Genomic DNA, 144,179 nt, shown 5'->3' on the forward strand with positions numbered 1-144,179 from the left:
CATTCTTCCCCACGTCCACATAGAGGAACTCATATTGTGCCGACACCACTGCCATTAACACTATACTATTAAACACCTTATAGTTATAATAGTAAGAGCCCGAATGGGGTGGTGGCACGATATGGACGTGCTTCCCATCTATAGCCCCTCCACAGTTGGGAAAGTCCCAACAGTTGGCAAAATGGGAGACCACAGTCTGCCCTTCCTGTGGCGTTGAAGGGAACTGGGGAGTCAAAACAGAAAAAAAAGTACTTTTGCACATAACATTGCAAGCAGATTAAACAAAAACATTCTTGGCTGACATCAGTATAAAAAATTTTTAAGGAGTATTTCCAGACAAAAATCTAAGGTCCAATTATCATATCCCCCCCCCCCCTCTGATGGCCCATTGTAAACATTTTAGGGGGGGAGGGTTTGAGGTGACTTTGGGAGCCAAAAAAAAGCCTCCAGCACTTTGCCTGAATTTAAGGACACACATAACATTTGGGGGGGGGGGGTGGATTGGGCACTGAAAAACACATACGAACTGACTACACGCACTGAAAACCAGATACAAACGCACAAGCACAAACTGAACAGTAGTAAAACGATCTGAAAAAGCAGGTGTCTGAAAAGTTAAGATAAAGATAAAAAGCATGACAGGACCTCTTAAATATGAGATCTGGGGTCAAAAGGACCTCAGATCTCATATTTAAATTAAATGCATTAAAAAAATGTTGTTGGAGAAATTTTTTTTTGAAATGTCTCTTTAAGAGCTATAGGCGGAAGTGACGTTTTGACATCACTTCCTCCCTTCAATGGTATGGTGCCGAGTGGGCGCCATCTTCCCCTCCATACCTCAGACCAAGAAGGATCTGGTCGCCTCTGCTGCTACTGATGGCTCCGCTAAGCAAGGGAGGGCTTCGGAGCGATGAGAGAGGGGGGCCTCTCCCGCCACCTATAAAAATGATTTTGCGGTGAATCCACCACAGAGACCACTTTTATCTGAGAGCTGACCACTCGCTGAAGAAGAGGATACCGGGGTTATGGTAGCTAACTGCTGCCATAACAACGATATTCCTCTTCAAACAGCCGACGTATAATGTTGGCGGGTGGTCGGCCTGTCGTTAATCATAAAACACAATATGTTTTGATACCTTCCCGTGAATATAATAAAACTCCTATAAGTGCCAAATTATGAATTTGGAATAATAATCTAACGTGGGCACGCAATTCAAAAAAGCCAATAATGCTGCATTTTTATGCACTGAAAATTCAGGTAACGCGCTACAAACACGCTGTGTATGCACTGCATCGCACCCCTTAAAGTCAAGCTCAAAAACGTGTAGCAAGTGTGCGTCACATGCATATAAACATGCAGTAAAAAATGTGCAGTTATGTTAGGGTTGCCACCTTTTCTTCAAGTCAAATCCGAACACTTTAGAGGTGCACAGCAATTTTTTTTTTTAATAGTATAATTTATACATATATGTATTTTGCAATTAAATACCATTTCTAATCATATTAAGTTAATCACAAGAGTCCCCCTTTACATCAGAGTCCACAGAGTTAAGATTTTACATCTAAATCCAGAGTTCCCGTTTTACATCTGAACTCGCAGAGTTCCCTCTGGGGGACTCTGCAGACTCTGATGTAAGGGAGAACCCTGGGGACTCTAACATAAGGAATGCTCTGGAAACCCTGATTTAAGGGGGGACTTCGATGTTAGGTTGCTCTGAGAAGCCTGATTTACCTTAGTGTACTCACTAAGAGGCAGGAGAGAGAAGGGGGAGACTTCAGTCAGAGACAGGGATGGATGGTGAGCTTACTCACCCCTTGGCAATCAGCACCTCTCATTCAGATGTATCTGAAGCTGCTGGACTGCAAATTTCTGGCCCCCACTTTCCTTTTCTGAGGCACAGCGCCAGGGAATGGAGTGTGGGCAGATAAATAGGGGTAGGGGCGGGAGAAAGAGGAGCAGATCGAGCCCACTCTCCTCTCCTGTCCGGGCTGGGAGATTGTTAGTGTTGGCTTTGGGCAGTGTAAATGAGAGTGTAACAGACAGACTCTTGGCTTACACAACTGTAGCAAGCAACCCTGCTGGGAAGCTATAGTCCTTTCTAAATAATGTGTCTGGGTTTCAGGTGGTCTGAAACCTGGACTCATGTTTCCAAACCCGAAGTGTCCGGATGAATCCCAGACAGGTGGCAACCCTAAGTTATGTGCAGTTTCTGGTGTGAATGGGCCCTTACATAAACTAGCCTGTAGAGGCAATAGAGCAGTTAGTAATTTATAGGGTCCCACTCCAAAAATGTCTGCCAGAAGTCACCAGAAATTGCAGTGTCCAATCAGACAGATGCTACCTGCGAGAAACTTACAGAGTTTCCGGAGGAACATTTTCCCTCTAAAGGCTCCACTTAATCTGTATATTGGCACAGCGACACCTACTGGATGGAGGAAAACCTGCATCTGCCTACAGGTCAATGCAGACAAGGCGCCCCTGTAGTTTAAAATGTGGCGTTTGTAAATATATTGCCAAATGCAAATGCAATACCTGTAGGCCTTTTCTCTCACCATGAAGCCCAGTTGAAATACTCCCAATGTTTATATTTCTATGTCCTGACTTACATCCAGTAGTGATCATGCTTCCTGATTCAAAAGCTACATGTGCAGTGCATGCTTTATACATGCCTAGTGCACTATCCTAAAAACGCTCAGCTGCTGTTGTGATAGGGAGAAAGAGAGTCTGTAATTGCTGCCAAAAGTGTATCTACTAAATATAAACTCAAAGAGGGTGTGTACTTCTAAAGTCAGCAATTTTGTGTTTTTTATTGTCATTAAATTAAAACACTTTTAGATATCTCTCTTCACTTTGACAATCAGGGCTTATTCACAACATGCGCAGTGGGACATATTTTTGGATGCATTTGTACTGCATATACAGTCCAAAATCCTTGTTATCTAATGAGCATGGTTCACAGTATTGCAGAGCAGTGCAAAAGGTACAGCAAGGTGCATTTTTTCACAACACAAATGTGTGTAAACACGCATAAAGGCATAAAAAAAGTATACACACACTGTAGCACACATCAAAGCCTGAAGTAAAAAAGAAGGATAATGCAAGCAGACAAATCTCTAAAAACGCTTTGGAAAAATGCACTGCAAATGCATGTAAATTTGTGTTTAATGTGCATCAACGTGCAAATACAAGTTTTATTTACACCCATTTAGATGCACATGAACACACTGCAATGGTATAACTAGTGTAGCACCCCTCTGACACCCCAAATGATTGCACCTCTAGAGGCAAAGATGGGCTAGCATTTCACCCCAGGGCTGAGTCAATAGCTAAAATGAGAGGACCAAGAAAGGATATTGGGTGGCAGTCACTTTTGTCTTCTTAAAGTTTTATTGCAGAACGGTTAAGGAGGTGAGGGTTAGGGGTCCCAGATAACATAAAAGATCACTTACAGATGCTCTAGATCCAGATCAATGTCCAGCTTCACAGTGTCAGAACCTTTAGGCTGATCCAGAAACACTTTAAGCATGTTCCCACATTTATGTGTGTCCTCCAAGTGTGTCACCAGCCTTCTTCCTGGCTCTCTCCAGCAAGGGGTCTCCTCCTTGGTACAGCTTTCTCCAGACCAGGCAAGACAGCTTCAGGACCACTTCAGCGCACATTAGGCCCCCAAACAGGCTGTTGGGCCTAACAGCAGAGCTCCATCCTGCAGCACCCCCCTAGGCCTCTGTCCAATGAGAGAGAGTGAACACATGGCCTGTCCCAAATATTTATATCTTGCCCCAGCATGCACCAGTGACCCAAACCTCCTGCTGGATTGGCTGAGGAAAATATAAATATTCATATCATTGTTTCTTTTGTGAAATCTCATGCTATGACCAGTCACATCTACTGGGAACAATGAGAAATCACAAACCAACTTAAAGTGGATGTAAACCCTATTTTATTTTATTTTTTTATATCATAATGTAGAGTATAAGATTTCCTATCATTTGAGCCCAGTCTTGCCACAACAAGTTAATCCAGCTCTGAGCAATCCTCTTTTATTGTTCAGTGAAATAAATCTTGACAAACAGAGAAAAACTGTCAGGAAAGGCTTGCTGGGGACAGTGGTCCATCACCTGTCTGTGCGCGCCTGCGGGTGCCTGGTGCGCGTGTTTGCGGTCCCTTCAGATCTTGCTGCTTGATTTACAGCGTTCCTGAGACTATTACCTGAATCTGATCTGTTTGTGTATTGACCTGGCCTGACCTGTGACCTTCCCTGCCTTCTGCCTGCCTCTGACCTCCGGCTTGTCTACGACTCTGCACCTGTCTCATCCTCTGGTCCATCTGTGCTCATCCGTTACCGACCCGGCCTGTTCCACGTTCCTGCCTCTGCCTGCTGCATCTGTTCCTGTACTGACTGTTTGGTTTGACCCGGCTTGCCTGACTCTTCTGCATGCCTGTCCCTGAGTGATCAACCTGTTCCTGTTGGTCTCCTGTTGTCTACTGGTTCCTGTCCGCTGCCACTGGGGCCTGCTTGTCCAGCTACCGTTCCTGAAGTCAGCCTGATCCATCCCCGGCTGTTGATCCTGCCAGGCACTCGTGCTACCTTTGACTCCCGTGCCTCCTGTCACCATCACCAGGGGCCGTGAGTCGGGGACGCAAGAGAGGTCTCCTTCTGCATTCCGGGCTCAGCACTAGGTACGGGACAAAAACTTTGTCAAATCCGCCCCCCCCCCCCCCTGCTGTGGGTGACAAGTGATTTACATATCTCGCGCACTGGCCTAAGAGACATGCATTATTTTTTAATTCCCTCCCACTTCCCACTTTCTTCTGCTGCTCTGCAAGGATTGGCTGTTCCACTCCTCAGCATGTTTTAGCATGCTGAAGTCATGTGGGGACTTTTCTGGGTTTTGACTGGATGTTAGTGATTATAGCAGCAGTTCAGTGTAAGAAATACACAGGAGAAAATGCATGTTGATAAGGGGAGTGTAGAGGTGGGCGGGGAGTCTACCGACATCACGACTCCACCCACTGAGCCCTGGAAAACAGACCCACCCACAAAATCTTCAGTTTTCTGGATTTCATAGCAGACAGAGGGGAGACATTTGACAGATAAGTATACATGCAGGAGGCATGTATATCTTTCTAGATAGATAACCAATATTGCAGTAGTTTAGAAAGGATAAGAGTGGGTTTACATTCACTTTAAGCTTATGGAAAAAAAAAACAAGTACAAAACTATACATTCAGAGCTAACTACCGCCCAGCCAAAAAGGAAATTGACAATGATACTAGGCTCATTAATTCATCTTTTTTTGCATTTGCAATTGTACTCCATTAATACTGCATTTAAAAAATGCACCTGACTATATCTGGTGTAAACAAGCCCTGAATGGACACTAAAGAGTATATTTCTGTTGATCAGTGAAAAAAATAAAAATAAAATAAAATTAAATCATATCCCCCAACTTTCTAAGATGGGAAAGAGGGACATCTATTGGCAGAAAAAATTTAGGCAAAGAACCCGTTATATGGAGAATAAAAACATAACAAAATGATTGATTAAAGCCACACGTGCGGCCCGATGTTGGCTTTCATCACAGAGCTGGTGTTCTGACACAAAGTGCCCGCCTATCCGTTAGGTCCGGGCCGTACTGCGCAGGCGCAGCGCTTGCGCAGTATGGGGGACAAGGAGAAGTGAACATCCCCGAAGAAGAAGAAGAGTCCAGGTTGAAGCCCCACCATCCAAGTGGACATAGGGTTGCAGATAGTAAGAGGACCCCTCGCGCGCTCGCTTCGTTCGCCACACTTCGGGCACGGCCTTGCTTCGCTCGGCTCTTTTATATTCTAACTCTATGTCCACTTGGATGGTGGGGCTTGAACCTGGGCACAGTGCGCAGGCGCCGTTCTTCTTCGGAGATGTTTGGCTTCTCGGCAGACACTATTTGATGGGGGACAGTATCTGATAGGACACCGGTCCTGGCTGGGGAAAGATCATGACCATGTGGTCAGGATCCACCCAGGAGCCTTGTGGAGGGCGGTTGTAGCATTGTATTGATGCAGCATCCACCTAGGTAAGCATGATTTAACAAAAAAAAAACACACTTCTCTTATAAATGCTCTACAACAAAGCATGAAAATGTCCAAGGGGTCAAACGCTTTGTATAGGTGCTGTAAACAGTTCTGTGTTAAAGTGGTTGTATAGTAATTTTTGGGACTTTAACCTACAGCGGCGCATGCGCACAGGTGATTCTCGGCTGAAAGCCAAGCAGACGCCGGACCCTGCCGGTAAGAAATTTCTCGCGGCTATGCCGGTGTTAGTGGCCGGAGCCGCGATACCCGGAAGAAACGCAGAGGGAACATGTCAGCTCCCTCGGTGTGGATCGGGCCAGATGTCGGGGCCTCGTTCTAAGGTAAGTATTCCATAATGAGCTAGTATGCGATGCATACTAGCTCATTATGCCTTTTCCTTTGCAAGTGAGCAAAAAAAAAAAAACACATTAGCGGGTATACAACCGCTTTAAGTAAAATTACAGGTATATTCCAGTTTGTTTAAAAACTCAATTTCAGCACAGCTGTTTTTCTATTATTTTCTAAGCCTCTGTGTCCTTGTAATTTATTTTCTGAATGTTGACATGGTATATCTGTCCTGGCCTCAGTCATACCACTGGTTTCAGACTCTGACCCTTTAGTCTCATCAGCACATCTGCCTTATATAAAGGGACAGGGGGACGGGTTGTCATAAGGTATTTTGCAGCCAAGGTGATAAGACGTGCCCAGGACTAAGGAGACGAATGGAAAAGCAAAATCTTGCAGATTGCTATGTGTCTGAGGAACATGGATTCATCCTGCAGGACCCTCTGGTGAGAAAAAAATATTTTAAGCTTAAAATAGAACTAAGACCCTTTTCACATGGGGCAGAGATCAGCAGGGAATCTATCAGCCGATTTCCTGCTGAAATCCACCTTGCTTAGCCACTAGCCCACTAGGCACTTATTCCTAACCAGGCCAATTATCAGCTTTCGGTGTGCTCACATTTTGAATGACAATTACTCAGTTATGCAACACAGTACCCATATGACATTTTTTTTCTTTTTTTTATGCCCACATAAATAGAGCTTTCTTTCTGTGGTATTTAATCACCACTGAGTTTTTTTTTTATTTATTTTTTGCGCTATAAATGAAAGACCTAAAATTTGGTAAAAAATTCATTTTTCTTCGTTTCTGTTATAAAATTGAGCAAATTAGTAATTTCTCTCCATAAATTGTGGCCAAAATGTATACTGCTACATATCTGTGGTAAAAATAACCAAAGTACACTACCGTTCAAAAGTTTGGGGTCACCCAAACAATTTTGTGTTTTCCATGAAAAGTCACACTTATTCACCACCATACGTTGTGAAATGAATAGAAAATAGAGTCAAGACATTGTGAAAGGAGGGGGGTGGTGTTGCGCTACCTCTAGTATATTTTTTGGTATATTACCACAGTATTGCCAAAATATTAGTTGTATATCCAGCAATAAACAATATAGTGCATTAAAGTGCAACAATCAGTGAATAATCTTAAATTAATTAATTCAATAAATTAAATCGGTATGTCTAAAACGCATAATAGTTTTAAAACAACGAGAGATACAATAAACAATCTCTAAACCACAAAATCAAAAAACAAAAAATATATATAAAATTATAACTAATAGGTGACTGTATCACTTGTGCAATAAATATGAGGTATAGGTAAATGGTTCAAAAAATGATGATAGATTGCGAACAAATAAAGCAAAATTAACTAAAGATATATATGTGCCATATAAGGCAAAAATGACTCAAGATATATAGGTAACGTGTATACAAATATTCCAACTGGCTACATAAATATAAAGTGCGATATTGAATTTTAGTCCTTAATCCAGTGTGCAAATATTGGTGCAAACGTGCAAAGGTGCTTCGCTGGAATACTATATATAGCGATCTTGGTATTATAGTGACACTGTGCCTTTAAGTGCAGAAATTAAATCAGATCTTCAGTGTCCTAGACACCCGTGGAAAAAATGGGTGATTACCTTACTGCTGTAAGGTATACAGCGTATAGCAGAGTAATCTTTAAGAGGAGGGGAGAGTCCCTTCAGCTCGGTTCAATCCTGGACTTTCATTCACTTTTAAGTGGAGCCAGGGGGATGAGGGGGGAGAGAGGGGTGGTAGTACTCCTTTTCTTCCTTTCCTTCACTGGGTGCCTCGGATTATATCATTCACGATATGTATTTAAAAGAGATAAACAGGCCCACCATAGTGTAGTATTTTGAATGGAAAAGGTATTTTTATTTAAATATTAAAAACACTCACATTTCTGTAGTATAAGCAAGCGTTGTATAAACGAGCGCGGAGCTCGTATCTCAATGCCTGAGCGTCTGTTTTGGTGTCTTCGTTAGCCTCGGGTCCTACCGTTACGTCACGGCACGTCAAGACATTGACAAGGTTAGAAATAATGATTTGTATTTGAAATAACATTGTTTTTACATCAAACTTTGCTTTCGTCAAAGAATCCTCCTTTTGCAGCAATTACAGCATTGCACACCTTTGGCATTCTAGCTGTTAATTTATTGAGGTAAGCTGGAGAAATTGCACCCCACGCTTCTAGAAGCAGCTCCCACAAGTTGGATTGGTTGGATGGGCACTTCTGGCGTACCATACGGTCAAGCTGCTCCCACAACAGCTCAATGGGGTTCAGATCTGGTGACTGTGCTGGCCACTCCATTACCGATAGAATACCAGCTGCCTGCTTCTGCTGTAAATAGTTCTTGCACAATTTGGAGGTGTGTTTAGGGTCATTGTCCTGTTGTAGGATGAAATTGGCTCCAATCAAGCGCTGTCCACTGGGTATGGCATGGCGTTGCAAAATGGAGTGATAGCCTTCCTTATTCAGAATCCCTTTTACCCTGTACAAAGCTCCCACCTTACCAGCACCAAAGCAACCCCAGACCATCACATTACCTCCACCATGCTTAACAGATGGCGTCAGGCATTCTTCCAGCATCTTTTCATTTGTTCTGCGTCTCACAAACGTTCTTCTTTGTGATCCAAACACCTCAAACTTGGATTCATCCGTCCACAACACTTTTTTCCAGTCTTCCTCTGTCCAATGTCTGCGTTCTTTTGCCCATCTTAATCTTTTTCTTTTATTGGCCAGTCTCAGATATGGCTTTTTCTTTGCCACTCTGCCCTGAAGCCCAAAATCCTGCAGCCGCCTCTTCACTGTAGATGTTGACACTGGTGTTTTGCGGGTACTATTTAATGAAGATGCCAGTTGGGGACCTGTGAGGCGTCTGTTTCTCAAACTAGAGACTCTAATGTGCTTATCTTCTTGCTTAGTTGTGCAACGCGGCCTCCCACTTCTTTTTCTACTCTGGTTAGAGCCTGTTTGTGCTGTCCTCTGAAGGGAGTAGTACACACCGTTGTAGGAAATCTTCAATTTCTTTGCAATTTCTCACATGGAATAGCCTTCATTTCTAAGAACAAGAATAGACTGTCGAGTTTCAGATGAAAGTTCTCTTTTTCTGGCCATTTTGAGCGTTTAATTGACCCTACAAATGTGATGCTCCAGAAACTCAATCTGCTCACAGGAAGGTCAGTTTTGTAGCTTCTGGAAGGAGCTAGACTGTTTTTAGATGTGTGAACATGATTGCACAAGGGTTTGCTAATCATCAATTAGCCTTCTGAGCCAATGAGCAAACACATTGTACCATTAGAACACTGGAGTGATAGTTGCTGGAAATGGGCCTCTATACACCTATGTAGATATTGCAACAAAAACTAGACATTTGCAGTTAGAATAGTCATTTACCACATTAGCAATGTATAGAGTATATTTGTTTAAAGTTAGGACTAGTTTAAAGTTAGCTTCATTGAAAAGTACAGTGCTTTTCCTTCAAAAATAAGGACATTTCCATGTGACCCCAAACTTTTGAACGGTAGTGTATATTATTTGTTTTTTGTGAAAGTTATAGCGTCCACATGCTATGGTGCCAATCACTGAAAATTGATCACACTGACAGATCTCATTTCATTAACAATCCAGGACAGTACAAACACCCCCCAAATGACCCCTTTTTGGAAAGTAGACATTCCAAGGTATTTAGTAAGAGGCATTGTGAGTTTTTTGAAGTTGTAATTTTTCCCACAATTTTTTGCAAAATGATTTTTTTTCTTCTTTTTCACAAAATAGTGTAGTATTTGGGGGTTATTTTAGCTTAAAGGTAGAGCTTACCAGTGAGCTGAGTCCACGCCAGATATGCCGTTTTAAGGGCTTGTAGGCCCACTTTTATTAAAGAAAGAAAAGTCTGATAACAAAATAGTTGCCCACACAGGGGTTTCAGCTTTCCACAGCCATAATGTAAGTAGAACCAAAAATACCAAGCCACCTGGCTCTCTCTAGCAGCACTGCTGCTCAGACTTATGTTGCAGCCCTCTTGCCTCTGTAACAGAGTTCCTGTACACCCAGTACCTCAGCATTGTTTACTAGCTTCTTTTTCAGCCCACAAGCTTGGACCCTCTGTCTGCTCTGACAGACCGACCTGTGCAGACATGCACACTTCTTCTCCCTTACTCGCCTGGACTCCTCGGGAGGGTGGAGCCCAGAACCATGGTCTTGGCTCTGTTTTAAACCCAGGACCCACCTATGCAATCATCCAGCCAGACTTCTGGCTGTTCCCAAAACCCGGTCCCAGGATTGGAGATTCCGTCCCACCCATAACACTATGGAATCTCCGGGCTCCAGGTCCCAAACTGGATTTTTGAAAACACAGAGGAAACTGAAAAGCCAGTTTCCTCACAAATAAACAACGTTCCTGGAGCCCCTCAACCTGCCTGGTTGAGAACAGTGCATTCTTCCACTGGTGGGGTACCATACTACCACATACCCCCCCCCCCCCTTTGTTTCGACCCAGAGGGCGGAACACCCAAGTTACTTTTGGCACCTCTGTGCCAGATACCATTTACAGAAGTAAACTCCTGTCCAACCTCGCTTCTCCTAACGGGGAGCTCTACCCAATGCCTCCTTTGGTGTCTCCCTCTAAGCCTTACTGTCACTCTGCTATGAGCTTTGATGCAACCTTCCCAACTTTTCTTCCGAGTGCATTTCCATAAGCACTTCCTCTCCTGAAATCTTAATGGGTTCCCGTTGGTCTTTCTACCAACCCTTCTGCCTCCACGCTTCAGGTTCCCAGGTTTCCCCAAAACTTTCTCAGCAGTACTGTTCTGAGACTGTAGGGGGCCTATTTCTATAGTGTTTAGAACGGAAACCCACCTCTTATTTCTAGTACCTGACTCAGCAGTCACTAATTGATTACCAGGTTTACCTGTACCTTTGGACACCACATTATCATGTACCATTAACACATTATTTGGTTCATCATTGACAGACATATTCAAACCAACATTAGACCTCTCAATGTTGCACATGTCACCAATGCCTTTTTTTTCAAAATTTGCTAGGGCAGAGTCTGCAGAGGGCACACATACCAGAGGGCCGCCATCACCCACAGGAACCTCACAGGACGCCACCTCCCCTGGGTTCACCCACTCTGCAGGCAGCTGTCCTACCACTTGACCCGTTCTGATGCCATCTGTATTTTTATCCACCGGAACAGGCAAGCTCTCGTCTGATCCACATACAATTTTTACCACGCTCCTTGCCCATTCCCCTGTCCCAGGGACCTTATTAGGTTTGTCACCTAAACCAAGCACTGGACTGGGGACCCCAGTCTCTTTAACCACCTTTGTTTGAGCCCTGGTCAGGATCTCTGCTGCTTTCAGGTCCACACCTGGCCCTTCCACCTCATGTGGTTTTTCTACTGGTGCAGTATACACGCCCTTCACCAACTGACCAGCACCACACTGGACCATAGCAGCAGAAATGCTTCCCATCTGGCTGTTAGGAGGTGTAACCACAGGTAATTTATGCTTATTTTCAACTTCTCCAACATCTGTCTCAAATATTTCTTCTGGATCTAATCTAGCAGCATACGTAGCGGCAACTTTTAACAAAAGTAGCAAATTTAGGAATAAACCATTCCTGTCCTGTTTTGCTTTGCTCTGTACAGCCTGCCATACAGTGTTCCACCTAGTGGTACTCCGCAATACCAGACCATCAGACTGTGGAGGAGACACACTAGTATAGATTGGCTGTACATCCCAAAGTTCAAGCGTCTCTTTTAATGCTTTGGTTAATAACCAGGCCCTTGACTCCAGACCTAAGTCCTTCCTGGGGACTTTCATGACCCTGGGGATGCAGAGAGACTCACTTGCTGAGACTTGAAAAGTTGCGACGGTTAACAGAATCTCCTCGCAGCTGGAGGTAAACACAGCCTGGTGCTCCACCAGAGCGCTGCCAATTGCTGGACTCATACCCAACTTCTCAGGCTCAGCATCAGTGAACTGCTCCAGAACATTACCAGTGATGTCACGTTGACACTCCATGCCAACCTCAGTTTTGTGGGTCACAGACAATGTCTCTGCTGTGCCCTTATTTGGTTCATCCTGCTCACCAGGGTTAACCCCTGCAGCAGCCACTGCACCCTCAGGTACAGGCTGTTCTGCAGCCCCTCCTGCTGGCCCAGCATAAACCGTGTCCACCTTATTTTTGTGCATAAAAGCCTTATCTATCAGGGAGATAAGATTTTCACCCCAACTATTCCAATCTATTGTATGTGAGCTCCCTTCTGCGGTACTCCTCAGCACCGATCCTTCTGCCCAAGGAGACACATAAGAACAGACTGGCTTAATTGCAGATTCATTACACCAGTCATTGCAAATCACGTCAGACTGTGGTAGCACAGGTTGCAATTCACCATATTCACCACCTTTCTCTGCTTGCATTTCATAAGCCTCACACACCTTTGCATTTTTCACAGGTTGTGTTAATCCACCATTTACCTGCACATTTTTAGTACTAGCAGCCTGCACTAACACATTACCATTACACAGTACAGTTCCATTCTGTCCCACCAGAGTGACATCGCAGTTGTCCAGGGCAACCTCTGACTCCAACACATGAAGTTCCCTGGAGATTCCTGTGGACAACTGTGCTGTCTTACCACCAGTTGCTACAGGCAACGGCCCATTTTTGATAACCCCAGGTTCTTTCAGAGCAAAAGTTTTCCCAACAGCATTAAACTTTTCATTAACAGTAACACTTATAACATTTTTCGCATTTGTAGGCTGTCCTAGCCCATGGTCAACTTGAGTCTGATAGTCATTAGACACAACACTTTTAGTCATCAACACAGGTTCTATTTGGATTTTAACCCTTGCATTCCCACTATATAGGGAAAAGTCATTCTCAAGTGCACACAAACATAGTTCATAGCAAAAAAAAAATATTTGACTTTTCATTCACAGGTACACCACCTGCAACACGCAATGCCTTTTGCCTGGCTGCACTTCCACACACAGCCAATAGTTCCTGACTTGAACTTACTGTAGAGCAAGGACCCGGATTCCACCGTCTTCTGCCCGCATTCTCCACCACTTGTAGTATTTGGGGGTTATTTTAGCTTAAAGGTAGAGCTTACCAGTGAGCTGAGTCCACGCCAGATATGCCGTTTTAAGGGCTTGTAGGCCCACTTTTATTAAAGAAAGAAAAGTCCGATAACAAAATAGTTGCCCACACAGGGGTTTCAGCTTTCCACAGCCATAATGTAAGTAGAACCAAAAATACCAAGCCACCTGGCTCTCTCTAGCAGCACTGCTGCTCAGACTTATGTTGCAGCCCTCTTGCCTCTGTAACAGAGTTCCTGTACACCCAGTACCTCAGCACTCTTTACTAGCTTCTTTTTCAGCCCACAAGCTTGGACCCTCTGTCTGCTCTGACAGACCGACCTGTGCAGACATGCACACTTCTTCTCCCTTACTCGCCTGGACTCCTCGGGAGGGTGGAGCCCAGAACCATGGTCTTGGCTCTGTTTTAAACCCAGGACATACCTGTGCAATCATCCAGCCAGACTTCTGGCTGTTCCCAAAACCCGGTCCCAGGATTGGAGATTCCGTCCCACCCATAACACTATGGAATCTCCGGGCTCCAGGTCCCAAACTGGATTTTTGAAAACACAGAGGAAACTGAAAAGCCAGTTTCCTCACAAATAAACAACGTTCCTGGAGCCCCTCAACCTGCCTGGTTGAGAACCCTGCATTCTTCCACTGGTGGGGTACCATACTACCACAAAAGTCATATTAATAGATTATTTCTCTCACATATGCATGCTTGCAACTACACCCCAAAACACATTATGCTATTCCTCGTGGGTATGGCAATACCACATGTGAGACCTTTTCACAGCCTGGCCATATAACATGGCCCAACATGAAGGGAGCACATTTAATTTCTTGACTATCTATTACACTGTTGAAGGCCCTGGAGCATCAGGAAAATGGAAACGCTCAAAAAATTACTCCATTTTGGAAAGCAAACACCCCAACACATAATCTATGAGGCATAATGAGTCTTTTGAATGTCATTTTTCCTACAAGTTTTTGGAAAATGTGCAAAAAAAATGAAAACATATTTTTTGTTTTATACAAAGTTGTTAATTTATAAGATATTTCTAACACATAGCATTTACAAAGCAAAAATTACACCCCAAAATACATTGTGCTATTCCTCCTGAGTATGGAGATACCACATATGTTTGACTTTTACACAGCCTGGGCACATACAGAGGCCCAACATGCAGGAAACACCATCAGGTGTTCTAGGGACATAAATTACCCATCTATTTTCCTAACTACCTATTACACTTTTGTAGGGCACTGATTAGCACCGTAGTGGCACTGATGTGGCATGGATGAGCACTGATGTGGCATGCATGAGCACTGATGTGGCATGCATGAGCACTGATGTGGCATGCATGAGGCATGGATGAGCACTGATTTGACATGGATGTGGAACGGATGAGCACAGATGAGCACTGATAAAGCATAGATGAGCACTGATGTGGTACGGATGAGGCATGGATGAGCACTGATGTGACAAGGATGAGCACTGATATGGCATTGGTGAGCACTGATGTGGCATGTAGGGATGAGCTGAACACCCCCCCCCCCCAGTTCGGTTCGCACCAGAACTTGCGAACAGGAAAAAAATTAGTACGAACAGGCGAACACCGTTAAAGTCTATGGGACATGAACAGGAAAAATCAAAAGTGCTAATTTTAAAGGCTTATATGTAAGTTATTGCCATAAAAAGTGTTTGGGGACCTAGACCCTCCACCAGGGGACATGTATCAATGCAATAACAAGTTTTAAAAAACTGCAGTTTTTTCAGGAGCATTGATTTTAATAATGCTTAAATTGAAACAATAAAAATGAAATATTCCTTTAAATATGGTGCCTGGGGGGTCTCCTTAGTCTGCCTGTAAAGTAGGGCATCTTTCCCATGTTCAGAACAGTACCACAGCAAAATGACATTTCTAAAGGAAAAAATATGTAAAACTGCTCGCGGCTGTAATTTATTGTCAAATCCAGGCAAAAAAAGTCCCCCCAGTCCATTGCCAGGCCCTTTGGGTCTGGTATGAATATTAAGGGGAACCCACCACCAAAATTTAAAACAAACATTGCGTGGGGGTCCCCCCAAAATCCATACTAAGCCCTTCAGGTCTGGTATGGATATTAAGGGGAACCCCGCACTGAAAAAAAATGGGGTCCCCCCAAAAACAATACCAGACCCTTATCTGAGCACACAACCTGGCAGGCCGCAGGATAAGAGGTGGAACGAGAGAGTGCCCCCCCTACTGAACTGTACCAGGCCACATGCCCTCAACAGATCCCGCCCCCCCCCCCCATGTGAATGGGTATCAGGTACATTGTACCCCTACTCATTCACCAAAAAAAGTGTAAAAAAAGTAAAAATGACAATAGACAGTTTAGGACAATTCCTTTATTAAAAAAAGAAGAAAAGATGTCCCGCAATGTCCATTCATCTTCAATCACAGTGTCCGATGGTCCAGAGAAAAAAAAATGGAAAAACACGGGAGGAGTTTTTTTGCGCTGACAACTGTTATATAGCTGATGGCATGTGACATCACGAAACGTCAGAGGGAGGCGGGGTCATCCAATTTTTACATTTTTTTCTCGGGACGTCAGATGCTGTGATTGAAGATGAATGGACATCGCAGGCCATTGTTGTTTCTTCTTTTAATGAAGGAATTGTCCCAAACTGTCTACTGTCATTTTTACTTTTTTGACACTTTTTTGATGAATGTGTAGGGGTACAATGTACTCGATACCCATTCACATGGGGGGGCTGAGATCTGGGGGCCCCTTGTTAAAGTGGGCTTCCAGATTCCGATAAGCCCCCCTCCCGCAGACAACCACAACTACCAGGCAAGGGTTGTGGGGAAGAGGCTCTTGACCCCAAAGCACCCTCCCCATGTTGAGGGCATGTGGCCTGGTACGGTTCAGGAGGGGGGGGGCGCTCTCTCATCCCCCCCTTTTCCTGCGGCCTGCCAGGTTGTGTGCTCTGATAAGGGTCTGGTATGGATTTTGGGGGAACCCCCACGGCATTTAAAAAAAGTTTGGTGCGGGGTTCCCCTTAAAATCCATACCAGACCCTAAGGGCCCGGTATTAATTTTGGGGGGACCTCACACCATTTAAAATTTTTTTTTAGCGCACGGTTCCCCTTAATATCCATACCAGACCCAAAGGGCCTTGTAATGGACTGGGGGGATCTCACGCTGTATATTTAAATGATTTTTTATGTATATTGCCAGAATTTGGCAATACATTACAGAGTGAACAGTTTTAAATGAAATTTTTTGCTTTACAAATGTAATTTTGCTGCTCTCATTCATTACACTATGTACGGCCACCATGTAAGCAGCTTTACATAGTGTGTGGCGTGGACTCAGCCCCCTGAGCCATGATTGGCTAAAGGCACCCTGCCCTTGGCCATTCATGGCTCTAACAGTAGCGTGGTGATTGGCCAAAGCATGCAGGTCAGGTGTATGCTTTGGCCAATCAGCAGCCATCAATGCACTGCGATCTCGGAGTGTATTGATGGTCTCACAGTGCATTATGGGGCGTTCCGCAGGCACTCGAATTTCCTGCGAACTCCCTATAATATTCTAAATTTGGCGAATGGGGGAACACCCAATGTTCAAGTGCGACTGCGGGCGGGGGGGGCTTATTGGAAACCCGGGAGCCCCCTTTAATAAGGGGACCCCCAGATACTGGCCCCCACCCTATGTGAATGAGTATGGGGTACGATGCACCCCTACCCATTCACCTGGTGAAAAAAAGTGTAAATAAAAAAACAATACAAGTTTTTAAAATAATTTATTAGACAGCTCCGGTGGTCTTCTCTTCTTCCGTCTGGGGGGGGGAGTCTTCTCGCCGGACTCCTCCGCTATCTTCTGCTAGCTCTTTTACTAGCGGAGGAGCCCGGCTTTCTTCTTCGTCGTCGCCTCCGCCGTCCAGGGGTCTTCTTCCGACTTCGGGGTCTTGTCCAGCTCTTCAGGGGTCTTGTCCCGCTCTTCGGTTTTTCTCCGCTATCTTCTTATAGCTCTTTTACTAGCGTTGGTCCGGTCTTCTGTCGCCGCCGCCTTCTTCTTTTCTCTTCTTCTCTTCACATAACATGTAAAACACATAACATGTAAGTGAATTAATCCATGTGAATCAATTATTAATGTGTTTAAAAAGTCCCAAAGAAACACAAAAAATTGTTTTAAAAAATTTGACATATGAAAGCAACTTCTGATTATTTTGTTACAAAAGTTCAAAATCACACGAAGAAAAGAGGTACCAATGAAGGCAACTTCTGGTGCAGCACCTAGAAATCTGCAATGGCAACTGGTCAGTACTTTATATCCAAGTGGAGAAGTAAACTAAAAAGCCAGATGGCCTCTTACCGGACACAATGGACCTCAAGTTATAAGGATCAAGCTCGCCTGATATGCACAGTAATCAGCTGTGATGTTCCATTTGATGCGCTCCAAACACTAGCCACTCTCCTCCGTCAAGGATAACAAGACGTTTTAATAAATTTCCACCTTCCAGTCACTCTGCCCAATGCTTATCCGGACACAATGGACCCCAAGTTAAATGGATCAAGCTCGCCTGATATGCACAGTAATCAGCTATGATGTTCCATCTGGTCCGCTCCAAACACTAGCCAAGATTTAGAAGAAAAGGAACTTCATGGTGCAATAAATAATGGTAGTTTATTCCATAAACTCCATTCTCCATTCCCAGGCAAGGCAGTCTAAAAACTTGTGGCTGTGTTCCTTGTATCGTATTTTTTTGCTGTGCTTAAGAAATAATTTTATAGAATAAACTAACATTATCTACTGCACCATGAAGTTCCTTTTCTTCTAAATCTTTTATACCTACTGGATAAGCATTAGGCAGAGTGACTGGAAGGTGGAAATTTATTAAAACGACTTGTTGTCCTTTACGGAGGAGAGTGGCTAGTGTTTGGAGCGGACCAGATGAAAAATCACAGCTAATTAGTGTGCATATCAGGTGAGCTTGATCCCTATAACTTGGGGTCCATTGTGTCTGGTAAGAGGCCATCTTCCTTTTTAGTTTACTTCTCAGTTTGAATATAAAGTACTGACCAGTTGCCATTGCAGATTTCTAGGTAATGCACTAGAAGTTGCCTTCATTGTTACCTCTTTTCTTCGTGTGATTTGGGACATTTGTAACAAAATAATCAGAAGTTGATGTGAAGTGTTTTTTGTGTTTTTTTGGGACTTTTTTTCCAAATAACATTTTATTAATGTTTGTATTTGCGATACAGTATAAACAAGCACATAATTTCAAGGTGCAAATCGTAGTACACACTATTGCTTTCAGGTGATTACTCAGGGATACTGATGTTGTGCTTAACCACTTCAATACCGGGCACTTAAACACCTTCCTGCCCAGACCAATTTTGAGCTTTCAGCGCTGTCGCACTTTGAATGACAATTGCGCGGTCATGCTACACTGTACCCAAATGAAATTTGTATCATTTTTTTCCCACAAATAGAGCTTTCCTTTGGTGGTATTTGATCACCTCTACGGTTTTTATTTTTTGCTAAACAAATAAAAAAATACCGAAAATTTTGAAAAAAAAAATGTTTTTTTTTTGTTTCAGTTTCAAAACTTTGCAAATAAGTAAGTTTTCTCCTTCACTGATGGGCACTGATGGGGTTACACTGATGGGCAATGATAAGGCGGCACTGATGGGCACCGATGAGGTGGCACCAATGAAGTGGCACTGATGAGGTGGCATTGATGGACACCGATATGTGGCACTGATAGGCGGCACTGATGGGTGGCACTGATGGGCGACACGGATGGGCACTGATAGGTGGCACAAATTGGCACGGATTGGCATGGATGGGCATGGATAAGTGGCACAGGTGGGCATGGGTTAGGCAGCACAGGTGGGCATGGGTAGGCGGCACAGGTGGGCATGGGTAGGTGGCACAGGTGGGCATGGGTAGGCGGCACAGGTGGGCATGGGTAGGCACTGATAGGCGGCACAGATGGGAACTGATAGGCGGCATTGTATTATAATATATTGCACTAATGGATGCCAATCAGTGCCAATCAATAATGCATGCCAATCAGTGATGCCCATTGTGGGCACTGATTGGCATCCATTATGGGCACTGATTGGCATCCATTGTGGCACTGACTAGAATCCCTGGTGGTCTAGGGTGGCATACCTTGTCCTTGGCATCCCTGGTGGTCTGGTGGCGTCCCTGGTGGTCCAGTGTGGGCATCCTCGGGGGGGCTGTGCTGATAATCGATCAGCACAGACCCCCCCCATCAGAGGAGCAGCCGATCGGCTCTCCTCTACTCGCGTCTGACAGACGCGAGTGGGGAAAAGCCGATCACCGGCTTTTCCTATTTACACTGTGATCAGCCGTGATTGGACACGGCTGATCACGTGGTAAAGAGTCTCCGTCAGAGACGCTTTACCGAGATCGTAGTTGCCGGGTGTCAGACTGACACCCCGCAACAACGATCGCCGCGATGCACGCCCCCAGGGGCGCGCAGCGGCTCATAATCCTGATCACGTCATATGACGTCCGGTCAGGATTATGAAACCACTTTGCCGCCGTCCATTTGCTATAGGGCGGGCGGCAAGTGGTTAAGGACAGTAGTATACTATTATCCAGCTTCATCATTTTTTGTCAAATATGCATCACTGAATCATTTAATAAATTGTAACATTTTGTATGTGGCTGTAAGAGTCACAAGAATACTCTATAAGAGAAGAAGGAGGGGGAGAAAGAAAATAAAGGGGGGTAGAGAAGTCATCAAAATAGGTTTGTTACCTGATCATGCTGGGTCCTGCCATAGCTCCCAGACCTTATTATGAGCCTCTAGTCTGTGCTGCATCCTAGCTGTAATTTTTCTCCATTAGTTCAGCGCCCTTGATTCTGGAGTAAAGGGCTTCGGAAGAAGAGGGAGTGTGGCGTTTCCAATTTGGGGCTATGAGGCAGCATGCTGCTGTAAGGACATGACATACAAATTTTTTATATGGTGTGGGGAGCTTCAGCGGCGATAAGCCTTGTAGAAATTTTTTTGGGGTTGCCGGAACTGGCATCTCCAGAAGGTGGGTTTGTAGGCGCTGGCCATGGTCCAATATGGGGAGATTAATGGGAAGCACCAATAGATATGGAGGAGGGTGCCTTTCGCCCCCTGGCATTGCCAGCACCTATCTGAGCCAGTGGGAAAGATGGCGTGGAGTATATGCGGGGTCATGTACCAGAATATAAGAATTTTATAGGTGTTTTCTTTATATAGTGTGCATATTGAACTCTGCTGCTTGAGTCCATATCGTCTGCCATTGCACTATGGGAATTTCCTCATTGAGGGCTTTCTACCATCTAATCATATAGGAACATTTACCTTGTTCTTCAAGGGGATAGGTATTTAGTATCTTGTAAATGTCCCATATTAGGCCCTTCTGTGTGGTACCGGCCAGGATTATATTTTCAAAAGAGGATGGGGGGGGGAGCTGCAAGTTAGGGGCTATAGTAAGTCCATAATGTTGCATTTGCAGATACCCATAGAACGACTGTCGTGGTAGATCGTATTTGGTCTGAAGTTCAGGAAAGGGTAGCAGTTTGCGTGGCCTGGGATCCACTGGGTTCCCGAAGTGAAATAGGTTCCGTGATGTCCAGGGATGCGACATCAGATCTGTGAGGCTATCTGGCACCTTGGGATTACAGATAAAAGAGGTCAGTAATGATCTCTCTGATGAGAACCCATAAGGTCGTGATAGTTCGCGCCATAGCCGCCTAAGTTGGGACATGGAGCCCAGCATGCGTTCTGGAGCTACCGCGGAATTCACACTCCATAGTAGATTATTTAGGTGTATCGGGGCTATCCATATTTTTTACATTTCTGTCCATTTGTTATATGACCGGTGGGTGAACCATGAGGCAACTGCTCATAGCTGGGCCGCTTAAAGTACTTGATAAGGTTGGGAAACGCTAGGCCCCCCTCACTGCGTGCTGTTATCAGCACCTAGGTATTCTATGTCATTTGTAGCTCCAGATGTAGTGGAATAGATCGGATTGAAGATTTTTCAGGTGTTTGTATGGGACTGCTATGGGGAGTGTTTGGAAAAGATATAGGAGCTTCGGGAGGATGGTCATTTTAACTGAAGCGATCTGCCGTAGGAGGGAAATATGGTGTCTTTTCCACTGGAGCAGTAAGGATCTGATTGAGCGGAAAATGGGGGGGGGAAATTTTCTTGGTATAGGGTGGTGAACTTTGGGGTCATTTGAGTCCCCAAGTACTTCAGGGCAGTTGTTTTCCAGCTGCAAGAGAAGTTGCTTTTTAAAAGTATGATCTCTGCTTCGGGAATATTAATAGGCAAGGCATCTGATTTGAACAAATTGATTTTGTATCCAGAGAGGGCTTGAAAGCAGTCTAGTTCCGCATAGAGAATCGGAAGGGATATGTGGGGTTGAGTCAGTGTAAGAATGTCATCAGTGAAAAGGAAGATTTTAAACTCCCTGCCCCTGACTGATATGCCCCGTATGTCTGGGTTTTCCCAAATAGCAGGGGTGAGAGTGGGCACCCTTGTCTAGTGCCGTTTGCCACCAAGAAAGAGATGGAAAGAGCAAAGGGGTTCTAACTTGAGAGGAGGGGTTGGAGTAGAAAAGTCTGATCGCCTGCATGAAGGCCCCTGGAATCCTATGTGGCGTAACGTGGCGAACAGGAAGGGCAACCCTAAACAGTCAAAGGCCTTTTCAGCATCCAGGCTTTTTGGGACTTTTTAAACAGATTGATAATTGATTCACATGGATTAATACACTCACATGTTATGTGTTTTTGCTTGATTATTTAATAATGTGATTTGGTTTGTGCAATCTTCTTTTTTTCTATCTATATATGTTGAATTAAGTATTTTATTCTTGGAGATAGCAGCACACATATACACATATTTTTTTATTCATTTTTTTCACTTATAATATTGTTTTTATACCACATTGATCACATTATTAGGTTTGGTGAGCGCAGACAAATTAAACTATGTAACAATAAAATTTTGCAATAAAAAATACACCAAGGGTTAAAGTGAATTTGTGCTTATAGTGCAATATATAAATTTATATATGGTATGACAAAATTATCAAAAATTCATCAATACATTTTGATGAAACCATAAAAGGCCCATGATATTAGACGCTGTATCTTGATTGATAGACCCAAACCAAAAAACAAGAGGGAATTCCTTCACCGTATGTCTTAGGGACCACCCAATGTGCTCAGAATTAAGAACTGCTCACCAGGTGGTTGTGACTTCTTTAGTTAAAAAAAAGGTCTACTGCGCTTTTGGGAAACCCTGGAATTGGATAGCATATGTTACCAGACCATACTTCCCAACCGTCCCTGATTTGGCGGACATTCCTGCAATTGACAGCTCCGTCCCGGGTCCCGGACACCCTCATTCCGGGACAATACAGTGTCCCGGAATTGCCCCCTGGCCCTGGACTGATCTGATGCCCTCTAAAATATCCCTCACATCTCTGCTGTCACTCACTGACAGCCTGTGGTGGACCCCTGGCTGGTGAGACCCCTTTTACATGAGCCGCTGGCTCAGTGCCCAAATGGTTGCTAGCTGCTGCCCGCCTCGCATCTAGCAACCAGTGTCATCACGAGCAGGAGAGAGGTAGAGACCCATAATTTACAGTGGGGAAGATTAAACTTCCTCCTCGGTGCCTACTGATTAGCTCCACCCACCTCCTCCCTGCAGCGTTCAGCCAGCAACATGCAGAATGCACAAAAGGGAGATGAGTTTTGTAGAAAGGAAAGTGATTTCAAAGCACTCACCATGGACAGATCAGGGTTAAAATCCTCAGTCAGCTCTCCCCCAACACTCAGAGTTCTGTGCTGAACTGTCAGCACTTCACAGGAGCTCTGAGTGTTTGTCAGCCTGGAACTAGCACTGATAAGAGGATGGTAGGCAGATAAGGGATCTGCAGAAGAGGAGAGGAAGCTGTCAGAAGAGATTACACTCTTGGAGGGATGGAAGGAGGACACATCCTTAGATATCAGGGCAGGGTTAATGCTGGGACGTGACACCCCCCCCCCAAAATTGAAGGACTACAGGTCTCAGCATGAACCCCTCAGAACTTAAGATGTGATCCCCCCACACCCTTAATTCTCAGGTGTCCATGCTGGGACCTGTAGTCCTTCAATTTGGGGGGGGCATCACATCCTTAGATATCAGGCATTGGTGGATAACTGGTCACTGGTCACTTAACTGCAGTCTCTGACCATCTCTCTGTCACAATATTATGGTATATAGATGAGAGGTCCATGTCATACCTATATACTGGCATAATTCTGCTTTATATTAGTTTCATTTTTAATTTTATTTTTATCATATACACATAGAAGCAGATCTAGGTCACACGTAGAGTTTTACTTTATCCACAGAGTAAGGGGTTAAAATAAAATTAATTACTCGTTTTAAACAGTCAATAACGTTTGTATTATAATATTTGTATTGTTTTGGCATGCGGTGTCCCGGTGAGTGGCCTGCTCTGAGGATCGGGCAATCAGTCTGTTCAAGGTCAAAAATTTCCAACTATGTCCCATTGTGGGGTAGTATCCCCTTTTTGAGTGCAGTGTATGGATTGGCTATACAGCAAACACAACAAAAGGTCCATGAGCGCTATAACTGTCAGCCGTCTGTGGAGGTATGCATATCCTAGAGAATATAAAATAAGCTGAAGACCAGTGCAGCCACCAACCACTGGAATAGGTGGATAACAGGACATATAGAACACAAAAGCAGCTTTCTAAGGGAACAGCATAAAAACTTGCAGAACTTTAGCCAAGTAAAATTAATTTATTTGATGCACGCTTGAGAAAATTTAAAACAACTGTCAATGATAATAAAATTGTAGAAATTTGTAAAAGCAATCATAAAAACAAATTGTCATTATTGATATATTGTCAGAAAAATAAGCACAATACCACCAAGACTTCCAGATGACGAGGCGTTAACATCAAAGTGTAAGCTTCAACTTTCGGTCATGAGGTGGACGACCGGGTCTCTGGAGAGAGCCACAAGGGAGGAAAAATGCAGGGTCATGACTATGACTGGTCGCGGGTATAAAAACCGCTGTGCCGCGGAAGGTGTTACACTCCGCTGGAGAATGGAGCCAGAGAAGCCGATTGGGCTGACCAGGGCCGGGTACCCGAGATGATGTGGACGTCAGGCCAGAAGCGGAAATAACCGGGATGTAGATCTGACGAGGTGACCGCAAGCTCTCGGATGATGTCTCGAGCGTGCATCAAATAAATTTACTTTACTTGGTTAAGGGTCTACAAGTTTTTATGCTGGTACCATAGAGCTCTGCTTTTTTGCTTTATATAGCAATACAGCAAAACTACCATCAGTGCCTCCATTTGTTTTTTGGACTAACCAAAAATGGCCACGGTCACATGACCACCAATCAGTTTACACCTTCTGCTATTTAAACCGGATGGTGTAGCAAGATGGCGCTATTCCAGATGACGTCCCAGTGGCGTCCCAGCGTCTTTACATCACTTCCGGTTTCAACCCTGGAACGCAAACCATCCCGGCTTCCTGTTTTTCAAAACTCTGTATTACTGCACTATATCTACAAAGGGAAAACTAAAGGAGACCTTCATATCTTATATCTCATACCTCAAACACAGAAACAATCAGCTGACACAGGAAAAAGCCATTTGTTTGCTATACAGTGGCAGATAATGTGAAAGAGCAATACCCCTACGTGGTATGAATGGTTCTGGTGAGTGCATTACCTATAGGGCACTCATAAGAAGCACAGAGCACAGTTTATGAAGAGCACCAATATGGCATATGGACTATTTTTGCACATAGCATATATTGTCCTCATTTTTCAATTGATATATGGGAGTATTATTATATTATATTATTATATTATACACGATTTATATAGCGCCAACAGTTTACACAGCGCTTTAAAATGTATATAGGGGGACAAGACAATTACAGTACAATACAAAAGGTACAGGAGGGCCCTGCTCGTAGAGCTTACATTCTAAAGGGAGGGGGTGGTAGTACAAAAGGTAATAGCTGCAGAGAATGATTTGATCGGGGTGGCTCTGGGACAGTTGTTAGGTGGGTGTTGGATAGGCTTCCCTGAATAAATGAGTTTTCAGGGATCTTCTAAAGATGGACAGGGTAGGGGCTGATCGGACAGACTGGGGCAGGGAGTTCCAGAGGATGGGAGAGGCTCTGGAGAATTCTTGAAGGCGAGCATACGTATCAACTTGGATACGTATGTAAAGGACACCAGTCACTTTATGTTTTCATATGTGTTTAAACACATACACTGGTTTACATATTCATGGTATTATCTTTTGTATTTTGATCATATGAGCCATACTGAGGTCATATATAAGAGCATATTAGATTGTTGCAGAAGGACACACAAGGACACAGGTCATTTGCATATTTCCCCTTCTACCACTTGCAGTTAGCTGAAGTGTCAAAATTTTACAGTTCCATTTTACCATTTCTATACCACGAACATGCTAATAATTTCCAGTTACTTGCTCACATTTTTCTTAATAATAAATAATAATTAATAATACATTCTTTCCCATTCCTTCTGATACAGGATAAACTTCCTGATTACTACAAACCTTGGATGGATATTGCAGAACATTTGACTGTCTTGATTGAGACCAAAAAACTACGTGATGCAGTCCATCAGGTGAGTGTTACCACTGAACTATAGGCAAAACTTTTTCCTGGTGCCTCCATGGCAGCATAGGTATGATAGATAGTAGCCCTGCCTACTTCTGCCCACAGGACCAGTGAATAGCTATAAAAAGTTAACATCCACACAACAGCTCATTCCCTTTTTTGACCCCATGGAACTCACAGCCAGTGTGAAGAGAAGAAACCCTTACCTGTCATCTTGTGTGGTTTTCCACTCAGGTTCGGCCTCTCGTGTAAGCGCAGTCCCTGACCTTGGGGCGTTAAATGCTCTGATAAGGCAGGGAGTCCCTTCTGTGGGTCTTTTGGGGTGAAAAATCGGGTGCTAACTAGCCTCACATAGAGCAGTGCACCCAGGGCTTTGTTCCTCAGAAGAGCTGTCTGTGTCTGGAGCCTGCCTTCCAGAAGTGAGTGAATCCATTGAACTGTGACACCGCAGTTTCAAGATAAGTATGTGTAGCGGTACCCCAGTGAGGTCGCTGCGTGTAGTAGTTCCACACATCACCCTGCTAGGCCAAGCATTCATTTCAGACACACTTTGCCCATCAATTAACAGTCCTATAGCTTGTTTTTTTATTTTTTTTATTTAGGGGATTAAACTTGTATGGGAAAAAGGGACATGGGATGCCCAGATAACGAATCTTAATAAATTGATCATTTTGAATCTATATTGACAGTCTCTAAAGCTCTGCATACTCCTCCAGCACATTACTTGAGATCACTTTGCTTTCTCTACTGCGAAATCCTAGATTCCTGTCACCATTAGCACATGTTTAGGCCTCACTCTGAATAAGTCCCAACATTTCACTAATAGCCATTTGCTGGCAGATGTCTGCAGTCCCCTTTGGTGTAGCAACCAACAGTGACGCAAAGGGGCATTTGTGCTAACTGAAACTTGATGAACTACTGATCCCAGAAATTCCGATGCAAATCCTGCCAACCCTCCTGGCTGCAGCAACTTGACTCCAACGACACCACAGTCTCTCCCTTTTGCTTCACAACTCATCCTGGGATATCTCTCCCAGACCTTCTCACTGTGCTTCTCACTCACCGACCCCGTCGTGGATCCCTCCTCAATTACTTTCCCGGCAGTGCTCCCCACTGTCCTCCTCCAGCTCCTGTTCCACGACACCTCTGAATGACCATGTAGAGAGAGGCTCCCTCCCAGCTCCTGAGCACCAGACCCGAGTTCACCCCCTCAAAAAGGGGGTTCCCTCAAGGGCCACGACAGTCTAACACTTAATCATGCAGTTCTTTCACTCGACAACTCCTCCCACAGCAGGCTGACCATGAGTATATATAGGAGGCCTGCCCCCTGCCAATCCTAGTTGGGGATTGGTCAGGGCTGCCAGATACACTCCATGTCACTTTCACCCTCTGCCCTGTATCTTTTCCAGAACCCTTTGGAAGCAGAGGAGGAACCAGATAGATGAAATACATTACAGACACCTGCTTCTACATTAAACCACTCCCCATATGTAGAGAGCACATAAAGTTATCAGCTGACAAGATTTTAGGCAGGATCAGTAGGTTTTTTGCAACAGATATAACAAAGTGCCTTCCATGCTATATTCAGGAGGCCAAAAGGGAGCCAGATAAGTTCATTTTTAAGGTGTTTTTCTGTGATGATCTATTATCAGCACAGCCCCCCCGAGGATGCCCACACTGGACCACCAGGGACGCCACCAGACCACCAGGGATGCCCAGCACAAGGTATGCCACCCTAGACCACCAGGGATTCCAGTCAGTGCCCACAATGGATGCCAATCAGTGCCCACAATGGGCATCACTGATTGGCATGCATTATTGTTTGGCACTGGCATCCATTAGTACAGTATAATACAATACAATGCCACCTATCAGTGCCCATCTGTGCAGCCTATCAGTGGCCATCCATGCCACCTATCAGTGCCCATCCGTGCCCATCTGTGCCACCTATCCATGCCCATCCATGCCAATCCATGCCAGCTATCAGTGCCAATTTGTGCCACCTATCAGTGCCCATCCGTGTCGCCCATCAGTGCCACCTATCAGTGCCCATCAGTGCCGCCTATCAGTGCCCATCAGTCCTGCCTATCAGTGCCACATATCAGTGTCCATCAATGCCACCTCATCAGTGCCACTTCATTGGTGCCACCTCATTGGTGCCCATCAGTGCCGTCTTATCAGTGCCCATCAGTGTAGCCCCATCAGTGAAGGAGAAAACGTACTTATTTACAAAGTTTTGAAACTGAAACAAAAAACATATATATTTGTAAAAAATTTCGGTATTTTTTTATTTGTTTAGCAAAAAATAAAAACCATAGAGGTGATCAAATACCACCAAAAGAAAGCTCTATTTGTGGGACAAAAATGATAAAAATTTCATTTGGGTACAGTGTAGCATGACTGCGCAATTGTCATTCAAAGTGCGACAGTGCTGAAAGCTCAAAATTGGTCTGGGCAGGAAGGTGTTTTAAGTGCCCAGTATTGAAGTAGTTAAATGGCTGACATACAACTACAGCGATTTGCCCAGGAGAGCCAACCTGCCACAGTATAATGAAAGCGGCTGGACAGTGAGTAAAGCGGTCCCGTCCCCTTGTGCTTCCATGCAGAAGTGAATGCATACTCGTGCCTGCATATATAAACGGTGTTCAAATCTTACATGTAAGGTATTGCTGCGATCATTATAACAAGATCAAAAAATTCTAGCACTCAACCTCATCTGTGCCTCTAAATTGATAGCCAGGAAAAATGTTCAAAGCATTTCCTATGGAGATTTTTAGGTACCGTAGTTTGGCGCCATTCCACGAGTATGGAATCTATTTACTTGTTCGCCTGCCATCTCTATGATCCTGGGAGGCCAGATGCAACATCATGACATCACTTCTGGCTCTGGCAGATGTAAACACTGTCTTATAGACCCCGATCTCTCCATATAGAGGACATGTAATGCCTTATTCCTATTACAAGGAATGTTTACATTCCTTTTAAAAGGAATAAAAGTGATCAAAAAATGTAAAAATTAAAGGGAAAGTGTACAAACAAAAGACCAAAACTAAAATAAATAATAACTTTTTTTTTTTTAGGCTAGGAGATTGGATATTGTGAATATAGGAATAGGAGATTGTGACTGGCTCTCTATGTAGCAATACATTACATATCTCCATGGCGGCTGCGGAGCGACTTGCACAGGGGTCCTGTGTGTCTTTGGCTCAGTTTCAGGGCCAAATTCAGGCAAAAAATTCAGCCCTGATTCCTTCCCGAAACAGAGAAAAAGCACACACCGGACCTCCTGCTGTGAGCAACATCCAGCAGCAGTGTGAACCCAGCCTTAAAGCGCTCCCGTCCCCTTGTGCTTGAATGCAGAAGATAATACAAACTTAAGTTGCGCCCGCATATGTAAATGGTGTTCGAACCATGCATGTGAGGTATTGCTGTGATCGTTATTGCGATTGCAATAATTCTAGCATTGGACCTCCTCTGTGCCTCTAAAGTGTTAACCTGTAAAAATGTTCAAAGTGTTAAATATGGAAATTTTTAGGTACCATAGTTTGGCGCCATTCCATGAGTATGGAATCCATTTATTCAGCGTAACATCATCTTTTATTATGATTTTTTTTTTTTTACTAAAAAATTGGGTTATATATTTGTGCTTTTTTGTATTAATGAAGAAGTTCAACCAAAGCTTGTTTGTCATGGCACACAGGTGGCCGTTCCTTCAGAGCGCATGCGCCAGTGATGTCACTGGCTGCATGTTCAGTAAATAACTCCTAAACGGTCCACGTTTAGATATTTACACTACCTATAAAGTAAGCTTTATTATAGGCTTACCTATAGGTAAAAGTCAGTGATGGAAGTTAACTTCCACTTTAATACAGAAATTATGTCTTTACTAAGTTGTTTGCACTAAGAACATTGACCACTAGAGGGTAGCACAGCATTGTATCATGGGAATCCTACCGGTTCTCATCAAGTTCACATTTTTGAAACCTTCCTAGCTTACTGTGCCTTGGTTTTTACTGAAAATACAAGAACTTTCGCACTGCATTTTCAGCACAGGAAATGTCAGTTCCCAGTATATAACACATCACTAATCAAATGATTTACAGTGAAAAGTTACATTGAAAGTCTGTGCATATGTTGCAAAAGCGCTGTGTAAACTATTGACGCTATATAAATCCTGTATTATAATTAGGGCTGCCACTTTTTCTTCAAGCCCACCCTGAACACTTTAGTGGCACACAGTACAGTTTTATTCTTTTAGTATACACTATAGGATTGTAACAGATCCGGGACCCCTTTGGGCACTTCAAAGAGAATAGTAATAGTGCCCCCTCACCCTCCTGTCAGGCCCTGTTCCGAGCCACATTCCTGTCTGAATAATGTGTCCGAGTTTCAGGATGGCTCAAATCCGCACACATGATTCAAAACCCGGACTGTCTGGGTGAATCCCGAACAGATGGCAACCCTAGTTATAATAATAATAATAATAATCTAAAAAATACTTTAGATGTGCAAATCTGGTGTACACATAGCCAATGTGAAACCCCAACAAATACAACTTTTTCTCTTTTGAATAGAGCAGAGAAAGGGTTGATCTTTCACCTGGTCTTTACAGGTCTCTGGAACCCTATGACCCCTTTCATACTGGGGCTGCGCCACGTTAGCGGTAAAGTGCCATTCATTTTAGAGACACTTTACCGTAGTTTTAGCTGCGCTTTTTGGCCGCTAGCAGGTTTGCTTTTAACCCCCGTTAACAGCCGAAGAAAGGGTTAAAAGCGCCCATGTTGCAGTGCTGCCGAAGCGTATTGCAGGCCATTCATTTCGGTGGGCAGGGCCTTTTGGGAGCGGTGTATTCACCCTTGTTCCCCTGATGTTTCACTGGTTCCATCTAGATATGATAACATTGGTTTCCCCTTCTTACCTTTCAGATGCCAGAGTTAGACATACAGCAACTGAAAGGACACCGGCAGAAACGTCTGGCCAGGACAGTTCTTAGTCATATGGTCATGGCTTATGTCTGGCAGAATGGAGAGACTGGAGGAGTTAAGGTAAGAAATCTGTCTACAGTAGGGATAGGCAACCTTTGAGAGGTGGAGATCTACCTGAACAACATGAAAGTGATCAAAAATCACAGAGTTTTCGGCTTCTTTTTTTTTTTTCCTTTTAATAAATAACTTGCAGGACCTAACTAAATAGTAAAAAAAACTAAAAAATACAATAAAGCAAATGTCACTATAAAAATATAAACTTAGCCCTCCTTAAAAAAGAGAACAGTGTCAGTAGGGCAGTGAATGCCCTAAATGGACTGGTGGGCTTTGGCAAAATATCAGGGGTCTAAACAGACCTTTGATGCCTCACTTTTGAAACCGAGAAAGGAAATTGAGGACACAATGACATATTTACTGGCTCCTTCCCTCCTATTGGCTCGCCATTCTGAAGATCTCCTGCAGCAGGCATGGAAGAGGAGAGAAGAGGTAGCAGCACTACAAGGGGGGCACAGAATGATCCTAGACAGGAGGGGTGGCAAGGCTGGCATTTACTGGATCTGATAACCTCTATTTTCTTCCTGTGCCAGCTGAATGCCAACAGGAGGGAGAAGAGGAGAAGCTGGATTTCAGCTGCCACAGAAGAAAAATACACAGGATTGGATCCAGTAAATGCCGTTCCCCACCGCCCCTCTGTCCAGGTTCTAGTGGTCGGCAAGGTAAAGACGCAATCTACCTGTCACGTGCCCATGATTGCAATCGCTGGTCCCTGGCCTACATAATACAGTTCCCCCAGCCTAATTATGCCATTTGTGGTCGATTTTGGGTTGTTGATAGTATTTCGTCAAATATTTCTTTCTTTTTTAACTAAATCTGTCATGAGAAAAATACGGGTGGCTGCCATTGCTGACCTTCTTTAAATTCTAATTGACTGGCTGTCTCTGGTTTAAATGCTTTCTGAATCTGCACCGAAAAAAGTATGCAACCAGTAATTTACATTTGAGTACCATCATTTTTTGTGATCATTTTAGTGTCTTTTTTCCTGAAAATATGTTTTTGATAAATACCTGTTTAATTATTGTGTGAATCAAAGTACAATTTCCACTATTTTATTCTCCAGTGTCTCTGCTTGCAGAACATATACAATTGTTGGTGGGTTTACAGTAATTTCTAACAAAACAAAAAATGCATATTTTAACATATGCACAGAACAAAAGAAAATGTAAATTGCCCCGGCAGACAAGAGGTGAGTCAGGAAGTAAAGTATCTGTTTCACTGGAAAGCTGACATTTTATACAGCGTATATGTGGCAGTGACATCACTTGACATAAAGCTGAGTTGAGTTTTATTGACCTGATTCTAGTAGGCAGCTCAGCACTGTGGAATGTTTAGTGAGATATAGCAATACATCTTCAACAGCCTTGTACATGTTAAACACAGTCTGAATAAAAGCTAGTTACCTTTCACTTTGTCTTTAGTAAGATTATTAGAGAACATAAAAACAGTTAGTGTCCCAAAGGCAAGTAGGGCCCCAGGGACAGGGTGGGCTTGCATTTCACATCAGGCCTCGACAATAGTGGAGCAATCTGTGCAGATGGGCACCAGTAACTTTTAGATGCAAAGAAGGGTTTATTTACTTACTCAATACTCCAGGAAGAGAAAGGGTAAGGCCACAGGACACCCATTGACTAGAAACCCCCAAAAAAGGGGGGTGATAATACTTGCCCTAAATCTGACTTAGTACTCTGTAAATGTGGCTCCTGACTTTACGCCCATTCAGCAGTCAACACCCTGGGGAAAAAACTCCATACTCCATTGAGGTCTAAGCTTCAGATTCCAGCTTCTCTGGCTCTTCAAGACATCTGGCCGTCCTTCCTTGGTACTTTGATCCCCATATTACACAAACTAAGCCTTAAAGTCTTAGTCCAGTAGCATAGTCACCCTTTGACCTACAGGTAAGCCTAGATTAAGGCTTACCTGTAGGTCCAAGAAATATCTCCTAAACCTACACGGTTTAGGATATATTTGCCGAAAGACAGGTACCGCTGTCTAAGGCGCATGCGCCGGGCGATATGCCGTTAGTGGCGGTTCCCGTGCGTATGCGCGGGAGTGATGTCATTGCGGCTTCACCGAATGAGAGCGGCGGAGCAGCGAGACCCACCGAGAAGATGGATGCGCCGGACTACAGGGGACAGCGGTGACTTCGCTAGCTCCTGTGTCAGGTAAGTGACACATAATGGACTACTGTCCATTATGCTTTACCTTTGCAGGGAATGAAAGAGGAAGTAAACTCATCAGGGTTTACTCCCTCTTTAAGACATAGAAGAATATATCTCTACTAAACACTGATTTACAGTAGTTTCACAAAATGCAATTCTGTGTTAGAAACACTTACCCTCTCTATGTGTCCTATTTACCATTATTACAAGGGGAAATCTCCCAGTGGGGACACTATTTCTGGTGATGCGGCCGACCACCGACTCGCTTTGGAGGGATTCTTCTCACTTTTTGTTTGGCTGTGTCACAAGAAGTGAAGGGAAAATCAATCCAAGGGGACACCGATGGCAAAAAGATATTTGACAGGGACTATAACCCTCCCTCATTCTACCCCAACTTTTTTTTCTTTTACTTCAATTACTTAGCCACTCTCCTAGGTAGTTTGCCCTTTTTTTCCATCTGTGCAGATATCCATGCTATGTTCAAATCTAGCTTTTGACGTGTGTGCCTACAGAGTTAATGTCATCAAACAGAAGCAGGCTGATTATCACTAATTAAAAATGAGAATAACAAACAAAAAGGCATGATTGATACAGTCAATCACATTTATTTATATGGAGAAATTACTTTAACTAGAGAGAGGCTTAAGGAATAAGGAATAAATTGCCCACAGACCTGAATACCTGCCAGATTTTGGCCACATTGGATGACTCCTTCCATTTCTATTGACAACTGAAGATGTTTGGCTAAACTCCTGGGTTGACTGGTTGCACTGAAGATAACCGTTTAGACAACCATTTTTTTCCACTTCCTAATAGATGTTGCTGAACATGTCTCCCTATGGTTCTTCTGTGACAATGTGACCTACCTCTATTGTTTATAATGAGCTTTGTATGGGCACACACTGCAATCCAGCTACACAATCTCTTATTTATTGGCCATTTTGTCGTACAAGTGAATATCTGATTGCATTTAAATTGGACAAACTATTAAGATAGATGATCCCATGACATAGTTGTTGGCATATCTAAAGGAAATTTTGCAATTGCCGCACAATCAGATTGTAATGTTTGTAAGCCATCTTAGACACAGTGATTACATTACTACAGCTTGTATGAATAAAGTGTGATCTATGAATGAAGGGGGTGGACCTATCAATCATCCATCTGCCTTCCTTTTATAGTTTCAATCATGGATACTGCAGTAGTGGCATCTATGAATGGAGGAGCTGGTAGGAAAGGGTGGGCATAGTCGTGCACTCTTGATGAATGTCTGTCACAATCCCTTAGTTCTATTATCCAGTCACAGAAGAAAATTACAGCAACAGGGGTGGGGAGCCTCATAGGAGGAGGATTTCTTCAAAAGGAGGATGCAAAGGTAAGTAATGTCCCTTGTGCTGATGTTTGTTTTAGGTAAACAGAAGCATTTAAATACAGTTGTTAATGCATGTGTTAGATGTTTGACAGCTTACATTATTGTTCAGTCGTTTAATCATTTAAAAAAGTTACTCCATTTGTGTGGAAGCCAAGCCATAGGGATGCTTGACCAGGCTGCAGTCATTATAACAAAAACCTCTGGTCCATTTCACAGGCTCATTTTAAAACTAATGCTGCAACAGGTAGCTAGATGTTTTTCCATTTATGAGCATCATTACCATTTTAGTACTATTTATAATTCAGGTTCCAACATTTGTTTTTTTTATATAAATCATTATCTGTATTATAAATGTATTCTTTTGGATGTCCAATTTCAATCTTGTTTGGTCCTTATATGATCCATTGTGTTAAATGAACTACCCATCAAAAAAATTTATTTTTGTGTTTGTTAAAAACAGCCAAATGTTATGTTTGTCGGAGTCTCTGGTGTCAAGACACACTGTGCAGACATACTCAGAACTCCAACTCGGGTGGCACAGTGGCTGGAACTATGGCAGTGATCTCCTCTCCTCCGGGGTTCCAAATATATTCAAGGAGGCCGTGACTGAGTAATACAAGACTGAAACATATTTTGATACACTGATCCTTTAATACCAATCACCATTATTTTAAGGTCAATTTTGATCATGACCTGATGAACCATAAGCGCAGGGAGGGGTGAGAGGCTTTCCCATCCTTGCATGAATCCCACTCTACTGGAACCAGCTGTGATCTTCTTGCCAATTTGAACAGACAGAATCAGGACAGGAGAGGAAAGCTTTGTTTTCTACAAAAGATAGATTTTAGACCAAGCTAAGGATGATCTAAATTCCAAAATGAATAATATTATTTGTATTTGCATTACCATGCATGCTTGCATCATAATTTATTTGAGAAGGCAAAAAACTAAGGTAGCCAGACACATTAGTGACTTACTGATAGGAAAAGCCATTCTATTCAGTTGCTGTAAAACAGATTTCTTGCTTTCTGGGCATTCATCCCTGGATGCATACTGCCTTAAATGAAAGCACTGCTGCTGAGTACACTGTCCAGCCCCTTCCTGCTGAAGCAGCTGTCATCCTCTCAGAGTTTGACAGGCTTTTGGCAGCGGGGCCAGATGGTATACCTGTGTCCTCAGCTCACCATGAAACACTGGAACCCTGTGCACTGGGGCTAAACAAGCATCATCAGTTCAGTCACATTTTTTTGCAAAGTATAGCGCTCACCCCTGGAGGGGCCATGAAGAATGACCCAGGTCTCCTGTCTCTGTTCAGAGGCTTCTAAGCCCAGATACCAGTTCCAATCACATTGCCAAACACAGGCTCAGTCTCTAGGGGGTGTCTTTTTGTAGATTTGTTGCAGTGAATAACAGGAGAGCGAGATGAGGGTGCAGGATACTCCAAAACACAAAACAGATACAGGAGGACAGTTATTCAAACACAAATCCTATAGCAGCAGCCTTTGCTGGAGGTAGAAGGTATAGCTGACTAATCTGAGACTTTGTATGAGCACTCCCAGTCCTTGCAGCACTTTCTAGCATTAACTTCCAAAGTACAAGCCTAGGCCTACTCAGAATGTCCAAGGACAGTTGCTGTCCACCCAGCTTCCACGTGACACTCTTTGGTGAAAAAATTGTCCTCCTCCAGCTTAGTTCCTCCAGCAAATGTCTTTCAGTCCATGTTCCTCCAGGCCCTTGGCCAAGCCTATGCTAAGGCCTGACAGCTCTTCAGTACACAGTCTGCATTCCAAGGGCAGCAGTCCCATAAGAATGATTTTCTTCTCCCCAACCAGCTTCTGGGTGCCTCCCCCTGAGATCAGATAAATATTCATAATCATAACTTCAGTGCCTGATGCCCTCACAATATTTCTGGAAGCTTCCTCCAGAAATATACAAGAGCAACCAACTACCAAGCTTAGGGAAACCTGATCAGGCCTAAAAATTGAATTGCTGCAGAGCCAAACATGAGATTAACCTAGCTAGTACAGGGAGCTACAAAATCTATTTACATCAGTTGGTATGCCCATCATCAGCTCAATTTAGTCCAGTCTTCAAAATCTGTGTCCAGTTTACTACAGTTTGTCCATAAAAGGATGCTGTTGTGTGTGTGTGTGTGTGTGTGTGTGTGTGTGTGTGTGTGTGTGTGTGTGTGTGTGTGTGTGTGTGTGTGTGTGTGTGTGTGTGTGTGTGTGTGTGTGTGTGTGTGTGTGTGTGTGTGTGTGTGTGTGTGTGTGTGTTTTTTTTTTTTGCGGACCTAAACTGATTTGGATGTAAATGGATGCATGTTTATTTATGACAGATAGACCTACAATGTGATTCAGTTTGGATCCATCTGAAAAACTGACAAACGAATTCAGACAGAATGCTGGTTTGAAGGGGCTCTATAGTTCCATTGTGTTAGACCTGTTTATAATGAGGCTTTTCTATTCCATCAGGTGCTACCTAGAGCCCTGGCAGTGCCCTATCATCAGATCTCACTAGCTCTTGGTCTTCCGTTAATCATGGTTCATGCTGATCTTGTCTTGGCCAACTGGAAAAAGAAGGACCCACTGGGGTAAGATAACCTCTATGACTCTTTGGTGTCATAAGGTTAATTTTAAGCACATAAGGAAGTCTTTATCTTTCTGTATTATTAGAACACATATGTTCTATTGTGAAATCTTACACAATAAACTCTTAAACACATTAAAAAGTTTATCATGCTGGGATAACCTCTGGAAAATGTCTGTCCATACTAATTGTTTGTTTCCTTCCTTCCCTTGCTCCTGGGGACTCTTGTGAAGGCCTCTAACAATAGAGTAAGTGAAACTCAATTACTTTTATACAACTCTTTGAAGTACTTAAAGGTTTACTTTATTGGGGAACAGGGAATTTGATACCGAATGTCATAGTCATCTGGGTGTATAAGATAAAATGCTGTGGGCACTAAAAAGTTAGTACTTTCTACAGGTTCCTAGCATGAAATTGTTCAGTAAAAGTTCCCATAGATATGAGGGTCACCTGTACCAGCCAATAAAAAATGGTTTGGGAAATCACCAAAAGTCTATGGAAAGTCTGCTGTCACTTCAAATAGCCCCTAACAAACCAATCTTAAGAGAGAAAAAAAAGATAGTCTACTGCAAATTTTCATTGCCCAGTAAATAAACATGCTTTTTAAAAAAAAAATCCAAAATCATAGTTATATAGTTATAGTTATATAGTTATAGTAGGCGAGGTTGAAAAAAGACACAAGTCCATCAAGTCCAACCTATGTGTGTGATTATATGTCAATATTACATTTTATATCCCTGTATGTTGCGGATCATTGTGATATCCACTGATTGACATCACATCTATGGCTAACAAAATAGCACTATCATGTGCAAAGCAACCCTTAGTGACCAGTGATTTAAAATTTTAGTGAAGTCTATTAAGTTAAAGCGGAACTTCAACTAAAAATGAAAGTTCTTCATATAGTTTTAATTTCCCCAGCTTGTAACTGACTTAAATCCTTTTTGGGATAAGCAGGTACATTTCTTTGTTTTTTATTTTCCTTTTTTCCCCCCTTTTTTGATAGGGTTTTCCCACCTCCCTAATGTTTGCATAGGCAGGGTTAATATCATACATCCCAGGAGAATGCAGAACTATTCTTCTATACCATGCGATCTTGCACATTTGTAGTTGGTAACTGGCTGTGAATCGTCATAAGTCAAAGCCGGCACAGAATCCAAGATGGTGGTACTAATAAAGAGTCATTAGAAGAATCTACCAGGAAGACAGTGCTGGACTCCATGGACTGGTAAGTATCTGTTTTTATAAAAGTCAGCAGCTACAGAATTTGTAGTTGCTGACTGTCAATCTTCCCATTGTAGGCTAAAGCCATTTTGGTTACATTAGAGGAGGGTTAAAACCTCTGTTTTGTGTGTGGTTTGTGTGTGTTTTTTTGCATCTTATTAGGAAGAATTCCCTTCACTTTCTGCCTTCTAGACTCAACAGGAATTAAGAGGATATCTTTACAATTTGAGAAGAACCCCCCCATAGCCCTGGTCCACATTGATGCGATTTAGCATGTCAAATTGCATGCCAGATCGCCGGCAAGCATCTGAATCGATTTAGACGCCGCACCAATTCCCAAATGTAGTTTCTGTACTACTTTTGGTGAAGTTTGGACTGACATGTGGGAATGAAATTGTGCAAGCTTAGCTGAACTTGCACAATTTCATTCCCGCAGTCAGTGTGAACCTAGGCTTAGAAAGCTTTCACAGGTACAAGTTGCCCTAATTGAGGATTTCCCTCTATATTTGTACTGGCAACTGAAGTTTTTCACTTTTACCAGCCTCTTTCCTTGCCAGTGCCACCAGTCTCTGAGGGAGTAAAGAAAAGCTGTCAGATGAAGAATTTGCAGAACCCTATACTTCAGAAGGTGTCAATTTCCTGGTGCCCTGCTGCACATAGTAGTTCCTCCTGCTGGCCCCTACACTGCTACAGAACACAGTAGTGACACAGGAGTCAATGGATCAAACCACTAAGTGCAATGGGATGACCAGGAAATGAACACTTCTGGAAGTATTGGATTCTGCAAATTTTTCAGCCAGTGGTTTCCCTATACTACTGCAGACAAAAGTGGTGAGTGTAACCGCAGAGTTGTTTTAAAGCCCAAATTTGAAATTTATATTGTGTATTGCGCATCCATTCCTTTACTCCTCAGTCTTGATTCCAAAACACCTGTTCCTAAGCCATCCTGAAGTGTAATGGATCTGTCAGTTTCCTTTATGAGCCAAGCTAATTTCCCAATCGTGTGGACCAGACCTTTTTCCCCATATTTTATCTTTTTGGGCTCTGTGAGTGAAAAGGAGGTGTACACCCGGATGGGACACCCGAAGAAAGACCCCAGGAAGTAAACAGAAGAAGAATAGAGAAGGATTTATCAAGAGGATTTGGTAATATCTTAGAGTTGGACTTTAATACTTAAGGAACCAACCTGTAATATTTATGGAGATGAGTCTTTGTAATCACTCTGAATACTTCCTCTGGATCAGTAAGGGTCTGTGTCGAGAGGCCTTTGTTCACTTCATTCTGGTTTTGCATTCCCATACAAATCTATGGGAATGCCAAACACGCTTGAAGCAGATCAAATGCAGCTCAGAAGGAGGTCATCTGCAGGTCACGTGTACCTGTCACTAAATTCTGAATGCTCTCAGAAGCTTGTCAAACTGATGCCAATGCCCCTAATTCGAATGTATAGAAAAAAATAGGCGGATGGCCGCTTGGGTTAGGAGGTCAGCAGCAACAGCTTTCATAGTTCTCTCTGTATCGTTTTCCCTAATAGCGTGTTTAAAGTCCAACAGTGACCTACTAACCTTTTTTTTCTCAGATAAGCTTTTTTTTTCCAGTAAATCTATATCTGAACAACACACACATTTCCCAGCATGATGAAAGATTACTGCATGCCATTCTACAGATTTTTGTAGTTTCACACTACTCATTAGTCCATGTTTGTTTACTATGCACAACACAAGACAGATTTTTTTTTTTTTTTTTTTAAGTGAAACATTTCTTTGTATTTTGGTGAAAAAAATCTACATATTTGATAAGAACACTTTTTTTTTCTTAAAGTGGATGTAAACCTGAATTTTTTTATTTTTTTATGTCATAATGTAGAGTATAAGATTTCCTATCATTTGAGCCTAGTCTTGCCACAAAGAGTCATTCCATCTCTGAGCAATCCTCTTTTATTGTTCAGTGAGATAAATCTTGACAGAGAAAAACTTTGTCAAATCCTCCCCCTAGCTGTGAGTGACAGGTGATTTACATATCTTGTGCACTAGCCTAAGAGACATGCATTATTTTTTAATTCCCTCCCACTCCTTTCTTCTGCTGCTCTGCCAGAATTTTATGTTCCCTATCTCAGCATGATTTGGCATGCTGAAGTCATGTGGTGACTTTCTTGTCTTTTCACTGGATGTTAGTGATCATAGCAGAAGTTCAGTGTAAGAAATACACAAGAGATTATGCATACTGAGAAGGGGAGTGTAGAGGTGGGCGATACAAATGTTGCATAGTAAAGGTCCCTATGTGCATTTTAAGGCTTCATGCACACGAGACGCAGATGCAAACGCTGCTGGACACATGTTGAAACCGGCGTTTAGAAACACGCGTTTTGCCGCGATTTTTACCGCGATTAAGCGGCGTTTTACCGCGTTTTACCGCGTTTGCGTCTAGAAGCGTTTAGTTAAGCTAACATCATAGACCCTCCCCAGCTCAAAAATTAACTATTTCAGCAATTTTGTGAGACCAGAGTGAGTAGCAGCAGCTGTGAGAGCTGCTGTGTACTTGTATTTAGCGTGTCACTTGCCACGGCACCTGCCACAAGTTGTGGATTGTCCACTTGTCACATCACCTGCCACATCACTTGCCACATCACCTGCCACGTCACCTGCCACAAGTTGTGGATTGTCCACTTGCCACGTCACTTGCCACATCACCTGCCACGTCACTTGCCACGTCACCTGCCACAAGTTTTGGATTGTCCACTTTCCACGTCACCTGCCATGCCACCTGCCACAAGTTGTGGATTGTCCACTTGCCACATCACCAGCCACATCACCTGCCACAAGTTGTGGATTGTCCACTTGCCACGTCACTTGCCACATCACTTGCCACATCACCTGCCACGTCACCTGCCACAAGTTGTGGATTGTCCACTTGCCACGTCACTTGCCACATCACCTGCCACGTCACTTGCCACGTCACCTGCCACAAGTTTTGGATTGTCCACTTTCCACGTCACCTGCCATGCCACCTGCCACAAGTTGTGGATTGTCCACTTGCCACATCACCAGCCACATCACCTGCCACAAGTTGTGGATTGTCCACTTGCCACGTCACTTGCCACATCACTTGCCACATCACCTGCCACGTCACCTGCCACAAGTTGTGGATTGTCCACTTGCCACGTCACTTGCCACATCACCTGCCACGTCACTTGCCACGTCACCTGCCACAAGTTTTGGATTGTCCACTTGCCACGTCACTTGCCACGTCACTTGCCACAAGATGTGGATTGTCCACTTTCCACGTCACCTGCCATGCCACCTGCCACAAGTTGTGGATTGTCCACTTGCCACATCACCAGCCACATCACCTGCCACAAGTTGTGGATTGTCCACTTGCCACACCACTTTCCACGTCACCTGCCACATCACCTGCCACAAGATGTGGATTGTCCACTTGCCACGTCACCAGCCACATCACCTGCCACAAGTTGTGGATTGTCCACTTGCCACATCACTTTCCACGTCACCTGCCACGTCACCTGCCACAAGTTGTGGATTGTCCACTTGCCACGTCCCTTGCCACGTCCCCTGCCACGTCACCTGCCACAAGTGGATTGTCCACTTGCCACATCACCTGCCACAAGTTGTGGATTGTCATTTGCCACGTCACCTGACACAAGTTGTGGATTGTCCACTCGCCACGTCACTTGCCACATCCCCTGCCACAAGTGGATTGTCCACTTGCCACGTCACTTGCCACGTCCCCTGCCACAAGTGGATTGTCCACTTGCCACGTCACTTGCCACGTCACCTGCCACAAGTTATGGATTGTCCACTTGCCACGTCACATGCCAGTCACCTGCCACAAGTTGTTGATTTTCCACTTGCCACGTCACCTGCCAGGTCACTTGCCGTGTCACCTGCCAGGTCACTTGCCACGTCACCTGCCACAAGTTGTGGATTGTCCACTTTCCACGTCACTTGCCACTTCACCTGCCACGTCACTTGCCACAAGTTGTGGATTGTCCACTTGCCACATCACTTGCCACCTGCCATGTCACTTGCCACAAGTTGTGGATTGTCCACTTGCCACGTCACTTGCCACCTGCCATGTCACTTGCCACAAGTTGTGGATTGTCCACTTGCAATTGCAATTGTTTAAAATATTTTTCTAATGGTTTTTCATCATTTGCAATCATTTTTGAGATTTTTAATGTAAAAAAAAAGGTCACCTTTAAAAACGCATATAAACGCAAACGCGGCTAAACGCGGTAGCGGCGTTTTGCCGCGTTTTACCGCGTTTTGCCGCGTTTTGCCGCGTTTTGCGTCTGAAACGTGGAAATTTTTGCTTCTGAACGCATTTTTTTGCTTCTGGAAAAACGAGATTAAACGCAACTGCATTAAAACGGAAAAAAACGAGACTGTGTGCATGGACACATAGGATAACATTGAATGAGTTCAGGGGCAGTTGAAAAAACTGTCCAACTGCATCTGAACGCGCGTTTAACTGCGTCTCGTGTGCATGAGGCCTTAATGGTTTGCTGGTGAAACTTTGCTTCTGCGGACATTTCTGATGGCACAATCTGTCATTTGTTCTCCTTGGCATCTATCATTGTTGATTTTTATGGCTGCAATGAGTGCATTAGATTCTGCAGATTTGACAGATGATCACCTAAAGCCACAGCTACCTTTTTTTGGCTTGGTAAAAAAAATGTCCCCAGTTAAAAAGACAAGCCCATTAGTCCTTGTGCAGAAAAAAATAGTGTGGCCTAGTGCCCTTTGTTTCTTCCAACACATCCAATCATTTATCATCTGGCCCTGCAATGTTGTATTATTTTTTGGATCATTGTTCTTTAATTCCCCAATAAACTTCATGATCGTTAAAAAAAAAAATATCAGTCAAGTTTTTTAGTGTCACCCCCCCCCCCCCCCCCCTCCCCAAATAGTACGCTACACAACACATATTCACTCCTCCAAGGCTATGGTATAAGCTATTTAGGCAAACTGTATGTAAATTGTAATTGTTTTATGAGCTTTTGGATAGGGTACATAAAGGTTGAAATCCCCTATCAGGTTTTTTCTCTCTGTCCTTCTGGTGACATACTGTACACCTGCACTTCCTCTTGAGGGCACACAAGCTATGAGAACAAATTTACCCAAAGTAGAAGGAATTCTCATCTCATGCTGTTGTCGCCAACCTATCATCCCCCCCCATCCCTCCCCCCCCCACACACACACACACACACCTCTTGCTCTTGTGAAAACTGTAAGATGTAGAATTTCAATCTAACATTCTGTCTGGGTGACATTGATAAGGACAAATAGAAGGGTAAATCTAACTCAAAAGAATCTCTTCCTCTATACCTATTTTATCCTAAGTGAGTGGTTAGCTTGGCATTATGGATGCTGGCTATTCAGAGCCTCTTCCTCATTTTATTAAGAACATGAAGGCAGCAGAGGAACATATTGGTCATTGCTGATGTGATGTGATCTTTCACAGAGCAGGAGGGGATATGATTTCAATGTACAAATACTGTACTGGTGACCCCACAATAGGGATACAACTTTTCTGAAAAAGGGCATTTAAAAAGACTTGCGGTTATTCACTAAAATTAGAGGAAAAGCGATTTAACCGGAAACTGCGTAGGGGGTTCTTTGCGGTAAGAGCGGTAAAAATGGGGAATTCTCTTCCACAAGCAGTGGTTTCAGCAGGAAGCATAGATCATTTAAAAAAACTGTTAGCTAGGCACCTAAACAACCATAACATACAGGGATATAACATGTAATATTGACATAAAAGCGCACACACACAGGTTGGACTCGATAGACTTGTATCTTTTTTCAACCTTTCCAACTATGTAAGAACTATGTAAACAGTAATGAATTCCTACCCTGGAAGGGAGGGGCTTTTGTAAATTTAGGTCATCTAAAGCTGAGCATAGATGTATCGCTTTACAACCATGACCCATCACAAAATATATTCCTGTTTCAAAGGTGATAGTGTAATTCTCCTTTCGCCATAGAAAAGGGAAAGACCCAATTCAAATAAAGATATTATAATATATTGAAAAAACTCATTGTATTAGATGAAATGGTTTCAATTCTTGGAGGCACTTGGTTATCACTAAGTAGGTAACTGATACATAGCCCCACAATCATCCATCTCTCATTACTCAGGTGCAGGCACCCTAATGCAGTCAGATGATGAAGGTTTTCTATACAGAGATGATCAGATTCAAGTAGGGCTGGCTTCAAGCCTGCAAATAGCAAAGTCTTCAGGAGTGTGTAATTTATTTATATTTATTAACAAGTAAAGAAAGAGCTGGTGTGAGATGGGTGGAGGTAGTGCTCAGTCCCCAATAGTATGCACACAGCAAAAAACAAAATAGACCATGGGACTTTTAGAGAGTCACACTTCAAACACAAAATGTAACATTTTTATAAACAATTTATTAACAGACATTTAAAAACAACACATCGTACAAAAATATAAGATAACATCAATACATTGATACATTTAAATTCGTATAGGATATCTTTCCATGGTACCTAGATATACCATGAGGATAGTTGCCAATAGTCTAGGACAGCTGTGCTGTGGGTCTCAACGTGTTTTGCAAAAGAGATCTCGCTTCTTCGGGAAAGGTACAGGAAAGTGTCTGGAGATCAAAAGGCATAAGTAAATGAATAAAGAAGCAACCATGAAAAAATAAATAGTTTTTTTAATTAAATATGTGTGAAATGTATATATCTTATCATATGATTTTTAACTTATAAGAAAATCCTGGCCTACTGGCGCCCCATAGGCGGCTAGCTATGAAGTAGACAGGAAGTTGATATGTTCCATGAGTGTAGCCACACAAGGACAAAGGGACTTCAAAGAAGAAAAAAGTTAAGAAAATAAAGAATTAAAATAAAATGTCACCAGTTCCACCAGTCTTCCCCTGGGAGCTGTGAAAGGGCCAGGAGATGAAACCCATCACTTGGACCAGAGCCTGGGCAATGGATGTCAATCCAATGTAGGGAAATGCCCACACCTATAACAATCAACAAATAATACCAAATAAAGTCTTGCAAAACAAATGAATATATAAACACATATACTGTAATTAGATCTAATAATGCAATATACTGTGACCCAAAAATGATAATGTGGAAAAAAGGGTGTGCTAGTGTGCTATATAGGATTGAATTAAATAATCAAGTTTCTGGTTATTAACTCAGAAAGATGCATAACTAATTTGCAAATGTTGTAAGGAAGAAAACAGTGCATAATAATAACGATGATTTATAAGAATCAATCCCTCATGTTTGTGAATGATAAATGAATAATGCAAACCAATTAATATCTATGTACAATTCAAAAAGGGTGATTTCTAAACAGCTGATGGCTCCATATAAGAAGGAACAACAAAAAGGAAGAGGCCCCCATCCCACATGCAAGTGGTCACAACACTCACAGGGAGCAAAGACCAACCCAGCCATGGTGCCAAATATACCAAACAACATAGCCAGGAACATCAAATGCTAATATAAATGACCAAAACCCCAAAATGGCTTACCCTAGGTGGAAGACAGGGAGACAAGGCATGGCGGAAGACAGACCGATATGCCTGGTGACTAGTTCAATGGCAGTCTACACTGTGACTAACCCAGGGTCTGGGATTTATAGTCCAGACCGCGGTGTTGGCCCAGCACTAAGTGCATAAAAAACGAACAAACTCTGGACAGCCGCACTCCAGATTAGATGAAAAGTAAAAGTGCCTTTATTCCTTCAAATTAAAAAACTCCACATCACACGAATCACCACAGCAAAGGGAAAAAACATAGAACAAAATTGCTGACGCGTTTCACGCTAAAACCAGCGCTTTAATGAAAAACAAATATATACTATACAAGTGTCAACATGTGATGGTAAAATTGTGAGTGAAAAGCAGTGACAGCTGAACCATCATCATAAAATCTCCACACATGTGACTCATGCACTTAATCATTAAATGATTAAGGGTGAATAAAGGAAAAAGAAAAAAAAAAGGGAGAAAGGAGAAAGAAAAGAAAAGAAAAAAAGAGAAGAAAAGAAGGGGGGAGGGAGGGGGGTTGAGGGGAAAGGGGGAAGGAAGGGAAAGGAGAAAGGAGTGGCCCAGCACTATTATAATCATCATGATGGAATATCCACCAATAGGCTCGCACAGTGCGTGGAGAGGCAGCACTGCTGATCTCCACCGAGTTTGGGCAGCTGGCACCTCCCAGTCACCTATTGTGATGCAGCTATATCAGCTGCACCGCAACATCACCAATGCCGCTGGTCACACCCACACCCGCTGGTGGCGATTGCGCATGCACAGCAACACTGGCATGCTACGTCACATATAAGATGCTGTGAACGCGGCGCTGGGGGGAGAAAAAGGTGACGACAATCCCGCTGGTCTCCGAAAAGCGGAAGCGGAAAGAGATCTAAAAGCGCCATGGTTCCTGCAGGGCACATCCACTCATCACATCTCAGAGGGAGATCCTCCCCTTGGTTGCGAATGTATAGGGTGCACAGGCAGGGAGCAGGGAACATAAGGGGGACATAAGGGGGATTGCAGCTTCCAGGAAAGAACATGAAAATGAACTAGTGGGAAGAAAAAAAAAGATTTTTGCGGTTGCCTAAAATAAGGGAAAAGAAACACAAATATGTATACAGATCTCCAAACACTGTCATGTACCCAGAATAAAAGGTGATATGATACATGGCACATAACATCGGTCTCTTAGTGGAAGTATAGTAGACAGCAGATATGTAGAATAAATATATATCAAATCAAGACAACCCTAAATGGATAGAAGGACATGAATGAGGTGGCTTCATTTAAACCTAGAGAATGGCCCTATTCCAGCCTCCCCCACGTGGATCCTGTGGGATATGTTCCAGGCATAAAAACTGGACTTTAGGGGAACCATATGCATGATCATGGGCAGCATGCCTACCTTTAGGGGAATAAAGATTACATATCTCTATGGCATAAGTATGATCATGAAGTCTCCAAAATTCCCTGAAAGTCTTCCCAACATAAAAAACCCCAAACTCACATCATGAGGTACACACTCTCCTGTGTTTGGCAATTTACAAAACTTTTTGGAAAAATCGATTTCCATTGGGTAAGATGAGGTTTTTGCCTGTATTGATATACTTGCAGTACGAGCATCTACCACATTGGAAAGTGCCCTTGAGTGAATGAGATTTAAGGCTTGGTCCAACCAAATGGCTGTGCATCAACTTATCCTTCAAGGAAGAAGCCCATCGATACACTACTAGTGGTTGTGGTGGAATAAATTTGGAGATAACTGGAACGCTGGTCAGAAGGTACCAGTGTTTTTAAAGTATAGTTTCTCATAATGAGAGCTATATGGGGTAAGGAAACAAACATTACTGTTCGTCGTAGCCGCCTTTTTGTGGAAAAGTAATGAGTCTCTAGTTTTACCTCTCGCACAATTGTATGCTTTGGCCAAACGTTTTTTAATATATCCTCTCACCCTAAATCCGTCTCTCAGCAAGCCTGCTTCAATCTCAAAAGCTTCAGTGGTGCTACAATTGCGCTTCAACCGAAGATACTGTCCATAGGGTATAGAATGTACTAGTGACACCGGATGGGCACTAGTGGTGTGCAGAATAGTATTGCCTGATGTAGGCTTGCGTTATAGACCACTGGATAGATGTCCATTGCCATCTTTTTAAACCATTATGTTTAGAAAAGGAATACTGTTCAGGTCATATGTTATGGTAAACTGTAGATTCCAGTCATTTGAATTTAGTTTAGTAAGAAACTCAAGCAACAAATTGGGACTGCCATCCCAAACTATGAAAATATCGTCGATGTACCTGTACCACAACAGAATGTGGCACAGGTACATCTTGAGACCATCGCTTGAGAATATGTGTCACTCCCACCCCCCCAGGTACAGATTGGTGTATGCCAGGGTACAACATGTGCCCATAGCGATGCTCTGCACCTTGAGGTAGTGGGAGCCTGCAAAAAGGCATTGTTGGACAAGATAAAGAACAGTAAATCAGCCACAAAATGGTGAAATTGTCTCTCTCATCAGTCCGTCTGATTTAAAAATAAGTTCATAACATCAATACCCTGTTTGTGTGGAATACTGCAATACAATACAATACAATGCCTCAACATCGATTGTAATCAATAGTGCAGAGGCTGGGCCTTGCATGTCATCAAGTATTTGTAAAAGATGCAGGGTGTCTCGCAAGTAAGGTCAAAGGACGTAAAATGGAATCGATATACCGGCAGGCATTCTCAGTTATACATCCATTTCCAGAGACAATGGGATGACCGGGAGGGTCGTTCACATTTTTGTGTGTCTTGGGCAGAGCATAGAAATATGCCTCCCACAGAAATGGTGTACGAATGTATTCTCAAATCTGTTGCAAAATAATTCCTTGTTGATATGCCATATCAACTAATTGATAGGAATTGTTGTTAATCTTAGGGATCCTATCCCCGCTGATTTGGTTTGTACCATTTTCTGTCTGACAAAAGTTTCATACACATATTTTTATAGTGTTCAATATCCATCACTAAGATGTTACCCTATTATCGGGGGGGTTTTATGACCAGATTTGTGTTATTGATTAAGTTACTCAGTGCTTTTTTTTCTCCAGATGATAAATTTTGCCCGTTCCAAGATTTTCTTTTTTTAAATTTCTAAGGTAACTTGTTTAAGGAAGATTGTTAAATTGGGGTAGTTTTGCGTGGAAGGAAACATTTGAGATCTTCTTTTTAGATTGGTCTTAGGGTTAAAGGTTTCTCTATCAACCGTGTCCAATATCTCCTCGAGATCAATGAGTATGCACATACACATACTATGCACAATAGTATGCACACAACAAACAGAGATCAATCAAGTGGGGGACATGTCTGACAGTGATGTGGTGATGCAGTAATGCAGCACTGATGTCATCAGTTAGATCTACCTCCTCTTCATTTAGAAATATGGATACTTTTCATAGGAGAAAAGGATATAAACGTCCCAATATGGATAAAATGTTTTTAGAAAAGATGATTCTAAAAGACGCCCCGGCCCTAGAACCGATCAGGGTGCCACAGGACAGCTAGCTACCTGTCACAAACTTGAAGGGAAATAGATCTACCAGTAGAGCTGTAGCTGCTAGCCCTACTGGCTCCAGCTCTACTGGCTTTAAAATAACTTCAGTGGAAACTGACCCTAGCAATGTTTTAATCAGCAAAGAACATGTCGACCCCAATTCAATAAGAGCAATAGGGGTACTGGATCAGTATGCATACAGGCCCAGTTAGAAAAGGAGCCTAATTCAGAGGCAAAAGAGAACTCTGAGATGGAAATGATTAATCTTTTATCATACAGTCTTGCACCTTTAGATGAACAACTATTATCTAAGGGTTTCAGATTTTGCCCCCATACTGATACTGATAATTTTGAAGCTATCAAGGATACCAACTTATTTGTACACAATGTCCTACTGAAGGTTATGTACTCTAGATCCAATGCCACTCCTGATACCGTTTATACAGCTGACAAATATAGTAAAAAGGATTCCCATATGTTGAAGATACTCAATGAGCTACTGGCGGAAAGTGGCCCGTTTGATCTTATTGACACCATTGATCTCAAGGGGATATTGGACACGGTTGATAGAGATACTTTTAACCTTAAGACCAATCTAAAAAGAAGATCTCAAATGTTTTCTTACATGCAAAACTGCCCCAATTTAACAATCTTACTTAAACAAGTTACCTTAGAAATTGAAAAAATGAAAACCTACGGGCAAAATGTAATTTATCATCTCGCCAAAAAAAGCATTGAGTAACTTAATCAATAACCCAAATCTGGTCATAAAACCCTCCGATAAGGGAGGTAACATTGTATTGATGAATATTGAACACTATAAAAATATGTGTATTACACTTTTGTGTAACAAAAAATGGTACAAACCAATCAGTAGGGATAGGATCCCTAAGATTAACAACAATTTGTATCAATTAGCTGATACGACATATCAACAAGGAATTATTTCGCAAAACATTCGGGAATACATTCGAATCTTTCTATGCTCTGCCCAAGACACAAAAATGTGAAAGACCCTCCTGGTCATCTGGGAGGTGACAGTTGCCCAAACTCGGTGGGGATCAGCAGTGCTGCCTCTCCACGCACTGTGCGAGCCTATTGGTGGATATTCCATCATGATGATGATGAATGTGCTGGGCCAACACCGCGGTCTGGACTATAAAGGCCAGACCCTGGTTTAGTCACAGTGCAGACTGCCATTGAACTGGTCACCAAGCATATCTGTCTGTCTTCCTCCTAGGGTAAGCCATTCAGATGTTGGTGGCTAGCTGTTCCCTGTTCCAGTGAGTGTTGTGACCACTTGCATAGACACATGGGATGGGGGACCCTTCCTTTTTGTGGTTCCTTCTTATATGGGTCCATCGCTATTTAGGAGTCACCCTTTTTTAATTCTAATATCACTGACACATATACAGTATCTCACAAAAGGGAGTACACCGCTCACATTTTTGCAAATATTTTATTATATCTTTTCACGTGACAACACTGAAGAAATGACAATTTGCTACAATGTAAAGTAGTGAGTGTGTAGCTTGGATAACAGTGTAAATTTGCTGTCCCCTCAAAATAACTCAACACACAGCCATTAATGTTTAAACCGCTGGCAACAAAAATGATTACATCTCTAAGTGAAAATGTCCAAATTGGGTCCAAAGTGTCAATATTTTGTGTGGTCACCATTATTTTCCAGCACTGCCTTAACCCTCTTGGGCATGGAGTTCGCCAGAGCTTCACAGGTTGCCACTGGAGTCCTCTTCCACTCCTCCATGACGACATCACAAAGCTGGTAGATGTAAGAGACCTTGTTCTCCTCCATCTTCCATTTGAGGATGCCCCAGACCTAGGGTTTAGGTCCGGAGACATGCTTGGCCAGGCCATCACCTTCACCCTCAGCTTCTTTAGGAAGGCAGTGATTGGAGTTGCATTTGGGGTCGTTATCATGTTGGAATACTGCCCTGTGGCACAGTCTCAGAAGGGAGAGGATTATGTTCTGCTTCAGTATATCACAGTATTCATGGTTCCCTCAATGAACTGTAAATCCCCAGTGCTAAAAGCATTCAATCAGTCCCAGACCATGACACTCCCATCACCATGCTTGACTGTAGGCAAGACACACTTGTCTTTGTACGCCTCACCTGGTTGCCGCCACATACGCTTGACACCATCTGAACCAAATAAGTTTATCTTGGTTTTATCAGACCACAGGACATGGTTCCAGTAATCTATGTCCTTAGTCTGCTTGTCTTCAGCAAACTGTTTGCAGGCTTTCTTCTGGGACGACAGCCATGCAGACCAATTCAGTGCAGTGTGTGGCGTATGGTCTGAGCATTGACAGGCTGACCCCCTCACCCCTTCAGCCTCTGCAGCAATGCTGGCAGCACTCATATGTCTATTTCCCAAAGACAACCTCTGGATATGATGCTGCGCACGTGCATGCAACTTCTTTTTTCGACCACGGTGAGGCCTGTTCTGAGTGGAACCTGTCCTGTTAAAACACTATATGGTCTTGGCCACCATGCTGCAGTCAGTTTCAGGGTCTTGACAATCTTCTTATAGCCTAGGCCATCTATATGTAGAGCAACAATTTTTTTCAGATCCTCAGAGAGTTCTTTGCCATAAGGTGGCATGTTGAACTTCCAGTGACCAGTATGTGAGAGCGATAACACCAAATTTAGCACACATTCTCCTCATCCATACCTGGGACTTTGTAACACTAACCAGTTACTTGACACCGGGGAGGGAAAATGGCTAATTTTGCCCAATTTGGACATTTTTACTTAGGGGTGTATTCACTTTTATTGCCAGCGGTTTAGACATTAATGGCTGTGTGTTGGGTTATTTTGAGGGGACAGCAAATTTGCACTGTTATACAAGCTGTACACTCACTACTTTACATTGTAGCAAAGTGTCATTTCTTCAGTGTTGTCACATGAAAAGATATAATACAATATTTACAAAAATCTGAGGGGTGTACTCACTTTTGTGAGATACTGTAGTCATTTTTAGCAGGGGTTCTCTGAGACCGGACATTTATTTTATGGGTTTTTCTGTGTTAAAAAAGTTGAGAAAGGCTCCTCTACTGTAATCAAGAGCTTTTGAACTACATTTCCTATAGAGAGATTCCAGGAGGAGGGCAAAGAGCTACATTTTGTCAGGCTGTACAGGACACCACTATCTCTTGCTGTGAGGGAGACCAATGAGTGCACATCCCTGTCCAGTGTGTTCCATCACTGCTACACATCTGTGGCCTGAATGGGATCCAGAGCACTAAGTTTGGGGTTTCCAACAGCCAGAGTCACCTGGGTACAGAGCAGAGAGTGGACTAATAGCTGTGTGTGATGGGATGGTGAGCTGCAATATCACTGAGACTTGCAAGCTGCTGTGGAGGGGATTTACTATCTGCTGCTAGAGAGACTAAGCCCTTTAGGAACTGACCATACAGCCATCTAGTAACCTCTTTACTGCCTGCAGTCTTAACTGGGACTATTCCTACATGCACCAATGTTACAACTAGGCCCCAATGCTAGCCAGCGAAGAGTTAGGACTAAAGACTTTCCCTTTACAGCTGCTACACAGAGACCTTCATCAATTGCTTATGCTAAGAGGTACCTCTCAGGGAACATTGCACCACATTGTAGCCATTCTTCCAGAGCGCATTCTGGACTAGTTTTAGTATTATTCACATTGCAGTTCATGCTTATATGCACAGTTTGTTTCTGAATTTGCTGATTCATGAGTTTATTTCAGTCAAGTGGTACAGAACTCTATTCTAATTTATCTTGGCAGAGCGATTATACTGTAGCAGAATGTGCCTGACCCTACCTTCTTTGTGTTCATTTATGCTCAAACAACCATTTATTCTACCCCATACCAATACATTAAGTTAATTTACCACCAAACAGGCTTGTGTCTATTTCTTGGTACTAATCCACAGCCGAGTTTAAGGTATCTATACTCATGTTCTTAAAAGTGCTTGTCAGTAAGTTTCATTCAACCAGGTGTGTCAGAGGGGCTGAGGGTGTTCTTGGAGTTGAGGCACAGAACAGAGAGCCCAAATTACCAAGCGGCTCTTGTGGGGGTAGTGCTACACCAGTATTTTACTGAATACTGAAACTACTGGATTACAATGACAGCTAGGGACCTTGTGTTTTCAGAAGAAGTAGATCAGGAATGGCAGCCTCTATAATTCCTTCCTTTAACTGCTGCACTGCTCAGTTATTGGCAGTGAGGCTGGTGTCTGTTGTAATAATCATAATGTATGACCAACATTGAACAAAAGTATGGCTCTGCATAGCTTATGTTTCTTATGTCTTGTTCACAGGAACCTGTCCACCATTGTGTCGCTTCCAGGAGGTGACAATCTTCAGGGCTTTGTTTTGGTGACCTTGCTGGTAGAAGTGGCAGCCATCCCTGCAGCCAGGGTAGGTAGATTACAGGAATGGGTGAAAAGTTTATTCTTCAGACTGCTACTGTGAGCTCTTATCATAGTGTGATAAAATGTGCTAAGTAAATAGATCCCGGGAAATCCTAGCAGTGACGTCTATAAAGTGTAGTCTGCCTGGATACAGTTATGTGTTTTCTGTTTGCTTTCACCACCACCAATGCATTCAGCTTTTTTTATACAGCTATTGATGACATCAAGCATTGCTGACTAATTTGAACGCCTTCGTGCTATTTTTTTACTGTGTACAAAGAGCTTGCGGTACACTAAATAAAACAAGGCAAACTGATCATGAAAGAGAATGTCATACTGGAAGGGGGAGGCCTTAAATATTACACAATGCACAAGTGGTTTGCACTCCTGCATTGCAGCACTGGGGTCCTCGGTTTGAATCCCAACCAAGATGCTACCTGCTTGGAGTTTGCATTTTCTCCCTGTGTTTGCTCCCACAATAGATATACAGTAGGTTAAAAAAACTTGTGTCCAAATTGCCTCTAGCATGTGAATGTATTGTATGTTAGAGGTCTTAGATTGTAAGCTCCATGAGGGCAGGGACTGGTGCAAAAGGACAGTATGTAAAGTGCTGGGTAAATTGTCAGTGATATATAAATACCTGAAATATTCAATTTATATCCAGCATGAGTATGAGAGCATTCAACAAGAAAAACTCGATGAGCTTTTAAGCTGGCTATGCATGGATCAAAATTCAGCCAATTCAGCAGAGAAGTCTCCCTGCTGTCAGAATACAGTAGCTCAGCATGGAGAATTCTCCCACGTGCATCAAATGTGTGACTGGGGGAATCAAGTCAGATTTTTTTCTTTTATCAACCCACTGGTTGAACAAAACACCAGATTCATGCATGGGCTGCTTTAGACATGCATATTTATTTGCTAGTAGGCATGCCTTTATAAATTCTAGATAACTTTTCTCACCACTCTTACCCTGGGAGCAGGGGCGGATCCAGAGCCTAGTCTCAGGAGGGGCACTGCCAGAAAAATATGTTTTTTCGGGGTAAATTTATCAGGGAAATTGCTGGTGTTAGCGATTCAATCATCACGGCGCCATGGTGGTTATGGTGTCAGGATGATTGAAGCACATTACTATTATTACATTGTTATAAAAAATTAAATGGTTCAACTTACCATAATACAGAATCAGTGGGAGCCCCGAGCGTGTCACCTGCCACTGTCACCTGCCACACGTTGCGGATTGTCACCAGATGCAGATTGTCACTTATCATGTCACCAGATGCAGATTGTCACTTGATACGTCACCAGATTGTCACTCACCACGTCCCATGCCACACGTTGCAGATTGTCACTTGCCACATCCCATGCCACACGTTGCAGATTGTCACTTGCCACGTCACCTGTCACCAGATTGTCTCTTGCCACATGTTGCAGATTGTCACTTGCCACGTCACCTGTCACCAGATGCAGATTGTCACTCACCACGCCCCATGCCACACGTTGCAGATTGTCACTTGCCACGTCACCTGTCACCAGATGCAGATTGTCACTTGCCACGTCCCATGCCACATGTTGCAGATTGTCACTTGCCACGTCACCTGTCACCAGATGCAGATTGTCACTTGCCACGTCCCATGGCACACGTTGCAGATTGTCACTTGCCACGTCACCTTTCACCAGATGCAGATTGTCACTTGCCACGTCCCATGTCACACAATGTGGATTGTCACTTGCCACGCCCCATGCCACACGATGTGGATTGTCACTTGCCATGTCCCATGCCACACAATGCAGATTGTCTCTTGCTCTGTCCCAGGCAGCAGATTACCAGTCAAGCAGCAGATAGATGAAGTAATCTCTCTGCTGCCGCGGCTGCCTGCACACTGCACAGTGAGGGCGGAACTGCAGGAATGCAGGGCGGGTGCCTGGTGGTGAGAGATGATGTCATCTCTCTTCTCCCCTGCCCGCTGGCTCCCTGATTGGCCAGCAGCCACTCACACACTGTCAGTGAGCCGAGCCGAGCCACCTGCTGTCTCTCAACAGAGCCGCCCGTGCTCTCAGCCGTGGAGCCGCCCGCCGGCTCTCTCACCCGCGGCGACACCTGCCCGCCCACTCACATTCTCGGAGGGGGCAATTTTCCCGTTGCCCCCCCCTGGATCCGCCCCTGCCTGGGAGGGTAGTGTGGCCTGTAAATATAACTCCCCCACCGCTTCCAGTTTAATTGTTTTGTTTGGCTGGGTGACTGAAGACAACATCTCTCTGCAATTCTGCTCTCCCCACCAGTTGGCATGTCCCTGCAGTGCATCTCCCTGGCTCCAAGCATTGCCCCATTCTCACCCAGCCTGAACTCCACTGTGCAATGCATTACAATTGGCTGACATTTTACGTTCATTTGTATTTTTTCAGCCTGGCCAGGATTCAGTTTAAGCATATTTGATAATTATTAATGCTGACATAAATATTTAAAAGCAGACACTAGAATAAAAAAGGAGCCTTTTACGTTAACCTTTGTTTTGTAGAACACCACCAAAACCAGACCACTGAGTAGGCAAACATTGCTTTCCAGATCTTACATTATAGCTCTGATAATGCCTTGTGTCTCAATTGTACAGGCACAGAATATTTCATTTAGAAGTTCATTAGGGCTAGTGTAATCTTCAACTTCCATCATAGGTAGCCTCAGTATCTTGGGTTTGGGCACTGTAGAGGCTCCCTGGAACAGGGGTCTCCAAACTATGGCCCTCTAGTTGTTCAGAAACTACAATTCCCATCATGCCTAGTCTTGTCTGTGAATATCAGAGTTTTATGCCGTGTACACACGGTTGGAATTTTCGGCCAGCAAAAGACCGATGAGAGCTTTTCGTCAGAAAATGCGACCGTGTGTATGCTCCATCAGAAATTTGGTGGCCGAATTTCCACCAGCAAAAGATTGAGTACAGGTTCTCAATTTGTCCGACGGAAAAAGTTTCTATTGGAAATTCCGATCATGTGTATGCAATTTCGATGCGTAAAAACTCATGCATGCACAGATTCAACTACGAGACGGAAGCTATTGGTTACTGGCTGTTCCTTTTTCTAGTCCCGTCTCACGTGTTGTATGTCACCGCATTCTTGACGGTCGGAATTTGGTGTGACTGTGTGTATGCAAGACAGCTCGAGCAAAATCCCGTCGGGAAAACCATCAGAGCTTTTTCCAACCAAAATTCCGATCGTGTGTACGCGGAATTACAATGCCTCATGGGACATGTAGTTCTGTAACAGCTGGAGGGCCATAGTTTGGAGATCCCTGTGGCCTGGAAGATAAATAAAGATATATGCAGACATCCCTTTCTGCAGGATTTTTCATTTTTTTATGCTAGGTCAGAGGTCACAAAATCTAACAATTGCTACAGTATCAATTACACATACAGAACTATGCCATTTATAATACTGTATAAGATTAAATATTACAATTCTTGTGTAAGAGTAGTTGTGACTGGTTCTTTTTATGTTTACTGCACCACAATACCTTGTTCAGATATTGGTATCTTTAACACATATTAAATTAATAAAGTGTATTCAGTGTGATTAGTTTGATGATTGATTGCTGTCTTATTTGCAGGCTATCATTCAGGCAGTGAAATCTGTGGAGTCTGATGATAAGCAAACACTGATTATAGCTCTGCAAGATATGGAATGCTCGATAAACAAGATGAAGGAGGCTTTCCATCTCTTTTACGGTTAGTAAGCATGAACATTATTCCTAAACCCATGCTTTACCACTCCTCTATATTTAATTCACTACTCCTATTTTTATTCCAAGCTATTTATGCCCCTCCCTCTGTTCTTATCGGGTTTATACCAACCAAGCAAACATTTTTCTGATGCCATTCCTAAAAAGTGGTTTTGCGACATGCCCAATTAAAGCTGATTATTGGAAACTGGTCACAGAATTGCTGTTATGCTTTGTGCCCAGGCACACATAGGCAGTTATCATCTGTTTTTGGCAGGTGAGTTTTTTGACTGTAAAAAACCCCCAAAACTAGTGGTTTCTGAGAGGAGCCGGCATTTAACGTTTATGATCCCACTAATTAAAAAAAAAAAAAAAAAAGCTTAAAAACGCTGGAAAAACTGAAAAAAACGCTAAAAACGCTATTGCAAAAATGCTGTAAAACGTTGCAAAACTCACTGCAAAGCTACTGGCATTTTTATAACGTTATTATAATGTCCAGTGTGCATGAGGCCTTAGGGCTACTGGAAGAGGAGCTTTCGCCTAGATATGCTAGGATTTTCCTGAATGAAATCCTATTTTTGGTACAAAAACAAACAATGCCTAAATGGTTGTGGGCCTCTACCCCCACTCTCTCTCAATGGATTAATACTGTTAATCGATTCTCCCTTATGAAAAAATAATATGTGTACACAGGAGTTTCTCCCACAAATACTATGATATGGGAGGTGTGGTGTAACTCATCCCAAACTTTAACTGCTAATGGTTGACATTGATTTATCTTAAAGCAAAGTATCTGTTGGAGATTTGAATGTATCTAATTACTTTCAGATGGTTACTATTGATTGTTGCATGGATGCACAAAACAGGAGACAGTGTTTTTTAAAGAGGGGGTTTGCCCACCCCTGCAACAAATTAAAAGCCAGCAGCTACACATACTAGAGCTACTAAATTTTAATAATAGGACACTTACCTGTCCTGAAGTCCAACGATGTTGGCACCGCAGCTGATGTTTCCACAGCAAACTCATCCATCTATGCCTCTGTGCTTTAATTTGTTGAGAAATAACTTTGTAAAATATCCCCTAGCATTTCTGGTTGTGGCCATCTTGAGAAAGGGCAGGTGGTTTATGTAGCATTTATTTCCTGGAATCCATCTGCCCTTAGCTCAGGCATGATAGAAAAAATATAAACCTTAGCACCTTTGGATAAGAGAACTGATCATCAAACACCAGCTCCAGTAAAAAACTTGCTAAGAAGCAAACGAGCAAAGAACAAATATAAAAAACAGTTTGCTGCGCTTACGGTTGATCAGATTCATATAAATATACAGAACACACAAGAAACGAATATAGTCCCATTAGGTGATGATACAAAGTGCTCGTGCTGAAATCGACATCTCCTGTACAATGGTGCTCAGACTGGGTGCCCCACATAGATGTGAACTCACCCTGGATGTTGACCAACTATCGCTAGTATGGTCTCTTAAGCATGTGGGGATACCCCTATGTGAGCCTGTTGAAAGGAAGTCTCATGCAAAGATACACCTCATAAGGATGGATGGAAATGACAACAAAGTCATAATGACACAGCAAACTGTTTTTTATATTGGTTCTTAGCTCAGGCATACCAGTCTTCTGTGTAAATTCCAACTCGCCAAAAGTCTCACTTCCGAGACTCTCCAGCAACAATACTTGGAGATTTTGATGAGTTGGCTGTTTTCACAGAACACCAGCAGCCCATACACTATGGGACAGGATATAATGTCCTGTGGAGTGGACATTGTTAGTCCACACACTAGTAACGAACAACATGGCCGCCTCTAAGGCGGCGACAACTTTTTTCCTCCTTACCCGATGTACTGTAGCGTATACGCTGCTTGTGTTCTGTGAAAACAACCAACTCACCGAAGTCTCCAATTATTGCTCCAGAAGTGACATGATTTTGACACGTTGGAGTTTTCGGCAGCACAACAGCAGGAGGTTGTGCATAGCTGACAAAACCCCTACTCCAGATGAAAGAAGAAAAGTTGCCCATGAAGGCTCTTGGGAAGTATGACCTCATTATGACCTAGGCCAGAAACCAGGAAGCAACTGAAGAAATGTTAAAAAAAAAAGTCTAAAACATGAAACCATAATCTATCTATTTACTAAAGCCAGCAGCATAAGGATTAAACATAGCTAATGTAGTTTAGTTTACAAGCTAGAAACAACTTAATTATATAATAGATCCAATAAGCAAATTTCAATAAAGGGCTTATGGTTTTCCAACTATCAAGTTGCCAATGCCTTTGATAGCATTGATAGGTGTAGTAATAGCCATAAAATCCAGTTGATTTTGCTCAAAGATCATCTTTGTCTCTGCATATCTTTTAAATGACAGCATGGCCATTAAAAAACTCAGTTTAACTGCTTCCTGCCTGCGTTGTTGTGAAATGACGGGTGGGTGGGAACCTTTATTGTTCATCATATGATGTCCTCCCGAGAATGCGCCTCATGTGGCGGCTCTGGGCTGAGCTCCAGCGTGATCTGTTACCCGTTGGGTCCACCGGACACAGCAATTGACTGGTCAGTGCACCGGCCTGCTGCCGGTATCATGTAATCGCTGTAACAAATCACAGAAAATCACATGACAGTTATAAACAATGAATGGGTTCTTTGCATGCCATTCATTGTATAAAATTGTGTTGCTAGTTGTGATTGGTCACAGTGATAACATGGCACATACAGGGCCAATCACAGCCCATTTGTACCTTGTGATTAGCTGTGGCCAATCACAGCTAATCACAACAATAGACAGTGTGTACACATTAGCATTCACATTGCTGTGATGAGAAAACAAAGCAGCCATACACCATCAACCTACAGGTGATCAAGGCTTTATTTTGAGCAGGGTGTGACTGCTTTGTTTTTTCCCGTGATGGTGATGGGAAAATCTTTAACATACTGAAACTATGTTAAAGATGTGACATGCTTTTATAGCAATGCAATATTGGTAACTAAACTGTAAAAAAGCTAAGTAGAATTTTAGCTAAAACCTTTAACCTTCTGGGAATTCTGAGACTGCCTAGTGTCATACACAAGTGTCTAAAAGATTTCCCCTTTCATATGCTAAGAACAGGAAAGGGAGACTGCAACATGCTGCTATCAGAAACAAAGTACCCATCATTCTGCTGTAGTGGCATCTCTAGGGTTGGTGTCACCTGGTGCGATAAACCATGGTGTAACCCCACCCCCCCCCCCCCCCCGTCTCTCCTCCCACAGTGCCCCACAGGCGCTGGGAAAGCTAGTTTAGGGTTGGTAGCACACGGTCACGGTGCACACCCCAAGCCGGCCCTTGTAAATGATACAGTCGGATATCACTTCATACTTGATCCAGGCCCGTCTTTAATATTGATCGGACTCTGGGCAAACATTTCCTTGGGGCCCCCCTGCATGCCTGGTACAGGAGATAGTCACAGACTGCAGGCCTGGTACAGGAGACAGTCACAGACTGCAGGCCTGGTACAGGGGACAGCCACAGACTGCAGGCCTGGTACAGGAGATAGTCACAGACTGCAGGCCTGGTACAGGAGACAGTCACAGACTGCGGTCATGGTACAGGAGATCATCAGAGACTGCATGTATGGTATAGGAGACAGTCACAATTCAATGTTTAATAAAAGTAAGATCAGCTCACATTTTGATGTGATATAATGTGCACTGCAAAGGTGGTGGTTAGCAGTTCCCGGCACTGCAAAGGTGGTTCCCAAGGCTCCGAGGCTGAAGACGGTCACACAACAAGCATGTCAGCGGTGATGGATGGGAGGCATGGACGAGCTCACATTCAGAGCATGCGTGCTCCTTCATCAGGAACTGCTGACCACCACCGCTGCCCAGCTGGACTACAGGAGCCCAAGCTACTTATGCCATGCACATTATATATCTCCAAAATGTGAGTTGATCTTTCTTTTATTAAACATTGAATTTTAACTGACATACTGCACTCAGAGTGGCGCCGCTCTTCTCTCTAACCCATATCCACAGAGTCACTTCTGTTCTCTACAGCCGGCTGTCCCCACTGATACAGATCAGAACCCCTAAACCCTGGTCTGATCTCAGCAGTAAATGAACTTTGCCTACTGACACACCTGGCACATTGGAACTATTTCCATATTGCACTAGCTGTGTTTATAGCGCTCCATCTTTTTTAATTTTACAGCTCTGGGGAAGCCTGTCCTCCCTCCCTATAGAATACACCTGTGTGATCCCTGCCCCCTCCCCCCTCCTCAGTGTGTAGTCATCGCTGAAGCTCTGCTCACATACATTAGCAGTGTCCTGGTCTGCATTGCACTCAGGTCCCCTCAGACTTCTCAACAGTGTGTCCTGGTCCAGATAAATAGTCTCCTCAGACTCCCGGTCCTTCCGTTGTCAGTTGCATCTTCCTCCTCCGAATGCCGGGGCCTCAATGCACCTGATTGGTTGCTAGACAGGCCCAGCAACCAATCATTTTTACAGGCAGGAGTTGGATGTCCTGTGAGTTCTGCCACTGGTATGGGTTTTTACCCCAAGTTAAAGCTAGCCTTGGGCGGTTGTCACCCAGGTGTGACCTGCATCCCCGCACCCCCCCCCCCCTTGCGACGCCACTGTTCTGCTGCCTTAAATACCATTTTCTTCTAATTTTTCATCTCTACACTTTGGTATGTTATATAAGAAAAATGTCCTGCTTGCTGCCACTTTTGTGCAGTTACCAGGGGTAACACATGCAAACCCAAGAAAAAGAGGCATAAAATGGCTTAATCAGTAGAATGTACCTTATGTTCTACCTGCCAGTCACTCTGTAATTTGTTCTCCTATAGATTATGTGGATTCAGATGTGTTTTATAGTACAATACGCCTATTCCTGTCTGGGTAAGTTGTTTCATGAATTAATTTATTGGAGAAAATTTGCTAAAGATAAATGTAGAAATTGGTTGTATCTACAAACCTGAAACAAATCTTGCCCAGTGTATGGTCCCTTTCTTTTTAATAATTTTTTTTCTGCTGCGGGGCATCTCAAATTAGCAGCAGAACACATTTTATCACTTCAGCTCTTGTAACTTTATGGACCAGAGCATTTTTACATTTTTACTCTGGGCCAGTTTATTCAGTGATAACCTAAGATAACAAAGACATCCACATATTTTTTAAGGGGACAAACTATGCTTTTTTGTCTTTTTTTGTCAAACATTTTATATCTATAGACATACAATAGAAAACATTTTTTTTTTCCTATTTTAACCAGGATTCAATTTAAAAATTGTGGTTTTACTGTACATAAAAAGTATAAATTTTACTCTACAATTTGTCTATTGACACTAAAATTATGTTGCTGGTACTAAGAATGGCTTAGTTATTTGCAATTGGAAAGAAAGACATTAATGTTTTTTATTGTTGTACTTTTTTATGCATCACTGAATAAATAAATCAATAAATGTAAATATTTTTTTTTAAACTGCTTATTTTATTAAGTTTATCATATACAGGGTACATTAAACATGCGTGACACATAGTAGATTCATTGTGCTTACAACAATTTGACATAAACAATTGTGTTTACAATAATCTCCTCAGATCCCTTACTTAATCATTTTCTGCACATGCTCAATATTGAGTGATCATATAATGTAATCCCTGAGGAATAAGCATATCCTCTCTAAGCAACTCTAAACAATGAAACACTTGCACGTATAGCCTGAGTAGATGGTTTCTACTAACAACAGTTGTGTTCCCCCATCCTTGTGTAACTAACACCTCTCTTCAAAATCAAGTTAAAGGTATCTAGCCTTAATATTCCGGGATTTCACATGTTTCTACCAGCTCAACCCATTCTCCCCATATTTTCAAAAAATTGCCAGCACATCCCCTAGCTTCGTATGTGATTTTGTACATCGATATTACTTGATTAATCAAGTTTTTCCACTGGTTTAGGGATATTTTTGCGGATTGTGTCCACTGTAGAAGTATCGTTTTCCTAGCATAGTGTAACAGGAAGCGTAAGAACTGTTTTTGATAGGCGCTCAGCTCCACATCTTCGAAGACTGCTAACACACACCATTTAGGGCTGCAAATATTAGGTAGATTGAAGTTGATTGCAATGAAGTGGGTCCCTTGGGACCATGTGGAGTAAGTCCCCTGCATTCCTGTGACAGTTATGGCAAATCGGACTATGTATTTTCCACATACCAAAGAGCCGTTGGGGGGTGTAGTATATTCTATGAAAGATACGTAACTGTATCATTCTGTCTCTGGCTGAAATAGCTGTAACAAAATATGTACTAAGGAGTTCTTCCCAATTATCATCTGAGAGGTCTGGTATGTCTGATGTCCAATGGTGCTTTAAAGCTTGTAGTCTTGTAGACCTACTTTCCCCTAAAATGTTATAGTAAGTGGAAATCAGTTTTGTTTGTTCTGGTTGTATCAGTGCCCCTTCTAGCATAGAGTTTTGAAAAGAAACGTTTCTAAGTCCTAGTTGGGCCCTGGTGGCATGTTTTAGTTGAAGGTATCTAAAACTCCATGCATCACATATCCCCAATTCCTGCTGTAGCGTTGAAAATGTTTTAAAATGGCCTTGGTCATACAACTGAGGCACGTATTTCAATCCCTTCGTTGCCCAAAGGCAGGTGTCGGGCAAGTCGTAAAAATGTGGAAATGTGGGGTTTTACCATATAGGATGGTTGGGTGATATTGAGGGTTGGTCTTCTGGGACTAAGGATAGATATTGTTTATATATTTTAAGGGAGACCTTTATTATGTCTGTGCCCTCCTCCCCTCTAACCGTCTTCCTCAATATTATATTATTTCAGGCTTCGTAGGAGGAGAGCATAGCCGCCTCTGCTGCGGTAGCTGCGTTATTTAACTGGGGAAAAAGCCACCATTGAACGTAGACCAGTTGTGAAGCATAGTGGTAAAGTCTCAAATTTGGTAGGGCCAGTCCCCCCTTAGTCGTAGGTAGTTGTAGTATAGTCAACGCTATTCTGGGATTCTTAGGAAACCAGAGGAACGTTGATAGTAAAGAGTCAATATCCTGAAAAATCTTCTAATAAATGAAAATATTAATGGTAAAAAAAGGGGAAAATAGTTAAGGGAAAAAAATTATTAGAGTTGATTAGATTTAAATAGAGGTTAGTAAGGAGTTAAATAGTAATGCACTTTATTTAAAACAATCTTTGTTTTACTTATAAGATTTCTTTAACTGATTTCATATGCAGGTTAAAGCTCACACGTGTTATTTACATATAAATATACACGTATTAGTAATTATATAACATTATTACACTGTATTACTGAATGACACTTGCAGACTTTCTGTAAGTGTCATTTTGAACAGGACGTGCTGCATTCTGACAGTAATTCATTGCAATTTTGAGAGCCAGTAATTACTGGTAGTAGTGAATTAGGGGGAAGAGGAGCACTAGGCAGGTGATATGTTCCTGAAATTGGTCTGAATACTGAATGAAAAAATGATCCACATTCTCTGATGGAGTATCGCCCAGGTCCATGTGATTTCAATGGGAGTGATTAGATCCCCCATCAGAGAAAGTTTGTGAAAGCCACAGTCTCTGCTTTATAAATAGACCTTTATATGTTCGGTCAGCTTTAGTGTTCTTTTACAGTAAGTTCATGAAAATCAAAAAGGTTAAGAACAGTTTCAAAGTCCCCACAGAATTCCTAAGAGCACTGGTGGGGGACCCAAGAAGAGAAGGATTGGGCTCCTCTGTGCAAAACTATTGTACAAAGCAGGTAAGCATGACATGTTAATTTAAAAAAATCTCAGGCTTACCATTAGTTTAATTAGTTAAACCCGGGGTTGGGATGCAGAAAGAGCAGCTACTTCAGGCTCAGCGGCTTCATGTATGTGGTGGGCTAAGAGACTTTTCACTCCATTGAGGCAGCCTGGCACTGCCCCTCAACTGTCCCTTATAAAGACCGCACCAAGCTAGCAGGCAAAGCCTGGGCTGCGACAGGCAGGAAAAAGCAGGGGGCTGGGTGCCAGGGAAGACTGGGACACTGGAAAGGAGGGGCCAAGAGGGTGAACAGCAGTTTGGCATCTTCCCCATGGGCACTAGATGACCTTTGTGCCAGCACTGATTAAGCTTATTTGGATTTCTGGTTATATCAATTTGGTACTGAATGTGTCCTGTATACAATATCTCGCAAAAGTGAGTACATCCCTCACATTTTTGTAAATATTTTATTCTATCTTTTCATGTGACAACACTGAAGAAATTACACTTTGCTACAATGTAAAGATATAATAAAATATTTACAAAAATGTGAGGGGTGTACTCACTTTTGTGAGATACTGTAGATGTTTCTGGCTGTGATAGTACAGCAACAATTTTGTTTCTGCCAACATGTTTATGGTTGTGTAGGGCACTTCACTGTGTCTCATGGACATGTTAGTACAGTACTTATAGCATTGTAGGCATTATTCCGGTTGTGTTCAAGAAAAAAGCTTAAAAGAAAAGTATGGGGTTGGGTTTTTAGCACAGTACTGGTTGTGTCTGTGGACATGTTTCTGGCTGTCCAGTACTGTACTGATAATGTCTGTGCACAAAGTAGCTAGCCTAATAGAGAAAAAAGCTTAAAAGAAAAGTATGGGGTTGGTTTTTCTTTCTGAATCATACTTACCTAGGCGGATGCAGCATCGGTCCAATGGCTCAAACACCCCCAATCGCTCATTTCTCAGGGTTCCCTGAGCAGAGAGCTGGCGACTGTCTGCTCCACCACGCTCACAGGAGTGCTGGGCTGTGGAGGGGGTGGGAGCAGCCAGCTAAGGCTCTCAGCGGCTCGCTGAGAGGCTGAGCCAGGTGCCAGTCCAGGCATGTGTGTGGTTCCCAACTTCATTGTCGTGATCTTGCCTGAGCCTGGACCAGCTCTGTGACATCAGCCGTCAGTGGGCTTCAGCCCGCTGTCTGTTGCAAATGGGTCACAGGAGTGCAGAATGAATTGCACTCATGTGGATCACAGGAGAAGTACAGCCAAACTCCCTGTCTATATGCACGTGCTCCAACGGCAGCTGCAATATATATATTTTTTTGCACTTTATTTTTGTGGTAACACTTTACATAAGTTAATATACTCTTAGGAATTAGCATTTCATTTTTATAGTTCTTTGTTTATATGCATATTCATATGCTAATGTCACAGCCATTGCAAATGCACAATTTCACTTTATAGCTATAGGTGCCAGCACTTGCACCTTATCATATCTCCCCAGTACTTCCAAATATTTATAATTTTTTTAATCATTTTTATTTGAACAGCACCACTTTCCCTGTTTAGAGTTTTAATAGTTTTTTGGACTCCACTTAGGTGGTGTTCTTCAATTAGGGAGGCTGCAGTTCAGCTTTTTCCTAAGCGTGGATATCTGCTTTTTAACGGCAGCTGCATGTTGTTTCTCATTGCAGGCTTCTTAATGGTAACAATGGCAGAACATGCATGTGCAATGATAGTTGGCACACAAAAGAGTGGTAATGTAAGAAAGCGACTGGGAGATGGGGACAGCAGTGTGTATATTAAAAAGCACCTTCATGATCACCAGATCACCAAGTATTCTATTAATTAAAACTATACACTGAAAAGATTGGAAACGGCTTTTGAAATTTTAAAGATTATATGAGAGTATAATAATTTGGTATACATCTTCTTTTAAAACAATTTTTTAAATCATTATGTTACAGTGAAGTGCTGGCATCTGGCTTATCATTAGTAGTGATGTGTGGCTTCTTAAAGAGGAAGTAAACCCTGATGAGTTTACTTCCTCTTTCATTCCCTGCAAAGGTAAAACACAATGGACTACTATGCATCGCATAGTAGTCCATTATGTGTCACTTACCTGACACAGGAGCCAGCGATGTCACCGCTGTCCCCTGTAGTCCGGCGCATCCATCTTCTCGGTGGGTCTCGCTGCTCCGCCGCTGTCATTTGGCGAAGCCACGATGACGTCACTCCCGCGCATGCGCACGGGAGCCACCACTCGCGGCATATCGCCGTTGACCGCGGCGCCTGTCTTTCAGCAAATATCTCCTAAACCATGTAGGTTTAGGAGATATTTCTTGGACCTACAGGTAAGCCTTAATCTAGGCTTACCTGTAGGTCAAAGTTGGTTGTAAGGGTTTACAACCACTTTAACAGGGCTTACTTTGGAGGACCCTTTTATCCATTCAGTTTTGTAGAGGGGTGTAGGTAAATTACACGATCATCAGTCAAGAAAACAGTAATGTTTCATTTAAAATGCATCTGTATATAACTTACTTGAGGACAGATTTGTAAGTAGATTGATAATCTTCCAGCTTTTAATACTGAGCATAATTAATCATTTTATTCACACTAGTCTTCTTACCAACATATCTTCTGCTGGTGGTAATAGTTCTGGACAACTCCATCTAGACACTGTTTGCTACATTTTCAGTCAGGACAAGGGAAAGTAGGGAGACCCCAGCCAGTAGCTTGTGGAAACCTTTTTAAAAAGAGGTATGAATTCCGAGAAAAGACCCAATCACAAGATTCCTTTAAAGCATCTCATGATCTTTATTGCCTCCCAACTAGTGTTCCAGCCTTCTAGGCTTCTTTAGCACAAAGCTTGAGTTTTTTCACATGTAAATATGGCAGTCATTCATAAGCCATTTTCTCCTTTTGAAAATATATTTGCATAGAAGAGAACATTTATTAAATCTCTTAGTCAACAACAAAACCATTTGTGCACTTTACAAAATAAAGGCAGATTATACAGTTAGAATACAATTCAATACAGGAGGATTCAGATGACCCAGCTTGTGAGAATTTACAATCTAACCTAAAAGTCAATTTTTTTTTTTTTATTTTTTTTTTTAGGTAAAGTTGAGATAGGTTTTCCTATTCCCAAGTGATGAGGTTTCAAAGGCAGATTATCTAGGAGATAACAGGATGAACTGGGCTAGTGAGTTCCATAGTAAGGGAGAGGCTCTGGAGAAATCGTAGAGAGAAGATGAGGAGGGTACCAGAGAGCAAGGGGACTTGGAAGGAGCAAAGAGGATGGTTTGGGTGATATTTTGAGACAATGTTAGTGATGTAGCTTGGGACAGAATTGTGAATGACTGCATGTGTGGATGTTGTAGTTATTTTTTATTTTTTTTGTGTTGGGTGAGTGAAAACCTGTGGAGGGACTAGCAGGGGGGGGGCTAGCAAACACTGAGTGGTTGGTTAGGCAGATGAGTCTTGCAGCAGCATTTATAATAGACTGAAATGGAATAGTCTGCATAGAGGAAGGCCAACAAGGAGGGAGATGCAATAGTCAAGGTGATGCACGTGGTATATGTTATAGTAAGTGTTGTTTTCAATCATGTGATTGCTATTTTCAGATCTCATTGCTAAACGTGTTTCCATACCTAATAATAAAAACTGAATATTGTTGGGGTTTACATACACTTAAAAATAGTGATCGTAATGACAAATAATGATCTGAGATATATGGATATTTTAAATATGTTAATGAGGAGCTCTTTGGTACTGGAAGAAGAGGACAGTTTTCTATCTTTCTTGACCATTTCAAGAAAAATTGGTTATTGAATTCCATAATTTACGGTATTACCAACTCTTTCTTAGAACTCCAGCCTGAGTATTGAACCCTAAAAAAAATACATGCTACTGAGATCGGCTTCAGAGCAGTTCTGTAAATAGAATGTGTCCACTTCCTTGTTAATTGAGGGATATTCCAGATTACAATTACTCATGGACAAAACATTTCATGGGTAGATAGTGTCCTACAGGATCTCAATGCCAATATTTAGTTGTTTTCTAAAAAAAACTGCACAAAAGAATGCATTCTAATTTTAGTAAGAATTAAAATGACCAAATATATCTTTTTCCCATATTTCAAATGAGTTTTACATTCTTGTCATAAGGTTTCATAGTTTATGAAAATCTGCCTAAAGTAGTTCCAAAGCCGTTGCTTTTTTACCTTAATGTATTCACATCATTAAAATAAAAAGTCCCGTTACTTTTACTACTAACCCCCCCCCCCCATCACACTTTATTTTTAAGGACTTCCCCAGTTTGAACTTAAAGTAAAGCACTGCTTCAGACCTTTGAGTTCATGGCTAATTTTAGCTACATAAGTATATAGTCTCTAGCAGGGGTTTAAAGCAGAAAACCCCTTTAAGGAAATCATAGAATATTTGATTTATGTCTGATACAGTTTGATGCACACATGCCCATCTGAAGTTGTGTGTGGACTGTGCCTCAAGTTAAGTAGTACAAAAGTGTATCATAATCTTCCATGGTGCATTTGAATAGAATATAACTGCATTCATCATCAAAGTCACATAGACCTGTAACCCCATCATCTCTGGGGATCATTGCAACATCAAAGTTCTGAACATTTAAGATAAAACTTGCAGTCTTGTCATTTGGTAGTTCCCAGAAATAGCTTACTTATTATTGCACTCCAATATTGCTTGCCTACCAGATACATACATATTCTTAATGATGTCTGTCCAACATCCTGTACCACTGACTGGCTCGGTAGACAAGAATAGCCTTGTACAATAAGGAATTTAAGACCAGTTTTATAATAATGGAGTTTCCATTGGTATGAAGACCATTTCCAAAATATTTACTGTTGCAAAACCTTACAGTAACATCGTTGCCTCCTTATTTTTTTTCATCCAAGATTGTTAAACTTGGAAAACAATACAACGAGATTGTGTTTAATTTTGATTTAAAAAAAAGCAGTCTCATCTCTATTTGTAAAAAGCCTAACTATTTAAGGCAAACATTTTTGATGCAAGAAGAAGAAAAAAAATGAAAGCATGTGCCAATTTAGGCAAAACATTTCACGGTGGTCCATCATTGTGAATGTAGATCAACATACTGTTTTACCTGTTTAATAACTCTTACTGGGGTAACAAATAATGTGGAGTAAAATAATATTTATTGCTCAGTAATAGTTCATAGCAGCATAAAGCTAGCAGTAGTCTGATCTAAAGTGTGGTCCACTACCAAAAATTACTGAATCTTTGGCACTTTGGGGTGTGAATTGGCTGCCCTAACTCAATTCATATTAATGCACAAAATCAAGGTGAGTTAATATCCCTAAAGCTGTTTTTATCGGTCAGTGACATCAGTCACTGGCGAGATTCCTTCATGTTCAGGCTTCCAGGAGGAGAGATATGTAGAATGCTCTTGGTGAAGTCATTGTGAATGTGGGGACAGTTGTACAACATTCTCTATAAGCCTTCAGTCATGCACAAGGCATGCTCTGGAAAGTGAAGAGCAATGGGTTGTGACAGGGAAAGTTGTGAAGATGGACACTAAGCTGAGGGAGGAACTGGGACCAGCAGTGGGCTCAACCAGTTTTAACATGCCCACTATTTAGGCAGCATGCTGTTATAATGTCAGTGCTGTCTGAAAGTACAAAGAAAATGATGACTTCAATAGTAGGAAGCACGAGATCTTCAATGCAACAACAGTGTTAAAGTTAGACATTTACTGTAATAATAAGACAATAACTTTTTGCCTGGAGATGTGCTTTAAAAATATGGAATACCTATAAATGAAACAAAGTTAACGTATGTGTTTTTTTATATCCGTAGTACTTATATTCAACCATTTAATGATGTGGTTCATCAGGTATGATTCATACTGTTGTAGTTCAATCATAAAAAAATAATATATTTTAAAAATGAATCCAGTCCACAGTGAAATGGTCCAATTATCTGTGCTCAATCGGTATAAGGTGATACACAAACAAAAGTGCTTCAGCAGGAGCTCTCCCCAAATCAATACACGCTTCTTACCAGAAAGATTGTATTGAGGTTATTGAGATCAGATTCGCTCTCACAGATATCATATCAACTGATGAAGATGTTCCACTCCTCAGGACTGGATTCATTTTGAATATATAGCACTATATATATATATATATATATATATATATATATATATATACATATATAGTTGTGCTCATAATTTTACACACCTTGGCAGAATTTATGGTTTCTTGGCCATTTTTCAGAGAATATGGGCAATAACACAAAAACATTTCTTTCCCTTATGGTTAGTGTTTGGCTGAAGCCATTTATGATCAATCAAATGTGTTTTCTCTTTTTTAATCATAATGGCAACAGAAACTACCCAAATGACCCTGATCAAAAGTTTACATACCCTGGTGATTTTGGCCTGATAACATGCACACAAGTTGACACAAAGGAGTTTGAATGGCTATTAAAGGTAACCATCCTCACCTGTGATCTGTTTGCTTGTAATTAGTGTGTGTGTATAAAAGGTCAATGAGTTTCTGGACTCCTGACAGACCCTTGCATCTTTCATCCAGTGCTGCACTGACATTTCTGGATTCTGGATCATGGGGAAAGCAAAAGAATTGCCTGCGGGAAAAGATAGTTGAACTGTATAAACCAGGAAAGGGTTATAAAAAGATATCCAAGGAATTGAGAATGCCAATCAGCAGTGTTCAAACTCTAATCAAGAAGTGGAAAATTAGGGTTTCTGTTGAAACCAAACCATGGTCAGGTAGACCAACTAAAAATTCAGTCACAACTGCCAGGAAAATTGTTCAGGATGCAAAGAAAAACCCACAAATAACTTCAGGTGAAATACAGGACTCTCTGAAAACATGTGGTGTGGCTGTTTCAAGATGAACAATAAGGAGGCACTTGAAGAAAAATGGGCTGCATGGTTGAGTCGCCAGAAGAAAACAATTACTACATAAATGCCACAAAGTATCCCACTTACAATATGCCAAACAGTACAGAGACAAGCCTCAAACCTTCTGCCACAAAGTAATTTGGAGTGATGAGACCAAAATTTAGCTTTTTGGCCACAACCATAAATACTACATTTGGAGAGGAATCAACAAGGCCTATGATGAAAGGTACACCATTTCTACTGTGAAACACGCAGGTGGATCGCTGATGTTTTGGGGATGTGTGAGCTACAAAGGAACAGGAAATTTGGTCAAAATTGATGGCAAGATGAATGCAGTATTTTATCAAAAAATGCTGGCGGAACATTTGCATTAATCAGCCAGGAAGCTGAGCATGGGACGTACTTGGACATTCCAACATGGCAATGATCCAAAACACAAGTCCAAGTCGACTTGTCATTGGCTACAGCAGAATAAAGTGAAGGTTCTGGAGTGGCCATCTCAGTCTCCTGACCTCAATATCATTGAGCCACTCTGGGGAGATCTCAAATGTCCAGTTCATGCAAAACAGCACAAGAATTTACAGGAACTGGAGGCTTTTTGCCAAAAGGAATGGGCAGCTTTTCCATCTGAGAAGATAAAGAGCCTCATCCACAAATACCACAAAAGACTGCAAACTGTCATTGATGTTAAAGGGGGCAATACACGGCATTAAGAACTGGGGTGTGTAAACTTTGGATCAGGGTAATTTGGGTAGTTTCTGTTGCCATGATGATTTAAAAAGAGTAAAAACAGTTGATTGATCTCTATCACCTCATATGGTCCTGTCTAACTATACAAGCATACTGGATACAGGTGGTTTGTTTCCTGCATGACCAGATGGGCTCTCCTGCTACCCTAGACCCAAAAATGTCCCTGCTCGTTCTGCTGCCAGACTTAGACACTGACAAATCCCTCCGTACCTTTCAACATGAAACGCTATTCTTGGTGAGAAAAGTCGTGGATTGGATGCAGGCCCTGCCCCCTACAATCCAGTGCTGGAAAAAAGATTAACGATACTCTTCCATATAAGAAGCTGATCTATGTACATAGAGGGTGCTCGATCAAGTATGACAAGGTCTGGAGCAGATGGTTAGCAGATGGTGAAACGTGTACTTGATATGTTTATCCCCACTCCCCCCTTCCCCCCCTTTCCTTTTTCCTTTTCTCTCTCCTTTTCTTTATTATGTACTACTGTGTTTATGTATGTACTACCGTTTTGACCATGTTGGCTTATAACATTTTATGTACCATGCATATACCTTCCAATAAAGTTGGTTTTCCAATTTAAAAAAAAAACTGTTGATTGATAATAAATGGCTTCAGCCAAACACTAACCACGAGTGAAAGAAAAGTTTTTGTGCTATCATTCATATTCTCTGAAAAATGGCCAAGAAATCATAAAATTCTGCCAGGGTATGAGCACAACTGTATATATATATATATATATATATATATATATATATATATATATATATAAAACTTATGGTTGAATTTATTTAAAGATTTACCACGGTTATGATTTTGAATATGTGTTACTTATGAATAAGTGATAATCAGGTTGCGCACTTTATATTTTATTTATTTACAGATCGGTCGTGTATTCAGGCTTACATAAGTAGTAGCACCTTTTATATTATATTATTTGTTATACATTTTTCATTAAAAAAAAATCACATTTTCAATATTGCTTTTCACACTATTTGGGTAAGCTCAGAATATTATTGTTATTTTTTTATATAATTACTTATATAATATGATTCACACTGTTATATAAATCATTTTTTTCTCACTCACTTGCCTTCCATATTTATCACTTTTTTTGTATCTCTAAAAACACACTGCCAATTTACAAAGGGAAGTTGATTTTTAAAGATTTCTAAATGCTTTTTAAGGCCAAGGGGTTTCAACGACTTCACTACCAGGCCAATTCTGGCATTTCTCGCCTACATGTAAAATTCATGATTTATTTTTGCTACAAAATTACTCAGCCCCCAAACATTATACATTTTTTTTAAGCATAGGCCCTAGATAATAAAATGATAGGTGTTGCAATTTTTTATGTCACATGATATATTTGCACAGCAATTTTTCAAATAAAAAAATAAACTTTAATGAATTTTTAATGAAAAAAAACACACTATATAACCCAATTTTTGGTATAATATAAAAGATGAAGTTACGCTGAGTGAATAGATACCTGACATGTCATGCACGCACATGGAATGGTGCCAAACTACAGTACCTAAAAATATCCATGGGCGACTGGACTAGTAATATTGCACTCGCTATAACCTTCATAGCGATACCTCACATGTGTGATGGGAACACCTTTTCCATATGCAGGCGTGACCTATTAACTTCTGCGCGTGAGCACAAGAAGACAGCCCACTTAAAAAAAATTTTTTTTAATTATTTATTTTATTTCGTTTTTTTAAAACTGTACCTTTCATTTTTTTTTTTAGCACTTTTATTTATATCACAAGAAATGTAAACATCCCTTGTGATAGAAATAAGGCATGGCAGGTCCTCTTTATGGAGACATTTGGGGTCTGCTTTTCAGAAAAACATAAAAATGGCATTTTGCTACCCTTGTGTTTCTTTTTTAATTTCTCTCTGTTACATTATTAAGTAATGGAGTTACCCTTTTTACTTTCTGTATGGTTTTTGGCACTCCACGTAGAGCTGATTCTCTACTGCAAACTAACTGTATACGTGGCAATCTATAATGGCAAAGCTGGAGGGTCCTCCATTGGGCCCCTGATCATCTCTCTCTGAAGTATGTAACAAATTCTTATTGTGAATTTGTTTGTTATTGTGAAGATTGTGAAATGTCGAAACACATTATGTACAAATGTTTGCATGTGTTTTTTCATGTAATTTCTTCTTTTTCTACAATAAAAAAATCATTGGTCTTAAAAAAATAAAAATGTCAGTGTTTATACTCACCAGAACTGGAAGTGACATCATTGATGTCGCTTCTGGCCTCCCAGGACCATAGAGATGGCCAGGGACAATCTAGTCTATGGCCGGCTCTATGGTAAGCTAGTGGACCCATCAGTTCGCATACCAGGCTAACCCGATCACATGTAAAAGCAAGACAGCAGCTAATCAGCCACCAATGGTTGACACACAGACCAGACTTCAATCATCTCTGCTTTTGTTCATCTCCATTATGTGTTGGATCAAGTTTACACAAAAGGATAAGATTTTGCTGTGTTTAGTTTAGCCCACAGAAAGTAACAAGGATACAGCATTTTTGGCAAGATAAACCTGCATTTTCTGTACTTGCTGAAAATTGTCTTAGCCTGAAAGAAAAAAAAATGAATGCAGCCACCACAGCTGTTCTATGATTTAAATACCCTTTAACGGGAAGCTGTGTCAGTATTCAGACTGTTTGTGTGGCATGCAGTGTTAGTTCCCAGACTCGATTTGTGCTGTCTGTAATTGGAGACTGATGTTTGGTTTTAGTTCTTCATTCCTTTTTATGATGCAATAATATATTTCCAGAATACTCAAAGCACAGCTTCAATCTCCATTATTTGTTTGTTCCCTAGAGCAAACATCTCAAGATAGATTTTATCTGTAACAGTCATGGCTACCGTCATCCCTCTATATCATGCTTACGTTCCCAATTCTACAGGATACAATATGATACTGGTGGGATTATGTATGTCAGAAAAAAAGGATTGAGTCACTTTAGAAGGACCAATATGAGTTTTCTAGGCTAAAGGAGAGGAGTCTTGACTCTTGACTAAATAGAAAGACATCTTTGTTCCACATACTACTCTCTCTCTCTCTTTTTTTTTACTATTTATATATATCTTAAATCTTGATAGCTACAGTCTTCATGGGTCATTTCTCTGCATGCCTGACATCACGACTATCATTATGAGGGATTTTAGCATTCCCCTTGTCACCAACGACCCTGCTGTTGCCAAAATGTCTCCCACTGACCCCTCTTATTTGGCATCACTTTTTTCATCTCATCTTATGCTTCCACTCTGATGAGCACACTCTTGTCTTGACCTTACATTTCTCTCTATTCTACTATTTCAGATTTATCTAACTACCCTTTTTAACTCTTCAATTATAGCCTACTAAGATTTCCTGCAAACTCCCATTTTACTGATAAAATAGGAAACACAACTGCCTTTGCAGTGGCTTCACACTACCCCTGCGTGGTCCCCACTGTGCTTTGGGCAAAGCACAGCTAACTTACTCATTTCTTGTGGGTTAGCTGTGCTTTCTCATAGACATCTATGATGTCTCGCAGTTTTGGTGCAGTCTCAGGAAGCGCACCAAAGGTGCAGCATGCAGGAGTTTTCGTGTGCTTTCTGAAACCACAGGACCTTAATAAAGTCTATTGGAAAGTGCAGCTAATCTGCACGAAAACCACGGTTAGCTGCACTGTAGCAAAAGCACAGCATAGGAATGTGAAAGGGGCCTTACAATATAACGCATCCAGTTCAACCAAAGTAGAAAAAAAACACACAAATAGTAAACCTCCATATATACACTATCCTATACCCAAAGTTGATCCAGAGGAATGCAAAGGGGGGGATTCCTTCTTGATCTCCCCCAGAGGGAATCTGGATCCATGAATTAACTTTACCTACAAAATGTTAGTATCCAGTTATATTATATTATATTTTAAATAATATACCGAGCTAGCCAGAACCAGCTTTTGAAAAGTTTACTCCACATTTTCACAGCTCTACTTATAAAGATGCTTTTCTGTAGTTGGAGATTTATGCCATGTACACACGATTGGGCTTTCCGGCAGACTAGGTCCGGCGGTCTTCCCAACAAATTCTCAGAACGAACAGACTTGGCCACACACGAATGGACTAAGTCCGTTTGAAAGGCCATTAATTTTGAATGTGATGACGTAAGATGGAACTAAAAAAGTTCAATAGCTAGTAGCCAATAGCTTCCCTTGCGTCGTATTTAGTCCGTCGGACCAGCATACAGACAAATGGTTTTTCCATCCGTCAGACAGATTTGAAACATGATAAAAAATGTAGTGCAAGCGCTCAGCCTATACACACTTCTTATAGTGCTACAAAATAATATGTGCTCAAATATATGTATAGTATTACCCAAAGGAAAAAAATATAGATACACTGTAATAAAAATACAGAATATGAAATTGTATAAATATATACAGTGACCTACATATATACCAAGAGAAGAGGGTAATAGGATGTTGTATCTCTAAAAGAGAAAACAGTGACTATGAATATCTGTAAACAATAAACACAGTGATAAAATCCATAGATAACTGTGAAAACAGTGACTGTGAATGTCTATAAACAATAATCTCAATAATGAAGTCCATAAATGAATATATAGTCCAAAAAAATCGTGCAGAGTGCCAGTAGTGACCAGGATCCTGTGATATTGTGACCGAAAAAAACAATGTTCCACCATGTGACAATCCCACCACCTTATAGGGTGTAGGCTTACCAGATCTATGTGACCCTAGTAGGCATACGCCTCAGGGGTCAATCAAAGCTTGCGATCCCAACCAAAGAATGGTCTCAAGGATTAGGTGTGTCAGTCATGGCATATACGATCCCAACAGATGGCTAGATGTGGTCAATATTCCTCATGTGCATATATAGATCCAACAATGATTCAGGCATGAAAGATGAAAAGACAGAACCGACATGGCATAATAACGTCTTTAAAAAAACTTTAATAAAAAATATTTTGGTAAAACTCACATTTCCAAAAAGTATATTGACCACATCTAGCCATCTGTTGGGATCGTATATGCCATGACTGACACACCTAATCCTTGAGACCATTCTTTGGTTGGGATCGCAAGCTTTGATTGACCCCTGAGGCGTATGCCTACTAGGGTCACATAGATCTGGTAAGCCTACACCCTATAAGGTGGTGGGATTGTCACATGGTGGAACATTGTTTTTTTCGGTCACAATATCACAGGATCCTGGTCACTACTGGCACTCTGCACGATTTTTTTGGACTATATATTCATTTATGGACTTCATTATTGAGATTATTGTTTATAGACATTCACAGTCACTGTTTTCACAGTTATCTATGGATTTTATCACTGTGTTTATTGTTTACAGATATTCATAGTCACTGTTTTCTCTTTTAGAGATACAACATCCTATTACCCTCTTCTCTTGGTATATATGTAGGTCACTGTATATATTTATACAATTTCATATTCTGTATTTTTATTACAGTGTATCTATATTTTTTTCCTTTGGGTAATACTATACATATATTTGAGCACATATTATTTTGTAGCACTATAAGAAGTGTGTATAGGCTGAGCGCTTGCACTACATTTTTTATCGATTTTCCAGCTAAAAAAAAAATCCCTAGTTTTAGCGTGTTGGCTGCTCATCATATACATTTCTTTGTATTTATCTATTTCAATTTATAATTTTCCTTTTGCGCAATATTGTTGGTGTACATCAGATTTGAAACATGTTCTTTTTCTAGGTCCGTCTGATTTTTTTCATGAAAAATGATTGGCTTAGCCCACACACGATCGGATTGCCTGACGGACTGATTCCGTTGGACCTAGCCTGCTGGAAAGTCTGGTCGTGTGTACGCGACAGAACCCTGTTGGACTCCACTTTCCCTGACCATTCTGGGTACTGCCCATTTATCACTACTCTCTGAACTCGCCCTTGTAGCCAGTTTTCAACCTATGTACTCCCCCTATGGTCCATGCCAACGGAACTTACTTTGTACAGTAAATGTTTATGGGGAACTTTGTCAAATGCTTTTTCAAAATCCAGATACACCACATCTACGGCCTTCCTTTATCTAGGTGGCAGCTCACCTCCTCATAGAAGGTTAAGAGATTGGTTTGGCAAGAATGATTCTTCATGAATCCATGCTGATTACTGCTAATGATACCGTTTTCATTACTAAAATCTTGTATATAGTCACTTATCATCCCCTCCAAGAGCTTGAATACTATTGATGTTAGGCTAACTGGTCTGTAATTCCCTGAGTCGTATTTTGGCCCTTTTTTAAATATTGGTGCTACATTGGCTTTTCTTCAATCAGCTGGAACAATTCCAGTTAGTAGACTCTCAGTAAAAACTAGGAACAATGGTCTGGCAATTACTTGACTGAATTCCCTAAGGACCCTTGGGTGCCAGCCATCTGGTCCCGGTGACTTATTAAGTTATGTTAAGTTTTTCAAGTCTATTTCTAATTCTCTAATTCTGTACTGCAGTTTTGGTCACTGAAGCCCCCCCATTCCCTCGTGAAGACTGAGAAGAATGAATTCAATAACTTTGTCATCTCACCATCCTTTGTAACCAGATTCCCTTTCTCATTTCTATTGGGGCCAATATGGTTCGTCCTCCCTCTTTTACTGTTTATATACTTAAATAATTTCTTGAGATTATTTTTGCTCTACTCCGCTTTGTGTTTTTCGTGTTCTATCTTAGCCGCCGCCCTAATTGCACCCTTACATTTTTTGTTGCATTCTTTGTAAAGTTTGAATGCTGATGATGATCCCTCAGATTTGTATTTTTTGAAGGCTTCCTCCTTTGCTTTGATATGCATTTTTACATTGGAGTTGAGTAACCCAGGACTTTTGTTCGCTCTTTTAAATTTATTTCCCAATGGGATGCACTGGCTAATACCCTCATTTAATATGCTGTTAAAGCAAACCCATCTCTCCTCCGTGTTCTTTGTTCCTAAGATTTTATCCCAATTAATATCTTCTAGCAAGGTTCGTAGTTTAGGGTAGTTGGCTCTTTTGAAATTCAGTGCCTTTGTATTCCTATTTGTGTGATTTATACTGAAGCTAATTGAGCTGTAATCGCTGTTTCTCAAATTGTCCCGTATTTTCACATCTGCTATCAGGTCTGTATTATTGGTAATCAGTAGGTCTAGTAACGCTTTGTTTCTAGTTGGTGCATCTACCATCTGATCCATAAAATTGTCCTGCAAGACAAAAAAACTGGCGAGCCTTAGACGAATGTGCGGTTGCTTCCGAACAGTCTATGTCTGGATAATTAAAATGCCCCATTATGACGACACTTCCCATCCTTGACACTAACCCAAATTGTGATAGGTAATCCCTCTCCCTATCCTCCCTCAGGTTAGGGGGCCTATAGCATACTCCCAGTATTATTTTCCCCTTAGTTTCATCCCTTTGGAGCTCTGCCCATAAGGATTCCACCACCTCCCTAGCTCCCTTAGTGATGTCATCTCTGATTTTCAATCAAAAGAAGTTTTATTGGGCCAATTGTAATAAATCACAGGTTACAGAAAAAAAATACATATTTTTATAACCGTAGGTATGCAGAATACAGATAAAGGGAATAAAACCATAGCACAACATGAAATTCAATGACATACCTTATAAAAAGGAAAAAAAAAATTCAGGCATTAATGTCATACCGCTATAAACCTGTTAAAAAAAATTGATAAAAAATGGGTGTCCTTAGAGGAAAGTGTGAGTAATGTGGCTTTTGGCCAGATTATTTGGATTAGAAAGCAATATAGGGGGCTTTCGGGAGAAATAGCACCAATTACTATAGAGACATTTAGAGTACGGGATAAATTACTTAATAACATATCATAGCAGTATAACAATCCTTTGACCCCCTTGACAGGTAATAACATTTCCTGCCGGGGAAAGATAATAATCAATATTTAAAATGGACCCTATCAGACCAGCTGAGGATTAAGGATGTCCTGAAGGGAAACGTTTTATGCTCATTAATGGAGGTGCGAGAGAGGTATGGTACGACCCCATGGGATGTGTGGACAGCTCCAGCATTTTGTGGTTTCTCTCCCAAAACCTCTCCACGCGGCTTTCAGGTTAAACCTGTGTGAAAGATTAATTGATTAAGGGGGGAATAAATAGACAGGGATCTCAAATATCTATAGGACATTGATATCCCCTCTAGATGATGGATCCACGTGTCCATTTGGGAGATGGGAAATGGAGTTGAACAAGGCATTACCTGAAGAAATGAAAAATAAGGTTTTAGATTTTAGGTGTCCATTCCACTGCAGTGGACACACGAACAAAAGAAATGAGCTATAAATTATTGATGAAATGGTACTATGTGCCATCAAAAATACATAAAATGAACCCTCAAATTTCTCCTCTATGCTGGAGGGAATGTGGGGAGGCTGGAACACATGGTCATATATGGTGGCAGAGTCAATCATATTGGATGGAAATAATAGACTTAATAAAAAAAAATCAGTGGAAATGAAATTTGGTTGGATCCGTGGCAATGTTTGTTCCATGCAATAAATTCCACAAGGAAGGAGTATAGAGTAGAAATTATTCCTTTTTGCTGAATGCAGCAAAGGCATTAATCCCCAAACATTGGGAGTCTAATAAGGCCCCAACAATGAAGGAGTGGTTTAGGGAGGTATCTATATTATAAATTTAAAGGAAGGGAGAGGGGGGAGGGGCGATACGTTAAGAGGGGAGGAAAGGAGAAGGGGTGTGAGTGATCTTTTTTTCCCTCTTTTCTCAGGGATGGAGAGCAAAGGGTGCAGTACCTTTATCTCTTCGCTTAAAAAAATTGATTATGAATCTTTAGAAATATGGCCATTCAAGATGTGATGTTAAAAGATAGATCCATTTCTCCTTGTTTTTGTTTTGTATTTGTATATGTGTATGTATTTTTTTCTGAATGTTTTGTATTTATTTATTTAAAATGATATGGAAGATTTTATATGAACTAAAAATTTTTAATAAAAACAATTGAAAACTGAAAAAAAATGTAATTCTTATAAATAGTGATGGACGAACTTCCGACGGGACGTTTCGCGAACGCGGCCGATAGTTCGCGAAACGGAACGTTCGCGGCAGGCCCCATTGACTTCAATGGGAGGCGAACTTCGCAAACCTACAGGTCAAATTTGCAGCCACAAAATAATTAATAGCTGTGCAAACATAGTCCCACCACATGGCCAATGACATAACACATGTATGAGGTGAATCTGGGATCGACAATTACTAGCATTCTTTTTTTATATGGGAAATTGTTGTGACAATTCAGGACTGTGGAGCGCATGAAGGCAATGGAGGAGAGGGAAGGTCAGGGACCAGGGTAGGCAAAGAAGAGGGTGCAGGAGATGATCACCAGCAGCGTGACATACAGCAATGACACCTGCACCGCGATAGAGTCATCTGACAACAGCACCGTGATAGAGAGCACTGACATCAGCAGCGTGACATAAATTACTAACACCAGCACCGTGATATACAGCACTGACAGCAGCACCGTGATAGAGAGTACTGACATCAGCACCGTGATATACAGCACTGACACCTGCACCGTAAGCAGCCCCAGGAGGAAGTCAGCATAGCACAGGGATGGTGGGAGCCCCTCATAATGAGCATAGCACAGGGATGGTGGGAGCCCCTCATAATGAGCATAGCACAGGGATGGTGGGAGCCCCTCATAATAATCAGCCCCAGGAGGATGTCAGCATAGCACAGGGATGGTGGGAGCCCCTCATAATAAGCAGCCCCAGGAGGATGTCAGCATAGCACAGGGATGGTGGGAGCCCCTCATAATAAGCAGCCCCAGGAGTAAGTCAGCACAGCACAGGGATGGTGGGAGCCCCTCATAATGAACATAGCACAGGGATGGTGGGAGCACCTCAAAATATGCACAGCACAGGGATGGTGGGAGCCCCTCATAATGAGCATAGCACAGGGATGGTGGGAGCCCCTCATAATGAGCATAGCACAGGGATGGTGGGAGCACCTCAAAATATGCACAGCACAGGGATGGTGGGAGCCCCTCATAATGAGCATAGCACAGGGATGGTGGGAGCCCCTCATAATAAGCAGCCCCAGGAGGAAGTCAGCATAGCACAGGGATGGTGGGAGCCCCTCATAATAAGCAGCCCCAGGAGGATGTCAGCATAGCACAGGGATGGTGGGAGCCCCTCATAATAAGCAGCCCCAGGAGGAAGTCAGCACAGCACAGGGATGGTGGGAGCCCCTCATAATGAGCATAGCACAGGGATGGTGGGAGCACCTCAAAATATGCACAGCAGAGGTACAGCCCCAGGAGGAAGTCAGCACAGCACAGGGATGGTGGGAGCCCCTCATAATATGCACAGCAGAGGTACAGCCCCAGGAGGATGTCAGCACAGCACAGGGATGGTGGGAGCCCCTCATAATAAGCAGCCCCAGTAGAAATATGACACCGCTCAACCTCTTCAAAGAGGAGGGTACGGGCATATAGTACGGTGTGCTTTTTTTGGATAAGGAAGTGAGCCAAATGAAGAAAGAAGGTCTTTGAGCTCGTTTAAAAAAATTGTTTATAGACATATACATGGTCTACTGGTCACATGTGTTGAATTCCTCCGAGATCCATGCCTCATTAATTTTTAGAAATGTGAGGTAGTTAACACTGTCGTGAGCTAGGCGAGTACGCTTATCGGTCACAATCCCCCCTGCTGCGCTGAACGTCCTTTTGGACAGGACACTGGATGAGGGACAAGCCAACAGTTTGATTGCAAATTAGGCAAGCTCTGGCCAGAGGTCAAGCCTGCCCACCCAGTAGTCCAGGGGTTCATCACTCCTCAGAGCGTCCACATCGGCCGTTAACCCGATGTAGTCGGACACCTGACGGTCTAGGCCAGTGATGGCGAACCTCGGCACCCCAGGTGTTTTGGAACTACATTTCCCATGATGCTCGGCTACACTGCAGAGTGCATGAGCATCATGGGAAATGTAGTTCCAAAACATCTGGAGTGCCAAGGTTCGCCATCACTGGTCTAGGCGTTCCCTGATGCTGGATCCGGATGACACCTGTGGATGGGTCGGCTGAAAGAATGACCTCATATCCGAAGTCACCAACACATCTTCAAACCGGCCTCTTCTTGCAGGCGCTGTTGGATTGGTACCTGCAACTCCTTCTCTGGGAGTGGGAATTGCTCCTCTGCCAGCGCACGCAAAGGCAGAATGCAGCATTTCTCAAAGCAAGGCCTGGAAGTGCTCCATTCTGCCAGCCCTCTGTGACGGCGGTAACATTTCCGCCGTTTTGTGTTTGTACCGGGGGTCTAAGTACGTTGCCACCCAGTACTGGTCCTTGACCCTTATGCTTTTTATACGGGGGTCCCTATTAAAACACTGGAGCATGAAGGCCCCCATTTGCACTAAACTGGAAGCGGTGTGGTGGCCTGGCTCCTGCTCATTATCCAGGATAATGTCGTCCTCTTCATTCTCCTCTCCCCATCCATGCACAACAGGGATCCCAGAAAGGTTTAAAGCATGCTCTTCTTGCTCCTCCTCATCCGCCCCGGCACCATCCTCCTCTGACTCCTCTTCAGACTCCTGTTGTTGACTTAGATAGAGTAGCCCCCCCTGGGAATTCATCCAGCATTGCGACTTCCTCATCTTCCCGCTCCTGCTCCTCCACAGCTTGATCAATGACACGACGCAATGCACGCTCCATAAAAAAGGCATAAGGTACCATGTCACTGATGGTGCCATGGCTGCGACTGACCAGTTTGGTGATCTCCTCAAATGGCCGCAGAAGTCTGCATGCGTCGCGCATGAGCAGCCACTGGCGTGGTGAAAAAACCCCCCAGCTCCCCAGAACCTGTTCTGCCGCAGAGTTCATACAGGTAGACGTTAACTGCACGTTTCGGGCAATCGCAAATAAGACGTCTGACCGGCAGATTGTGTCGCCGCTGAATGTCAGCAAGGCGAGCCATGGCCGTGTAAGATCTTCTGAAATGGGACGAGATTTTCCTTGCCTGCCGCAAGATGTCCTGGACCCCAGGGTATTTGACAAGGAATCGCTGCACGACCAAGTTTAAGACGTGTGCCATGCATGGCACGTGCGTGATTTTGCCCTGTTTCAATGCGCTAAGCAGATTGGCACCGTTGTCACACACCACTTTACCAACTGTCAAATTGAGTGGTGTTAGCCACTGATCTGCCTGTGAACGCAAAGCTGAAAGGAGTGCCGGGTCAGTGTGGCTCTTGGCTTCCAGGCACAACAGACGCAGCACGGCATGGCAACGTCTCACCTGGCATGTCGAATAGGTTCTGGGGAGCTTGGGCGGCGCAGCGGAAGAGACGCTAGCAGCGGAAAAGGAGGAGTCAGCTGAGGAGGAGAGGGAGGAGGATGGAGTAGGAAGAGGAGGAGAAGAAGAGTCAGGCCTGCATGCAATCAGTGGCGGTAAAACCAAATCTACACGGGTGCCACGGGTTACATGCTTGACGGCCGTCAGAAGGTTCACCCAGTGGGCAGTAAAAGTGATATACCTTCCCTGCCCGTGTTTGCTAGACCACGTGTCTGTGGTCAGATGTATCTTGGCATCGACACTGTGTGCCAGAGATACATTCACTTGCCGCTGAACATGGCCATATAGCTCTAGGATGCCCTTCTGTGAGAAATAATTCCTTCCTGGGACCTTCCATTGTGGTGTTCCAATGGCCACAAATTTGCAAAAGGCCTCCGAGTCCACCAGTTTATATGGCAGTAGTTGGCGGGCTATGAGTTCTGTCAAGCCAGCCGTCAACCGTTGGGCAAGAGGGTTATCCGGCGTCATCATTTTTTTACTCTCGAACATTAGACCCACGGAAGCCTGCCTTTTTTCAGAAAAATGTGAGCTTGGCGTAATGGAAGGTGGAGTGGAGGACAATTGTGAGGAGAGAGGAGAAGGAGAAGTAGAAGACGAGGCTGGACGGTGAGAGCCTGGAGTGTGGCTTTGTGTGTTCCGTTGCTCCCACTCAGCTTGGTGATGGCTGCTCATGTGCCTTCTTAAGGCGGTCGTCCCTAGGTGAGTGTTGGGCTTACCGCGACTAATGCGTTGACTGCAAAGATTGCAGATGGCAACGCTATTGTCAGCAGCGGACACATTAAAAAAAGCCCACACTGCGGAGCCATGTGTCGGTGTCCTGGGAGCGCCAGATGTGACCGTACATGGTCGATAACTCGCTCCTGATACATTTGCAGTCTGCTTTGTCCCTCCTGTGCAATGTAAGTTATTCCTGCTTCTCCTCCCTATCTGCTGGTCCATATCTCCCTCTGAACTCCCCTCCTCTTCCTCTCTTGTGGGCACCCACGTGACATTACTAGACACGTCATCATTGACGTCACCTTCCCCACCGCTATAAGTAGAGATCTCGGAGTAGGCAGCAACACTGGGGACCAACCTCCTCCTTGGGCTGATCTGGGTACTGTCGTCAGACTGCTGAGTAGCGGTTGTTGCTACCTCCTCCTGCTGATCCAATACCAAGAGTGGCTGCGCATCAGAAATGTCTTGATATGGATAGGAAAATAATTCCTGTGACTCAAGCGGAAGGTATGTGGTGGTGCTGGTGTTGTTGGTGGTAGTCTCTTTGGGGGTGCACATAGCAGAGAGTGAAGAAGAGGGTGCGGATCGAGAGGATGAGGAGGGTGCAGAAGAGTAAGGCTGAGTGAGCCACTCAACCAAGTGTGGTGCGTCCTTTAAAGTAATTGAACGCAACTTCTGCAACTTCCCACTTTGGCTCAAGCCTGTTGCTCCTGCCCTACCCCTACCACCCCTGCGGAAGGGCCTGCCTCTTCCTCTGCCTGTCATTTTTTAAATGACCCTGTGAAAAAACTCTCAGTCCCTATACCGATGAAGGACTGCTGCAGTATAGGGCAGCGGTCAGCAGTAGTGCACCTCAACCCTATGTATTGTGGACCTATACCAGTCCTTATAGAATAGCAGACTGTACCTCACTCAACCATATGTACTGTAGAAACCTATACAGACCAAGTTACCAGTCCTTATAAGGACCTTTGTGGAACAAGTAGGTTGTGAGTGATTAGCAGACTGTAGGTCAGTCCCTATACCGATGAAGGACTGCTGGAGTATAGGGCAGCGGTCAGCAGTAGTGCACCTCAACCCTATGTATTGTGGACCTATACCAGTCCTTATAGAATAGCAGACTGTACCTCGCTCAACCCTATGTACTGTAGAACCCTAGACAGACCAAGTTACCAGTCCTTATAAGGACCTTTGTGGAACAAGTAGGTTGTGACTGATTAGCAGACTGTACGTCAGTCCCTATACCGATGAAGGACTGCTGCAGTATAGGGCAGCGGTCAGCAGTAGTGCACCTCAACCCTATGTATTGTGGACCTATACCAGTCCTTATAGAATGGCAGACTGTACCTCACTCAACCCTATGTGCTGTAGAACCCTAGACAGACCAAGTTACCAGTCCTTATAAGGACCTTTGTGGAACAAGTAGGTTGTGACTGATTAGCAGACTGTAGGTCAGTCCCTATACCGATGAAGGACTGCTGCAGTATAGGGCAGCGGTCTGCAGTAGTGCACCTCAACCCTATGTATTGTGGACCTATACCAGTCCTTATAGAATAGCAGACTGTACCTCACTCAACCCTATGTACCGTAGTACCCTATACTTTACCAGTCCTTATAAGGACCTTTGTGGAACAAGTAGGTTGTGACTGATTAGCAGACTGTACGTCAGTCCCTATACCGATGAAGGACTGCTGCAGTATAGGGCAGCGGTCAGCAGTAGTGCACCTCAACCCTATGTATTGTGGACCTATACCAGTCCTTATAAAATAGCAGGCTGTACCTCACTCAACCCTATGTACTGTAGAACCCTAGACAGACCAAGTTACCAGTCCTTATAAGGACCTTTGTGGAACAAGTAGGTTGTGACTGATTAGCAGACTGTACGTCAGTCCCTATAACGATGAAGGACTGCTGCAGTATAGGGCAGCGGTCAGCAGTAGTGCACCTCAACCCTATGTATTGTGGACCTATACCAGTCCTTATAAAATAGCAGACTGTACCTCACTCAACCCTATGTACTGTAGAACCCTAGACAGACCAAGTTACCAGTCCTTATAAGGACCTTTGTGGAACAAGTAGGTTGTGACTGATTAGCAGACTTTACATCAGTCCCTGTACCGATGAAGGACTGCTGCAGTATAGGGCAGCGGTCAGCAGTAGTGCACCTCAACCCTATGTATTGTGGACCTATACCAGTCCTTATAGAATGGCAGACTGTACCTCACTCAACCCTATGTACTGTAGAACCCTAGACACACCAAGTTACCAGTCCTTATAAGGACCTTTGTGGAACAAGTAGGTTGTGACTGATTAGCAGACTGTACGTCAGTCCCTATACCGATGAAGGACTGCTGCAGTATAGGGCAGCGGTCAGCAGTAGTGCACCTCAACCCTATGTATTGTGGACCTATACCAGTCCTTATAGAATGGCAGACTGTACCTCACTCAACCCTATGTACTGTAGAACCCTAGACAGACCAAGTTACCAGTCTTTATAAGGACCTTTGTGGAACAAGTAGGTTGTGACTGATTAGCAGACTGTACGTCAGTCCCTATAACGATGAAGGACTGCTGCAGTATAGGGCAGCGGTCAGCAGTAGTGCACCTCAACCCTATGTATTGTGGACCTATACCAGTCCTTATAAAATAGCAGACTGTACCTCACTCAACCCTATGTACTGTAGAACCCTAGACAGACCAAGTTACCAGTCCTTATAAGGACCTTTGTGGAACAAGTAGGTTGTGACTGATTAGCAGACTTTACATCAGTCCCTGTACCGATGAAGGACTGCTGCAGTATAGGGCAGCGGTCAGCAGTAGTGCACCTCAACCCTATGTATTGTGGACCTATACCAGTCCTTATAGAATGGCAGACTGTACCTCACTCAACCCTATGTACTGTAGAACCCTAGACACACCAAGTTACCAGTCCTTATAAGGACCTTTGTGGAACAAGTAGGTTGTGACTGATTAGCAGACTGTACATCAGTCCCTATACCGATGAAAGACTGCTGCAGTATAGGTCAGCGGTCAGCAGTAGTGCACCTCAACCCTATGTATTGTGGACCTATACCAGTCCTTATAGAATAGCAGACTGTACCTCACTCAACCCTATGTACTGTAGAACCCTAGACAGACCAAGTTACCAGTCCTTATAAGGACCTTTGTGGAACAAGTAGGTTGTGACTGATTAGCAGACTGTACGTCAGTCCCTATACCGATGAAGGACTGCTGCAGTATAGGGCAGCGGTCAGCAGTCGTGTACCTCAACCCTATGTATTGTGGACCTATACCAGTCCTTATAGAATAGCAGACTGTACCTCACTCAACCCTATGTACTGTAGTACCCTATACCTTACCAGTCCTTATAAGGACCTTTGTGGAACAAGTAGGTTGTGACTGATTAGCAGACTGTACGTCAGTCCCTATACCGATGAAGGACTGCTGCAGTATAGGGCAGCGGTCAGCAGTAGTGCACCTCAACCCTATGTATTGTGGACCTATACCAGTCCTTATAGAATGGCAGACTGTACCTCACTCAACCCTATGTACTGTAGCACCCTAGACAGACCAAGTTACCAGTCCTTATAAGGACCTTTGTGGAACAAGTAGGTTGTGACTGATTAGCAGACTGTACGTCAGTCCCTATACCGATGAAGGACTGCTGCAGTATAGGGCAGCGGTCAGCAGTAGTGCACCTCAACCCTATGTATTGTGGACCATATACCAGTCCTTATAGAATGGCAGACTGTACCTCACTCAACCCTATGTACTGTAGAACCCTAGACACACCAAGTTACCAGTCCTTATAAGGACCTTTGTGGAACAAGTAGGTTGTGACTGATTAGCAGACTGTACGTCAGTCCCTATACCGATGAAGGACTGCTGCAGTATAGGGCAGCGGTCAGCAGTAGTGCACCTCAACCCTATGTATTGTGGACCTATACCAGTCCTTATAGAATAGCAGACTGTACCTCACTCAACCCTATGTACTGTAGTACCCTATACCTTACCAGTCCTTATAAGGACCTTTGTGGAACAAGTAGGTTGTGACTGATTAGCAGACTGTACGTCAGTCCCTATACCGATGAAGGACTGCTGCAGTATAGGGCAGCGGTCAGCAGTAGTGCACCTAAACCCTATGTATTGTGGACCTATACCAGTCCTTATAAAATGGCAGACTGTACCTCACTCAACCCTATGTACTGTAGCACCCTATACCTTACCAGTCCTTATAAGGACCTTTGTGGAACAAGTAGGTTGTGACTGATTAGCAGACTGTACGTCAGTCCCTATACCGATGAAGGACTGCTGCAGTATAGGGCAGCGGTCAGCAGTAGTGCACCTAAACCCTATGTATTGTGGACCTATACCAGTCCTTATAAAATGGCAGACTGTACCTCACTCAACCCTATGTACTGTAGCACCCTAGACAGACCAAGTTACCAGTCCTTATAAGGACCTTTGTGGAACAAGTAGGTTGTGACTGATTAGCAGACTGTACGTCAGTCCCTATACCGATTAAGGACTGCTGCAGTATAGGGCAGCGGTCAGCAGTAGTGCACCTCAACCCTATGTATTGTGGACCATATACCAGTCCTTATAGAATGGCAGACTGTACCTCACTCAACCCTATGTACTGTAGAACCCTAGACACACCAAGTTACCAGTCCTTATAAGGACCTTTGTGGAACAAGTAGGTTGTGACTGATTAGCAGACTGTACGTCAGTCCCTATACCGATGAAGGACTGCTGCAGTATAGGGCAGCGGTCAGCAGTAGTGCACCTCAACCCTATGTATTGTGGACCTATACCAGTCCTTATAGAATAGCAGACTGTACCTCACTCAACCCTATGTACTGTAGTACCCTATACCTTACCAGTCCTTATAAGGACCTTTGTGGAACAAGTAGGTTGTGACTGATTAGCAGACTGTACGTCAGTCCCTATACCGATGAAGGACTGCTGCAGTATAGGGCAGCGGTCAGCAGTAGTGCACCTCAACCCTATGTATTGTGGACCTATACCAGTCCTTATAGAATAGCAGACTGTACCTCACTCAACCCTATGTACTGTAGAACCCTAGACAGACCAAGTTACCAGTCCTTATAAGGACCTTTGTGGAACAAGTAGGTTGTGACTGATTAGCAGACTGTACGTCAGTCCCTATACCGATGAAGGACTGCTGCAGTATAGGGCAGCGGTCAGCAGTAGTGTACCTCAACCCTATGTATTGTGGACCTATACCAGTCCTTATAGAATAGCAGACTGTACCTCACTCAACCCTATGTACTGTAGTACCCTATACCTTACCAGTCCTTATAAGGACCTTTGTGGAACAAGTAGGTTGTGACTGATTAGCAGACTGTACGTCAGTCCCTATACCGATGAAGGACTGCTGCAGTATAGGGCAGCGGTCAGCAGTAGTGCACCTCAACCCTATGTATTGTGGACCTATACCAGTCCTTATAGAATGGCAGACTGTACCTCACTCAACCCTATGTACTGTAGCACCCTAGACAGACCAAGTTACCAGTCCTTATAAGGACCTTTGTGGAACAAGTAGGTTGTGACTGATTAGCAGACTGTACGTCAGTCCCTATACCGATGAAGGACTGCTGCAGTATAGGGCAGCGGTCAGCAGTAGTGCACCTCAACCCTATGTATTGTGGACCATATACCAGTCCTTATAGAATGGCAGACTGTACCTCACTCAACCCTATGTACTGTAGAACCCTAGACACACCAAGTTACCAGTCCTTATAAGGACCTTTGTGGAACAAGTAGGTTGTGACTGATTAGCAGACTGTACGTCAGTCCCTATACCGATGAAGGACTGCTGCAGTATAGGGCAGCGGTCAGCAGTAGTGCACCTCAACCCTATGTATTGTGGACCTATACCAGTCCTTATAGAATAGCAGACTGTACCTCACTCAACCCTATGTACTGTAGTACCCTATACCTTACCAGTCCTTATAAGGACCTTTGTGGAACAAGTAGGTTGTGACTGATTAGCAGACTGTACGTCAGTCCCTATACCGATGAAGGACTGCTGCAGTATAGGGCAGCGGTCAGCAGTAGTGCACCTAAACCCTATGTATTGTGGACCTATACCAGTCCTTATAAAATGGCAGACTGTACCTCACTCAACCCTATGTACTGTAGCACCCTAGACAGACCAAGTTACCAGTCCTTATAAGGACCTTTGTGGAACAAGTAGGTTGTGACCGATTAGCAGACTGTACGTCAGTCCCTATACCGATTAAGGACTGCTGCAGTATAGGGCAGCGGTCAGCAGTAGTGCACCTCAACCCTATGTATTGTGGACCATATACCAGTCCTTATAGAATGGCAGACTGTACCTCACTCAACCCTATGTACTGTAGAACCCTAGACACACCAAGTTACCAGTCCTTATAAGGACCTTTGTGGAACAAGTAGGTTGTGACTGATTAGCAGACTGTACGTCAGTCCCTATACCGATGAAGGACTGCTGCAGTATAGGGCAGCGGTCAGCAGTAGTGCACCTCAACCCTATGTATTGTGGACCTATACCAGTCCTTATAGAATAGCAGACTGTACCTCACTCAACCCTATGTACTGTAGTACCCTATACCTTACCAGTCCTTATAAGGACCTTTGTGGAACAAGTAGGTTGTGACTGATTAGCAGACTGTACGTCAGTCCCTATACCGATGAAGGACTGCTGCAGTATAGGGCAGCGGTCAGCAGTAGTGCACCTAAACCCTATGTATTGTGGACCTATACCAGTCCTTATAAAATGGCAGACTGTACCTCACTCAACCCTATGTACTGTAGCACCCTAGACAGACCAAGTTACCAGTCCTTATAAGGACCTTTGTGGAACAAGTAGGTTGTGACTGATTAGTAGACTGTACGTCAGTCCCTATACCGATTAAGGACTGCTGCAGTATAGGGCAGCGGTCAGCAGTAGTGCACCTCAACCCTATGTATTGTGGACCATATACCAGTCCTTATAGAATAGCAGACTGTACCTCACTCAACCCTATGTACTATAGCACCCTACACCAGGTTATTACCAGTCCTTATAAAGGACCTTTGTGGAACAAGTAGGTTGTGAATGATTAGCAGACTGCAGCAGAAGGGCAGCAGTCAAGTATAATATTCTTTCTATATTTGGAAGAAAGAATATTATACGTGTACAAGCCTATTACCATACCAGTCCTGAAAAGAACCTTTGTGGAACTAATAGTAACAGCTACTGATTAAACTGACCCTCACTGCCTCACACACTGCTTCCTGCCTGTCCCTATATAAACTGACAAAACAGAGGCTACTAGAACAATAACTGGAATATCACTTTTGTGGACCTGATAGTAACAGCTAATGACTAAACTGACTGTCCCTAAAGCAGCACACACCGTCCTGTCCCTTTCTCTAAACTGACAAAAGACGCTCAGGCTGCTGCAACAATCAGTAGCACAGCAAACCTATATACACCTAACACCTATACCAGTCCTGAAAAGAACTTTTGTGTACCAAATAGCTAGCAATTTGGGTCACTGCAATCTCTCCCTGCTTCACACAGCAACCTCTCCCTATAGTGACAGAAGAAAGAATGTAAAATGGCCGCCGGATCGGGTCTATTTATAAGTTAGGGGGAATGTCCAAGTGTCCATGTGCTGTAATGTCTCAATTGACTGTCCTGTACCCCATGATGGATGTGTCATCATAGGTCAAAGTTCTTTTACACAGTAAACACGGAAGTCCGCTGGGCGAACGGCTGCAATAGTCCGCCGATCGGGCGAATCGCGAACAGCCGAAATTCGCCACGAAACGACCGCCGGGCGAACCGTTCGGCCATCACTACTTATAAACGTAGCAATACAGAATACAGCTTGTACATTATTCTTGATATACAGGCATATCCCTCCCACTTTTTTACCCTCTCTACCCCTGCAATAAAGGGAATACCCTTGAATGGTTGCCAGCCAATCATGAGAGCTGTTGAACCAAGTCTCTAAAATTCCCACAAAATCAAAATCCTCCTCATACAACAGTATCTTTAGTTCTCCCATCTTGTCCTCCAGGCTCCTGGCATTGGTGAACATGCCACATAGTTTAGACCGGTTGCATACTGTCCTCTTATTGGGTGCTCCAAGATTGCAAATAGGACTTGTTACTATACTTACCTCTGGTTTATGTGCTTTAGTCAACCTACCACTAATGCCCCCAACACTACCTTCTGGAATATGTTCCTCTTCTCAAGAAAGAATAAATTCAGTTCCTCTAATATTTCCTTATAGCAGAGCTCCTCCATGCCTCTTACCAGTTTGGTTGCCCTTCTCTGCACTTTCTCCAGTTCCCCAATATCCTTTTTATGATTTGGTACCCAAAACTTAACTGCATATTCCAGGTGAGGTCTTATTCATGATTTGTACAGGGGCAAAATTATATCTCTCTCTGCAGTCCATACCACTTTTAATACAACAAAGGACTGCAGCGTGACATGGAATGCTATTAATAACTTATGATTTACCAAAACCCCCAGATCCTTCACCATTATTTTTCATAATTTACAAATTCTGTCTCATTACATGTTCCCTTGATCCTATTCTTTCCCTATCAATTCCTCCTATGTTTTTACGCTTCATTCCTATCTTCAAGTAATATTAAACCTTTATCATTTTGAGTCTAATACATTGAGCACATCTTCTTCTGGGTATCGCTACTCCAGCCACTCACAGCGCCGGAGCAGCGATGACGTCACTCCCATGCATGCGCATGGGAGCCGCCACTGCTAACGGCGATAGTGCGCCTGCGCACCGCTGTCTACGGTGCATGCGCCGTAGACAGCGGTGCCTGTTTTTTAATAAATATCTCCTAAACTGTGTAGGTTTAGGAGACATTTCTTGAACCTACAGGTAAGCCTTAATCTAGATTTACCTGTAGGTCAAAGTGGTTTGTAAGGTTTACAACCACATTAAGGAGGGTCACCCTGACACAGGAAACCAGGAGACAGCTTAAATGGGAACATAGGCAAGGATTAGAAGAAGCTACATAATCAGTAAGTGATTAAACCAGCTGCTGAGGGTTTCATTTCCTTAATATTGCCCTGTAAAATGTTCCTCTCTTCTGGCATTCACCCTTCATCATTTAAACATGTATCCATAAAACCAATACACAATAACCTCTCTTTAGACTCTCTGTTCTTTCAGTTTACCTCCTTGTCGCACATCTTTTATTCTCATTCAGACTACTCGAGTGAAAGCCGATTGGTTTCTATGCATAGCTGGACCTGATTTTTTTACTCATTCACAACTACCTGCCATATCAATTTCAAAATCAAATCCCACATCTGTCCCTTTCTTTTGCATGCTACATTTAAAATATGAAATGCTGTTAGATCCTTTCTAGAGCATTGCAATCCTCTCTTGTGTGGTTAACCAACAAACTAACTGCCAACAATCCAGTCCATCCTTAAAACCTCTACTTTTTAATTTCACTCATCTAGTGGTGCTGCTCTATGTCAGTCTCTTCACTTGCTGACAGTTACAGATCTGTGTCTGTAATGTCTTCCCTCCATGCCTCCTTGACAAGGATGTGGTTTGTGTTTGCCACTACCATGAGTTTGGGATGAATCCTGCAGGTTTGAGATGTGTGGTCCTAACAGATTTATGTTCAGATTTGCCCATGAGAATTTTTTAAAACCATAATTCACCACATGGCTTTGAACTATGACCAACAGGCTTAGAAGGACCAATAAGGGGGCTTTTGGTTAAGCCAACCCTTTTATTATAAAAGGAGGCGTACAGAGCATCCACAATGCCAGTGAATTAGAAGCTACTGCAGGGAAAGCATAGGAATGTCTGACACATTGCACAAGGTAAAATTAGTCGTTAGGAAACTCTAATTACTTTTGATTGCGAGCCCTTTTGGGCAATCAGCCCCTGTGCTGCTTTTTATTAATTGCTGGGGGCTTCTCTTCTTTCATCTTATTTTATGCTTGATTGGACCAGCTTGGTCACTAAAATCTGGAGTTAGGCTGTAACCACCCAGAAAGATTACTGTGTTCAAGGATTCCGACAGCTCTTATGCCCCGTACACACGTTCCGATTATCGGACCACAAAAGTCGCTTTCGGACGGATCGGTCGATAATCTGATCGTTAGTACGCAGCTTTCGACAGCCGATCACGACAGTCCGTCCAACCAAATCCGAAGGGACAAACAGGAAAACTTTGGTCGAACGACAGCCCATCGTACGACAATCGTGTAGTCAGTACAGTATGCGTCCGATAAAAGTCGTTCGACAAACACCACGCATGATCAGAAACACAAAAATAAACCAGATGGACACACGAGTCACACGTATTTGACATCATTTAAAATACGTAGCTACGCACGACGGAAGATTTTGCCAGAATCGTACGACAGAAATCTTACACACATTTTGCACTGTTGTATTCGATCTTAGTTGTATGCAACAAAATACGAACGATCGGTCTTACGATAATCGGAACGTGTGTACGGGGCATTAGGCTTGCTTTATGACAAGGAGCGGTCTTCAAGTTTCTTGGTACATGTTTCTGAGAATCTTTTGTGGTCAGTTAACGTACATGCCATTGGAAAAAATCTCAGAAACATTTACATTTTCTTAGGCTGCTCAGGAAGGTCTAGGGCACAAAATATTAGAGACCTTTTTTCGGTCTTCAATTGAGAGCATATTAATGTACTGTGTCTTTATATGGTACCCAGCTGCACTGTAGTGGATAGGAACACTCTTCAGAAAGTAATTCATTTTTACTGCACAGAAAATAGTGGATTGTAAGCTTCCATCTTTAGCAGAAATGTATCATTCCCATTCTCTTGGCTGAGCAGAGAAGATAAGGAGTGATTCATCTCATCCCGGTTATCACTTATTTGAGCTGCTGCCTTCTGACAGATGTTACAGGAATATCAAAACCAGAACAAATAGGTACACAAAGAGCTTTTTACTACGGGCAATAAAAGCAGTAAATGGGAAGCTAATTCAAACTAGGCAGCATATGGTTAGGGATAATGTTTTTCTTCTATTTTACAGGATGTTGTGTTATTTTTGTGAGTGTTTTTATGAATATGTGTGTGAAGTTTGATTGTGTGGGAGTTTTCCTCCTTTTTGGTAATTTCGTTGTGGATTTTGACAATAAATGACAATAAATCTGATCTTAAATCTTAAATCACAACCATTGTGTAGCACTGCGAAACAGAAATACATAGAAGCAAGGATTTGAAAACATTTATATACACCTTAGTGTAATGACCTCAGTAGGTCTTCAAATCCAGAACCCCAAGTGCAGATATCTCCCCAATGAAGTCCCCAAGAGATATAACAAACTGTCAGTTGGTTTAAAGTGGTTGTAAACCCAGATGAAAAAAAAAATCTTCAAGACAAAGTCATAATGAGCTATGCATCACATACTAGCTCATTATGAAATACTTACCTTAGAACGATGCTGTTGCAGCGGTCCCGGCACACCACTGTCACTGGCGACATGTCGTCTCGTACCAAGCGTGCCGTTTCTTCAGTGCGCATGTGCCGACGTCATCAGTGAATATTTCCTAAATTATGCATGTTATGTGAAATTCACGGCACCTACAGGTACCTTACCTGTAGATAAAAGGGTTTACAAGCACTTTAACTCTTCAGTATCTACCAAAGCTTCAAAAATCAGGTTGGAGTAGACTGACATTTTAGACCATCTTCCACAATTCTGGCCTGGAAGTCACTGCTGAATTTCAGACCCCAGTAATTGTATACACCTTGGTTGTATGCACTTATTTTGAAATTTGCATCTCTTAAAAGGTAATTTAAATGTTTTGAACATACCACAGTTTTAGGAGGTGAGAAGAATAATTAAAGCGGAACAATACTGTATCTGAGCAACACAAACCAAAAATGCTATTGAAATAATTTTTAATATTCAAAGCAAACTCACCCATCCATCCATGTCTCCATGCTTTATTTTGTTGAGAAATCACTTTGAAAAAGGCCCCTTAGCATTTTTAGCTTTTAGTGTCCTGAAGACTCCTGGGATGTGTGACATAATTTGCCTAGGCCTGGAAGCCAAAAAGTAACTGAAGAAATGTAAACATAAACAGTAAATATGACATACTTTCCTATCTATTTACTAATAGGAATGGGCGAACTATTCAACCTGAGCACAAGCTTGGTTTTTCGGGGGGAACAGCTATCAATATGCGGTGTTCGCAGCAAATTCGAAAGCCACGGAACCCTGTTAAAGTCTATTGGACACTAACATAAAAAAAAACAAAAATGCTCATTTTAAAGGCTTCTATGCAAGTTATTGCCATAAAAAGTGTTTGGGGACCCGGGTCCTGCCCCAGGAAACATATATCAATGCAAAAAAAGTTTTAAGAACAGCCGTTTTTTCGGGAACAGTGATTTTATTAATGCTTAACCACTTCAATACAGGGCATTTTCACCCCCTTCCTGCCCAGGCCAATTTTAAGCGTTGTAACAATTTGCATGACAATTGCGTGATCATGCAACACTGTACCCCCCACAAATAGAGCTTTCTTTTGGTGGTATTTGATCACCTCTGCGGTTTTTATTTTTTGCGTTATAAACAAAAGAATAGCGACAAGTTTGAAAAAAAAAACACTAATATATATCCCATTTATATCCCATTTAAAAAAATATAGGTTTTCTCAGTTTAGGCCGATATGTATTCTTCTACATATTTTTGGTAAAAAAAATTGCAACAAGTGTATATTGATTGGTTTGCTCAAAAGTTATAGCGCCTACAAAATAGGGGTCATTGCAATACTTTTTCTCACACGGTATTTGCGCAGCGGTCTTACAAGCACACTTTTTTGGGAAAAAAATGCACTTTTTTGAATAAAAAAATAAGACAGCAGTAAAGTTAGCCCAATTTTTTTTTTTTTGCCCAGTGGTTGTGGGGGTCTGCGGGTGGGGGGCTTATCGCAATCTGGAAGCCCCTTTGTACCCCCAGATCCCAGCACCCCTATTTGAATTGGTAACGCCCTACCAATTCACAAAAAAAGTGTCAAAAATAGTAAAAATGACAAGAGACACTTTGAGACAAGTCCTTTATTAAAAAATAAAAATGTCCCGCGATGTAAATCCATCTAATGCTGCCGGACGGACCAAAGAAAGGAAAAAAATGCTGCAACAGCTCCACCTCCATGGGAGTGATGCTTCTTCTCGATGACAGCTGTTATTTACAGAGAGTGGGGACACTTGGTGATGTAAATGGGTGATCCCATCTTCCTCTGACTTCACGTGGCATCAGAGGGGACGGAGTCACCTGTTTACATCACCATGTTGCCCCGCCCTCAGCTATATAACAGCTGTCATTGAGAAGAAGTATCACTCGGCGGGGGCTGCTTTTTTTTTCTTTCTTCAGTCAGTTGGATGGCGTGAGATGGATTTAAATCACCGAACATTTTTATTTTTTAATAAAGGACTTGTCCCAAAGTGTCTCTTGTAATTTTTACTATTTTTGACACTTTTTTTTGTGAACTGGTAGGGCGTTACCACATGGGGGGCGGGATCTGGGGGTCCAAAGGGGGCTTCCCTATTCCGATAAGCACCCGAGCAAGGGTTGTGGGGATGAAGCCCTTGTCCTCATCAACATGGGAACAAGGTGCTTTGGGGGTGTCTCCAAAGCACCCTCTCATGTTGAGGGCATGCGGCCTGCTATGGTTCAGGAGGGGGTCCCTCTTTTCCTGTGGTCTGCCAGGTTGTGTGCTTGGACCAGGGTCTGGTATATATTTTAGGGGAACCCCTACACCATTTTTATTATTAATTTGTGGTCCCCCTTAATAACAGCCGCAAGCAGTTTCAAATTACGTTTTTTCCTTTAGAAATGTCATTTTGCTATGGTATTATTCTAAACACGGGAAAACTGCGCCACTTTACAGGCATATTAAAGACATATAACTTGCATATAAGCTTTTAAAATTAACACTTTTGTTTTTTACATTTCGTGTCCCATAGACTTTAACAGTGTTCGTCTAAACTTTTTTCTGGGGCAAACTGAACCGGGGGATGGTGTGTGTTCGTCTCATCCTTATTTACTAATGTTACTGCACAAGAATTAGGCCCTGTTCACATCTAGACTTCCCAGATCATGGGCGGAATTGCCACAGTTCTGCCCACAATCCCGAATTGCCGGGAATCATTGGACGCACTCGCAATCCCCCTGTCACTTCCAATGGCACCCTGATCGCGGCACGATTTTGCCACGATTGTCACCCGATGAATCAAGGTAAAGTCACATAAACAGAATTGTGTGATGCCTGAAGCCCAAAAGAAGTTCCGGAACGGAGCCTTAAAAATAGTCAATGTTGATAGAGGGAGTGAAGTTCCGCTTTCATTTTGAATTATGTCCCCATGCATGATTAATACTGACTGAAGTTATATAAGCATATTTTCCCAGAGCACAACTTCCTTTAATGATCAAATACATCTGGAAGATCATTTCACATTTAAAGCTTTGCTCATTATTTAATTATTTTCTGTCTTGTCCTAGTCTAGATACAATTGTTAATATTAACAACTATCTGGAGAGTATCATACTGTCTGCCAAGTGACTTGCAGTGTCTTCATGTTTTAGTGCTCACTGGTCAGGTCATAAAAATGGAAATCCAAATGTTAGCTGTGGATTGCTCCCTAATACCTGTCATCTTTCTGCTATTGTGCACTGGCCTCTATGAGGAACTACATCCGAGTCATGATAACATTTACTTGAATCAAACCTTTCCTGAGAGACACATGTCTTGCATATTCCCTCCTGTAGATGGTAGTTACCTGGCTTTTTCACCGACCCTCTTGGTTCATTAAAGCAGTAGCAAAGTCGTTTTTTATTGAAAAAAATGGGTCCCCTGGCAGCTTTAAAGCCCCATACACACAATCAGATTTTCTGATGATTTTTGTCTTCAGATTTATCAAAACCATATAATATGAGGTTAAACCTTAGGAGTTTCAATTTGTATACAATCAGGCAGGCCCTTGTACTACATGGTTTTGGTAAATCTGAAGACAAAAATCAGCAGAAAATCTGATAGTGTGTATGGGGCTTAAAGAGGAAGTAAACCCTTATCAGTTGACTTCCTCTTTCATTCCCTGTAAAGGCAAAGCATAATGGACTACTATGCATCGCATAGTAGTCCATTATGTGTCACTTACCTGACACAGGAGCCAGCAAAGTCACCGCTGTCCCCTGTAGTTCCATCTTCTTGGTGGGTCTCCGTGGGTCTCGCTGGTCCGGCGCTGTGATTCGCCGGAGCAGCGATGACGTCACTCCCGCGCATGCTCACGGGAGCCGAGACTCGCGGCATTGCCGTCATTGACGATGCCCCGCTCAGTGCGCCTGCGCGTCGCTGTCTATGGCGCATGCAGAGGAAATGTCCCTACGCACGCCACGGCAAAAATGGGTGTGGCCAAATGATTAAGAGCATGAGGGGCTTATTGGGTGTGGTAAACAAAACCTGGACTTCATGCTTTGATTGCTGTACCACAAGCAAGAGTCTCACAGACACAAACCCCAGTGCAATCATTTAAAAAAAAAGAAAAAAAAATCTCCATTAGAAATGGTTTTGCACTCACTATGAAAGAGTGTATTACACAAAGTGTGGAAGCATTCTGGGGTGCGTTTCATATAGAGTGCGAGGTTCAGGAATGCATTACGTACCGAGTGCGAGTTTCAGGAATGCGTCACGTACAGAGTATGAGGCTCAAGAGTGCGTCTCATACAGAGTGAGGTTTAGGAATGCATTACTTACAGAGTGTGAGGTTCAGGAATGCGTTATGTACAGAGTGCGAGGTTCAGAAATGCGTTACGTACAGAGTGAGAGGTTCAGAAATGCGTTACGTACACAGCGCGAGGTTCAGGGATGCATTACGTACAGAGTGAGGTTCAGGAATGCATTACGTACGGTGTGTGAGGTTCAGGAATGTGTTACGTACAGAGTGCGAGGTTCAGAAGTGCGAGATTCAGGAGTGCGTTACATACAGAGTGCGAGGTTCATGAATGCGTTACGTACGGTGTTTGAGGTTCAGGAATGCGCTACGTACAGAGTGCAAGGTTCAGGAATGCATTACGTACAGAGTGCGAGGTTCAGAAGTGCGAGATTCAGGAGTGTATTACATAAAGAGTACGAGATTCAGGAATGTGTTACGTACAGAGTGCGAGGTTCAGGAGTGCGTTATGTACAGATTGCGAGGATCAGGAGTGCGTAATGTACAGAGTGTGAGGTTCGGGAGTGCGTAACGTACAGAGTGCGAGGTTAAGGAGTGTGTTACATACAGAGTGCCAGGTTCCGGAGCGCGTTACGTACAGAGTGTGAGGTTCAGGAGTGCGTTACGTACAGAGTGCCAGGTTAAGGAATGAGTTACATACAGAGTGCGAGGTTCAGAAATACGTTACGAACAGAGTTCGAGGTTCAAGAGTGCATTATGTACAGAGTGCGAGGTTCAGAAATACTTTACGTAAAGAGTGCGAGGTTCAGGAATGTATTACGTACAGAGTGCGAGGTTCAGGAATGTGTTGTATAGAGTGTGAAGTTCAGGAGTGCGTTACGTACAGAGTGTGAGGTTCAGGAGTGCGAGATTCAGGAATGCATTAGATACAGAGTGCGAGGTTCAGAAATACGTTACGTACAGAGTGCGAAGTTCAGAAATGCGTTACGTACAGAGTATGAGGTTCAGGAACGTGTTGTATAGATTTATAGAGTGAAAAGTTCAGGAGTGTGTTATGTACAGAGTGCGACGTTCAGGAGTGCATTATGTTTTACAGTCCCTTGCCTACAGGAACTTCTAATTTCCCTGTAACACAGGATATGCTCTGAGTTGTAGTTCCCCTGTCGTTATGGTTATGTTGGCAGTTTCTGTTCCTGTCACCCTTTACCCTGTTGGTTGCTGTAGTCCCCCTGTCACTCAGGCCATGCTAGGGGTTGTAGTCTCCCCATAACTCAGTAAATGCTGGGAGTTGTAGTCCCCCTGTCATTATGGTCATGCTTGGAGTTTTAGCCACTCACTCTGTGCAGCTCCCTCTTGGTCTCCCCAGCCTTGGTGACTCACAGCATACTCCACTGCCCGCACCTGGTGTTCACAGCCTGCAGGTGAGGATCCGGCTTCGCACCACGGGGGCCCCGCCGCAACTCTACTCTTTGCCCCTTCTGGGGGCCCCAGCAGCCACCCAACTTCACCAGACCACACATGTCACCACTGCTCTATGGTGGGCGGAGTCAGGAGGTGAGGGGCCAGGGTGCTGCTCTGTGGTGGGCGGAGTCAGGAGGGGCTGGGTACCATTCTCTGGTGAACAGATCCAGGAGGAGGGGCCGGGTCATGCTCTGTGGTGGGCGCAGTAAGCCCCTGTACACACGGTCGGACATTCTGCCAACCAAATCTGTTGGATTTTGTCTGAAACTGTTGCATACACACGGTCGGACGAAGTTGTCGGAAAATCCGATCGTTCAGAACGTGATGACGTTATTTCGTTACAATGGGACTACGTTCAGGCTAGTAGCCAATAGCTTTGGTGTAGGAATTTGATCTGAGCATGCGTGGCACTTTGTCCAATCAAAATTCTCTACACATGAACGGAGTATGTCTGATCGGACCAGTTTGTCGGAAAATATTTCCAACAAGTTGGAAAATTGGGTCCGACGGATATTCCGACGGAAACAGTCCGATGCATACCACACACAGTTGGATTATCCGACAAAACGGTCCGATAGGACACATTCCGTCGGAATCTCCGACCGTGTGTACAAGGGCTAAGGGGGAGGGGCTGGGTGCCGCCCGGCGGTGGGTGGAGTTGGGAGGAGGGGCCAGGTGCCGCTCTGTGGTGGGGGAGTCAGGAGAGGGGGCAGGGTGCCTCTTACTGGTGGGCAGGGTCAGGGAGGAGCAGGGTGGCGCTCTGATTGTGGGGTGGAGTCAGGAGGCTGAAAGCACATATCGGCCCACCCATCCCCAACATCAGAGGCTAAATTTGGCAGCTGCGCTTTCCCTCATTGCACCCTTACCCCCTGTCACGTTGCCCATCAATGCCTGGTTTTCTCACCAATCCCTGGCTGTGCTAGATGTTACAGCACTGCGGCAGGTCCTGCTCTGCTGTTAGCATAATAGAGTAATGCGGGACAAAGCCCATGTACTTCAGGACCGCGGGACAAAGGTGAAAATGTGGGACAGTCCCATCCAATCTGGGACTGTTGGGAGGTATGTGACAGACTTACCTACAAACAGAAACTTCCAGCAATGCGGCAGCTTCCATCTTCGCCTGGACTTTCTTCCTGGTTTGGTATCTTCAGCCACTTGAATGGGTGACAGCACTTCTGCGCATGCAGAACAGACTCAGTAAGATCATATTACGCACTGACAGGCGGGGTAGATTTATGACAGAAGAGACCTCTAGGGTCTCTACTGTTATAAAGACCCCTCCTGTCAGTGATTTTTCTTTCTTTTTTTTACCAAAAAGAGTTTTATTAACCTCTTCAGCTCCGGAAGGTTTTACCCTCCTTCATGACCAGGCAATTTTTTGCGATACGGCCCTGTGCTGCTTTAACTGACAATTGCGCAGTCTCACAATGCTGTACCAAAAATAAAATTGAGCTTCCTTATGATGGTATTTGATTACCTCTGTGGTTTCTATTTTTGCGCTGTAAACAAAAAAGACCATTCATTTTGAAAAAAAAAACAAAAACAAAACAAAAGCAAATTTTTACTTTCGGCTATAAAACAGATCCAATAAAAAAATTTAAAAATCAAATTTCTTCATCAATTTAGTCCAATATGTATTCTGCTACATGTTTTGGGTAAAAAAAATCCTAATAAGCGTGTATTGATTAGTTTGCGCAAAAGTTATAGCGTTTACAAACTATGGGATAGCTTAATGGCCTTTTTTTTTTTTTTTACTAGTAATGGCAGCGATCAGCAATTTTTAGCAGGACTGTGACATTGCGGTGGGCAAATCAGTACACTGATAAAGTCATCCCTCTGCTCTTCCCTCATCAGTATGTTCTGTCAGGAGAAGTGCACTCAGTACAGCATGATTGGCTCCTAATTCTACCCCTTCTATTACACTATCTGACTGACTACAGGAAACTGATATCAAGACAGATTCAGGCAATGTACATATATAACTAAGCATTAAGTGGAGTTCCACCCACTTTTACAACTTTTTCTTTAAAAGAATGACAACTCCTCCACCACTCAATTTTTTTTATATATTTTTTTTTCCTTACTTACCTTTTATTAAGTATAGCCGCGTACACACGTAGCCGTCTGTCCGACGTACTTAGTCTGGCGGACGTCCGCCAAACTGTCGGTCGGAATTTTCGAATGGGCTACTTGCCCACACACGGCACTTTTTCAGCGGACTAATACGGCGTACTAAGTCCGCCGTACTTTCGAAATGAACGGACTCGCCCACACACGCGGAGGAAAGTCCGCTCATTTTGAGCGGGTCTCCAGGTAGGCGGGGCCCGCGAAGGAGACGTCGCTGGCCCCGCCGCCTGGTATGGACTTAAAGGGGAACCCCCAACGCCGAAAAAAATCAGCGTGGGGGTCCCCCCTAAGTCCACAACAGACCCTTGTCCGAGCACGCTACCCGGCCGGCCAGGAAAGGGGGGCGAGCGAGCCCCCCCCTCCTTAGCCGTACCAGGCCGCGTGCCCTCCTCATGGGGGGTGCCTTGGGGAAGGGGGGGGCGGCCCCCCCACCCCAAAGCACCTTGTCCCCATGTTGATGAGGACAAGGGCCTCTTCCCAACAACCCTGGCCGTTGGTTGTCGGGGTCTGCGGGCGGGGGCTTATCGGAATCCGGGAGCCCCCTTTAATAAGGGGGCCCCCGGATACCGGCCCCCCACCCTGTGGGAATGAGTATGGAGTACAATGTACCCCTACCCATTCATCTGTAAAATAAAAGTACAAAAAACAACAACACACGAGATACAAATACTTTATTACACAGCTCCGGGGGTCTTCCGTCTTCGGGGGACTCCTCCGCTATCTTCTTGTAGCTCTTTTGCTAGCGGAGGAGTCCGGCTTTCTTCCTCGCCGCTGGCCTCTTCTCCCGACTTCGGGGGTCTTGTCCCCCTCTTCGGTTCTTCTGCCGGGCCACCGCACCTTCTTATAGCTCTTTTACAGGCGGTGGCCCGGTCTTCTGTCGCCGCTGCCGCCTTCCGTTCTTCTTCTTCTTCTTCTTCTCCTTCTTCTCCTGGAGATGTTGACTCGACGCTCTCTCCGGCCACAATGCCAGGGACGCGCTGCGCGGCCACTTATATAGGGACAAGGGGCGGTGTCACATGGCTTTATGTCACATGGGTTGGTGTCACATGGTGACCCCGCCCCTTACGATGTCACAGTCCCCATGTGACATCAACCCATGTGACCAACCCATGTGACATAAAGCCATTTGACACCGCCCCTTGTCCCTATATAAGTGGCCGCGCAGCGCGTCCCTGGCATTGTGGCCGGAGAGAGTGTCGAGTCAACATCTCCAGGAGAAGAAGGAGAAGAAGAAGAAGAACGGAAGGCGGCAGCGGCGACAGAAGACCGGGCCACCGCCTGTAAAAGAGCTATAAGAAGGCGCGGTGGCCCGGCAGAAGAACCGAAGAGGGGGACAAGACCCCCGAAGTCGGGAGAAGAGGCCGGCGGCGAGGAAGAAAGCCGGACTCCTCCGCTAGCAAAAGAGCTACAAGAAGATAGCGGAGGAGTCCGGCGAGAAGACCCCCGAAGAGGGAAGACCCCCCGGAGCTGTGCAATAAAGTATTTTATCTCGTGTGTTGTGTTTTTTTTGTACTTTTATTTTACAGGTGAATGGGTAGGGGTACATTGTACTCCATACTCATTCACATAGGGTGGGGGGCCGGTATCCGTGGGCCCCCTTATTAAAGGGGGCTCCCGGATTCCGATAAGCCCCCCGCCCGCAGACCCCGACAACCAACGGCCAGGGTTGTCGGGAAGAGGCCCTTGTCCTCATCAACATGGGGACAAGGTGCTTTGGGGTGAGGGGGGCCATACCAGGCGGCGGGGCCAGCGACGTCTCCTTCGCGGGCCCCGCCTACCTGGAGACCCGCTCGAAATGAGCAGACTTTTCTCCGGGCGGGAAAAGTCCGCTCATTTCAAAAGTACGGCGGACTGGCATACACACAGCCGGATTGTCCGCCGAAATGCGAGTACGGCGGGCAGATTGTTGTGCAAACCAAAATTCTTAGTACTCCGGACTGCACGCTGAAAAAGTCCGCTGAAGCCCACACACGAGCGGATTGTCCGTTGAAATGTGTTTCAACGGACTAAGTACGTCATACAGTTTGATCGTGTGGACGCGGCATATCTTGTGTACTTCTGCCCCAGCATCACCACAGCCCAGTGCGTCAAGTCCTCTTCTCCCCTGCTGCCTTCTGGGACCTTAGTGTGTCCCAGAAGATGACGGGGCCATTCAGGAAGCGCCGCACAATTTGCTCATGCGCAGTAGGAAACGGGCAGTGAAGCTTGAAGGCTCCACTGCCGGTTTCCCTTAGTTGGTATGGCAGCGCCTGCACCCGATCCGATGAATGGATCGGCCTCGGGGGCCGACATGGTGGGCTCCCTGGACAGGTAAGTGTCCTTATTAAAAGTCAGCAGCTGTAGTGTTTGTAGCTGCTGACTTTTAAAAAAAAATAATTTGCAGCTGGAACTCCTCTTTAATAATATTGTCTGGTGTCCAGCTTTATATTGTCTATGGACATCAGAGACTCTTCACTAGATGCAGTCTTTTATATAGATATATTGTGATGTTGTACACTATTCCACCACCAATAACTAATTTATTGCAGGGACAGAAACCATAAGGATCCCGTTGGACTGCAGTGCCAAGCAAGGCAGCAGCCTGGAACCTTTTAATATAAGAAGCAGGGCCATAAATAATTTTTTGTTCGGAGGGGGGTTCAGCAGCAGGTACAAAGTAAAAGTCATTTTAAATAAAACAAATTGCACTAAATTCATAAAGACTGGAAAAAGGAAAAATGTATTGCTTATAGTAAGCAATCTTCAGACACCCCAAACCCCCCCCCCCCACCCTTATCTACGTCCAAGATTAGAAGGAATGCTTTTCTGATAGTCAGCAACATGTGTGGTTAGTTGTATGCCTCCCATAGCAGCCATTCTGCCCTAGGCCATGGTATATGCTGGCTGTGCAGAAGTTCAGCCTCAGTTGATAGGATTGCAGGAAATTCGACTTGTAACTCTGTACAGACATCCGGAGAAAGTAGTGAGCCAATCGCATAAGCAGGAAATAAGATTTCTGTGGTGGTCTGTGCACAAATGGGGCACAAAATACTTAGTAGGCATATTTCAGGAAGCAAGATCTGAATTTTTTACGTTTTAGATAATTACTAGACATGTGCATTCATGCAGAATCCGAAAAAAAACAAAAAATCCGACATAAACAAATGCTTTATTTACGTTTTCGTTGTGACAACAGTTTGATATAGATAGGAGATTCGACATAACGCCGACAATAACAATCTGTGTCTATCTAACCTGTGTTCGAATGTGCCTAACCTTAGCTCTATTAGTCCAGGATTATTCTACATAGAATTCGATATAGAAAGAAAAGATTCCTGCTGGAATTGGGTGGGGGAAATAAAATAAAAATATTGATGATGATGGTTGTTATTGGCTGATTGTAACCAAAGAGGAGGAGCAGTAAAATAGATAGAACTAAGTACACACGTACAGCCAACTTTCACTTTCACTTACGATTGCTAGCAGAGAGAGACATACACACTGAATCATTTCAGAAGACAGTCAATCTTAGCTGGTCTGTTTGTCAGAGAACCTAAATTATTTAGCAATTAAGCATAAGCACAGCAGCAGAACAATAGTGAAGCAAGCTACAGTTCAACTTAACTTTTTCATAAAAATCTGCTGCTATTGTGTTAGTGTTGTGAACTTGATAGTGATACTAGTGTTGCTAGTGTTGTGATAGCCTCAGAGGTTGCCAGTTAGGGATGAGCTTCGAGTTCGAGTCGAACTCATGTTCGACTCGAACATTGCCTGTTCGCCTGTTCAGCGAACAGTGAACAATTTGGGCTGTTCGTGGCAAATTCGAAAAGCCGGGAACACCCTATACAAGTCTATGGGAGAAATCTAAAGTGCTAATTTTAAAGGGTAATATGCAGGTTACTGTCCTAAAAAGTGTTTGGGGACCCGGTTCCTGCCCCAGGGGACATGGATCAATGCAAAAAAAAGTTTTAAAAACTGCAGTTTTTCAGGAGCAGTGATTTTAATAATGATTAAAGTGAAACAATAAAAGTGTAATATTCCTTTAAATGTGGTACCTGGGGGGTGTCTGTAGTATGCCTGTGAAGGGGCGCATGTTTCTGGTGCTTAGAACTGTCCCTGCACAAAGTGTCATTTGTGCAGGAAAAAAAGTCTTTTAAAATCACTTGCGGCTATATTGTCGGCTCCCGTAATACAGAGAACACTCATTGAGTGCTCTCTGTATTAGCCGACAATTCATTCATTCATTGATAAAAAAAAAAAAAAGCGCGGGGGTTACCCTAAATTCAATTACCAGGCCCTTCAGGTCTGATATGGATATTAAGGGGAACCCCGTGTCAAATTTAAAAAAAAAATAGACGTGGGGATCCCCCTAAATATCCATACCAGACCCTTCAGGTCTGGTATGGATATTAAGGGGAACCCGCATCAAATTTAAAAAAAAATTTACGTGGGGGTCCCCCTAAAAATCCATACCAGACCCTTTATCCGAGCACGCAACGCAGGAAAAGAGGGGGGGCACAAGAGAGTGGCCCCCCTCCTGAACCGTACCAGGCCACATGCCCTCAACATTGGGAGGATGCTTTGGGGGTCTGTGACCCCTCAAAGCACCATGTCCCCATGTTGATGGGGACAAGGGCCTCATCCCCACAACCCTGAGCGGTGGTTGTGGGGCTCTGCGGGCGGGGGGCTTATCAGAATCTGGAAGCCCCCTTTAACAAGGGGACCACTAGATCCCGCCCCCCCTGTTTGAAATGGTAAGGGGGTACAAAAGTACCCCTACTATTTCACAAAGAAAGTGTAAAAATGGTTAAATAAGACAAACACACTTTTGAAAAATTCCTTTATTAAAAATAAAAAAAAAATAAAAAAAAGATTCCAGCGGTGGTAATCCACTCTTGCTATCCAGCGATGGATGATCATATCCAGCGACGGGGGATCTCTCAGTCCAGCGCTGTCCATACATCCGTCTTCTGTCTCCACTCCGGAGACACTGCGGGTATCCCAGCGCTGACGTTTCTTATATTAGGAGGGCGGGGCCACCCATCACCTGACCCCGCCCCCTCTGACGCTGGTGAGGGGAGCCAGGGGTTCCCCAGCGATGTATGGGTGACCCCGCCCCCTCTGATGTAACGGAAACCTGCGTTACATCAGAGGGGGCGAGGTCACCCATACGTCACTGGGGAACCCCTGGCTTCCCTCACCAGCGTCAGAGGGGGTGGGGTCAGGTGATGGGTGGCCCCGCCCTCCTAATATAAGAAATGTCAGTGCTGGGATCCCCGCAGTGTCTCCGGAGTGGAGACAGAAGACGGATGTATGGACAGCGCTGGACTGAGAGATCCCCCGTCGCTGGATATGATCATGCATCGCTGGATAGCAAGAGTGGATTACCACCGCTGGAATCTTTTTTTTATTTTTTTTATTTTTAATAAAGGAATTTTTCAAAAGTGTGTTTGTCTTATTTAACCATTTTTACACTTTCTTTGTGAAATGGTAGGGGTACTTTTGTACCCCCTTACCATTTCAAACAGAGGGGGCCGGGATCTGGGGGTCCCCTTGTTAAAGGGGGCTTCCAGATTCTGATAAGCCCCCCGCCCGCAGACCCCCACAACCACCGCTCAGGGTTGTGGGGATGAGGCCCTTGCCCCCATCCCAATGTTGAGGGCATGTGGCCTGGTACGGTTCAGGAGGGAGGGGGGGCGCTCTCTCGCCCCCCCCCTCTTTTCCACGCGCGTTGGCCAGGTTGCGTGCTCGGATAAAGGGTCTGGTATGGATTTTTAGGGGGACCCCACGTCAATTTTTTTTATATGATGCGGGGTTCCCCTTAATATCCATACCAGACCTGAAGGGTCTGGTATGGATATTTAGGGGGACCCCCACGTCTATTTTTTTTCTAATTTGACACGGGGTTCCCCTTAATATCCATAGCAGACCTGAAGGGCCTGGTAATTGAATTTAGGGGAACCTCCACGCTTTTTTTTTTTTTTTTATCAATGAATGAATGAATTGTCGGCTAATACAGAGAGCACTCATTGAGTGTTCTCTGTATTATGGGAGCCGACAATATAGCCGCAAGTGATTTTAAAAGACTTTTTTTCCTGCACAAATGACACTTTGTGCAGGGACAGTTCTAAGCACCAGAAACATGCGCCCCTTCACAGGCATACTACAGACACTCCCCAGGTACCACATTTAAAGGAATATTACACTTTTATTGTTTCACTTTAATCATTATTAAAATCACTGCTCCTGAAAAAACGGCCATTTTTAAAACTTTTTTTTGCATTGATCCATGTCCCCTAGGGCAGGACCCAGGTCCCCAAACATTTTTTAGGGCAGTAACTTGCATATTAGCCTTTAAAATTAGCACTTTAGATTGTGAAGGTTCGAGTCCCATAGACTTTAATAGGGTTCTAAAGTTCACACGAAGTTTAGGTCTGTTCGCAGGTTCTGGTGCAAACCGAACAGGGGGGTGTTCGGCTCATCCCTACTGCCAGTGTTGTGGGAGGGGGGTTATTATTATAGATTCTCTATTATAGATTGAGATTCTATATAGATTCTATATACCCTAACTTGTTACCTGTCTGATCAGTGATCACTATCACCAGTCCATTTTCTGTTTGAATTATATACATTCAACATGAACGACAAAGATTCGACAAAGCAGCGAAAAACATACAAACGTCGAATCTTTGGCTTATGGTGTCTGTCGAAAGTTCTAAGAAGATTAGACGGAGCAGCTAAACTATACGGAGTCATACAGTTTAGCTGCTCTGTCAAATCTTCTTTGAACATTCGACAGACACCATAAGCCTTCAATGACAGATTCGACCTTAATTATTTTGGATTTTCAGACTAATGCAATTTTTAACGAAAAACGAAATAAAAACGAATTTCGGGAGTAACTGAATAAATGTATTTTTCGGACGAAAACGAAATTCCGAAACAAAATATTTCAGTGTGCACATGTCTAATAATTACAGCATCTGCAATCTGCAGATTGAAATGGGAAGGCATTTTAAACTCCAACTCCACATTTCCAGGGCTCCCAGTAGTAAATTTCCTACTAAAAAAAAATTAAAAGTTAGCAGCTACTAATACTGCAGCTGCTGGCTTTTAATAATCGGACACTTACCTGTCCAGAGTCCAGCGATGCGGGGGAATGAAGCCCCACTCATCTTCCCTTCCTCTCTGTGGCACAGGCATTGTCACTGTGGGCGCCCGGCTGTGGCTTCACAGCTGGGCACACACTGCGCATGCTCAAGCTGCGCTGTGACTGGCCGGGCAATCATCTGGGATCTGTGACATGTCCCAGATGATTGCCGAGAGGGAGGGGGGAGAGGTGAACATATTTCCAGCGCCGCGGTGCCTCAGGAGGAAGTGGGAGCTGGAACCCTCTAAAAAGAGGGCTTCCGTCCCCCCCCCCCCCAAAAAACATTACATGCCAAATATGGCATGTCAAGGGGTCACCTTCCCTTAAAGTGGAAATTCCATTTTTGAGTGGAACTCCGCTTTAAGGCTTCTAATCCAATTATTTTGTACTTCTGTCAAAGCTGGAAGACACCTACCCGGATAATCTAAATTAACTCTATTACATGCAGTTAGACCGCAAACATATCCTTCAAGGTGCAGCACCTATTCTTCACCCAGGCTAGTGTCCACTCTGCACCTAACCTAACACACGCTTCTCAACTAGCTATTCAGTTATTTATCCCCTTTGCTCTTCTCTTCAGCTTTAAGACTTTGTTTTCCATGATATTTTTAACTGCCTTCTCCCTTTTTCCCCCGGAAAATTCAATTAATTTTGGAAACATTCTAAATATTCCCCTGGGGCCCTACAAACATGTAACCCTTAAACCTCAGAACTCAGTGCACTATGTTTGTGCAGGAGGCCACTGTCTAAATAGGGCAAGAGGAACAAATTGACATCTGCATACATTTATTTGCGTTAGGATGTCGTACGCTGAATTATTTTTGTAGACTGGTGTATAGGCTGCTAAAAATCAGCACATTGTATGGTTTGCCAGGTTAGTTCCTAGTTTCTATTGCTGTTAATATCAAGTGCCTATGTTTTCAGGACACCTTTGTCTTAAAAAGATATGTATGTTATAGACATCACACGCCTTGTGCCGCTCCCCCACTGGCACGCCCACAAAACATTTGCCAGTGAATCTCCCTTCTATCACAGCCGCTGAATTTTTTTTTTTTTATTAACCGCTAAAATGTTAAACTTTTTTACATTCATTTGGTTTATTCTTTTAGATTTTAGTGTTACATTTAAAAATGGCACAATTTAAAAGAATGCCTTTATTTTATTTGTAAATAACTTTGTACAAGAATTGTAATTTTAGCATAATTTAAAAATGAGAAGAATTATAGAATAAAATATTTACTTTTTATTTTCATTTACAATTTTTATTTATTGTAACAAACACTGATTGGATTAGAAATAAGCACATTTGTATTAGGTAATGGGCCTGAATAAAAAGGCCCATAGCAGAAATGTAAAAACTGTTTTGGTCTACAAGGGGTATTCATGTACGAGAGCGGAAGTGGTTAATAAGCATGTCTTGGGATTGTCCCATTCTGTATACACCCCTGATTTTCAGTGATAAATTATCCACGTCTATAACCCTTTAACACAGAAACCTCCTGGAAACAAATAGGTTGTACCCACTGAGAGGCACTCTGAAAGCCTTGCTCAGGCTTAAAAAGGGTCATGGGAATATGAAATTGCTTTGCTGAATGGCAATGTTATTCTTCACTAAATCATCCCACTTGTTGCTTAGAGTTGCTTTTGATCTAGCAGTTATTATGCTTCTCTATGGAAATTAGCATAATCCCTGAATGTACCCCTAAATGTATGGGGTTCATGTATTGCTAAATAAAATAGCTATTCATTTGTTTGTGATTTTTTTATTTTTATTTTTATAGCTGGAAGGATAACCCCAACATGCCAGAAGGTCTGATCTATGAAGGTGTGTCAGAGAAGCCTCTTCACTTCTCAGGGGGCAGTGCAGCACAGAGTACAATCTATCATGCTTTTGATGAACTACTGGGAATTCAACATAGGCCTGACAGCTGTAAGTCTGAGGGTTTTACCGTTGGTCTCAATGCTGGCCTGATTGCTATAGAAAATGTATACAAGGGAACACATTTTTTATTGAAACCATTTTAGAGATTTTTTTTTCTACATTTACATTATATTATATTATATTACAATTACATCACACACGCCTTTCCATAAGGATTCTTCACCCAAATCATATAGAATATATAGTATAGAAATGTTCCCATCATGGCAATTGAGATAAAGAATGCATGTATATACACCTTGGCTCATATAAATTGGGAAACCTGTCTATACACGGACATGAACTTTAATGGCATCCCAGTCTTAGTCCGTAGGGTTCAATAACGAGTTGGCCCACCCTGTGCAGCTTCAGCTCTTCTGAGAAGGCTGTCCACAAGGTTTAAAAGTGTGTCTATGGGAAGGTTCGACCATTCTTCCAGAAGGGCAATCATAAGGTCAGATACTGATGTTGTCGAGAAACCTGGCTTGCAGTCTCCGTTCTAATTCATCCCAAAGGTGTTCTATCGGGTTCAGGTAAAGTTCCTCGAACCCTGAACTCGCTCATCCATCATTTATGGACCTTGCTTTGTGCACTGGTGCACAGTCATGTTGGAACAGGAAGGGGCCATCCCCAAAGCGTTCCCACAAAGAAATTGTTTAAAATGTCTTGGTATGCTGTTGCCTTCGGGGGGTATTTGAGATGTATACTTTGTAGTGTATTTACCTTTAATGGAATCATTAGTCTTTTTGACATTTTACTTAGTAAATGTTTGTTGAATACAGTGTTCTTTGCACATGGCATTAAACAGCAAATGTATGCCTGGGCTAGCTATCATTGAGCTTTTAGGATTGAGCTAGCAGCATGCCCATCTACTGCAAGGATACTTTCTTTCATCATGGAAATCACTTGTAATTTCTTCCCCTGACCATAATTCTATTTTGCACACCCTTTTTTCCAGACACTTCATGAAACACATGTACTGTGGAGAAATTATGTTTAGGACTGTTGGCAATATAACAGTTAATTTTTGGTTTTTTTAACAAAGGTGCATTTTTCCTTTCTGTCCTTTTTATATTTATTTTGCGCTTCCCTTTTTAAGAATCTCAACTTAAAGTAAAATACTATATAAAGTACTTTGTGGGCCGAGAAAAGCCTGGCCATGAAATTTTAACAGGGAAAAAAAAAAAGTATCATGTACAATACTCAATTGTGTTATTACAAGTGCACTAAGATGGCTACAATTACCCTAAGATCTGTCTGTTAGGGTAGAAAAATATTCCAGTGTGTTTGGCCTACTTTTAATTTAAGTTCTGTTTTAAACTTTCTTTCTTTATCTCTCTTCAATAGCGGACTTTCTCCTGAAGATGCGCCATTACATGCCACCAGCTCATGTGGGCTTCATTAAATGGGTTCAAGAGGCTCCTAAGCTCCCTGCCTATGTACTGAAGTGTGAGGACACGGCTCTTCTCTCTATTTTCAATCAGTGTATCTCTGCGCTTTCTGAGCTCCGCTCCTTCCATATCCGTATTGTCTCCAAATATGTGACCACAGCTGGAATCCGGGCCAGGATGAAGAAAAACGAAGTTGTAAATCACGAAGAACAGGAAAGGGGCACTGGTGGATCCCATGTTATGACCTTCCTGAAAAGTGTCCGAGACACCTGCAAAGAGGGAACACTGAAGCACAGTATACCTGGAGACCACTAATATCCTGATCTAATCTCCACCAGTGACTTATACAAATGAAAATTCCTTTTAGAGTATATGGAAATGCTAGGACCTCTGTCAGCTTTTTATTGCTTCGCTTTGTCTGCCTGAATTGCCACATGCATGAACGATGAACTGAGACACATGGATTCTAAACAAAGGATGAGAGTCGAGTTAATGTATTGGACTTCATCTGATATTTTTTCCTGCTTAAATATTGTAGATGAATCAATCGTTAAAAAAGAGTATTCCCTGCTTCTATACTCAGAATAACAATTCTATGTAGCATCCAATTTCTTTTAAAAATCTGAGAAAAGGGAGTGAGTTATGATGTGGCCACATTTATTTTCTTTTCATATTTTATTCATCTTTAGGAGGGCAGTCTTAATCCTAAAGATTAGTGATGGTTGCTATTGATTTTTTATTTTTCTTTCTCACTTGCTTGTTTCGTAATTAAGGGAGTTCGACTCTGCTTTACTATATGTGATTATGGAATTGTTTTTGATATATCTTAGAGATATTTTAGGTATTGGGATCCTTGATTGCTATGTATTCTGTGTGTTACAAGTATGTAATTATATTTGTATATTCATTGTGTATTTGTAAAAATGCTAATAAATAGTTATAGAAAAATAGGGCAGTCTTGGGAATGAGTTGATTCATTTTTGCATATAAAGTGTGGGAGTAGTATGTCGTTGAAAGATGTGTAGTATCTGACAGTTAGGCCATCCAGGCCTGGGCTTTTTCCCATTCTCAATTGTTTTAGGGCAGCTATGGTTTTGGCCAACAAGATAGGATGGTTCAGGTCTGTAGTTTCCACCCTTGTAAGGGGTGTGCGGCTGTACTGATTCAGGAAGTCGAGGATGGCCTCATTTCTGCCCGGTGCCTGTCCAGTCACAGTCAAGGTGGGTAAATTGTATAGTTTGGTAAAGTACTGCACAAATTGGTCAGCTATGGCTTCTGGTGCTGCAAACATGTTACCCGCAGGATCTTTGACAGTGTGAATGGTCGATGCTGCTTTTCTTAATTGTAACACTATGGCTAAAAGTTTTCCTGACTTATTCCTGTGTTGATAGAAAACCCTTTGTGTAAGTTATAGTAAACAGTAGCTCTTTCTCACAATTTAACAATATGCCTTCTAACATCTCGTTCTCTTTTTCACGCGTTCGGACATTTTTCTTCCCCTTCCTTCCCTTAATCAAACCCCCTTCCCTCTTAACTGTTCTATATCTTCCCCCTTTCTTTCATTCCCTCTCACCTTCCTTTCTTAGATTCGTTCCCTATTGTTTTCAACTCCTGGCTTCGCTTCTCCTTTTCGTTCATCTTCCTACACTCCTACACTGAGTATCCCATCCTGTCCAACCATGGTTTCCACATTTTTTTAAATTCTTTTAAATTTCCTCTCCTTCTATATACTACCTTTTCCTTCCATACTGTTTCTGTAATTAACCTTACCCAGTCTACTACCGAGGAGGGTTTCTCTGCCTGCCACCTCTGCTCTATTAGTTTTCTTGCCTGGAACATACACCTCAATACTGCTTTAATTGTATAAGACGATCCTCCTATTCCCTCATCCAGACCCAGCACACAAAATCTGGGGTCCCCATAAACCGCCACTCTAAATGTTTCATTCAAAATATCAAGGATCTCTGACCAATAGCGAAACAGTTTAGGGCACCTCCAGAACATGTGTGCCAGGTCCCCGGTATCCTGACATCTGGGACACCTATCATCTGCTCTCCACCCAAAGCTAAACAGTCTCTTCGGCGTATAGTATGATCTATATAACAGCATCAGATGTGAGACCTTCTATGCGGGCGAAACTGAGATCAGATGTCCTCCTTCCAATATCCTCATCCACTGCACATCCGAAAATGTTCCAAATTCCTCCTCCCATTTCCCTCTGCTTTTAAGCTTTTCCGGGCTTTCTATATTCCCTTCACATATGTATGGGTACATTTCTGCTATAAATCCTCCTGCCTTTTCTTGTCAGTTTAGTCTATAATAGAGAGGGGAATTGCTCCAAGCTGGTCCTTGTTTATCAAATTGTTTATCTAAAGCATGCCTAATTTGTAGGTATTTATAAAATGAGTGTTTTGGTATATCAAATTCCACTCTCAATGCATTAAATGTTTTTAATGTCTTTCCTTCATATAACTGGGCCAGCTTGTCTACCCCCTTTGTTTCCCAGCCTTTATATCTTCCTATAATTTCCAATTCCTGCAAATTCAAGTTATTCCATAGAGGGGCGTATTTAGTCACACCTCCTAAACCCTTTACTGCCATTACTGCCTTCCACACTTTTAAGGCTAATTTCATCGTGGGTATTCTATGAGTAAATGAGTTTGCCTCCAGTGCTTCTACTATTGTCTTATGGGGTGTCCCTGCGATCATTAATACCTTATTTATTCCTCCTTCATTATCCTTACTTATTCCCAAATGTTGCAAGTGAGCTGCTAAAAAGTAGCTTCTTGGGTGCGGCACTGCCATCCCTCCTTTCCTAGTTGGTAACTGCAGGGTTTGTAAGCCAATCCTTGACACACCTCCTCTCCATATAAGTTCTCTAAATAATGCTTCAATTTTTTTAAACCATTTTTTATCTATCCATATCGGGGAGTTATGCAGCAGATACAATAGCTGAGGCATCCACGGCATTTTGATCAAGTTGCATCTCCCTGTGACTGATAGTGGGAGTCTCTTCCAGATTTCGATTTTACTTTTAAATTTGGCTATAAGTGGGACTATGTTATCACTAATATACTTATTAGGATCTCTTTTTATATGTATCCCTAAATATTTTATTTGTTCGACCACTTCTAACTGCGGAATTGCCAATAAACTTTGGTTCCCCAAAAAATCTACCGGCATCAGGGCTGATTTTTCCCAGTTTATAACCAGTCCTGAGAAACTACCAAATTCCGCAAAGATGTTCATCCCCTGCCTGAGGAATTGTTCTGTGTCCCCCAGAAAGAGGAGGACATCATCCGCGTACAATGCGATTTTCTCCTCCCCCATCTTTCTCCGGAAGCCTTCCATATTAATATTTGATCTTATTGCGATGGCTAATGGTTCCATAGCGAGAGCCAAGATCAGGGGTGACAATGGACACCCCTGTCTTGTCCCCCTCTCTAATAGAATATTATCTGGGTATTCATTGTTAACCCTGATTTTAGCGCTAGGACCGTTATATAGAGTTTTTATCCAAGCGATAAGCATAAGACCAAATCCAAATTCACCCAGTGCTCACCAGATATATCCCCATTCTAAACTATCAAAAGCTTTGCCCACATCTAAAGCCATAACTGCTCTTTTACCTACATTTTCTGTTGGTAACTGTAGGTTAAGATATAGCCTCCTGATACTCATGCTGGTGGATCTACCAGGGATGAATCCCATTTGATCAGGATGTACAATTCTGAAGATAATTTTATTCAATCTGGCTGCTAGCACTTTGGCTAATATTTTGGCATCCGAACAAAGAAGGGAAATAGGTCAATTCTCTAATTGGGTCATAGGCATGGGTCTTAGGTCATAGTGACCAGGGACCAGCCCCCAGGGACCTAATGGTGTATAGGTTGTGGCCTCCCTCCAAGGAGCGTAAAAAAAAAAGGGGGGGCTCATCCCCTATTGTAGCTGTGGGGGGGTGGAGTCAGGGGGGCAGTAAGGTGTGTACTCTTTATAACTGCCTGGACCCTTGGGAGGCCCTAGTAATCGGGTGAGCGCCCGATCAATGCTAACAAGCTAGGGGAATGTGATTGGAGCTGTGGCTAGTGGAAACCAGGAGGGGCTCAGCTAGCACAATTTATATTGCTTATTTCGATGTTCACCCAGCTGGCAGCAATCTGGGCCATGGGGGATATGAGGGGGAATAGACAATTGGGCTGATACAGGAGTATGCTGTGCCCATCATGCAGGTGTTCGCAGGTATTACAATCAGACCTGGGCCAAGGGTTGCGGTTTACCATATGTTTATTCCTGTGTCAAGTGGGATTGGGGTCTCCCCATCAGTCTGTTCTATCCCGGAGGTGCCTAACTGGGTCGTGTGGTATGGGTACGGTAAGACCCATGTATTAGAGGTTCCCGTAAGGGGAGGAGTTGATGGTAAGCTGTGTACATGTGTCTTCTAATGCTAAATTCAAATGACTGGCTATAATGGTAACTGTCCATCATAACCAGATCATAGTCTTTTCCCCCAGTCAGTGGGAGTGTGAATTGGGAGGGCAAGAGGGATGCTGGGGTTTCGGTCGTATTCTTCCCCATGTGGCAGTAGATTACACCAATAGTGTTGCTGGAGGGGGAGACCTATATGTTGAGCTGCCCCTGGTTCCCCAGTAAGTAACTTGGGGCTGGGTGTTTCTGAGTATGTTGCTATACACCCCAGTGTCCACCTCCCTGCGTCCCTGCCCTGTATAAACAACAAGCATTAGTTACCCAGAAGTATGCTGGAGCATAAATCTGTATTCATTCGTGAGGGAAGGCGAAGTGATGTAATTGGACATCACTGTTGGGAGACCTGGTGTTGAGCGGCATCCGAAGAAAGTTTGTTATGGCGGGCATCATGCTTGGAGGCAGTTTACGGAGAGAATGAGGGAGGCTGCATGGTGCGTCTCTAGGCCTTCGGGCATTGAGGGAATGTAAGTCAAGTAGACTGGTGTATCACACGTCCCGATCATATGTGCTCAGGTACAGGCAAAACATTCTGCACAAATCACACTGGTAAGTTTCGGTTCCAGGAGCCAAAATCAAACAGGGCAGTTCAGGAATCATCAACTACTGGAAAACAGGTAACGTAACTGCTTAACTGTGCCCAATGGGGCTGAGTGCGACAGACCAACTGGGGATGTGAGAGAAGATGTTAACGGCCCCACCTGGCTCTCTGTGGTCTAGGTGAGTCAGTCGGGCTAGCATTTTCACGGTAGTTGTGGGATGTCCATGGTGTGGGAGAATTGTGGCAGGTCTTCAGGCACTCTTAGCAACGTGGTGCGACCCTGTGTAGTGACAGACAGACTGAAAGGGAACTTCCATCTATAAGGTATTCCCTTAGTGCATAGGGTGCCCAGCAGGGGTTTCAGGTCTCTGCTCTGTTGTAGGGTGATGCTGGGAAGATCCTGAAAGAGTTGGATGAGTGAGCCTGCATGCATCACCTGTGCCCTGCTTCTGGCCTTTAGGATTTCTTCTTTCAATTTGTAGTCCACTATGAAGCAGATAATGTCCCTGGGGGGATCAGATTCCTTTCCTTTAGGTCTGAGGCCTCTATGAATCTGGTCCATAGCAATCTGTGACTGTGGTGGTCTGTTGAGGAGGTAATTGAACAGCAGTGTGACAGTGGGGGAGAGCTGCTCCAGCTCAACGGATTCAGGGATGCCTCAGATTCTCAAGTTGTGGCATTTCCCCCTGTTGTCCAAGTCCTCCATGTGACGTTGGAGCTCCCTGAGTTGGAGGGTATAGGTGTCCACTCTCCTAGTTGTTCTGCGGAGGACAGTGTCATGACTCTGAGTGACATTTTCCACCTCCTGAACCCTGTTAGCCAGTGTGTGTATATCCAGCCTGAGTTCAGAAATGGTGGCTGACAGGGTGTCTTTTATGTCAGCTGCTATGGTTCTCAGCTCATGGATGCTGAGGTGTTGCTGGAGCGGTATAGTGCTATCAGTGTCTCCATGTCCTGCTATCCCTAGTGAGGGGGGCACGGGTGTGAATCCCATCATCTGAGAAGATGCAGCCTGCGTGTGTGTGATTGTGGCGGGATGCCGCCATGTTCCCCCACTGAGTCCGGAACATCTCCGGGATGTTTTGGCTGATCCCCCCCCCCCCTGTTCCTGGGGGAAGCAGGATCAAGACGCCGATGAAGGTCGGGAGGCTGTCACCATGCTTTGCAGGCTAGTATGGGGCGAAATGAAGAGGTATTACCTCTGTGCAGCGGTCGGATCTTTCGATGGCAGCGGGAGCTGAGAAATTTTGTGGCCATCTTCCAGCAGGGTTAAACCACGTCCCGGATTAAAAACATTTTAATTGTGTTTTTTTTATTCCTAAATGTATAATATAAAATAATAAATCTATCAAAGGGCTGAGTTGCATTACACCAACAAAAATTGGAGGTGAAAGTGCAGAAACATCAAGTACTTTAGGCCGCGTACACACGGGCGGACTGTCTGACGGACTTGGTCCGCTGAAACGTGTTTCAGCAGACAATCCACTCGTGTGTGGGCTTCAGCGGACTTTTTCAGCGGACAGTCTGGCGGACTAAGTCTTTCGGAATTTCCATAATATTGTCCGTCCAAACTTGGTTTCAGCGGACAGTCCGCTCGTGAGTAGGCTAGTTCGACGGACTAAGTATGGCGCATGCTCAGAAAGGATTTACACGGCCGAAGGTTGCATTGCAGTGTATTGGACGTCGTATTTCTAGTCCCGTCGTACGTGCCGTACACGTCATCACGCAAACTTTCAGCGGACTGTCTGTTCGTCGTGTGTGGTCAAGTCCGTTCATTCAAAAGTAGGACGGACTGTCTGTCGGATTGTCTGACGGACTTAGTTGGACGGATAGTCCGCCCGTGTGTACGCGGCCTTACAGGATAAGTTCTCCATTTAAAAAAAAATTACATTTTTTTTAAGGTAAAAAATGTGGATTTATTCTTTTTTTCTAAGATGCTTGAAGAGCATTGCACCGGCAATCAACAGATTATGTGTGCAATCTCAGGCTCCTACTAACTCCTAGCATAGCGGTCTGCCCGTACACTGACAATACACACAGATGCCCGCAATGGCTGGTGGTACTTATAGGCATTCATTCACATGAAGCTTTTAATGAATGACACAGCCGTGTGGGGGGTGCGCCGCATGGCTGCGCTGTCTTTAAACTGTGATAGTAGTTGCGGGGAAAATCCCCCGCCTGCTATCACAGGGATGAGGGATTGAGGGGGAAAGGCTACATGCTCCATGTTCCACCCAAAAACATGTTCCAAGGGTCTTTAAATTCCTACTTGCAGTTTTTCCACTTTTTTTATTCAGTTACAATGTGCCTTTGAATTTTCTAGAAATATAGACTAGTCAATTCCCTAGCACAGTCCCATCCCTCCTTGATTATAGCTCTATCTTTTCTGGGATTGTCTATTTACCCCACACATAACTTTATATGTAGAAGTCAATAGAGGAGCAAAGAAGAATACTATAGAGTAGGGTTCCTCCAATGGTTGTTATGGGTTCCTTGAGCTGTGGGTGATTAACCTCTAATTTGATGATACCTGCAACATTTTGCATCCAATGTCACTTGGCAGAGCCAGTGATCTTTTTAGCTCTCTGTAAGGGGACATTCTTCTCTCTGACCACCAGTGTGAGGGGCATTGTTTCCACTGAATTGAATTTGATTTTACCCTAAGACCTGAAGATTATTTCAAGGGTTCCTCTAGGGTGAAAAGAGAGGCTGCTGAATGAATGAAATGAATGAATGAACGAATGAAATATTTGTACTGCTCTAGAGTGTTACTTGAGTGACAGCTCTGAGTCGCCTTGGGCTGCTGACATCACAGCCAAGATGGTGCCCAACAGGCTTTTGGATGTCTACACAGACATCAGTTGCAGTTGGAACTTCATCCTACTTGTCCCAGTACCTTTACCCAAATCTAATGTTCCTAGTTCACATTTCTATTCGTTACATACAATTTTTTCACTATATGTTGAATATTTACAATAAGCTACAGCTGTAGTATTTTTTCTTAATTACCCCTTCAATCTATTTACAGACTGTATGTTTTTTTCTCTAATTATTTCCAAAGTTTTGTGCAATATTAGGTACTTTTGCAATAAATAGAATGCCATTTGGAGACTAGTAATGTTCTATTCCCGCACACAAGGGTGTTTTGGAGGAAATAGCTACAATTTTCTCTGCATCAATTTGCATCATAACAATTAACATTGTCAATCTAGGCATATAGTAACATGTGGAAGCGATCATGAAATGCAATGGTGTTTGTTTTATTATGAAAAGCATGAATGGCATCTCCCAGTGGCGTTACCTCTTCCTGTAACTAAAGGCTATTCCTGGTTTTTAAATGCATGATGTGGAATGGAATATAGAATTACACATCTGTCAATGTTCTGGAAACATCAAGTAATAATATACAAGTGTAGCACTGACCCCCGAAGGAGCTGCTGGTTTTATTGGGCTTACTGTTACCTTCTTGATCTCGCCTCTGTGTAGGGTTTCCCGTGGTAGATGGCCCAAAGAAATGCATAAACTGACACTGGATCTTCTTTTGGGTTATTTATTTGAAATAGAAACAAGATCTCTCAGTTTAGGGTAGAGGGTTAGGAGGAAGTTCAGGTACTTTTGGACTGCAAAAATAGAAAGTCTTTATAGAAAGTATCCAGAGAATAACCGTTTCACAGCTGGATTTTCACAACCTCCAGATAGACCTCCTCTCACTAGGTACAGCAGCCAGTAGGGTGTTAAGTAAAGAAAAGTCTCTGCCACAGACTTGAATGTGAAATACTTGAGAAAAGTCTCTGCCACAGACTTGAGCGTAACTGAGGGACATAGATAAATTTAGAGAAGTATCATACGGTACCAGTATCTCTCAGCCGGTCCGGCGATACCGTATGAGTGTAAATCCATGAAATGTCCTTCAACTGAGCCTCCAGGCTCCTTCAGAGAAGCCAGCCTTGTGCATGGCCTCCTCCGAAGAGTCCTCCCTGGATGCTTCTCCAGTTGCTGGGCCTCTCCTTAGATGAGACGGCACCGGACCACCTTTGAATCCTCAGGCCTTGATATCCATTCAGGCCTGTCCCTGCAGTTACTTCGCCTCGGGCTATCCAGCCCCGAGACTTGGAATTTCATTGATCTGCATCCCCAGGCCAAGAGGGCCATGGGGGCTGGTCAGGAGGACCAGGACCAAACAGACAGAAAATCTTCTGGACCGGAACCCCGAAGCACATGATCTCAGTACCTTAAATAAAAAATAATAAATAAATGCACAGCAGGAGAACACTCCCACTGGGCTGGTTCAGAGAAAACGTGGCACCCAATACACCCAGCTAAACTGTGTTCTACCACTTTCCGGCGGTGACAGCGACACCTGCGGCCAAGGAGAACTCAGTGCAATCCAGCCAGACTGGTACTGAAACCATAATTTGGCAAAAGTCCGCCATACTATCCGCCCTACTTTTGAAATGAGCGGACTTGCCCACACACGGAGGAAAGTCCGCTCATTTCGAGCGCGTCTCCAGGTAGGCGGGGCCCGCGAAGGAGACGTCGCTGACCCCGCCGCCTGATATGGACTTAAAGGGGAACCCCAACGCCGAAAAAAATCGGCGTGGGGGTCCCCCCCAAGTCCACAACAGACACTTGTCCGAGCACGCTACCCGGCCGGCCAGGAAAGGGGGGCGAGCGAGCGCCCCCCCTCCTGAGCCGCACCAGGCCGCGTGCCCTCAACATGGGGGGTGCCTTGGGGAAGGGGGGGCCGCGCGGCCCCCCACCCCAAAGTACCTTGTCCCCATGTTGATGAGGACAAGGGCCTCTTCCCGACAACCCTGGCCGTTGGTTGTCGGGGTCTGCGGGCGGGGGGCTTATCGGAATCCGGGAGCCCCCTTTAATAAGGGGGCCCCCGGATACCGGTCCCCCACCCTATGTGAATGAGTATGAGGTACAATGTACCCCTACCCTTTCACCTGTAAAATAAAAGTACAAAAAAAAGCACAACACACGAGATAAAATACTTTATTGCACAGCTCCGGGGGTCTTCCGTCTTCGGGGGTCTTCTCGCCGGACTCCTCCGCTATCTTCTTGTAGCTCTTTTGCTAGCGGAGGAGTCCGGCTTTCTTCCTCGCCGCCGGCCTCTTCTCCCGACTTCGGGGGTCTTGTCCCCCTCTTCGGTTCTTCTGCCGGGCCACCGCGCCTTCTTATAGCTCTTTTACAGGCGGTGGCCCGGTCTTCTGTCGCCGCCGCCGCCGCCTTCCGTTCTTCTTCTTCTTCTTATGTGACATAAAGCCATGTGACACCGCCCCTTGTCCCTATATAAGTGGCCGCGCAGTGCATCCCTGGCATTCCGGCCGGAGAGATCGTCGAGGCAACATCTCCTGGAGAAGAAGAAGAAGAAGAAGAAGAAGAAGAACGGAAGGCGGCGGTGGCGGCGACAGAAGACCGGGCCACCGCCTGTAAAAGAGCTATAAGAAGGCACGGTGGCCCGGCAGAAGAACCGAAGAGGGGGACAAGACCCCCGAAGTCGGGAGAAGAGGCCGGTGGTGAGGAAGAAAGCCGGACTCCTCCGCTAGCAAAAGAGCTACAAGAAGATAGCGGAGGAGTCCGGCGAGAAGACCCCCGAAGACGGAAGACCCCCGGAGCTGTGCAATAAAGTATTTTATCTCGTGTGTTGTGTTTTTTTTGTACTTTTATTTTACAGGTGAATGGGTAGGGGTACATTGTACCCCATACTCATTCACATAGGGTGGGGGGCCGGTATCCGGGGGCCCCCTTATTAAAGGGGGCTCCCAGATTCCGATAAGCCCCCCGCCCGCAGACACCGACAACCAACGGCCAGGGTTGTCGGGAAGAGGCCCTTGTCCTCATCAACATGGGGACAAGGTGCTTTGGGGTGGGGAGCCTGGTATGGCTCAGGAGGGGGGCGCTCGCTCGCCCCCCTTTCCTGGCCGGCCGGGTAGCGTGCTCGGACAAGGGTCTGTTGTGGACTTGGGGGGGACCCCCACGCCGATTTTTTTCGGCGTTGGGGTTCCCCTTTAAGTCCATACCAGGTGGCGGGGCCAGCGACGTCTCCTTCGCGGGCCCTGCCTACCTGGATACCCGCTCAAAATGAGCGGACTTTTCTCCGGGCGGGAAAAGTCCGCTCATTTCAAAAGTACGGCGGACTGGCATACACACGACGGATTGTCCGCCGAAATACGAGTACGACGGACAGTATTTCGAAAAATCCGAAACACTTAGTACGCCGGACTGCACGCTGAAAAAGTCCGCTGAAGCCCACACACGAGCGGACTAAGTAGGCCATACAGTCCGCCCGTGTGTACGCGGCACTAGTATGTATATGTACACAGTATATGTGAGATAGGGACCTTAGGCCCCTTTCACACAGGGCTGTCCATTTTGATGACGCTGCTTGCTCAGCAGGGATCGATCCATTCATCTCCTCTGAGTAGGTGGATGACAGGTCCGTCTCCGCTCACTGTGCAGAGATAGACCTGTCAGAGCCCCACTGTCCTATATGGGAGAAAAAACAGATCCACTTGTCCATTTTCATCCAATTCCATCTGATCCAATCTACCAGACGGATGGAAAATAGTATTTCCATCCATCTGTAGTTGACGGATTGGATAGCGCTGGATGTCAGCAGACATGTCACAGCTGACATCCGTTGCTCCATAGAGGTGCATGAAGCAGCCGATCAGTTCCGCCTGAAAAATGGACAAGCGGACCTGATCGAACAGCATGTGTTAAAGGGCCCTTAGATTGTATGTTCCTTTAGGACATGGACTGATGTGAATGTAATATATATAGATGTATACAGTGCCTTGAAAAAGTATTCATACACCTTAAAATTTTCGGCATGTTACAATCAAGAACATAAATGTATTTTATTGGGATTTTATGTGATAGACCAACACAAAGTGGCACATAATTGTGAAGTGTAAGGAAAATGATAAATGGTTTTCAAATTTTTTACAAATAAATATCTGAAAAGTGTGGCGTGCATTTGTATTCAGCCCCCCGAGTCAATACTTTGTAGAACCACCTTTTGCTGCAATTACAGCTGCAAGGTTTTCTTGGGAAATCTCTACCCACTTTGCATATCTAGAGAGTGAAATTTTTGCCCATTCTTCTTTGCAAAATACCTCAAGCTCTGTCAGATTGGATGGAGAGCATCTGTGAACAGAAATTTTAAAGTCTTGCCACAGATTCTCAATTGGGGGGGGGGGGGGTCAAGGAGTTAGGATGCAACCGGAAGGTACCCATAACAATACAGCAGTCACACACACATTCATTCAATCATTCACATTGATGCACCTTAAACTTACTATTGTCTCAGCCCACCTCACTGATGAGTTCAACTGAAACAAAAACATTGTATCATATAAAGCCCTTTCCAGTTTGAACGTACCATCACCTTCAAAAGTTTAGAGATATCACTCACTGTAGGTCAAACCAGACTAGGTCATCTGGGATGACAAGACAGTACCCCAGAATGAGTTAGTGACATCCAGCCATGGCTGCCATATTTTAGTAAATTTCTTTGTACAAGCCCTACTCTTATATATTAGCTTGAGCTTGGGGAGCTTGCCATTAATAATCCGGTAAAGGTTTTGGGTTTTTGAAGAGTTTACATCCTTCCACTGAGACAGTATAACCTTTCGGGCATAATATAAAATTAGAGTAGAGTTCGAGGGTGGGTTCTGTGTACAAAATCGTTTAATATACCTAAAAGTGCTACTTCTGGAGTCCGAGGTATAGGAATTGCAAGTTGGTTCTCAAAAAAAATCTAACACGTCCCTCCAGTAAGTGGCTAGCCCTGGGCAACTCCAGAACATATGAAGCAAATCTTCCTTAGCTAACGTACATCTGGGGCAAGCGATTGAATTACCAAATCCCATTCGGGACAGCTTGGCCGGAGTATAGTGTAATTGATGTATAGATTTAAATTGGATGAACTGGTCAGCAGTACTGATAATATCTTGAAAACAAACCTCAGTGGCCTCCTCCCAGCCCTCATCTGAGAGCTCAGGTAGTAAGACCGACCACTTACTATGTGAGCTTTGAAATGGGTCGGCCCCCTTCAGGGACAGTCTACCATAGAATGATGTCACCAGTTTTGAGATTTCGGCATAGGAGAGCAAGTTCTCCACAGGAGTCTCCGTGAGCTCTACGGACAGTGTGGCGAATTGTGTGTGAATGGCATGTCGGAGCAACAAGTATTTGAAAAATAACTTATTATCAATGCTCCTTTCCTGCCTTAGACTCTCAAAGGTCACAACATTTCTGTTCTGAATTAAGTGTGATAATTAAGTGACCCCAAAGCGAGTCCACCAAACTGTGTCTGGGTGTCCATAGAGCTCAGGAAGGTTGGGGTTGTTCCACAAGAGGGTATGTTGCGAAGGGCTCTGATCCGACACCCTGAGTATGTTTTCCCCCTCCTTCCATGCCAAGAAGCCGACATCCATGGGGGAGTAGTGAGAGCATCATGATCTCTGTGCCTTTATGTAGCTCATCTTTCAGGCAGGTGGCCAGAGCAAAAGAGGTCAATAAAAGTGTTGTCGAGGGGGTCTGTGGGTCAGCATGCAACTATTCATAGATATATGTGAGTTGAGATGCAATGAAATAATTTTGCAAATTGGGGCACGCGAGACCACCAGAGGATTTAGATGCCGTCTTTGCAGATTCTAATAGGTTTGCTTCTAAGATTGCCCTGTATTTGGCTCCATCCATTTTCCTATCAACTTACTAAAGAAAAGCATCTCCACAATATGATGCTGCCGCCACCATGTTTCACTGTGGGGTTGGTGTGTTTAGGGTGATGTGCAGTGTTCGTTTTCCACCACACATAGCTTTTGCTTTTAGGCCAAAAAGTTAAATTTTCGTCTCATCTGGCCAGAGCACCTTCTTCCACATGTTTGCTGCATCCCCCACATAGCTTCTAACAAACTGCAAATGGGACTTCTTATGGTTTTCCTTCAACAACGGCTTTCTTCTTGCCACTCTTCCATAAAGGCCAGATTTGTGGAGTTCACGGCTAATAGTTGTCCTGTGGACAGATTCTCCCACTTGAGCTGTGGATCTCTGCAGCTCCTCCAGAGTTACCATGGGCCTCTTGACTGCTTCTCTGATTAATGCTTTCCTTGCCTGGCCTGTCAGTATAGATGGACAGCCATGTCTTGGTAGGTTTGTTGTACCATACTCTTTCCATTTTCAGATAATGTATTGAACAGTGCTCTGTGAGGTGTTTGAAGCTTGGGATATTTTTTTTATAACCTAACCCTGCTTTAAACTTCCCCACAACTTTATCCCTGACCTGTCTGGTGTGTTCCTTGGCGTTTGTACACTAAGGTTCTCTAACAAACCTTTGAGGGCTTCACAGAACAACTGTATTTATACCGAGATTAAAGGGGTTGTAAACCCTCATGTTTTTTCGCCTTAATGCATCCTAAGCCCTTTGTATGTATCCTATGCATCCTATGCAAACTAAGCCCTATGAGCTTCATGCACATGCTAGTCAAGATGGGTTGGGAGGAGTCCTCTACCAAGAACGAGATGGTGGGCTCAGGCCAGTGGCATATGTGAGCCGCAGCCTCATCCCCTCTGAGAAGAATTACCTGGATCACATATTGGAGTTCTTGACCTTGAAATGGGCGGTAGTTGAGAAGCTGAAGGATTATTCAGATGGAACCAAGTTTGTAGTGAAGACAGACAATAATCCTTTGACTTATCTCTTGACCTTTGCTAAGCTGGATGCCACTGGACATTGATGGTTAGCTGCACTACCTGGCTATCAGTTCAGTTTGAAGTATCGGACTGGAGCTGGCAACAGGGATGCAGATGCACTGTCCCGCAGGCCTCATCGTCAGTGGAAGAACCCAGAGAATGGGCTTTTGTGACTACAGAAGGAGTGCAAGCGCTGTGTAGAGGCCTGGCCCAATGGCTGAAGGGAACTGTGGCTTGACACAAGTGCAAGGTGAGGGCCTTCCTCGGCTATCAAAAAGAGACTTAAAAACTGACCAAGACCAAGATCCCCAATGCCACTCAGTCATTAAAGCTTTGGCTAGGGAAGATCCAGTGTTGCTGTTAAAGAGTCCTGTGGTTGGCGCTAAGATACTACACAGAGAGTGGAATAGGCTGCAACTGAAAGACAGTCTGCTGCATAGGAGGGGCCCCACTGAAGATTTAGAGGAGACATGGCAACTTTTCCTTCCGAAAAAGCATCACACATCAGTGTTGGTAGCCCTGCATGAATAACATGGGCATTTAGGCATAGAAAGGACCTTTTGCTTAATCAGAGATAGGTTCTATTGGCCTGACATGAGAGGGGAGGTAGAAAGCTATTGTCACTCCTGTTTACCATGTATACAGAGAAAGATTCTGCAAGTGCGGCTGCTCCCATGGGACATCTGCAGAGTCAGGGACCCTTGGAGTTGGTGTGTATTGACTTCCTGTGCCTGGAATCTGATACAGGTGGCAGAAGTAATATTCTAGTGGTGACCGAACATTTCACTCAGTATGCTCAGGCTTACCCTACCAAAGATCAACAGGCTACTACTGTGGCGAAAGTCCTTGTGGAAAAATTCTTCATTCATTACGAGTTAAGTGTCAGGATTCATTCTGATCAAGGGAGGGGTTTTGAGAGCTGACTAATACACCAGTTGTGCAAGTTGCTGGGCATTGAGAAGTCACAAACCCCACCATACCATCCTCAAAATGATATTGCTACAGTTGTACATGCATACAATAGTACGGCGAGTGATGCCACTGGATATTCACCATACAGATTTATGTTTGGGAGAGAAGCTCGGCTCCTGCTTTATCTGGTTTTTGGAACATCTGTGGTTGACACCTCTATGACTTCCCAAAGGGGATATGTAGAACGACTATGTAACAATTTGAAGCAAGCCTATGAGAAAGCTATGGAACACGTTGCTACCTGAGAGCTGAGAAACAAAAAGATTTGTGATCTCAAAGTGAGGATGCAAGATTTACAGAGAGTGCTGCTAAAAAATGTGGATGTTACTGGAAAACACAAATTGGCTGATCGCTTGAGGCCTAAACCCTTTTTCATCTGCAAACAGCTTCCAGGGTTGCCAATTTACCAAATTAAACCTGAAGGAAAGCTAAGGCCTCTTAAGATGTGGCATCGTAATCATCTGCTCCCCTTATCAGATGCTGTTTGAGTGCCTCTGGTTTCTTCTTCACCAGTTCCACTCAGAACTCTTTCTCATAGACGACTCCCCACTTACCCTGTGATACCGATACAAGAGGAAAGTGAGGATAACTTGCTGGTTATGGCCCTCAACTACTGAAATTGACGCAGGAATCAATAATTGGAGCAGAGAGAGAAGACCATCAAAAGAGGTGGAAAGTCACCTAATCAAGACGTGAATACATTGTTGCCGCCTAGGAGAATAGATGCTGTTGAAACTGAGAGTACTGGTCTGATTTTGAATCAGGCTGAGCGAGATTTTATTAGCTTTACCGATGGAGATTTACCAGTGTTGGAGCCAGAAAGTCACATGGAGAAGGAATTGTTAGATGAAGAAGACGACGATAGGAGCAATGTGCTAAACTCTGATCCTGTTCATGAGGCTGGTCTTACCATTCTTAAATCGGGTCCCACAAACCCATGTACAAACCTAGTGTCAGTAATGCATGACGTTGACAAGTGAAAAGCCCTTGGGAAAGCCCTGAGAGGAACCTTACACCAGGGCCAGTTCATCCTCCTGTCAGACTTACTGTACCTACGCTACTTTGGGAGAGAACTTTGATAAATTGATTTCTACTACTCAAAGGCCAGTTCCCATGCTTGACTCTGCTACCATAAATTGGGTAGAAGGTGACCTGGCTGTGACCTCTGACATCCCTGGGTGGGACGCTGCTATTGGCCTGGCCTGTTAGTGCATGTAGGTCTGCGAGTCGTCTGCGAGTGCACGTAGGTCTGTGAGTGGTCTGCTATTGCACATAGGTCTACGAGTGCATGTAGTTAAGCGAGTGGTCTGCGAGTGCACGTAGTTCTGTGAGTGGTCTGCGAGTGCACGTAGTTCTGTGAGTGGTCTGCGAGGGCACGTAGTTCTACGAGTGGTCTGCGAGTGCACGTAGGTCTGCGAGTGGTCTGCAAGTGCACGTAGGTCTGCGAGTGGTCTGCGAGGGCACATAGGTCTGCATGTGGGTCTGCGAGTGCACGTGGGTCTGCGAGTCCACGTGGGTGTGAGAGTACCTTTGTATTGTCTTGTTGAGTACCGGTGGATTGTCTTGTTGAGTATTAGTGTCAGGAAGCTAGTTGTTATGTAATTTGGACAGGGTATAATCCCCAATCCTCATTAAATTTAATAGATACGATGCCTATTATGCCTAAATTTTAATAGGTATGATAGGCGGGTGTGGAGAGGTGACTCATTGTACATCTTGCAGCATGTATGCGTTCCTTGATCATCCGATCGAGGGTGAATACTGGCGTGGAAAATGTAAGTGCATTGTTTCCCTGGAAGCCCAGGTTCTGAATCTGGGGAAGCAACTGTCAGTACTGAGAAGTCCCTCCATACTAAAGGAGATCCAGGAACGTACACGGCAGGTGCCGGCTGGGGCCACCAGAGAGGCGGGTGGAGACAAAAAGGTGCAGGCACTAGCAAAGAGTAGATGGGTGACAGTCAGGAAGGGTAGAGGGGGAAGTGCAAGGGAGGCCGATCCAGGGCTAGAGCATCCCAATAAGTACGCTCCATTGAGTGACATTGGTGAAACCAGTAAGGGACCAGCACTGCTGGAGCTGAGGGACTCTCCTAACTGCCGGGGGAAGAACTCCTCCAGTGAGAGTGGGGGGAACCGAAGGGTAAGGAAAGACAGATTCTAGTGGTAGGGGACTCTATTTTTAGAAGGACAGAGAGGCCAATCTGTAACAAAGATCTGAAGCGCCGAACAGTTAGTTGTCCACCGGGTGCTTGGGTTTCGGCACATCACGGATCTGGTGGACAGATTACTGGGAGGGGCTGGCAGACCCAGCTGTCATGGTGCACGTTGGCACCAATGTCAAAGTCAGAGGCAGATGGAATGTCCTAAAGAACGATTTTAGGGACTTAGGAACTAAATTGAGGAAAAGGACCTCCAAGGTAGTATTCTCAGGAATACTACCGATACATCAAGCCACACCAGAAAGGCAGAGGGAGATTAGGGAAGTAAACAATTGGCTGAAGAGCTGGTGTAGTAAGGAGAGATTTGGGTTCCTGGAGTACTGGGCTGACTTCTCAGTCGATAACCGGTACTATAGAAGGGACGGACTGCACCTAAATGAGGAGGGTGCAGATCAGCTGGGAATGAAGATGGCCAAAAAGTTTGAGGGTTTTTTAAACTAGGCGACGGTCCAGAGGTAGAGATAGCCAGCACGGAACATATTCCAAAGGGTAGTATTAGAGGCATTAGTGGTAGGTTGACCAAAGCATATAAACCCAAAGTAAGTATAGTAGCAAGTCCTAGTTGCAATCTCGGAACACCCAATAAGAGGATAGTATGCGACCGGTCTAAACTACGTGGCATGTTCACCAATGCCAGGAGCCTGGCAGACAAGATTGGTGAATTAGAGATACTGTTGTACGAGGAGGATTTGGATTTTTTGGGAATTTCAGAGACCTGGTTCAACAGCTCTCATGATTGGCTGGCAACCATTCAAGGGTATACCCTTTATCGCAAGGATAGAGAGGGTAAAAAAGGGGAAGGGGTATGCCTATATATCAAGAATAATGTACAGGTAGTGTTGAGGAACAGAAGGGAGGGGTCTGACACCAATAAGAGCCATTCCTTTGCCCTCCTGTAACCTGTTCACATAGGCATTGCATGTGCCTTGCTGTATATCGAGAATATAGTCCTCACTATTGAATGATTAATATTGATATGTGATTGCCAGTTAGGTATTAATAACACTCCTATAAGAAACACCATTCTAAAAACGGTAAACTTTTTTCAAATTTGGATGCAGGGTTCAACTTAATATCAATATCAGCTGGTGGGGGAGGGGACATTACATTACAGCTGTAAAAATGTAATTTTGTGAAGGGACTGTTCTAAACACGCAATGCACCACTTTACAGGCATACTATAGACACCCCCCAGGCACGATATTTAAAGGAATATTTCACTTTTATTGTTTCATTTTAAGCATTATTAAAATCACTGCTCTCGAAAAAATTGCGGTTTTTAAAACTTTATTTTGCATTGATTCATGTCCCCTGTGGCAGGACTAGGGTCCCCAAACACTTTTCATGACAATAAATTGCATATAAGCCTTTAAAAATAGCATAGATTTTTTATGTTTGAGTTCCATAGACTTTAACGGGGTTCGGGTGTTCGCACAAATATTAGGTCTGTTCGCATGTTCTGCCGCGAAAGCGAACCGGGGGGGTGTTCGGCTTATCCCTACTTGTAACTGTTAGCTTTGCAATGCCTCATGGGACTTGCAGTTCTGAAACAGCTGGAGGGCCACAGGTTAAGCACTCATGCTCTAGTCTAGATGACTAGAGAGTGTGGGACTATGGCAAGGCCTTAGGGTGATCCCACAGCTGGAGAGGAATAATACATTTGCATGATTCCATTTATAAGTGAAATATAATGTTTTGGGTGAACTGATCTTTAACCACTTCAATACGGGACATTTATACACCCTTCCTTCCCAGATCAATTTTAACTTTTAGCGCTCTCACACTTTGAATGGCAATTACTTAGTCATGCAACACTGTACCCAAACAAATTTGTATCATGTTTTCATACAAATAGAGCTTTCTTTTGGTGGTATTTAATCACCATTGTGTTTTTTATTTTTACCTAAGTGAAAAAAGAGCAAAAATTTAGAAAAATAAACTTTTTTTTAGTTTCTATGATAAAATTTAGCAAATAAGTCATTTTTCATACATTTGGGCCAAAATGTATACTGCTACATCTCTTTGGTAAAAATACCCCCACATTAGTGAATATTATTTGGTTTCTCTGAAAGTTATAGAGTCTACAAGCTATGGTGCAAATCACTGAAAATTGATCACACTTGATCACACCTCACTCATTTCTTGAGGCCCTGAAATGTCAGGAAAGTACAAATACCCCCCAAATGACCCCTTTTTGAAAAGTAGACAGTCAAAGGTATTTAGTATGAGGCATAGTGACTTTTTTGAAGTTGTAATTTTTTTCCCACAATTCTTGGGAAAATGTAGGAATTTTTTATTTATTTTTTCACAAAATTGTCATGACAACTAGTTATTTCTCACACACACAGCATATGCATACTTCCAATTACACCCCAAAATACATTCTGCTACTCCTCCTGAGTATGGCAATACCACACCTCTAATTTCCTAACAACCTATTACACTTGTGAAGGCCCTGGAGCACCAGGACAGTGGAAATACCTACAAAATGACCCCATTTTGGAAAGCAGACACCCTAACGTATATTCTATGAGGCATGATGAGTCTTTTGAACAGTTCATTTTTTCCACAAGTCTTCGGAAAGCGTGGAAAAAAAATTAAAACTTTTTTTTTTTTTTTTTTACACAAAGTGGTCAGTTTATATGATATTTCTAACTCAAAGCATGTATATCGCAAAAATGACACCCCAAGACACATTCTGCTACTCCTCCTGAGTATGACGATACATAGCCTGGCCACATACAGAGGCCCAACATGCAGGGAGCACCGTCAGGCGTTCTTGGAGCATAAATTAAACCTCTAATTTCCTAACTACCTATTACACGTTTGAAGGCCCTGGAGCACCAGGACAATGGAATTACCCACAAAATTAACCCATTTTGGATAAAAAACACCCCAGTGTATATTCTGTGAAGCATCATGAGTCTTTTGAACGGATAATTTTTTTTTACACAAATCTTCAGAAAACGTGGGAATAAAATTAATTTTTTTTTTTTTTTTTACACAAAGTTGTCAATTTATAAGGTATTTCTAACACATAGCATGTATATACAGCAAAAATGACACCCCAAAATACATTCTGCTATGCCTCTTGAGTATGGCGATACCACATGTGTGAAACTTTTACACAGCCTGGCCACATACAGAGGCCCAACGTTGACGTAGTACCTTCAGGCGTTCTAGGAGCATAAATTACACATCTCATTTCATTTCTAAATATCACATTTTTGAAGGTCCTTAAGCACCAGGACAGTGGAATTACCCACAAAAAGACCCCATTTTGGAAAGAAAACACCCCAACGTATATTCTATGAGGCATGGGCTGCAGATAGGTACTCAGGTACTCTGATGGGCTGCAGATAGGTACTCGGGTACTCTGATGGGCTGGTGACAGGTCCTTGGGTACTCTGATGGGCTGGAGATAGAAGCTTGGGTACTCTGATAGCCTGGTGACAGGTACTCGGGTACTCTGATGGCCTGGTGACAGGTACTCGGGTACTCTGATGGGTGCTGACAGGTACTTAGATGAGCTGTGACAGGTACTTAAGTACTTAGATGGGCTATGACAGGTACTCAGATGGGCTGTGACGGGTACTCAGGTACTCGTGTACTCCGATGAACTGTGACAGGTACTCTGGTACTCAGATGGACTGTGACAGGTACTCAGGTACTTGGGTACTCAGATGAACTGTGACAGGTACTCGGGTACTCAGATGAACTGTGACAGGTACTCGGGTACTCAGATGGGCTGTGACAGGTACTCGGGTACTCAGATGGACTGTAACAGGTACTTGGGTACTCAGGTGAACTGTGACAGGAACTCAAGTACTCAGATATACTGTGACAAGTACTCAGATGGGCTGTGATAGGTACTTGGGTACTTAGATATACTGTGACAGGTACTCAGGTACTCGGTTACTCAGATATACTGTGATAGGTACTCAGGTACTCGGGTACTCAGATGGGCTGTGACAGGTACTCAGGTACTAAGATATACTGTGACAGGTGCTCAGGCACTCAGGTACTCAGATGGACTGTGACAGGTACTCAGGTACTCAAGTACTCGTGTACTCAGATATACTGTGACAGGTACTTGTGTACTCAGATATACTGTGACAGGTACTCAGGTACTCAGATGGACTGTGACAGGTACTCAGGTACTCAGATATACTTCGACAGGTGCTCAGGCACTCGGGTACTCAGATGGACTGTGACAGTTACTCAGGTACTCAAATGGGCCCTGACAGGTACTCGGGTACTCAGATGAACTGTGACAGGTACTCGGGTACTCAGATGGGCTGTGACAGGTACTTGGGTACTCAGATGGACAGTGACAGGTACTCAGGTACTTGGGTACTAAGATGAACTGTGACAGGAACTCAGGTACTCAGATATACTGTGACAGGTACTCAGATGGGCTGTGACAGGTACTTAGATATACTGTGACAGGTACTCAGGTATTCGGGTACTCAGATGGGCTTTGACAGGTACTCAGGTACTCGTGTACTCAGATATACTGTGACAGGTACTCAGGTACTCGGGTACTCAGATGGGCTGTGACAGGTACTCATGTACTCAGATATACTGTGACAGGTACACAGGTACTCGGTTACTCAGATATACTGTGATAGGTAGTCAGGTACTCGGGTACTCAGGTACTTAGATATACTGTGACAGGTGCTAAGGCAATCGGGTACTCAGATGGACTGTGACAGGTACTCAGGTACTCGTGTACTCAGATATACTGTGACAGGTACTCTGGTACTCGGGTACTCAGATGGGCTGTTACAGGTACTCCTGTACTCAGATATACTGTGACAGGTACTCAGGTACTCGGGTACACAGATTGGCTGTGAGAGGTGCTCAGGTACTCGGTTACTCAGATATACTGTGATAGGTACTCAGGTACTCAGATGGGCTGTGACAGGTACTCAGGTACTCAGATATACTGTGACAGGTGCTCAGGCACTCGGATACTCAGATGGACTGTGACAGTTACTCGGGTACTCAGATATACTGTGACAGGTGCTCAGGCACTCGGATACTCAGATGGACTGTGACAGTTACTCGGGTACTCAGATGGGCCGTGACAGGTACTCGGGTACTCAGATGGGCCGTGACAGGTACTCGGGTACTCAGATGGGCTGTGACAGGTACTCAGGCACTCAGATGGGCTGTGACAGGTACTCGGGTATTCAGCCTCACAGGACATAATATACAGCGCAGCCTCACAGGACATAGTATACAGCGCAGCCTCACAGGACATAGTATACAGCGCAGCCTCACAGGACATAGTATACAGCGCAGCCTCACAGGACATGTGTTTTGAACACTGCATGGGAAAAAATGCTCCATGATGATTTTTGGTCTGTATGTTGCCAGTTTATTCAAAATGAATGGACTGTCTGAGGCAGGTGATAAGTTAGAAAGAATTAATTATGAATAGGGGGGGTCAGGTTAGGGCAGAGAGGAGTAAAAGGGGTGAAGGGGGATCAAGGTAATGTGGAGAGGAGTATAATAGATGAGGGGGGGTTTAGGGCAGGGTGGAGAGTAGTATAGGGATGAAGGGAATTCGGGTAGGGTGGAGGGGAGTATAAAGGTTGAGGGGGGTCAGGGTAGGTTGGAGAGGAATATTATTGGTGAAAGGGGGTTAGGGTAGAGTGGAGATGAGTATATAATTTAAGGGGGATCAGGATAGGGTGGAGAGGAGTATAAGATTTAGAGGGGGATCATGGTAAGATGGAGAGAAGTATGAGGGGTGAAGGGGAACAGGTGAGAGTGGAAGTGAGTCTAAGAGGTGAGGGGGATCAAGATATGGTGGAGAGAAGTATAAGGAGGGCCGGGGGGAATCACGTTAGGCTGTGGGGAGATCAGGGTGAAGGGGAGAGTTGAATAAGGGGTGATCAGGATAGGTCTGAGAGATGTATAAGGGGTGGGGATCAGGGAAGTGTGGAGAAGAGTATAAGGGCTGAGGGGGGATTAGGGTAGGGTCGAGAGGAGAACAAGAGGTGAACAGGGATCAGAGTAGGGTGAAGAGGAGTAAAATGGATGAGGAGGGACCAGAGTAGGATGAAGAGGAGTAAAATGGATGAGGAGGGCCCAGGGTAGGGTGAGAGGAGTATAAAGGGTGAGGAGGGATCAGGTTAGGGTGGGGAAGAGTGTAGTGCTAACCCCCCCCCCCCCATTAGAACTGCTGGATCAGGTGGATCCTCTGTTTTTTGCCTCAATCTTCTCTAAAACCTCAGCTCCTCTAACACACCGAGTTGAATGTACAAACATAACATCATAGGAAATCACTGAAAGTACCCAACAGTAGTGCTGTATCAAAGAATAGGGATGAGCTTCAAGTTCGAGTCGAACTCATGTTCGACTTGAACATTGCAGTGAACAATTTGGGCTGTTCGCGGCAAATTCGAAAAGCCGGAACACCCTATACAAGTCTATGGGAGAAATCTAAAGTGCTAATTTTAAAAGGCTAATATGCAAGTTACTGTCCTAAAAAGTGTTTGGGGACCTGGGTAAGTTTTAAAAACTGACGTTTTTTGCAGGAGCAGTGATTTTAATAATGATTAAAGTGAAACAATAAAAGTGTAATATTCCTTTAAATTTTGTACCTGGGGGTGTCTATAGTATGCCTGTGAAGGGGCGCATGTTTCCCGTGCTTAGAACTGTCCCTGCACAAAGTGTAATTTCTGCAGGAAAAAAAGTCTTTTAAAATCACTTTCCATTGTCGGCTCCTGTAATACAGGGTCCCAAGCGACACCGCGAGCGCACCCTTGGCGGCCGGGAATGGGAGGACATCATATGACGCCCACCCAGGATGGGAGATTCCATCTGTGGGTGTCATATGACTATGAGTGGGTAGGGAAGTGGTTAATGACAGTACTATTTAACCACTTGCCGACTGCCGCACGACGATGTACGTCGACAGAATGGCACGGGCAGGCATAAGGGCTTACATGTACGTCCTTGCCTGCCCACGGGTCGGGGGCCCGATCGGGCCCCCGCCCGGTGCCTGCGGCGGTCGGTATTCGTTCAGGAGCGATCCCGGACGAGGGGACGGCCATTCATTCATGGCCACCCCCTCGCGATCGCTCCCGACGAATGAAAATGTCCGGTGACATCACTTCCTCTCCTGTAATGTAAACACAGGAGAGGAAGTGATGTATTCTCTCCTCCGTGTCGGTATTATTCGTTCCGGCACCGAGGAGAGAGCATCGGTGAGTTGCACAAGCACTACACTACACAGTAGAACATGCCAGGCACACTCACACCCCCCCTTTACCCCCCGATCACCCCCCAATTACCCCTGCCCCCCCAGTCACAGTGACACCAATTGCTTTTTTTTTTTTTTGCATTGGTGTCATTTGTGACTGTAATAACTGTTAGGGCAGTTAGGGTTAGCCCCCTTTAGTTCTAATGTGCCCCCCTAACCCCCCCAATAAAGGTTTAACCCCGTGATCACCCCCCCTCGCCAGTGTCACTAAGGCTGGGTTCACATTGCAGCGGTTTATGAGAACGAATGTGATTCGCACCGCACTGCAGTGCAAATCACATCCGATCCATACAGATAGTATGGCTGAATTAGTGTCGCACCCGCCGCAAATTCGCACGGGACCCTTTTTTTGGCCCGCAGCAGAATCGGATCGCATGGGTGTTCACACCATGCGATCCGAGTTTGCAGATCGCACTGCGATATGCGAACTGATCTGGGGGTGTCATTAGCCCCCTTTAGTTCTAAGGTACCCCCCTAACCCCCCCAATAAAGGTTTAACCCCGTGATCACCCCCGTCGCCAGTGTCACTAAGGCTGGGTTCACATTGCAGCGGTTTATGAGAACGGATGTGATTCGCACCGCACTGCAGTGCAAATTACATCCGATCTCTGTGCGATTCGAGTTCAGCCATACAGATAGTATGGCTGAATTCGTGTCGCACCCGCCGCACCCGCCGCAAATTCGCACGGGACCCTTTTTTTGGCCCGCAGCAGAATCGGATCGCATGGGTGTTCACACCATGCGATCCGAGTTTGCAGATCGCACTGCGATATGTGAACTGATCTGGGGGTGTCATTAACATTTCACTGACACTCCCAGCAGTTCGCATAGGGCAGTGTGAACTGCCGCCGGGAGGCATGCGATGCGGGAACCCGCCGCGGATTCATGGTGTTCCCGCATCGCTCCAGTGTGAACCCAGCCTAATAAGCGATCATTTTTCTGATCGCTGTATTAGTGTCACAGGTGACGCTAGTTAGGCAGGTAGGTATTTAGGTTCGCCGCAGCTTTTTATAGCGCCAGGGACCCCCATATACTACCGCATAAAGCCCCCTGATTTCCCCCTAGTTAACCCTTTCACCAGTGATCACCATATAACTGTTACAGGTGACGCTGGTTGGTTAGTTATTTTTTTATAGTTTCAGGGCACCCGCCATTTATTACCTAATAAGAGTTTAACCCCCTGATCACCCGGCGGGTGTCATTTGTGACTGTAAAAACTGTTAGGGCAGTTAGGGTTAGCCCCCTTTAGTTCTAAGGTACCCCCCTAACCCCCCCAATAAAGGTTTAACCCCGTGATCACCCCCGTCGCCAGTGTCACTAAGGCTGGGTTCACATTGCAGCGGTTTATGAGAACGGATGTGATTCGCACCGCACTGCAGTGCAAATCACATCCGATCTCTGTGCGATTCGAGTTCAGCCATACAGATAGTATGGCTGAATTCGTGTCGCACCCGCCGCAAACTCGCACGGGACCCTTTTTTTGGTCCGCAGCAGAATCGGATCGCATGGGTGTTCACACCATGCGATCCGAGTTTGCAGATCGCACTGCGATATGCGAACTGATCTGGGGGTGTCATTAACATTTCACTGACACTCCCAGCAGTTCGCATAGGGCAGTGTGAACTGCCGCCGGGAAGCATGTGATGCGGGAACCCGCCGCGCATTCGTGGCGTTCCCACATCGCTCCAGTGTGAACCCAGCCTAATAAGCGATCGTTTTTCTGATCACTGTATTAGTGTCACAGGTGACGCTAGTTAGGCAGGTAGGTATTTAGGTTCGCCGCAGCTTTTTATAGCGCCAGGGACCCCCATATACTACCGCATAAAGCCCCCTGATTGCCCCCTAGTTAACCCTTTCACCAGTGATCACCATATAACTGTTACAGGTGACGCTGGTTGGTTAGTTATTTTTTTTATAGTTTCAGGGCACCCGCCATTTATTACCTAGTCTCACTAGTGTACCCCTAAATTTAGGGGTGTCTACTTTCCAAAATGGGGTCATTTGGGGGGGGTTTGTGCCATCTTGGCATTTTATGGCCTTCAAAACTGTAACGCCCTTAGAAAGCCTGAAGGCGGTGCTTGGTTTTCGGGGCCCCGTACGCGGCTAGGCTCCCAAAAAGTCCCACATATGTGGTATCCCCGTACTCAGGAGAAGCAGCAGAATTTATTTTGGGGTGTCATTTCACATATGCCCATGGCATGCGTGAGCAATATATCATTTAGTGACAACTTTGTGAAAAAAAAAAAAAAGTTTGTAATTTTCCCGCAACTTGTGGCAAAATATAAAATATTCCATGGACTCAACATGCCTCTCAGCAAATAGCTTGGGGTGTCTACTTTCTAAAATGGGGTCATTTGTGGGGGTTTTGTGCCATCTTGGCATTTTATGGCCTTCAAAACTGTAATAGGTAGTGAGGAGTGAAGTCAAATATTTACGCCCTTAGAAAACCTGAAGGCGGTTCTTGGATTTCGGGGCCCCGTACGTGGCTAGGCTCCCAAAAAGTCCCACATATGTGGTATCCCCGTACTCAGGAGAAGCAGCAGAATTTATTTTGGGGTGTCATATCACATATGCCCATAGCATGTGTGAGCAATATATCATTTAGTGACAACTTTGTGAAAAAAAAAGAAAAAAAAATTAAAGTTTGTAATTTTCCCGCAACTTGTGGCAAAATATAAAATATTCCATGGGCTCAAAATGCCTCTCAGCAAATAGCTTGGGGTGTCTACTTTCTAAAATGGGGTCATTTGTGGGGGTTTTGTGCCATCTTGGCATTTTATGGCCTTCAAAACTGTAATAGGTAGTGAGAAGTGAAATCAAAAATTTACGTCCTTAGAAAGCCTGAAGGCGGTGCTTGGTTTTCGGGGCCCTGTACGCGGCTAGGCTCCCAAAAAGTCCCACATATGTGGTATCCCCGTACTCAGGAGAAGCAGC

General features: G+C 43.7%; 1 protein-coding gene across 2 annotated transcripts; it reads left to right on the plus strand.

Annotated features, from left to right (window-relative positions):
• The first annotated feature begins 6,690 nt into the window (after nucleotides 1–6,690).
• On the plus strand, nucleotides 6,691–117,000 carry IDO2 (indoleamine 2,3-dioxygenase 2). Of its 2 annotated transcripts, XM_077469706.1 has the most exons (11): nucleotides 6,691–6,846; nucleotides 26,128–26,223; nucleotides 31,142–31,261; nucleotides 31,789–31,917; nucleotides 37,264–37,382; nucleotides 37,612–37,626; nucleotides 54,008–54,107; nucleotides 57,699–57,816; nucleotides 62,643–62,694; nucleotides 114,520–114,668; nucleotides 116,007–117,000. In XM_077469706.1, the coding sequence occupies exons 1-11, from the start codon at nucleotides 6,778–6,780 to the stop codon at nucleotides 116,363–116,365; spliced, it is 1,326 nt and encodes a 441-aa protein (XP_077325832.1). In that variant the 5' UTR covers nucleotides 6,691–6,777; the 3' UTR covers nucleotides 116,366–117,000. The 2 variants fall into 2 exon arrangements, with proteins under 2 accessions (XP_077325832.1, XP_077325833.1); XM_077469707.1 differs by lacking the exon at nucleotides 31,789–31,917.
• Nucleotides 117,001–144,179: the final 27,179 nt, after the last annotated feature.

This window comes from Lithobates pipiens, unplaced genomic scaffold (assembly GCF_037356315.1).
Source record: "Lithobates pipiens isolate NorthernLeopardFrog02 unplaced genomic scaffold, aLitPip1_a1.2 Scaffold_8, whole genome shotgun sequence".
Classification (NCBI taxonomy): domain Eukaryota; kingdom Metazoa; phylum Chordata; class Amphibia; order Anura; family Ranidae; genus Lithobates; species Lithobates pipiens.

What these genes read in the sequence shown, in the direction of transcription:
- IDO2 (XM_077469706.1), top strand. Translation starts at nt 6,778, where the DNA reads ATGGAAAAGCAAAATCTTGCAGATTGCTATGTGTCTGAGGAACATGGA. An exon ending in TACGTGATGCAGTCCATCAG is followed by an intron (nt 26,224 to 31,141) that starts GTGAGTGTTACC and finishes CTTACCTTTCAG; the next exon opens with ATGCCAGAGTTAGACATACA. An exon ending in GGCTTTCCATCTCTTTTACG is followed by an intron (nt 57,817 to 62,642) that starts GTTAGTAAGCAT and finishes GTTCTCCTATAG; the next exon opens with ATTATGTGGATTCAGATGTG.